Raw genomic sequence first — 127,806 nt, 5'->3', positions numbered from 1 at the left:
CAATGTCACTGCAAATGTCCAAGGCAAGTCCATTTCCACGAGTCCTTCCTCTAAGCAACATGGGGTACGCTGGCAAGGAAATTGTCATACCTGCTTGGCTCAGGGCTCTCAGCAAGTCCTCATGCAACAGCGTGAAGCAGGATGGTGACTGCTCCCCGGGGAAAACCTTCCGTCATCATCCTGACCATCCTCCTCATGTTAACCAACAGTGAGGAGCTCTCACGACACCGTGTAGATAGTACACTGAACACAGGCAAACGGGCCCTGCTCCTCGGCGGCTCTTCTGAGTCTCGTGTAGCCCGTATGCAGACAGCCATCCTGCTGGAGGTGACTCCAATGGGATTTCAACTTTGGCTCGAGGATGTTCGGATTTCACACAGTGATGTGGAAGCGCTGGGAGGGACATTGGGCATGCCAATGCGTCCCAAACCATGAGGACAGAAGAGGGAGGGCTTTGAGACACCTGCTGTATCTACTGGAGGTAGCCTTGATGTCCATTTTTCTTTTCTGGAAGTTTATCTTGGCTCCCAATTGGTTCTCCTAGGCCTCTCTGGATGGACTTGCTGTAGCTGAATTTCTGGTCCAAGGTTAGTTTCTGAGCTGGGTGTCTTGGGGGGATCAAAAGATTCCTGGAGAGCTGGTGGCACCTTCCTCGCAGTTCAAATGCTGTTAAGAGACTCTCAGTTCCTACATCCCATCCTTCTGTCCCAAATACTTCAGTCACCAGACCCAGGGACACCTTGGCACCAGGAAGAATCTGGATGACATGAAGAGTCTTTTGAAGTTATGTACATGACATTACCCATGGTCCCCAACTGAAGATGGCTCAGTTTATGATTTTTTGACTTTGCGATGGTGAGATGGCACACCTGTACAACCACTGTTTCTCCCTTTCAGCTTAGCATTCAAGAAATTATGAGATATTCAGCACCTATTATAAATAGGCTTTGTGCTGGATGAGTCTGCCCAATTCCAGGCTATAATGTTCCAAGTATGTTTAAAGATGAATAGGCTAAGCCACGTTACTCAGTAAACCTGGTGCTTTTTAGTTTTTTCAGCACAGGGGATTAAATCCCAGGGCTCATGCATGCTAGACTGGCACTCTACTGCTGAGCTACAGCCCTAGCCCTTTTAAAGTTTTACTGTGAGACAAGTTTTATTAAATGCTGAGGCTGGCCTTGAACTTCAGATCCTCCTGCCTCAGCCTCCTGAGTAGCTGGATTATAGGCATGCACCATGGCATCGAGATGGGCTCGCTGCATTTTTTATTTAGGATATTTTTAATTGATAGGCAACATATTGGGATGTAGCTCCATTGGGATTGAAGGGGTCTCTTCCACTTAAATCAGGATAACCAATCAGAGGCCAGAGCCAAAGAGAATGGAATTGGAGTGAAAAGGTATTTGCAGGACGAGGCTTAGGTCTGTGGGCAAGTGGGCTTGCAAACGTCCCACTTCTGGTGGGATGTATTGATTTACCCTGTCACTGGCAGCATGCTCTCTGCAGGAAGGTGGGTCCCAGAGAGAAAACAGCGGGTATTCTGAGCACGTCCAGCACCTTCCCACTCACCCAAGTGGTAAGGGGCTCCTTTCCCCTGGGGAAGCGATGGGTGGAAGGGAAAAGGAGGCACCGGAAGGGTGGAGGCAGGGCCTTTACACGGCAACCTCTGGGGCGGGGGGACGGGTGTCTGCCTTCACCCCACGTAAACTTAAAACATGACATGGAAGTCAGTGTATCATGCTCTGACCTGCAACTGAGCCATTAGCTGGGATTCTGGACTCTTCTGGTCTTCCTATGGGTCTCACATCACCGACTTCTCTGCTCTGGGTAAGTCAGGGTCTCTATGTGCCTCAATTTACTTATTATAACCAGAAGGGTAACAACAACCTTCATTTAAATAGGGTTGGCATAAAGGTTGTTCTATTTAAGTTGAATACTGCTTTTATTGTGTATTTGTATGGTTCATTATAATACTAATCATTAATAAATCATGCACTCCATTTAAGAACCTGGCTTCTTAAAAATGTATGAAAATGGCTACAGACAGTGGGATATTACTCCAGGGCTAAAAGGACAGTGTGGGAAGCCATCCTGACTTGTGACTGGGCGGCTCCCGTTAAGGGTCTGAGGCATTCTGGCTGTGTCGGAACTTTGCCGGCCCTTTCCTGATGAGAGAGCCCATCCGTGGGGGGGTGTGCCTGACCACTGACCCCGGGGGCCCAATCACTGACCCTGACCTTGGAGTGCAGCCCCCCTCAACCTTCATTGGGTGGAATTCTCCCCTGAATCTCTTGTTCCCCAATAAAAGGCTGATCCCCGGCGTGCTCGCTCTCTCTCTCCTGCTGGCCCTGAGTAATCCCTGCTGCCCTGCTGGGCGGTTAGAGGAGGGAACCAGAGAGGGGAGCCGTCTCAGACCTGGCAATAGAAATAAAGTAACTGAGTCTGTGTGTTTTATTTCGATCTCTTCTAGCTAACTTTTATGCCAAGAACCTCATTAATGAAACCATTGCGCTGGCCGCTTGGTGGAGGAAAGCAGCTATCAAGCTATCAAAAGAGGTGGAAGAAACATAAATGCATATTATGAAGTGAAGGATGATGATCTGAAAGGCTCCATACCATAGGGTTCCAACTCTGACATTCTGGAAAGGGCAGAACTATGGAGACAGAAGATCAGTGGCGACCAGGGGCCAGGGAAATGGGGGGATGAAGATGTGGGACACATGGCATTTTTAGGACTCTAAAACTGTACGCTGCAGTAGTGGTGGACACATACTATTATTCATTTGTCAGAAATCTTGGTTGGTTTGCACCAAGCTTGAACCCTAATATAGTTTGGAGTTCGAGTGGTAGTGACGCGTCGACATGGCTTCGTGGCGTAAGTCACCTTGACTGTGCTGGTCTGGTGCAGGCTGTTGGTAGTGTTTATGAAGTAAACATTGAATCAGAAGCCAGCAGGCCTAACCCTGGTGGAGTGGAAATAACGTGGACCTTTCCATAATCATGCAGCTGGGGACACGTGGACGCTCTCTGCCGTGTCTGCTCAATTTTGCTGTGAACCTAAAGCTGCCTTAAAAAGTAAGGTCTCTTTAAATTCACATGCACATATATGAATGAAAATGGGTCGGTAGGCCTGGGTCTTTTTATTCTTAGAAGTCCAGCCTGTTTTGTCCCCGGGGTCTGCCAACAAAATCCTCCTCCATGTTCGAAGTGGATGTGGGGCTGCAGAGGGAGGGCCTGATTCTCACGACCTCACCTTCCTCTGCACACAGGCCGTCGGGGCTGCTGTGCTCAGGCTCATCCTTGCACAGAGAACACTGCCAGCTCAGCAGTGCACGGCGGACCCTAGACACGGGAGTGTTATTTAGTCTAGAAACTCTCAGAGGAAATATCCGCTTGCACGTGAAAAATCTCTGGAATTTCTGTTCCTCTCTGTCCAGCGTCCTGTATCTGCTAAAATGCCTCAAGAAGCTCCTGTGCTCAACTGTGGCCTTCCTCTGAGCGGACCACCTCCATGACTCCAGGCCCTTCTGTCCTGCCTGTGTCATTTGAGAGCAGCCCTTGTCCCCCTGAGACCGGCTGTGCTGGGGTAGGGTCCTCTCAGGTCAGAAGCCAGAGCTTTCAAGCAACTGGAGGAACCGAGGAAGAAAGTTCAGAGTCCTCAAGCCCCGGTGCTTGGCTCTCTTAGCCTCGCCATTTTTCGCTCTTTAATTTGGGACAACTTGGGATGCTGTGGACAGCAGACCATGGGCTCGTCTCCTGACACCTGCCTTACTCTGAGCCTCTCCTGGGGTTGCCCTTGCTGCATGTCCCCCTGTTTCCCATTTCCTGTTTCTCTTTGAAGTTCTCTTTCCTCCCTTGCGTTCTCTCTCTCCAGGGGCAGTGAGGGTGACAGATGTGAGTTTATTGAGATCAAGTGCTGAGACCCAGGGGTGTCAGGGCCTCACGAGAGCGCTCAGTGAGAACACAGGCTCAGTGTCTGCGTTCACCTTCTATCATGAAAACCAGGAACGCTCTGCCCCGCTTCCTCCCTTCTCTGCCCCGCATCCCAACACCCTGTCTGGGGCCTGTCCTGTCTCCACCTTAGCCCAGTTTCAGCAGTGAAGGCAAAAGACCACAGCTTTCCTGCTCCTTTTAGAAATGACTTTTATAAATGCCTTTCTCTTCATGCCTCAGGCTGGGTTCCAACTCACGTGGAAAAGAATCCCAGGGACCCTTTGGAAAATGAGAGATGTTCAAGCACCAGGTGTGGGTGTTTAAAATAGAAACCTGCTTACATTGCACTTAGAATAACAACAACTGGCACTTTGAGGTCCGGGTTCTTTTTAGAAGACTAACATTTGACTTCCAGACAATTCCGGCCAGTCTCAACATCCCGTGAATTCACTGTAGCAAATGCTGCAGCTCTGCGGCCCACTCTGCCCGGGCAGCTCAAATTTCAAGTTTAGGAGTTTATTTTCTAAGTTATATGCTAAGCTTCCCACATTCCAAAATACACACACAAGGACTGTTTTGCAAAATGCAGTCATACATGGGAATTTTATGACATCAAGCTCCGAAAAATGTGGAAACTTTGGTTTCAAAACACTTGATGGGGCAAATAATAAAGTGCTTGATTTGCTAGTCTTTGCTGAAGGTCTGCTCCTGCATCTGTGGCCCACATGAACCCAGTGGCCTGGGCCTAGAAGGCAAAGTCAAGAATTCCTGTACTCCAGGTCTTGGCACAGCGGCCTCTCTGATCTGGAAATATTTCCCCTTCAAACAGGAATGGAGGGGTTTCTGTGGGGTCACTCACAAGCTCATAAAAGACATTTTCAAATGAAAGAAGTTTGGATTTGTTGGGAGAACCCCCATGAACTTTCAGATTATAAACCTGTGAGCCTGTTATGTCTCTGGGGCAGGCGGAGTGGGGACGGGGTGACAGTTGGGTGGGGAAGGGAATGAGGCCTCACTTCCTCCAGGTGTCCCTTACACACACTTTCCAGTCAGGCTGCTGGCAGTGTGCGGCCTTCGCCCCCTTCCCGTTGCTGTCAGTTCGCCAGCTCTCTCTGGAAACCCAGGCGGTGGCCTTGCAGACAGCCTGCCAGCTCTGGGGCTCTGCTAGCAGGCAGGGGAGGCCATGGCATTTCAGGTGAACCCCCCACCTTGGGTGGGTAAAGAGGCAAGGCCAATGGGTCCCAGTAGCACAGGCACCTGCACTCCGAAGTCGCAGAGGCCTGTCGTCCTCCGAATGGTCCCACTTTGCCATGTCTCTAGGGAAAGCAGTTACATGGAATGAGGAATCAGAGGGGCAGCCCGTGAAGGGACAGAGGCACAGGGATGGAGTCCTTGTCCAGCTTCTCGAATTTCCCCGAGGAATCAGAAGACACAGTGGCCACCTGGAGCTTAAGAGCTGAGGTTCTAGAAGTAGAGTGAATTTCTCAATCTGCAGAAACTTGCAGGAGTGCCAATGTCTAGGCTTGTGCCTGGTGTGTCGTGGACACTCAGGAAGTACTGCAGAAGGACCATGCCAGGCACTGCTGGGCACACTGTGGCAGGAAATAGTGTCAACTCTGCCTACGCAGAGCTGGTGTTCCAGTGGGGGAGGCAGGAAAGGAGTGAGGGGTGCCGTGAGCTGCTTTAGATGGGGGTAAAAGGAGGAAGTCACATATGGAGGGGGACAGGCATAGAGGTGGGGGACAGAGAGTGGCCAAGAAGGCCTCAGTGGAATGGGGAATGTGAGTAAAGACTGAGAGGACGGGAGAGAGGAAGCCATGTAGGTGACCCAGGAGAGTGGCTTAGGCATGTGCCAGTCCCTGAGTCTCATGCGTGCAGACAGCAGCAGAGCAGCTGCAATCAAGAGGGCAGAGAGCGTGAAGCGTGAGCTTTGCTTGGAGCCTTCTGTGGTTCTGATGTGTCTCCCAAAGTTCACATGCCAGAGACTTGACCCCCAGAGAGAGGTGCTGGAAGGTGGACCTTCACCAGGTGCTGTCACAAGGCTCCGCCTCCACAATGGACCAGCGCTGTCAGTGCAGGAGCAGGTTCCTTACGAAGGACAGTTCAGGCCCTTGTTTCTCTTCCCCCCAATCTTGTCCTCTGCCTTCTGCCACTCTCTCTTGTCAAACTCTCCAACGGTCCAGGAGATTTCAGAGCACCTTTCCCCACCTGAGTCACCACCCAGAGTCCCCATAGGAGCCAAAGAACCCACTGTGCAGGTGAGAACGCTTTTCTCAGGGGCTCAAACACCTGTCCAGACCCTGCTCCTGATACTTACCTAGACTGTGAACCCAGAGAACATCACTCCTTAAATGTGTGCCTTAAAACGAGCGTTTTGAGTGTTTTGGGTTTGTTTTTGCTGGTATGTGGGGGTGGCCTGGGGGACACTCTGGCCTGTGAGACACCTCTACCTTTGGAGGTGGCTTCCACTGCACTGAGTCACTCTCACACCACCCAAGTGGAGCCATCCTGGGATAAATAATTTAAAATAAACAACCATACCCCATTTCCTGGCAGTTCTGCAGCCCATGAGGGGGTGGCCCAAGGGCGAGATGTGGCAATACCAAGAGGGCAGGTTGAAGAAGGAGCTGTGCTGTGGGAAATGTGGACATGATCTCATCGCGCCAAGGCTGCAGCCTGGCTGAGTCTGCTTCTACAGGGAGCAGGGAGAAGAGCCAGGCCCCAGAAAGTTCCAGGGGCAAGTGGCTAACATGGGTGGGGCAGGCAGGTGGCCCTGAGGTCAGACACATGAGGGCCAGATTACAGTGGGACCCTGTCCGCTGACCAGCAGCTCCATTCCTGTGCTGAACCCCAGCTGGGCTGGGAACTGACCTCATTCATGAAGTAAACATTGAATCAGAAACCAGCAGGCCTAACCCTGGTGGAGTGGAAATAACGTGGACCTTTCCATAATTATGAAGCTGCCAGCTGGACTTGGCAAGAGAATCTCTCAATATGTCCATTGGAATGAGTTCATTATCTTTTCTTGCCAACCTCATCAGAGGCCAATTGCCGTGTTGCGGTTGGGATGATTTGTATTAAAATGCTTTACTTACATTTTAGTCTGTAGATTCTAATAACGCACTGGAAAGCAGTGTAGTCTAGCAACTGGAAGACAATATTGGGAAGGCTTGATTGGCGTCAGGTCCTGGCTGCATCTGCAGCTTGTCCTGTGAATCAGCGGTCCCTGCATTCAGGCTTGGGGACTGTTAAGGGGCAGGGATGTATGGTGAGGTGCTGTCTCAGGAGTGGATCTTGGCTAGGTATAGCCCTGTTGTGCGTTCCGCCTCGAGGTCACAGACACCTACCCTAGTCCACCTGGGGATGCTCAGGTAACTCATACTGGCCTGCCCTTTCTCAGTCCTTCCTCGCCTCATGGCTTGTTCGGGAGATGAGTTATTTTTCACTCCATCCTAACTGAGGTCACTGTTTGCAATGCAGTTTCACGATTCTAGGGAGAAATAATCTCCAGTCATTCCTTTTTCGCTTCATTTACATATAGAAGCAGTAGAACGTTGTCATTCAGAGTTCCAACCACAGGGCCAGGCTGCCTGAGAGCAAACCCCAGCTCTAAGCCTCAGAAGGGTGACCTTGGGCAGTTCCCTGTGTCTGTGTCCTGTGCCTCCATTTCCCCATCTATATAATACAGGGCGAGAACAGCACCTATTTTACAGGGGTGCTGTGAGGACTTAGGGGTCATCCACACAAAGCCAGCACATACTAAGAGCTCAGGAAGTATTAGCTTTTGTCTTAGGCTGTCTGTGCTGCTTTAGCAAACTACCAAAATCCAGGTAATTTGTAAATAGTAGAAATTTATATCTTGTAGTTCTGGAGGCTGGGAATCCAAGGTCAAGACACCAGGACGGTGTGTGGTGAAGGCTCCTTGCTGTTTCCCCACAGGGCAGAAGGGAAAGGGGGCTGAACTCACACCCTCAAGCCTTTCATAAGGGCACCTAAACTCCTGAGGGTGCAACCCAAGGCCTGCCCCCAATACCACACTGCCTAGTCAGCCTGAGGTGCAGAGGGGACACCATAAGCAAGCCATGTAGCATTTGTTACCATTATCACTATTATTATTCACCTGAATGAGCAAGAACAGACACAACAGAAAGGCCATCTGTGCATCATTTACTGCTAAATGTATGAGGCGTAAATCCATAACTACATTCCAGGCATGAAGATAAGAAGCCAGGTGACCAGAGTGGTGACGATGTCACTGCCACTTAAATCAGTAACCTAATCCCTTTTTCAGTTTCTTGATCTGTTATGTGGAGCTAATGTTTACTGTTCTTTCCTAGGATGGTCTCGTCTGACTTTGATGTTGACGTAATTCACAGGACGCTTCTGTAAGTCTATCACTCTCATCTGGAGGTGATTCTGCTGATGTCCATTTTCTGGATTACACCTAGAGCTGAAGAGGCCCCTCTAGAAGGACCGTGGAAGATGCTTCTTCAGCTCATGAGCAGCTGCCATTTTCCCCCTTGGGTGAAGCCATTGTCCCCGTTTCCTTTTGATGCTGTCAAAGCTATTAATGAACCCTCCTCCTAGCACCTGGCCCTGGCCCTGCGTAGAGGACAGGAGGCACCTTCTTGATCTGAGAGAACGCTGAGCCTGGGTGGCAGAATTGACGAGCCTCGGCAGGGTGCTGTGAGGACTCAGGGAGGGTCAAGACCAAAGCTTTGGATTCCAAAAATTCATGAATTGGATAAACTGAAGGCCTATGAGCTTAGAGTTGATCCTGGGGAAAATTCTGGAGCAGACAATCCAGATCATCCAGTGACTGGTGATATGTGTGTCAACCTTCAGGACCCAAGGGATGTAGTATATGGGGTGAACACTTTGCCAGGCCCTGCCTTTTAACAATAATTTGACTGTCTCTCATGAAACCCCTGCAGATGGAACAGTGACAAACAGGCTGCTGGAGCCTGAAATTGCGTCTGTTGAAGGTGGCACAACTGGAGCAAGGCCACACTCCCAATTAAGGCCAGGGCTGGAACCCTCGGACAGGCCCTGTGTCCCAGGTGAAAGTTCTGACACTGTCCAGGACTCCTGAGCAGGGGAGGTGGAACTGTGACCGCAGATGGGATAGTGTCATCCCAAAGCATTCCCTGGTGGCCTGCCAAGCAGTTCTGTCCTTGGCCTTAAGCTCTTTAACATTCTATCAACAACTTGGATGAGGCCAAAGATAACTGCTTATCAACTGTGCAAATAACACCAGTCTGGGAAGGAAGGCCAATATGTTGGAACTGCAGAATCAGGATCCAAAATTATCTCAACAGCAAGGAATGATTGGTTGAATCCAACAAGATAAATTTAACAGGAATACATGTAAGGTCCTGTATTTAGCTCCAAAACTTGATTGCAAAAGTGTAGGATGTGCTTGGGAAACATGTCCAACCCTATCCATAATCAAAGAAATGCAAATTAAAGCAACCATGAGATAATTGTTTTCTCTTATCAGATTGGCAATGATTAAAAGAATGAAAATTCCCCAAGTTGGTGGCTAGAGTGTGGGGAAATAGGCTCTCTTGTAAACCACTTGTGGGCGTATAAACAAGATCTCCCTTCCTGGAGGGTAATCATGAAACATATTGCAAAAACTCTAAAATGCACCATTTGTCCAAGAAGTTTCATTTATAGAAATGTATTCAAAGACAAATATGAGAAGATTCATGCACAAGTATATTCATAAAAGCACTGTTCAAAAAAGACACTGTTTGGGGGAAGGAAGGTGTTCAGTTTGGGAACAGAAGACTTGGAGGCCTCAGAAAGCTACCACGTGGCTATTGTCAAATAAGTGGTGCCAAAAAATGGGAGGAAGCAGGGTCTTTACAGGTCCTGAGGCCAGACTTACAAGATCATGACGACATCTTTTAAGACCAGAGCTTCTGATAAAGAGATTTGGCCTAACATTACAGAGAAGATTCTAGCAGTTAATTCTGTCCAAAACCAGGGCGGGCTGCCTCACACCTTCCTCCAAGGGTGTGGAGGAGACAGGCAGGGTGTTTAGCCACTGGGATGAAACCTTTTTATGGTTTCTTTCAACAGGAAGAGGCACTGAAACTTTGTTGCACGAAACTACTCAAGGAGAGTCGCCGCTCAAGGTGGAGCAGGTGGGAACACTCATCGGGTTCCACTTCCAGACCTGAATTCCAGGAATGAAGTGAGGACCCTTCCAGTTGTCCACTGGCACCCTTACTGAGAGCCTGCAGGAGATGACCCCCATCCCTCCTCTTGCCTCAATATTTTAGGAACTCTTTAGCACCCCATGGGAAACGCAAGAGAACACTTAGCTGAACTTGAAAAGGAATAAAGATAAGCTCTCCTTCTGTCACCTAATTCTGCTGTATTGGGGCTGCCAGAACACAGACACAAGAGCTAAGGGTTTCACGGCTCTATCTACATCTCCTCTTTTGCATTCCTCTCATCTGAGACTTTCTGTTTAAATCAGCAATCACGTGTGTCTAGAGTATATCTCACCTGCATCTCCAAATACAGAGCAGCCAGCGTTCGGGAGGCATATCCTCAATGTTCTCTCGCTTACCACTTCAGTCGATTAAGCCTTTCCCAGCCTCCTTTTCACTCCATCCTTCCACCAAACATGTCAGGGGGCCTTTAGGAAGATTATCCCTTGGCAAGCCTATAAGGAACCCTTGCTGCAAGTGAGGCATCAAACACTGTTATGCTACTTCTGGGGCCAAGGTAGCCTCCCTCCAGCCCATTTGTGGCCAGAGTAATCTTTTCATAAGATAATTTTTTTTTTATGCTGGGGATGGAATAGGGCCTCATACATGCTAAGCAAGCGCTGTAACACTGAATTGCACACATCTTTTATGACAGTTGTCTTGCTGAGTTGCCCGGGCTGGCCTCAAACTTGTAATTCTCCTGCCTCAGCCTTCCCACTAGCTGGTGGGATTATAGGCGTGTGTCACTCTGCCCAGCTTATAAGACAACTGTGACCACGTCACTCCTAACAACAGCTCTAAGCAGCCTCCAAGGCCCTGCGCTAATTGTCCCCTGCTCAGCCCCCAACGTATCTCCTACCAAGACCCCTTGCACTGAGCTCAGGCCATATGGGCCTTCCATTTTTTCTAATTGGTCACACTCCTTCTAGACATAGAATCTGTACATATTCTTTCCCCTGCCTGGAAATTTCCACTTGTCCCATCCCTCCTTCCCACACTTCCTTTGGATCTAATGTTATGAGCTGAATCATGCTCTGTCTCCCCTTAAACTCATATGCTGAAGCTCTAATCCTCAGTGTGTCAGAAAGTGACTGCATTTGGAGATGGGGACTTAACAAGGTAATAAATTAAAATGAAGTTGTCAAGCACCTGCATCCATAGTCCCAGCTACTCAGCAGGCTGAGGCGGAGGACGTCTTGAGCCTAGGAGTTCAACACCAATTTAGGCAACATGGTGAGGCTCGGACTCAACAGACAAAAGGAGAGATGTCAACAGAGTCTGATCTGACTGGTGTCCGAGATTAGGATACCAGTGAGACACCAGGGGTGTGAGTGCAAACAGGAAAGACTGTGTGAGGACATGGCGAGAGGGTGGCTGACTGCGAGTCAAGGAGAGAGGCCTCCGGAGAAACCCCGCCTGCTGGCACCTTGATTGTGGACCCTGGCCTTCACACCTGGGAGGAACTAAGGATCTGTTGTTTAATTTGCCCAGTACGGGGCACTTTTTTTATGGTAGCCTGAGCAGAGTTCAGAAATCATTCTCTGAGGGAAACTCTTCCCTATGCCTGGAGGCACTGTCTGCCTTTCCTTTATTACATGTGTCACAATTCGTGAACAGTCACTGATGTGGAGGTCTGTGTGGCTGCAGTTGTCCCCTCCTCGGTGCGTAGACTCCTGGGAAGCCAGGAATCACGTGCACTTGGTTTCCTGTTATGGCTCCACAGCCATCACTGTGCTTGCTAGCCATGCGGGGAGATGCTCAAAAGAGCTGCACCAAAGGTGGAGGTATTATTTTACCGCTATTAAAAGTGAGGAAATTGAGGTTTGGGAAGGTTAAAAACACTTCTTAAAGTTCACAAGTGGTAAAGGGCACTGGAACCCAAGCCCCTGATGCTTCTGCTCTTAACCCATTGATGAACCCCTGAATTTGAAAATGCATCCATTCTCTCTACAGATCCGTGTTGATCTTCTGTTATGTGCCAAGTTCTGGGTAGGAATTTGGGACATGGCAATGACAAACCAACCCAGGCCTTCATTTTGAGAGGGAGATCAAGTAAAACAAAGAAATAAATTGTATAGTATTCGTATATGTAACACATTATATATGCTATATTATATATAAATTATAACAATTAAAACATATTATATGTTTATATAAAAAGTTACATATATATATATATAAATAAAATGATGGTCCCCTAAGACTTCATCTAGTGGTGCCATAGCTGTCTTTGTGTAAGCACATTTTATGATGTTTGCTCACTGACAAAGTTGCTTAACGGTCCATTTTTCAGAACACATACCTTTTGTTTACTGACACAACTGTCTATATTACGCACGGCATGTATAAAGCATATATGTGCAGGTGATAAACACAATGGAGCAAAAACGAAACAAATAGGAATATGGGCTTGAGGGAGTCAAATTTGCAACTTAAAAGCAAGAAATGTTTGAGCCAAGCCTTGAACTCGGTGATGGAAGGAGCCTGGGGGTACCAGAGAGTGAGTTCTACGCAGAGGTAAGAGTAAGTTCAGTGTCCTGGAGGCAGAAGAGAGTTTGGCAAATGGTCGATGTTTCTGGGCATTGATATTAGACAATCAAGGGAGCCAGGAATAGGAGAGGCTCAGCAAGATTCTAGGAGCTTGGTCCTGTAGGACATTTCTAGCTATGGTAAAATTTTGGCTTTTGGGGCTGGGGTTGTGGCTCAGCGGTAGAGTGCTCGGCTAGCACATGCGAGGCCCTGGGTTTGATCCTCAGCACCACATATAAAATAAATAAAATAAAGATATTAAAAAAATTTTTGGCTTTTACTTGAGTAAGGTGGGAATCTTTGGAAGGTTCTTCTGAGTAGGCATGTGATATAAACTGACTGAATTACTTGTTGTTATGTGAACACAAACTGAGGGGGGTGTGAGGACGGCCTTAGGCCTAAGCCTAAGCAACTACATTTTTAAAAACTCCAGTTTGAAACCTGCAGTCTCACCAGGCACACCTACCGGAGCCATCCAGTGTGGCCCTCAGACACAAACAAGTCATTGGTTGTCCTCACCTGATAAAAGGGAAAGGCGAAAAGATCAGAGTGGGGACCACCAGACCAGATGTTTTAACCCCAGGGTGAATGATGTCACTGAGAAATCTGGTAGTAGCTGATAAGGATTGAAAGGGGGGGGGTCAAAAGACCCAAAACTTAGTATAAATAATAGAGCAAATAAACAGACATTCAGCAGTGGACACTGATGCACACAAGCCTGAGAGCCTGATGAGGACCTGGACTGACATCCCAACTCTTCTCATCTGCCTAAACCTCTGTGTCGTTCTCACAGATCTCAAACTCTACAGCCACATCTTGGCCCTGGTGAGCACCGAAACTTCTCCCTAAGACCACCTCCTCAGCTGGCCGTCAGCTCCACCCTACCTTGGTTCCTGACCTATCACCACAGTCTGAGTGAATGTTTATCTGCTGGACTGAGAGCCTAAGGCTTAAGACTTTTTATGTGACACTTGAACTTGACATGCAGAGGGAATGTCTGTCATGATCCTGTCATGATTAAATGTGTTTGCAGTGCTTAGAATTAATCTAGAGTTGTTTGCTGTGAATTGATTAGGTCTATTGCAGTGCCTAGCAAAAAGGATTGTCATTTCCTTGATTAAGAACCTACAGAGTGAAATTGTATTGAGTGATTAAGTAAATAAAACATTGAAAAGGGCAGAAGCACATGGACATTCTTTTTATTTCTCCCCCTTGACTGCATAAGTCAAACCTTTTGTGACGGGGGAGAGGGTCAAGTGTAGAGGCAGGGGAACCAGTTAGGAGGCAATTACAATCACCTGGGTGAGAGATGATGTGGGCTTGTTCTAAGATGCTGTCAGGTGAGGCTGGGGGTGCTGGTGATCCAACCCAGGGTCTCATGCATGCTAGGAAAACACTCTACTGCTGAGCTACCTCCAATCCCTTAATCTGGACAGCTTTCCAGAAAAAGCCAATAGGATTTGCTGACAGACTGGATATGGGACCAAGGAGCAGTCAAAGTTTGGAAGCTGAGAAGCTGGAAACATGGAAGAACCACTCTCAGAGGAAGCATTCCAAGCTGCAGGTAGACAGATGGGAACCCTCAGCATATAGATATCGTCTTCAGAGCCACAAAGCAGGATGAGACTATCAGGGGATTAAGTGAAAAGAAAGAAAATTCCAAGAAGCCAGTGCTGGGGGCACTGCTACGTTTAGAGGTCAGGGGAAAGAGAGCAGTACATTAGACAGAGAAGCAGGGGCCAGGGGTGGAAGAAGAAATCCAGAGCGTGCAGTTCCGAAAACGAAGTGAAGAAAAGTTTCACAAATGTCGCTGACAGAGCAGGCAAGACCAGGATTGGGAACAGACTGAAAGTGTGCCAGGAGAGGGTCAACACAGTGGGAGGAGAGAACTGGACAGGGAGTGCACTTTCAAGGACATTCAGGAAGAGAGAGATGGGTGGGGATGGAGTCATGAAAAGGGTCTCTTGGGAACACAAATAACATTTATATGCTGACAGGAATGATCAAAAGTGAAGTTACTCTGGCACTAGTCTGCTCTTACCCCGGCGTTACCCAAGTGGTCAACTCAGTCTTTTGGGGGCCTCCCGCCTCACACGGAATCTAACCTAGGGCCGTCTGAACTTTTATTTTAACGGAGCCCTGCGATATTCAGTACTTCAGGTCAGGAAGGCTCTCGCAATGACTCTGGGCTCTGACTTGGTTCTGGGGACTCACGCATTCCCGCGACAGCGCACGTCCCACTCCCGGGGAAACCTCCCCCGACTACGCCGCCGCCGCAGCGTCTCCCGCGCGCCTTCAAAACCCACCGCGTCAGCTGACCAGTTCTTCTCCAATCCCGTGTCAAGGGCGGGGCTCGACGCGCCGTCTCCACAGCAACGGCTACGCCCGTCTGCACCGCCGGAGGCGCTCACGGATGACGTCACACCCGCAGCGTGGGCGTGAAGCAAGCCCCGCCCCAGCCGAGGCAGGTGTGAAGGGGCGCACGGCCTCCGACACCGCGCATGTGCACCCCCGGGCTGGCGCACGCGTGCACCTTGGGCTTGCAATCGGGCGGGCGCCTTGTCGCCTGGGGTCGGGTGGGAAGCTGGCTGTAGCCCAGAGGCAGGTTACCCTCCCGTCCCTTTAATAATGCCAGAGCTTATCGGAGAGGCGGCGGTTTCTACCTGGTTCTCGGAGCAGTGGAGGAGCTGGAGCAGGCATTCGTTCCCTTCCCCTGGCACCTTCCCGCCTGCGCCCGAAATGCCGCTAACCAGTCCGAACGTGCCCGTCGGGCTTCGTCTCGCAGGCTGTCTCCTTTCTGAACCGGTGCGCCTGAGTGTTGTACGCGGGAGAGATCAGTAACCGCCATGCTTTTTAGCCCAGGTTGTGGTGTAGGTAACCAGACTCCGGCGGAGGACCTGCGAAGTTCTGCTCCGGGTCAAAGACGTGAGCCTGCCGGGACCTGAGACTTCTGTTGGTTGCCTGTGGTGCTTTCTCCCCTATTTAAGATTTTGACCTCGGATCCACACAGTTGACCCTGCTAAGCAAAGGACCTGCAAAAAAATGAGGTGGCTCTTCTAAAACTCAGAATTCCTTGGCTCAGTTGGTATTCATTCACTAACATTGAGCATCCATTCCTTGCTGGGCACTTGGTAGATTCCTGGAGCTGCTGCAATGAGAATGGCACAGTGTGCCACCAATGCCAAATACCACATCTCACGGAGTAATCCAAGAAGCATTTATTTAACACCAACAGCGTGCTAAGCACGGGTTATTACCGTTTATTGAAAGACTAGAGTGTGATTTAGGGCCTAGCAGGAATCAATTTTAATCTGAACCTTGGCCCTGCTTCTTACTTGCTGGGTGAGTTACAACTCCCTCTGTGTATCAATTTCATGATTCTTAACAATGGGCGTAATGCCTACCTCTTAAGAGTAATATGAGAGTTAAACCTCATGCCTTTTCCTTGCACTTCCTTATATTTCTTCCTGTTAGAAGACAGAGGGTTGGATGGAAAAATAAGCAATCATCAAACTGTGTATCTCACCGCTTACATAGAGGACAGCATCACTGATGGTGCTCAGCCCCCTGGCCAGCACATGACCCCAGTGGTCACTCAGATTCTCTTGCAAATTGGTGTAAAAGCAGCTTTCATTCAGACACTGCTTTTTGGTCTACATGCTGAGGCCAAATTATGTTGAAGCAGAGCCCTCTCACTACATCCTCAGACAGCTCTTCTAAAACCACCGAAATCCGAAAGGAGAAGATCCCCCTTCTTCCAACTGCTCAGTAACTTGACTCTAACCATAGGCCTGGTGTCGCGGAGCAGCCTGGATCAGATCCTGCCTGGGTTACCGTCTGGGGAGCTGGGCGCGCGGTGAGGGTTGGGGAGCCAGCATCTGACTTCCTTGTCACCACAAGGTCTGTGGTTTCTAACCCTGTCTGCATCCGAGTCCCACTAACCAACAGCAGGAGAGAAAACAGACGTGTACACAGGCAGCCACACACGCACCCAGACTTGCATAGCCTTCAGAGGAAGTGGAGCGCCAGATGTTCTGGGTTTCCTGTTCGATGCTTCCACAGCTGGTCGAGTCTGTGGCTGTGGTTTGTCTGTCTGGGGCTCATGTGAAAGACAAAAGCTGGGCTGACGGGAAACTTCTCAGCCCCCCCCACCCCGCCCCCCTCAGCTCTGACTGATCAGTTACATGGAAACCTGGCAGGTCAGATATTTCCTGAAACATTCAGAGCTGAATTCTCCCAGGAAGAGGCTGAATTCCCCTGTCCCCAAGGAGCATCTCCTAGACTGATGATTGACCCACATAGAACCCTGGGATGATGGAAACCTCTTTAATATGCCATATATCTAGACTGCTGTCTCCAGTGAATGGAAGGATGCGGGGGCCAGTTTGCAATAGTATAATTCAGAGGTGGACACGCAGCAGCCACTTGGAAACCCTCACGAAGGCCAGGTGCAGTGGCATGCACTTGTAGTCCCAGCATTTGGGAGGGCTGAGGTGGGAAGATCACTGGGGCCCAGGATCAAGGCCAGCTTGGGCAACACAGTGAGACCCTGTCTCAAACACACACACACACACACACACACACACACACACACACACACACACGAAGGAATGATAGGGAACTGTGTCTTTGGGAATTGGGTGTCGAAGTCCCAGCTGAGCCTTGGATTCTAACAGACAAGGATTGGATGCAGCACTATGCTGCTGATTTGCAATGTGCAAGTAATTTAACTTCTCTGGTTCTGGTTTCCTCATCTGTGAAACACAGTAGCATCAACTTGAGACACAGTGTAGATTTGCTTGATGGAGTCTCTTGCCCATAGTAACTGCACAGTAAATGGCTGGCTTCCATTTTCTCCTCTCAACATGGAAGTCTATTCAGTGAGAAGCAAGACAAAGCAAAGGAGATCAAACAAGCATCAGCCAACACCCTGACCCAGGACAATTGCCTGGCGACATGGTACAGCAAGAGTACTATATTCATGGTGGTGTCCAGCATGGGGGTATGGGAAGAAGGGCCTGTGGTCATCCCTGGGTGTGGAGTAGGGCTTAGTGTCTTGGGGCGGAGGGGAGAACAGGCAGAATACTCTCCTCTTTGCTCAGTGGTGGTCATAATAATTACGGTTCTCGTTCAGTCTGCATTGGGACCCACCCAGGTCACAGGTCACAGGGACCCCTGCCCAGAGCCCCATCCTCCAGTAGGCTCCACTTTGGTCCTTTTCTAGCTGCATCCCTTCTTATAAAACGAGGCATCCACAGGCGCGAGCAAGCATTAGGGTCACTGTCTCTGATGTTCACATTGTCAGCTCTGTGCAACCTTGGGCAAGTTACTTCACCTTTCTGTGCCTCTTTTTCTCACTGGCAAAATTGATAATAACCACATCCTATGGTAGTTGTGAAGATGATTTAATACGTGTAAAGCACTTAGAGCCTCTGCTGGCACGTGGTAGAAGATCAATAAGTGCTATTTCCAATATGAATGTGTTTGATTCTTACGGCAACCTACTTCTAGCTGTATTGAATGATGAGCTCTATTGAACAGATGAGAAAACTGAGGCACAGAGAGGCAATGTAATGCTTCAGGGTTGCACAGGAGGCTGAGACTTTACTGCAGTTCTGACTCTTTCTGGTGCATGAAGTCTGAGCTACAGTTCTGACTCTGGTGCACAAAGTCTGAGCTGCACTTCTTTCTGTCACCCAGGCGGCCTCCACCCCTACCCTGCTCTCCGCCCTCTGATGCTTGGTTTCTTCCTCTGTCCAGGATCTCACCACCTGCCGCCACAGCTGGACTCCCTCGTCCAAATCCAGGTCTTGATTTTTGACTGTTTTCCCGTCAAACCTTCCCTTACAGTTGTTCCTCACTGGGAAGAGCCCAAGTTAATTCACAAGAAGTCTCGAATATTCTGGGACTATTTGCAGCCTAACCAAAAGACGTGTCTCTTGTGGGGAATTTCAGCCACAAAGAGCAGTCTGGCCAGGGGGACATTTTTGTGTGCTGTATTCCACAAACACCCCCACCCTGGCTCTGGGGGTGGCTTCCTCTCCCCTGCTGTATGAAGCTGGCTGGTAGAAAGAAGAAGCAGGATGCGAGGTCCTCAAATTTAGCCTAATTATTGCCTGAGAAGCTTTAAAATGAGCGGCCTGAGGTGCTGGCCAGGTGTGTGCACTCCCTTTTGAGAATACTGAAACACAAGACTAAGTTCAAGCACTTGTATCAGCCATGTGACCTTGGACTTGGTCCTTCTGAGCCTCTGTGCTCTCGTCTTTAACTAGAATCAAGCCTCTCTCCTGACCCGTGAGGGCATCAGTGACAGCGCTTCCTGGCCTGTCGGTGCCAGGTGGGAGTGAGTGCCATGTTCAGGTGAGAGTCAGGAACACCAAGGACGTCCCAGACCAGGCCTAGCCTCGGAGAAGTTCCTTAAATCTTCTGGGCTCCTGAACTTAAGCTGATGTCCCAGCAGGTCGGCGGGCAATCCTCCTGCACAGACTCACGCAGGGACCCAGGCCGAGAGTTTGCCCATCTTGCATCTGCACCTTCTGGAACACACACCTCCATCATTGCAGCAATTAGGAAAGAGCCCCTAGAGGACGGGACGGGGGCTTTTGCTGCTCAGTTCCATTGGTCAGCACGTGCCTCGCGGCACAGCTGGGACTGTGGGGGAGCACTGCTGTTTCTGCCACGGGAAGTGCCCAGGAGTCAGGAGGACTGAAAACTCTTGGTCCAGATTCCCAGCTTGGGCACACAGACATAGCCCATGAGAGAACGGGAAGAGGCGCTCTTTGCTTGCGTTGTTTTTTTGCCTCTTGCGTCCCGGGAGGCTCCGCTTTGCTCTCTCCTGTGAAGTGCAGTTCAATTTGTCTGGGCGTGTGTTTGCGTTTTCCTTTTTCTCCTTCTTGCCTACTCTTGAGACACAGGAAGAAAAGCAGTCTGCCTCAAACCAGCCAACTGTCTGGCCCGGGCCCCCCCACGATGGACAGGAGCATTTCCCAGGAGGCCAAGGGCCCTCCCGGTTCCAAGGGACCCAGGAGCCTGGGCCCAGGAGGCTGCTGGACCCAGGAGGCTGCTGGACCCAGAAGGCCCTGGGTGGGATGAGCAGAGGCGGAGGCCACGTTCCTGGTGCCCACACCACTGCTGGTCTAGGCACTCGGAGTAGAGCACGGCCAAGCGCACCCCAGATGTCTTTGGCAATGGAGAACACTGGCCTGGAACCCGCCATCTGGGGCAGCAGTTTTTCTGGAGCACGCAGCTTGGGGATTTGCCCTGGGAAATCTTTTGTTCCTCGAGCTTTGGTGGAGAAATGGCACTTATTTGTTTAACCTCGAATCAAGCCGCAGCCCCCATTTCTGGGCTGTTTGGAGAGGGATTGTTTTAAATTAGCTGAACGAGCTGGAAAGCGTGGGTCTAGGCTGCTGGAAGGCTCCGCACAGAGCAGCGGAGCTCAGGGAGTCCTTGGGACTGGCCGGGTCCGGAGCCGTGGGGGAAAGGCTGTGGCAGGAGCAGTGCCAGGCCCTCCTTCTGGAAGACTCCATATGGGCTGGGCTGCCTCTGCAGGGGTTCAGCCTTGTCCGATCAGGGTACCTTGGGCTCGGGGTAGAGGATGCCCGAATGGATTCTATTCTGAGATCCATCTGGGCCATGTGCTCTCCACAGAGGGGTGCTTCTCTCAGTTGCTGCCAGCCTCCACCCTCCATTTTGGTAGAGAAATCTCTCCCCTGTTCATAGGTCCAGGCAGGGCCGACTCAGGGGTGTTTCACAGATGGCCCTTGGGGGGTGGGGGGAGAAGCCTGAATTAGCCTTTGTCGGTTTCCAGGGTGTCAGTCACCTCCACCGTGGCCAGCGTCGAGCTCCGTAGGAGACAGCTCAGAACGTGGAGTTGGAAAGGAGATGGGCAAGCTAAGCCCCCCAGGACACCCTGGCGTGGATCCTCCCTCATCCAGGAAGATCCTGACTGACAGGTGCCCTCCCAGGCTCTCAGGCTGGCAGAGAGGGCTGCTCTACCTCCTTTGGTGTGGCTACCCAGGCAGGATGCCCGCTTCTGGCTGCTAGCGGCCGTCTTGTTGGCCGTGAGGGGAGGATTAGTTTAAGTGAAGGGAAAAGGACACCGGCAACATCATCTGAGCCCCAGAATCCAGCTGCGCCTAACTATTCCTAGACTTCCTGCTTACACAGAGCCAGGCCCTGTGGTGCACACCTGTGATCCCAGGAGCTCTGGAGGCTGAGGCAGGAGGCTCTCAAGTTCAAAACCAGCTTCAGCAAGTTAGTGAGGCCCTAAGCAACTTAGTAAGACCTTGTCTTAAAAGCAAATATAAAGAGGCCTGGGGATGCGGCTCAGTGGTGGAGCACCCCTGAGCTCAATCCCTGCTACCTAAATAAATAAATAATAAATAATAAATAAAACAAATAGATTCGGGGTGTGTGGTTTGGGGGATTTTTTTTTTCCTATCTAATTCTGCCCAGCAAAGACGCAGACACAGGTTGGAAAACCACCTGAAGATAGAGGGATTGTTCTATCACCGACAGCCACTGGTACCTGCTTCAGCCTGCACCGGGTGTCTGTCCACCCACACACTTCTGCCGGGACTTCTTGGAGAAGACAGGGAGGAAGGAAGGCTGGGTTCCTTGGAGGTGGGAGAAGCAGAGTCCTCAGCTGCCGTCTGCACTGGGCGAGCCCTGGAAAGTGGCCAGAGCTGTCCATCCAGGAAAGACGGGCTTGCAGAGGGCTGATGCTCAGCCGGCATCATGGCCAGGCCTCCTTGGGCAGGGCCCTGAAGCGATCCTGCTATGAACCCGATCTCCCTTCCTACCTCTGGGGTCTGGGGAAGGAGACGGGGCAAGTCTGCCTCTGGCAAGGCCTCCTTTTCCCCGTTTAGCCCTGGCTCAGCGCTCCAAGGCTCTGGCCTCCATACTCCTCCCTTTAGCTTTGCTTAGGAGCAAGCCGGGTTCCCAGGGTGACACCTCGTCCCCTACACTGCCAACTTAGTTCCAGATGGAGCTGTGAAATAATACAGATGACAACAGCTATCCTTCCTGCTTTCCCAGGGGACCATTTAAGTGCCACTCTGTGCCTGGCTTATCAGCACGGGCTTGTGTAATTTTCACAGTCCTGGAGGTGTGCTCTCTGATAATCTCCATCCTAAGAGGAAAATGAAGCTCAGAGAAGCTAAGTCACTTGTCCCAGGTCACACAGTGAAGGAGAGGCCTGGCTGGACCTCCGACTCAGTTCTCTCTGGCCCCAAACCTGGTCTTCCTGTTTGTACACTATGTAAAGCAGAGTTGCATTTATGGTTCTCACCCAGAGGCGCTGAGTTCATAATAAGCAGTCCCAAACAGGTGAGCCAATCTTGGCAAAGTGAATTTTAGATGCCTGATGCTAATATAGGAAGGCTCTGAGCACCGGGGCCAGCGGGGGATTTTCCCAACTGTGCTCTGATCTCCAGAGCTAGTAGGTGAACATGGTGAGGGGTCCCACGAGGCTGCCCCAGGCCGAGGACAAGTGTTTGGGTGTGTCTGTGACAAGGGAGCTGGGCAGGCCTTGGCCTGGTGTGTTTGGGCTTCAGTGTCCCTGGGGCACAGGGAACAGTGCAGGTCACTCAGCCTCCTAGGAGTCCCAGAGGCTGGAGCAGGGCAGGGTGGGGGGGCAGCTTGTCTGTGAGGGAGTCTCTGCGGGTGACTCAGGAACAAGAATAGACGCCATCACTCTGGGACGGCCCAAGGGTACCCCAGCCGTCTGAGGAACGCTGGCAACCCTGTGCCGAAGTTCTTCTGCTTGCCGGGCACTTACTCTCCGGGTGACCCGCTGGGCGTCAGCAGGCTCAGCGCTCAGATCGTTCACGTCGTTTCGTTGCCAGCGCTCCTGTGAGGGACAGACAGGGACACCAAGGCTCAGGGTCCAGACTCATGGTAGGTAGCAGGGGGTGGGGGTCTGGGACTCAGGCCTCTCATTCAGATCCTGTCCCAGCCATCACAGAGGAGAGCCACAACTGTCAGGGGGTCTGCGGCCACGGGGGAGAGGGGAGGGAATGGCCGGACCCTTGTATTGACACCGGGCCCCAGCTGTCCCTCTGGTGAGGCCCTTGACCCTTTGCCAACCAGATTCTCCCTCTGGGTCAGTGAGGGTGGGGCTGCCCTGAGCAAATGCAGGTGAGTGTGAGTGTGAGCATGAGTGTGTGAGAGAAGCAAGTGTGAGTGTGCATATGCGAGTGTGTGCAGGTGTGGGGGGGTGTGAATGTGTGAGTATGTATGGAGGTGTGAGTGTGTGTGCAGATGTGCATGTGCGAGTATGTGTGCAGTTGTGAGTGTGTATGGATTGTGTGTGAAGGTGTGTGTGCAGGTGTGCAGGTATGTGAGTGTGTGTGGGTGTGTGTTTGAGTGTGTGTGGGTGTGTGTTCAGATGTGTGTGAGTGTGTGCAGGTGTGCGAGTGTGTCCAGGTGCATGAGTATGTGCAGGTGTGTGTGTGTGTGCAGGTGTGTGAGTGTGTGCACAGGTGTGTGTGTGTGTGTGTGTGTGTGTGTGTGTGTGCTCCCAGGAGGGCACATCTCCCTGCAATGTCTGGTCGTCCTGGCAGGAAGTCCTCCAGCCTTGGGTGCAGGGCAGCCTTCCCCATCTGGGACAGGACGCTGTGGTCTCCACAGAAAAACAGGAACCAGCAGGGAGTGGAAGGGAGGCCCAGGAAGGGTCGGGAAGGAGGAGACAGATGTGGGACCGTGAAGGGCCCTTGAGTCCTTGGGGGTGAGGAGTGACCCAAGGGACTGGATGAGCAAAAGGTGAAACCCAGGAGATGCTCCAAGGTGATGACAGAGCATAGGGGGACTTTGCCTCCCGTTCCTGGGGACATTCTGGGGAGTAGGCAAATGTGTGCCCACCTGGAACTCACAGGACCCACCTGCAGCCTGGGGTCTTGTGGTTGTCCTCTCCTGGCTTCCTCTGGATGGACCCTAACTGCCCATCAGGGACCTGGGGCCCCTGTCCTGCTCTGCGGGACAAACCCCACCCATCTCTGAAGACACAGCTCAGCGCACCTTCCCTGAGGGGCCCCCCAGTCCACGGTGCAGGGGCTTCTCTCCCCACCGATCCTGTTGCTCATTTGTGCAGGCCTTAGCTGGCCAACTGCACCTCCGTCCTGTTCCCCTCAGGCCACTGGCCAGGGCTGGGCTCGCAGGCAGAACCACGGCAGATAGTAGGACTCTTCTCCATGCGGATGTTCACAGCCATGTTGCTTACTAAGGTGAAGAGCTGGAAATTGCAGAGTCTACATACCTAAGGTGGAAGAATGCCCAAACAGATAATGACATTATCTACTGAACAAATACCAGAGAGACACTTATGAAAAACAGTTGTGGCAACATAGAAAGTTGTGTAATAACACAAAATACAGCGCAGTGATCGTGATGTTCAAAAACAGCAAGCTCACAGCCAAGAGTATGCGTAGGAGAAACAACGGCAGGAAACCCGGCAAAGTGTTCCTGGTCACCCGGACCATGGCTGATTTCTAACTCTCTTTCTGCTTTTCTATAACCAGCATGAACAACTCACATCAAGATTAATTATACTTTAAAATATATTTTTTTTCCCTTATCTCGAAAGTCATATTTTTTTGGTAAAACAAGATGAATAAGGAAAAGGAGAAAATAAACATGTTAACATTTCATGCATTTTCTTCCAGGCCTTTCTCCACGCATGTTTCCACATCTATAATTAGGTACTCTTGGACTAGGGAAGAAAAACCCCAAGGAATTTTGGAGGCATTCTCCCTGGCTCAGAGGCCCCAGTTCCCTGGAAGTTCCCTGCAGCTCTGGGAAGAGCCGGGCTGCTGCCCAGGCCGGTGGGACCGGAGTGGTGGTCTGCTCAGGGCCCTGGGCCAGAGCGAACCCATCGCCTCACCATCCTCCAAGGGGACGCTGCCCTCAGGCCCAGCTTCCCAGCCCAGCCTCCAGCCCCGTCCTGCCGCCCACAGCCTCTTTCCAGGGACCTTTGTGCAACCAGTTCGCTCACTCCTCTTGACCTTTCCAAAGTCCTCGCCTCCAACCAGTAGGACATGATCCTTTCAAGTGGTTTTGGCCCTTCCTGGTCACGGTGGGGATGTTCTGGCTGGGTGCTTTGGATTGGCCAATCAACAACTGGGCCCTGAGGATGGAGGGCCTCCTGGCCCGGCCCTGTCTTGCCCTATTCAGATGAGGACATCTGCCCCAGGGCTCTGCTAGGACCGGGCAGCAGTGGCCCCTGAGAACCTGCTGGCACTATTCACCTGGTGTGGCCCTGCAAGACCGATGACTCATTTGCCCCCTGTAGGCCTGGCCAGCTCACCCCCGGCTCTTCTAGGAAATGCCATGCACTGTAGGGGTGAGGTGGGGGTGGGGGACAGGGAAGACCTGGTCTGTGTGGCCTGTCCTCAGCCTGGGACTTCCTCTTCCCACCCCAGCCCCATCCCACCCTGTGGCCGAGTCTGCCCCACGAGTAAGATTCGTTGATTCAGAGCTCCTCTGCCTCCCGGAATCCCTGCCCACCCGACAGCCTCCTGCTCCGGCGGGCCCTGGCCCCCAGCAGCACTCTGATAACCACAGCTGATAACCACCTCCGTCAGAGGCGATGTGAATCAGGCGCCACGGGGTCTGCCCAGAGCTGGCGCTCTGTGGCAGCCTGTCTCTACTTCAGAGGCAGGACAGACCGGGCTGAGTCGGGAGGACCTGACCGAGGTGACAGAGGTGGAGGAGGCTGAGCTCCAGGCCAGCCAGGAGTGGGCCAGGATGAGAGTCTGCTCCAGTGCCCAGCACTGTGCCGGCCACACAGGCCGTGCTTGCAGCATTTGGTGGCTAGATGCTCTTCTCCAGGGCCCCAGGGAGATGGTGCAGAGGATGGCCATGTTTTTATTCTGTGATGATGGAAAAACTTACTTTATTTCTCTTCTCTAGAAGCCTAAATCCATCCAAAATGTATCTGCTAAGCATTCACTATGTGCAAGGTACATGTTTTTATTTTTACTTTTATTTATTTATTTATTAAGTTTATTTGTTTGTTTATTAATTAATTTATTTTTTTTTTTATGTGGTGCTGAGGATTGAACCCAGGGCCTTGCATGTTCGAGGTGAGTGCTTTGCCGCTGAGCCATAACCCCACCCCTATTTTTATTTTTTTAAACCCTAGCTCTCACATCTTAGCTCCACCCAGAGGAGCACTGCTGTGCACACCCAGCCTTGCAGCTGTGCCTGGTTGCTGGGGTGTAAGTGGCCCTTCTTTAGCAACTTTCTTTTCCATCAACTGAGCATTTAGGTTGGGATGGTACTTTTAAGATCGTTAATGGTATGGAAGGCCTCCAGACACCAAGGTGCCCTGGAGTTAATGGCTGGACCCACAGGGTCACTGTGTGTCAATAAAGCTGGAGGCGCCGGGGAGTGGGAAGGGCCTGAACCATGTCCTGTGTTATAGATGGACTCCTGACCTCAGGGACAGACAGGTGCACTCACAGCTTTGCAGAGAGGAGGATCCACAGGAGGAATAAATGTGGAGCTAAAGCCAGGTGGCCTCAGCCGGGGGACATGGCTGTTTCTGTGGGTCCAGCATCGCTCCCTGAGGGTCCCTCTTTCCAGCATTGCCAAGTCGGGCCTCCCTGTCCTTGGGGAGCGGGCCCCGGAGGCAGGGCTTGCCATGACAGTACCCAGCTACACTTCAGACTGCAGTGACTGGCTTAGGAGTGAGCTCATGACCCAAGGTGGCCAATCAGAGCATCCCTGGGCACTTCTAGCTGGAGCTGCTGAGCACCTGCTCTCTGGGGGGTTACTGGGGTGGGAGGCTGGGAAGCTTCAGATTTCAGATGCTGCTGCTGCTCTGCTGACAGAAAGGCTTTACCTTAAAGTTTTAGAGGAAGGCAGAAACCTGACGGCATCAAGGGAACTGCTGGGCCATCTTGATCCTGAGGCTGAAGCCCAGGGACAGAAGTCTGTGGACTTCTCTGGTCTAACTAGTAGATTTTCCCCATCACGCTGGATTGATTTTGGTTTTTGCACTAAGTAAATACAATCTTTGGAGTTTGTTGCTGTTGTACCCTGCTCACTCTGCCCCCAGGTGATTTTGGCTTGAGTGTCCTCGTGGGGGGAACCAGTTGAAACTGAGTTTTAAAAACTAAGCACAAGGTACAAGGTGCCATGATTTCAGAATCTTTGTATATCCCATGCCCCCAGCTCCACCCAAGGCCCCAACACATTCACACCAACATACATAAGCCTCTCTTTGGCTGGACTCCGTGTGGCGGAAGAATAACGGCCCTCCAAAGATGCCCTTGGTGTAGTCCGAACCTGTCAATACACCAGAACCTTCATGGCTAAAGGGAGTTTGCAGGTGGGATTCGAGTTAAGGACTTGGAGGTGGAGATTTCCCTGGATCACTGGGCAGGCTCAATGGAACTTCAAGGATCCTTCTAAGAGTTGAGGAGGGAAGGTCAGAGTCAGGGAGGAGAGATGTGACAGCAGGAGCAGGGGCCAAGGAGTGCAATGGAGACAGAGGATTCTCCCTGAGGACCTCAGAGGGAACTTTGTCCCCGGGTGTCATGGTTTGGATCTGGAATGTCTCCCAAAGACTCATGTACTTAAAAGCTTGGTCCCCAAGGCAGCAATGTCCTTTTAGGCAATGATTGAATCATGGGGCTCTGACTTCATTAGTGGATTAATCCACCCAAGTGGGTCAATGGATTAATCCACTTATAGCTGAATGGACCATTGGGAAATAGGACCTAGTTGGTAGAAGCAGGTCACTTGGGTCCTTCCCTGGAAGGGTATCTTTGTGCTGACCCCTTCCTCCCAACAAGACTGTGGTGAGCTGAGCAGATCTCCTCCACCATGTCCTTCTGCCATGATGTTCTGCTGGTCTCCGACCCAAAGTGACGGAGCCTGCTGACCATGGACTGAAACTTCTAAAGCCATGAACCAAAACAAATCTCTCCCCGTCTAAATTGTTTATGTTGGTCACGTTTGGTCACAGTAATGAGAAGTTGACAAGGTAACACAAACGGTCACCTTGATCTTAACCTGGTGGGATGGATTTTTAACCTCCAGAATGACAAGACAACAAACGTGTGTGTCATGCCTCTTGGTTTGTGATGATTCATTGCAGTTTCGAGGGGAAGCTCAGATGCTCACCCAGCAGTGCCGGCTCACCTGAGCGCCTTCACAGTGCCCTGCTGGCCCGAGCTTTGTCCTGCTCTCAGCCATCCGACTCCTGGCAGTCCTTCAGGGTTCAGCCCAGGTGTGCAGGGTGCCTTCCTCCGCCCGTACAACCACATTCGTTTCTCTTCCTTGTGCCCCTGCCAAGCTGGAAACTCCTATTATCCCGTTACTCCATTCGACGTGCTTATGGTCTATATTGAGCACTTCCTGGGGCTGTGCAAGACCCAGTATTCTTGCCCTCCCAGAGCTTTTGGTCCATCAGGGGGGACAGAGGGCAGGATCTCCACCTTGCTCCCCCCGGGTAAACCCAGCACCTGGCAGCATCAGGACATGGTGGACTTAGTATCCACTAAATACAAGAAAGGGAGAGAACGGGCGCTGGCCCGAAAGTGGTCCCAGTCCCCGGCCCTGCCCCACACAAATCCCGGGACTGTGATTCCAGAGGCAGCCCTGACTTTGGGTCTCAGGCTGGCGAGTCAATCAGAGCGGCTTCGCGGCTCCTCCTGCATCTCAACCAGCGTCCAAGGCCAACGTGGGACCAAGGGCACGTGGAGCCCCGCTGCAGCCTGTGCCCCCCCCATGCATCTGCTCTGAGCTATGCTCTTCCCTGTCCCTCTTTTCCTTGGCTCCACTATTCTCAACTGGGGTGACTTTGCACCTCTCCCCGCTGCAAGGGACATTTCACAATGTCCGGAGGCATTTCTGGTTGTCAAAACTCAGGGTGGGAAGGGTGCTCTGGCGTCCCGTGGGAGGAGGCCAGGGAGCTGCTCAGGGTCCCGCAGAGCACAGGTGAGCCTCCCCTTCCCCAGCAGGACGAAGAATGACCTGGCCCTGTGTGTCCACAGTCCTGCTGCTGAGAGCCCCTAGGCCTAGCCCCCGCTGGTCAATGAATTTTCATCTGCAGAGTTTCAGGGTTCGGGTTGTGGCGGCTGAGGCCCTGTTTTTAGAGATCGATGGGCAGGTCTGCCCTGTACTTTGTTACCGTGGGGTCCCGGCCACTGTGTCACCACCTCCTTTTGCAGCCCTTTGTTGTCCTTTTGCTGTGGTGTGGAATCCACATGCCAGGGCTGTGACTGAGGCCAGTCCGGCAGAGAGAGGTGACCGTTTCCTGACAGCAGATCCCCAAGCCTGCTGAAGCTCCGTCCCTGCACCCCGCTGCCCAGCTCAAGTGGCTGGAGCATGACCCCTGTCTCCCAGCACCAGACCCTCCTGGGCCCCAGCCTTGCTGCGTGGCCCGAGAGCCCCAGCTTCCTGGCTTATAAAAAAGGGGAAATAAGTCCTCTCCTTTGGGGTTGCAGGAGAATGAGATGTGACTTTCCCTCCACACTTCAGGGCGTCACATTGGTACCTTAAGATCTGCCTTGTTCCGAGTATTGACACCAAGAAACTGGCAAATGCTGCCAGTCAGGGATTGCCATTTTGCTGATTTTCTAGATTTAAGAAAATGATAGAGAAAATATTAATAATGCAGGGTCCATTTGAAAGCGAGTAGTAGTATTAGCCATTATATTGTGAGCAGAACAGAAAAAAAAAATAAGGAAATATTCTCCGAGTACTCAAAAAACTGTTGCCCAGTTAAGCCAAAAGGTGAATTTCCAATATTCACCTTCATCATTTTACTTTTCCTTGCTCATTAATGTAAATGGAAATGTCTGCCGACTCTCCCATCATCAGTCACATGAACATCTTTCGCTGAGTCAGGTAGGAATCCAGCACTTACTGGTAGGATCGATGCTCCTATTTCTGGACCCATATCTGTGGGTATTTTCCCTCTGCCCTGCCAAGGAAGCTGGTGGTGAAACATTTACCAGCAAGGCACAGAATGTGGCCTCGGATGTGAAAAATTCTTAAACCAGTCAGTTGACAATATCAGTTCAGACAGTGGCCCTGCGGCCGGGGCCTTTAGGGAGGTAACGTGAGTCTGAGCTCAGGTGAGAACTGGTTCTTGTAATCCTGGCCTGCAGTGTCCCTGCCCATGGAGACACCTCAGATGGGCATCCTTGGGGTTACCTGGCACACATAGGCCACATTCTGGGCACAGGTGAGAGGTTTGGAGCCCAAAGCGGGAGCCGCCTGGTTGGTTCAGTGTCCACCCATCTCGAGAGATGATTCAGGACCCCGAGGTTGGCTGGGCTGGACAAGAGGGAAGGACTGGATCAGGTCAAGGTGATTGCCTGGGGGTGGCGCAGGGCAGACTGAGGGGGCACAGAGTGAGTCCAGCCTACAAGGCAGAGCACGGGGCACTGAGACACTCACTCACTCAAAAGCACTCCGTCCGTGTCGTTGTGGTGGGTGCTAGGCACCCAGCTCTTTGTCTTTCTTAATAAATATGTATTGTTTATTTTCATCTTTACTGATCATTTATTGATATTAGAATTGATGATTCTTAATGAACACTACATACCAGGACCTGCCCTGTGCTGAACGAGGTCCTCATGGAGTTGGTAGTCTAGTGAGAGACAATGAAGTAACCAGGACGTGACAATAATCTGGGGTCTATACATGACCATCTCAACGCCCAGGCACAATGAGAAAACAATTCTTTAAACATTCTAATTAGCTATACATGACGGTAGAATGCACTTTGACACATCATGCATAAATGGAGTTAACTTATTCTTCTGGTTGTACCTGATGTAGAATCATACTGGTCATGTATGTGCACATAGGGTAATAATGTCCGATTCATTCTACCACGCTTCCTACCTCCAAATCCCCTCCCTTCACTCCCCTCTGCATAATCCAAAGTAACTCTATTCTTCCCCCAGTATGAATCAGCACCCACATATCTGAGAAAACACTCAGCTTTTTGTTTTTCGGGATTGGCTTATTTCGCTTAGCACGATGTTCTCCAGCTCCATCCATTTACTGATGAATGTCAAGATTTAATTTTTTTTAAGGCTGAGTAATATTCCATTGTATATATATACCACATTTAAAAATTATTTTGTATTAGTTTTATCCAGTTATACAGGACAGCAGAAAGCTTTTTGATTCATTGTACACAAATGGAGCACAACTTTTCATTTCTCTGGTTGTTCAAGATGTAGAGTTGCACCACATGTGCAGTCATACGTGTACCTAGGGTAATGATGTTTGTCTCATTCTGCCATTTTTTTCTACCCCCATTCCCCCTCCTCTTCTGTCCCTCCCCTTTGCCCAATCAAAGTTCCCCCACTCCCCACCCCCTGTGATGGAGCAGCATCCACTTATCAGAGAGAACATTTGGCTTTTGGTCTTTGGGGCCTGGCTTACTTTGCTTAGCATGACATTCTCCAACTCCATCCATTTACCTGCCAATGCCATAATTTCATTCTCTTTTAATGCTGAGTAATATTCCACTGTGAATATACCACAGTTTCTTTATCCACTCATCTATTGAAGGGCATCTAGGTTGGTTCCGTAGTTCAGCTATTGTTGAGTTGAGCTGCTATAAACATCGATGTGGCTGTGTCCCTGTAGTGTGCTGATTTTAAGTCCTTTGGGTATAAACTGAGGAGTGGGATAGCTGGGTCAAATGGGGGTTCCATTCCAAGTCTCCTGAGGAAGGCATTTAAGAGGTGCAATGACAGAGGACATTCGGGGTGTACTGGGTGTCAGGGAGTTTCAGCAGCAGAAAGGCAGAGTGGAGAGCAAGCAGGTCCTGGAAGCCCCAGAGCATGGCTGGAATTAGTGATGGTGGTGGTGACGGCAGGGTGACCACAGGTTTGGGGACAGACAAGTCCCTCTGGGAAGAGAGCTCCCAGGACAACTGTGGATAGTGCACTGGGAGCCTGACTCACTAGTAAGTCATACAGGCAAGTGCTTGGTGGAGGGAAGATGGTCAGGAGGTGGCATGTGGCCTTCTAGGGAGGAGGAATGAGGTTCTGGGACATCCGAGAACCTGCATGAGCATGGTGTGTCTGTGGCCAGGCCAGGCCGGGGGTTCAAAGCTGCACAAAGCAGAACTTAGAGCTCTGCTCTGAGACCAAACTTCCTGGTGGATGACTGGTCCTAGAACATGTGCTTAGGACACAGTGACTGGGCTCTGATTCCCTGAGGGTGAGCCTGCCCCCGAGGGACGGGGCTCCAAACCCCCTGACTGCCACCCACTGCAGGGTGGACTGGGACACAAGGCAGCTGCAGGCCCAGAACTCAGGAGCATCGTCTCCAAGCCCGAGTCCACATCCTGACCCTGACCTTGCTATGACTTTGGGCAGGCACTTAGCTTCCTTCTCTGAGCCCTTGCTGTCCTCTGTCAAATGGGGATTAGTGTCACACAGGGGTGACTGTGAAGGGTATAGGGGACATAGGCACCCGGCACAGTGCCCATGCCTACCAAACGCTCCACAAATTGTTGGCACGCTCGCACACTGACATTTTACTGTACATCATTACATAATAGTCGGTTACCACAACAATAAGGTGCTTTCGTTTTGTTTTGTTTTGGGTACTGAGAATTGAACCAGGGCACTTAACCACTGAGCCAACCCTTTTTATGTTTTATTTTGAGACAGCTTCCACTGAGCCAACCCTTTTTATGTTTTATTTTTGAGACAGGTTCTTGCTAAGTTGCTGAGGGCCTCACTAAGTTGCTGAGGCTGACCTCAAACTTGCAATCCTCCTGTCTCAGCCTCCCAAGTCACTGGGATTACAGGCATGAACCTCTGTGCCCAGCAACAATTAGTTATAATTACTAGATGTTTTGTTTACTGCTCCCTCCCCAGCATCAAGGACAGTGCCTGGACCACAGTAGCTCATTAATTAGGTGCTGAATGACTAAATAATGGCAGAGTGGGCTTAGACTGAAGGTAGCTGGTGATGGACCAGGTGTCCAGCAGCCCCAAGGCTGGCCCATCCCTCTGCAGCCTGACCAAGACACCTGACTACCCTCGAGATAAAGGAACACACACGGGGACTTAGAAATTCCAGGATGAAACACGTGGCTTCCTTTCAATCAAATTCTGGGAAATTAGCCCCTTTCCAACCTGTGACTAGAGGTGGGTGGTGTCTTGGGTCAGCTGCGAAACCCGACTTCCATCAAGAGCCTATGGGGACAATGTCCTGATGGACGCATTGGGTCACATGGAGAGGAACCCAGGAAGACCAGTGCAGGGTGAGCAGAGTTCAGGTGTGGATGTCACCTGGTCTGCCCTCACCGGGCTCACCTCTGCAGCGTCCAGCATGCCAGGCTAGCGTTGCCAAAGAACACCGGCCCCACGGCCATGCCTGAGCTCAGAGTTCTGTTCCGCAGACGTTTGGGCAAATGCACTTTCCAATTCCCGGGACTCTGGGATGTCCCACTGCACAGCTCCTGAACTTCTAGCACTTCGAATCTGCTTCTCCGGTGGCCTTTTACCCAAGACGGTGTCCCCACTGTCCCCTAGATCTCAAGCAGAAGTCAGGATTCTCTCCTCCCACACCTTTTCTCCCACCTGAGATCCTGCACGGAGCCCTGCAACTTCTGCCTCCCAAGAACCTCTTGATCCTTTCCACACTCACCGTCACCCTCCTGGCCCCCAGGGGTGCCATCGCTGCCTGCTGGCTCCCGACTGCCCAACTCCTCCTGCCCTCTCCCTCTGCCCCATTCCCTCTGCTTCCGTCTCAGCCCGCGGGCGCGGCCTCCTCCACCAAAGGCATCTGCAGACACGGGGTAGGACCTTCTAGGACCCAGCACAGTGTCCTGCATGACCTGAAGTCCACTTTCCTACCCGAGAATTTCACTTTGATGCAGGAATAGGAGCTAATGTTCGGTCCACAATTACTTCTCCGAGACCCTGAAATGCGACACTGTCCTTATTCTGCTTTCACGTGGGTTCCAGCTGGGAACCGCTCGTGCAGCTGGTGGCTTGTGCTTTTAGTCTTTGTTAATCCCTCCAGCAGCCCCCAGCTTCCCCTCGGGCGCCCCAGTCCTGCTCTGTGGCGTGGCTTGTGGAGGGATCTGCTTTCCCTCCTGACTGCAGACTCCTGGAGAAGGGACCAACCTCCCTGAGCACGGTCACATCCCCAGAGTGCCTGGCGCAGAGGAAGCATGCAAAAGGCATTTGGTGGACGTGGAATGGAGGAGATGACACAAATCCTGTGGGCTCCTAGCCGTCCTTCCCTTCCATGATAAACTCTGCCGTCAGGCAAGGAGGGTGCAGTGGAGGAAATCCTTCTAACTCCAGCTCCCCAACTCCCCCCGCACACCATGGCAAGCTGTGTGCCATAGTCGGTGACACGCTCCTGCAGGGGAAGGGCAGGGCCAGTGCTGGGCACCTTTCGGGCTCTTTTCCGGTCAGGGCATCGCAGTGTTCTGCACCAGGGGGCGGGAGTTTGGCTAAAGCCGAACGCAGTCTAGATAAAGCAGCCGCTTTCTGGGTTATCAGCCTGCCGGGTCGTCCCGTCCCCCAGGCCCTCTCGCTGGTTGAGAGACTCTCACGCTGGCTAGAATAACAACCGCCCGGGCAGGGTTTTGGAGGGGCAGGAAGGCCCAAATGGCCCTGCGAGACGGAGAGGTCACTCGGTGTCACCCATATTTATTGACACAGCCGTGACTGTTCCTGGGACAGCTGTGAATCAGAGGAACTGCCGGGAAAAGCATTCAAAGGCCAGACACGCACTGTCTGACCCGGGCCTGCCGTCTCTGCCTTGCCCGGCCCCTGCACCAGCGGGGACCTCAGCGGTCAGGGTCTTCGGGGCTGCACAGTCCTGGGGCCTGCGTGAGGCCTGGCGGGTACGAGTGAGAAGGCGGGCTGTCTGCTGTTGTCACTTCTGCATGGAGCAGAAGATACACTTCAGTCCTTTTTTATTCAACACATGTTGGGCACCTACTGTGTGCCAGACAGGGCCCTATTCAGTGAGTCTACACTGAGCACCGACTGTGGGCGAGGCTTTATTCAGTGGTGCTAAATTCTTCACTCTTCTCTGGTTTCAGTACACTCACCCAGGGCCCTCCGGAACCCCTCAAGGCCACCCAGGACCACCCAGAGCAGGGAGCACACAGCCTCATTCTGGCCTCAGTCCTTTTGTTCCTTGTAGTGCTGCCATGGGACAGGGGAGAGCAATGTGCCCTCCAGGCCCAGTAGGACCTGTGTCCCCCATGGTCAGCCTGGTGGAGGGGTCAGCCAGCAGGAATGAGCTGCCCTGCTCCAGCTCAGGATGGGCATTGGAGCCTGGCGGTTTGCAGGCTTTATGGTGGGACTGGCTGTGGCTCTCCCTGGCTCTGGGACATCCTTCCCATGAGAGGGGCCCTGTGCACAGTGTGGGAGACACTGTGCAAAACGTTGCTGGCTGCTTGGCAAATCTGGAGCAGCCCCCAGCCCCTTCTGCTGTGCAAGGAGCCCAATGCCCTGATTAGACCCAGCCAGCACGGCCCCCACCCTCCCGGGCCTGAGCCTGACTTCAGTGGCCATAAAACTGGCAAACTCTTTCCTGTGGGCTCCCCCAGGATGCGGCCTGCAGGAGCCTTGAGAGCAAGTCATTTCCCCCCGGCCAAGGCTGAGCAGGTGCAGCTGGGACTGTGGCCTCCAGAGCCACGGAGATGGGGGGGACTCCTGCTGCAGGACTGGCCCTGCTGGGGCCTGGCACCCCGTGGGCACAATGAAGGCACCCCAGTTCCACAGGGCGGCTGTCCGCCTCTGGGCTCTCCAGCATCTTCTGCTTCCTACAAGTCAGTCGGCCACACCCAGCTGGTCTCCTGCCACTCCTGCCCCCGGGAGCCCTCCCAGGTGACTCAAGGGCTGCTTCTCTGGACCTCTGCTGAACTGGCTCAGGTGCACCTTGGAGCTGGTATTTCACTGTCTGTTGGAACTGCTCCGGAGTGGGGCCTGCATTTCGTCTGTCTCTCTATCTCTGCACCCATCATGGGCTCGGCACAGAGCAGGGTTCAGGGAGGTGGCTGAATCAGAGGTGCCAAAAGCTCTGGCAGGATGTACCCCATCTCTCCCCTTCAGGAGCCTGAGATATGGAAGCCAAACTCCTTTTCCCTGTCGACCCCAGAGGCTGACGTGGCCTGGGCCATCCATGTCTCTGGTCAGGTGGGCTGAGCCGACTCCAGTGCAGACAGCAACTCCTCCGGCCAGGCAGGGCAGAGGTTCCACTTGGAGAAGGGTTGGGCTGGCTGGGGACTCACTTGGAATCTCTGACGGATCCCAGTTGTCCAACATTCAGGTCCCCAGGTTCTCCTCAGCCCTAGCCTGGGGAGGTGGCTGGGGCCTGGGTTCTGAGCTAGGCACCTGAAGTTTTCTGGCCCCCTGCTGTACCCTAAAGGCCACATCGGTGTGCAGGAAGCAAGAGTCCCAGTCCCAGAACTGTGCTCCGTGGCTTTCAGAAGGGCAGGCCTGCTGAAAGATGGCTCCTCCTTGCTGGGTTTCACCCAGAGGCAGAGGGATTCCCTGGTGGGAGCCAGAGGGAAGGGCTGTCAGCTGAGACAGGGACTTCAGAGGGCTCCCGGGCTCCCTGCTTGGGCCTCCAACTCCAGGGTGGGTTGGGCTGCTAGGGGCAAAACATGGCTTCGCTTCTCAAAGTTAGGAACAGCGAACGAGGAGGACTGGGAGCCACGGCAGCCCTCAGGTCCAGGGGAGCCACAACTAGAAGTGGGGGCCTGGGGGCGGTCTCAGGTGCAGGCACAGGCAGAGCCTGCCTCAGCCCCTCCCGGGACAGAGCAGGATGGGCTCCCTGCACGAAGAGGCCCTGGCCGTGTCTCGGTGGCCTCTTTGGGGGCAGGAAGCCAGCTTCTGCAGATGACGTAGTTCCTGGTTTGTGGGTGTCCTGCCCTGGGCCTAGGGGCAAGGTGGAGGCCCAGATAGGCCCTGTACAGTGATGCTGAGGAGAGGAAATGGGTATTTATTAAAGTCCGACTGTATACCTCTCTTGGTGCAGACGTTGGGGATGGCAGGAAGGAGGTTGCCACCCAGAAGCTGCAGGTGGGAGCAGCAGGCCCAGGGGCAGGTAGAGCTGGGGATGTGAGTCCGGCCGTGGCCTGCTCTGGGATGAGATGGGAATGAGGAGCCCAAGGGCCCTGTCCTTGTGGGAGGGGCTGCCTAGCGTTTCCAGAGAGCGAGGTCTTTGGTGGGAGAGAGGAAGTGGTGTCTGGTCTGAGGCTGCAGCTGTATCCTCCCGCTGCCTCTGTCCAGCCTTCCCTGGGCCCGCGTGGCCCAGCTCCCCCCGTGCCCCAACTGTGACCCTGGCAGAGCTGTGCAAAGTCCCCTGCAGCCTCCCCACCTGCCTCCTGGTCTCAAACATTCCCAAGGGACTCAGGAGGGTGAGAAGCAGCCTGGAAACTTCCTCCGTCGTCCCAGCTGGTGGCCACGATCCCCGCTTTCCTATGGGGCCCGGATGGGCTGCTGGGCTCCTTGGGCCTGTGGGGTGCACAGGGCTTGAACTTGCTTCCACTCAGGAAAAACCTGGCTTGCCCAGGGTGTGGCTGCCCGGCCGTGGCCAGGGGCTCTGTGCCAACTGATTAGCTGCTGCAGAGCCCGGCCTGTAAGCTGTGTCCAGGGGCCACTCTGAGCCCTCCCCGACTTAACTGACAAGTATTTTTAAATCTCTCCTGTGGCCGGGTCATCGAGGCCAGGAGAGGGGACTGGGCTCTGGAGTCCATCTCAGGGACAGACCTGCAGCAGACCCGCCTCCAACCCCCAGACTCCCGGATTCTCATTTCTCCTGGAGGAAGTGGACCACAGTGTCCTGCCAAGCCTGGTGACCGATTTGGGGAGAGGCCTCAGTTCACTGGGGTCTGGTTCAACAGGACTCAGGGAGACCTGGGCTTTTGTGGGGTGGCCGTTGAGGATGGCAAGAGGTAGACGGCAGCTGACCTTGGTTCCGACCACACTGCGGGGCACACCCCTGTCTTCTTTGCCTCCCTGTCCCTGTCTCCCCTGGGGGTTGCTGAGGCCATCCCAGGACGTGTGTGGCAGAACCAGCCCCTTGTCAGCAGGAGCCTCCTCCAGGGCCCATAGGATGCTGGGCAGGAAGCCAGGAGTGTGCTGATTCTCAAGGCCGGGTTCCTGGGTGCAAGTCAGTCCCCCGGGTGCCAGCTCTGGAGGGGAAACCTGGGTCAGGATCCATGGTTCTTCTATCCTAAATCACTTATACTTTTTAATCTTTTAAAAAATATTTTTTAGTTGTTGATGGACCTTTGTTTCTTCATTTATTTGAATGTGGTGTTGAGAATCAAACCCAGTGCCTCATACATGCCAGGCAAACGCTCTACCACCGAGCCCCAGCCCCAGCCCTATTTTTCTTTTGTAATCTTAAAGCTCTTTATTGGTTTGGAATCTGTCAGTGCAAACTCTGCCGAGGGCCTGGTGAGGCTGTCTCTCAACTCGCGTCGGATCCTGACCCTGGTTGGATTTTGCTGTGACTTCCTGGTACTCTGAAACTATGAACAGTGAGGGCATGATGTCCCCTTGTGTCTGGCCACTGGACCTCTGCCCTGCCATGTCCTGGTGCCTTTGGTGGGCTCTCTCTCTGCCACTGGCCCGAGTGCTGGGCCCTGTGTGCACAGGGAAGGTCAGGGCCAGCATTTGTGATGACAGGAGGCTCACTTGCTGGTGGCCACTGAGGCAGGGCTGACCATTTCCCATCAGTAAGAGCGAGGGCTTGACTATAAGCCCGTTTGTCTGACTATGAGGGCATGTGGTGGGCAGAACATGGCCCCCTGAAGACACCCCCATCCTCACCACCAGAACCTGTGGGTCCTTCAAGAGACAGGCAGGAGGGGCAGAGACAAGGAGAGAGACAGAGACCCACAGAGACAGATGCTTAGAAAGGCACAAAGAGACAGAAAGGAGGAGACTTGAGACTCTGCCTTCTTCTGGTGTTGCAGATGGAGGAGGGACGGCCAGCCCAGGAATGCAGGTGGCCTCTAGACTCTCCCTGGAGCCTCCAGAAAGAACCAGCACCGGCCTCTAGAACCAAGAGGTAGCACCCTGTCTTTTCTTGAGCACTGAGCCTGGCTGTTGGCCACGCATCCGCAGGAAACCCGCCAGGGCCGTCTCCGGTCCTGTCCACTGCCTGGTGTTCCTCCCCTTCTCCTGGCAGAAGCTCCTGGACCTTCCTTTGCCCCCTCCCCTCTCAGTGCTGGGTCTGGGTAGAGCTGACCTCTCTCCGGTTCCCGGCTGGACCGTGTGGCCAGAAAATTCAAACAGGCACAAGAGCTTCTCCTTGGCCTAGGGCAGGAGGCCGCGTCCACAGGGCTCTGCTTTGGCCTGCATGTGGACGTCACGGGGAAGAAAGTCACCCTCCCTCTGAGGTGGCTGAGGGTCCACGTAAGCCTGGAATGGCCGCAGCCATCAGGCCACTCAGGTGACAGCTCACCTCTAGACGGGGCTGTGTGGGAAATCCAGGGACCCTGTGCCTGGGAGGTGACAGGGTGCTCCCTGAGGACCCTGTCAAGACCCAATTCGCCTGGTCCTGAACTTTTCCGATACAGGAGCCAATAAATCCCATTTTGCCCAAATCTGTGTGGGATGGGATTCAGTCCCTGGCAACAAAGGGCCCCTGCGAATGTCACTCCTGACCCTGGTATTGAGATGTTCCCTTGGGTGGGACAGAAGTGGGAGGAGACCCGGCTGCAGTGCCTCGGCCCATTTTGCCTGCAGCCTGGTGTTTCCTGGTGCTCATGAATTTCTGTGCACCCACGTGGGGAGAATCCATGAGACTCTGAGCATGGCCCACGTGAGTGTCCTCCATCTGTCATGTGAGTGCAGTGTGTGTGTCTGTGTGTGTCTGTGTGTGTGTGTCTGTGTGTGTCTGTGTGTGTCTGTATGTCTGTGTGTGTGTCTGTGTGTGTGTGTGTCTGTGTGTGTGTCTGTGTGTGTCGGGGTGCTGGAAGCCTGAGAGCCCTGAGCACAGTCTTCCCCTGGCACTTTGTGGTTAGAAAACGTGTGGAGACTCACTTTGGTCACTCAGTCCCGGGGCCTTGAAGCCAGTTTGGGGTGTGTGAGGGCTTCTGGGACCTGGAGCCTGGGGTTAGGGGGCTGCTGTTCTCTCTGGGTGGAGGAGCTGGCGAAAGATGGAAGCGAAGCTCTCGCAACTCCTTTGGCTTTGCCCTTCTGCAGGGGACACCTGCCTGGGCCCCCTGCTGTAGGTGGAAACCCTCTTTTCTGTCTTCTTCCAGGATGGTCCGGGGCAGAGGGCAGGTGGGCATGGGAGGGGAAGTGCAGCTGGATCTCTGGAGAAACTTCCTGGATGCCCACGTGACAAGCAGAGGGAGGAAATGGGCCCAGAGGCCAACACCACTCCCGACCCGGGGAGGCGGGCGGGCCTCCATCGAGGCCCCACCTCAGTGGGCACGGGAGAGCCACAGGTGTCTGGCGGGCATCTGGGAGGGGTGTCATGGTAACAGTAACTGTCCCTGTCATCTTCTGGGCCCGGCCCCACCCTGGTCCTGCTTCCCGCCTCAGGCTGAGCTCTGTAGGCCCCCCCTGGGCTCCCCTGACCTCCACCTTCTGGTTGGGAAGCCCCAGGACAGGCTAGAGAGAGGGAGGGGCCGAGGACAGGGTACTCATCCACCTGGTCCCCTCCCCCGAGGCCTGCACTCCTGGAGCTGCCCTTATCACCAAGTGGAGCGGCTTAAAACAAGGCCCACTCGCCCAGCCCAGGAGGCCAGCGGTCTCCAAAGTAGGGCCACACCCCTCCCGGGCTCTTCCAGCTTCTTGGCCCCAGCTTCCCTGGTTTGTGTCACATCACTGCCATCTCTGCCCCTGTCCTCACATGGCCTTCTGCTCTTCTTCTCTCAGTGACCTCTCTTCTCGTAGGGCCAGCAGGGGTAACTTCAGCCTGGTCCCCACCGAGGCTCTGGGGTGCCGGACGAGCAGATTGGAATTCGGTCAAGGACATTCGGAGTCTTACCTAGTTGCATCTGCAAAGAGCCTATTTCTGAATAAGGTCACCTTCTGGAGTTTTGGGTGGACCAATCTCTCTGAGATGTAGTTCAGCTCACTGAAAGGCCCTCTTGGGCTGGCCCTGTCCCTCGAGCACAGGTTGCTGCTGCCCTTGGGGCGTCCTCTGGCTCTGGGTTTGGGTTATGGCTCCCCTCTGCCATTACCACCCCCAGGGTCCTTCTTTCCCCTCCACCCCCACCTTCAATAGACTCTTCTGGAATTGTCCCAAAGGTGCCATGCCTTTTTGTTGGGACACCAGTGGCCACCACTGAGCACTCTCTCCATCTCCTTCCATCCACTGTCCTTGTCCCCATGTGCCATGAAGCAGCGGACCCTCTGTGAAGGCCAGTTACTGCCAAAGTCATGCCACTGAGCTCCAGGACTATGCCCCTGGTCAGAAGCAGTGTCCCCTCTTCAGGGTCCCAGGAAAAGCCAGCTCTGTCGTGGAGAGAGGGACTTTGGGGAGTGAAGTGGGGAGAGTGGGCTCCTAACTCCTGAGCCCCGGGTGACAGAACAGCCCCGCTCAGCTTCTGCTGTACTGGCTCTGGTGCCCAGCATCTCGGGATGGCCTGGCCTGAGGTACCTCTGAATTCAGGTGTGCCAGGGACGGCTCAGGTGGGCAGGGTCCTCCTCTCTCAGGTACGGGCTTCCCTGGGCTGGGTTGACCTCTGGCAGCTCGGCAGGGCAAGACCCAGATGGGGCCCAGCAGCTCCAGGCCCTGTCTGCTGGCTTCAGACCCCCAGCAGAGAGCACTTCTCCCCCAGGGGGCCTGCCGAGTCTCAGGGAAGGTGTTGGTGAGCTGGGTCACAGGCCTGGCAGGTGACGCAGACGGACCTCTGGCAGAGCCAGGGGCTACTTCCAAGTCTGCTCTTGTGGCCTCAGGAACGGTGGCCCCCGCACCCCCTGGGTCCCCTCCAAGGCTGGGTGTAGTGAATGAGTAGACAGAAACCCCATCTGGCACCTTCTTGGACCTGGCCTGGGCCACCCTGTTCCCTCTGGGCCTCCACTTCTCCTCCTGTGAAGAGGGAGCCTGCCCCTTTTTCTGAGTGGCTGAGCTGGGGTTCAGGGTACCACATGCTGTCCGGGATTCTGGAGACATCAGGAAGAGTTGGGTTCCAGCCTCGAATCCCAGCCCTGGGTCTCGGCCTCAGGGGGCTACAAAGCTGGGAGCTCTACCATTGGGCCTTGTCCTTGGATGCCTCCCTTTTGTCTCCTCTGTGGTCAGCCTGTGCCCAGCCAGACTGGAGGCCCTGGAGGCCTGAGCGCTGGCCTGACGCCGCCTGGCCCTCCCCACCCCCCACAGACACTTGTTTGAGAGCTGATGGGCAAGATGGAGAGCTGAGCCCGAGCCAGGCCGGGAGGGCTCTGCTCTCTCGGGTCCAGCACTGAGTAAACACGGCTGGTGCCAACACGGTGCCAGGCGGTACAGGACACAGAGGGGCCGAGGGGACGGGGCCGCTGGGAGTCAGAGCCACCTCTGTCTGGAGCGCTGGCCCTGCCCCCGACAGCTGTAGGGCCCGCTGAGGTCAGGCCTCCCCCACTCGGGAAGCCCTGAGACCAGAGGGTGGACGGTGCCGCACAGGGTTGGGGCGCAGACAGGCCACTTGGTCCTAGTTTAGTTGGTGGTTTATTGAGGAGCCGGGAGTGGCTGGACTTTGCCCCAGTCACTGTCTCCTCCCCGGTTGTGCTGGTCAAACCCCTCTCCCCTGGCTTTGGACACCCGGATTTTCCGTCACTTGTAGATTTAAAGGCACAGGCCGGTGTGTTCCAATGTCCTGGTCTCTGCTGGTCTCTTCCCTTCTGCTTCTGAGAAGCACCTCTGGTGTATTTGGGGACAGGAATGTGACAAGTCACGAGATGTGTGCATGGCCCTGGTCTTCCCTAGGTGGCCATCCTCCCCTCAGCCCCTGTTCCTGTGGAGGTGCCACTGCCCCTGCTGCTGGCCCACCCTTACCCCACGGACCCTTCCCTGGGTCAGGACCAGAATGACACCAGCCACATCCTGTGGCATTTGTGTGTCCCTGGTGGGCCCCATCCCACCCACCATCTCCTCCTGACTCCCTTCTCCACCTTCAACAAGTCAAGCATGTGAGCAAATGTCCACCAAGAGATGTGTGGCTTCCTGCCACCTCTTCCCTTGTCCATGGCAGTCTGGGGACTCCCAACACTCCTGACTGTCTGCCCTGCAGACGGGTCGGGACACCCCTGGGTGGGGCAGGGGGTGGAGCAAAGCCAGCTCAGCTGCCGCAGGCAGGTGGGGGGACACCTGGCCTGATGATTGAGTCTTCTTTGTCACGAGGTGAACTTGTCCCAGGTCGGGACAGGATGTATTCTCGTTTTGTGAATCTGACGGTGTAGGGAAGGGGGAGATGGGGAGGAGGAAGAACCTCAAGTATAGGCAGCCCCTTCCATGAGGTGGGAGCCCCTTGGCAAGGATGGCCGTGGCCGAGGCCAGTCTGCAGCCGGGGGCTCTGGTGGGCAGTGGGGTGTGTCGTGCCTGGTAGTGGCCCTCCTGCCGCCTCTGCTGTGTTCCTCAGGCTTGGCTCTCAAGGGCCCTGCCCCATGCAGATGTGGGGGCAGTATTTGGGGACCCGTGGGAACAGTGAGCGAGTCGGGGGATTCACCAAGTCCCATGTGGCTGGGTGGCCGTGCTCTCCAGATTGAGCTGGAGCCCTGGGTGAGGAGCCTGAAGATTGCCATCTACTCTTGGCCTCCAGTAATTAAAACAGAAGCTCCACCCTATACGCAGGGCGTGGGCCGTGTGCTGGGCACCATGCTGGCCCTTACACTTGTGTCCTCTCTGAACCTGGCCCATAGTCTCCCTTTCCACCACAAGCTGCAACCACGTTCCATCTTAAAGAATGTTCTTTGTTCTTTGCAAATCTTCTATTGCTCTCTCCCTGGGCCCCAGGGCTCCCCCAGCCCATATTAGAGGCTAAAATGAAGACGCCACTGTCCACAAAGGAGCCAGGGTTTATTGCAGAGACTTGATCTGACTGGACCCAGGGGTGGGGGGGAGGAGAGGTGGCATAGGGCTGCCTTGCAGAGGTGTTCAGGTTGTGTGTGCACCAGGGCACCTCACCTCTGAAGGTGCTGACATAAACTACCCTCTGAGAACATGTGGGGAACAGGGGACTCGGGGCTATGGCGGATCCCGGAGCAGCAAGCTTCTTTTACCTGCCCCCACCCTACCTGGAGACACTCAGCGAGGCTCCTGCACGCTCCAGGCACGCCACAGTGTGTCAGCAGTGCCTGCCTGCCTGCCCACCGGGCTCAGGGGGCACCCTGAGCTCCCTCTGCCTGCCTGTTGCTCTGAGCTCAGCCCAGCCTCTCCTGGCTCCTGGAGCAGGCCCTGAACTGACACTAGGAGACAGTGGGGAACAAGGCAGTAAGTGAGGGGCAGAGGGAGCAGGGACCCACCATGTCCTTCCGTGGACAGGGACGGAAAGACATGTGACTGAAAATCCTGACCACGTGCCTTGGCCTCCAGTCTGGGCCTCTCTCATCCCAGGCCCGAGAGCAGTGGATGGAGCACTGACTGAGTCCAAGTTGAAGTCCTAACTGGCCGCAGGGTCCAACTGCCCAGGTTGCCCCTGGGGGTCAGATGGAGGGGAAGTGCCACGGGGGGGGGGTGAGGTGCTTCGCCACCTTGGTCCTGTGAGGGCCACTCAGGACCACTAGGCCTCCTCCCTCACCGCCTCTGCGGACCACCTGGGCTCTGCAGGGAGGTGGGCATGGGGCAGAACCAGGGCCTGCCAGGGGCTGGGGGAGCCCAGGCACAGCCAGCCTGCGGGAGCTGCCCACCCCTCCCTGCTCTTTCCAGGGCCTGGGACACGGAGCTATTTTTATTTACGGCCCTGTCGGGGCGGCCTCTGTCTAGACAGCTGGAGTTACCGTCCGAGGCCATCCTGGAGGGCACGGGGAAAGAGTGCAGATTAAACAGCTCATAAAACTGAGCTGGCAACCGAAGCCGAGCCCCGAAGACCAAGGTAACCCCAGCTGGGCCCGTTGTCCTCAGTGACTTGAGGACAGCTGGACACGGGGATGTGTTCAGAGAAAACAGGGGTGTGCGGCCCTGGGGAGGCCAGCGGGGTCCTGTTGACCCCCCTCGGCAGAGCAGCCCTCGGGGTCTCCACAGAGCTTGCCCTCCTGGATGAGGCCGGCACTGGAAGGACGGAGGGGCCTCCTTGACGGGGTCAGGCCTTGCAGGACAGCTGGGTCCCGATCTGCAAAAATCTGGGCCTCCTGGGGCCTGGGGGCCAGGGCCAGCAGCCACATCACACCTCTCTGTGGTCCCACCCTCCTCAGGGTCACCTGATTCCCTGGGGGAGCTGGACCCTGGGGATCAACCAGCCAGGGTGGGGGCACACCCTGGTGGATGATTTCTCGCTTGCTTGTCTGTCCATCCATTTGTGGGTTCACCGCTCCCGGAGGCTGCCAGCACTCACCAAGCGCTCACAGGTGCCAGGCAGGGCTCCGGTCGTGCCTGGGAGGCTTCCAGATGGAGACGGGGAAAAGGGACCTGGAAACACAACGGACCGGGTGAAACGTGGAGACCCCTGCGACTTGCTCTGATCCCTCTCCCAGAGGACCACGGGCCCCCAGAGCACAGCGCACGAGGCCTCGCGGCCACCCAGTTCCTGTCTCGGTGGCCAGACTGCATCTCCAGCCCCAGGGACACCTCCCTTTCCCCAGGGCCGGGTGCTACCCACCCGAGCCTCCCCTTGGCCTCCACCTGCTCCACAGCCTCTCTCCCCTGACCCCACCTGGGACACTAGCCCAGACGTCCTGCTCCTGAAGCCCCGATGCCTGGTGCCCCAGATGAAGCCTGCAGGCCGTGGAGACTCAGGGTTTCCGCCGTCCCTGGAGGTACTGGCAGGCAGGGCGGGGAGGCTCCTGGCACGTGCCAGCCAGACGGACCTGCCGCTCTGGTCCATGTGACCCTGGATGATGCCCCCCAGCTGCCCGAGCCTCAGGGTCTTCTTCTGAAGGTGGGGATGACAGAGGACCCTCTGCCTGGGGACGAGCAGAGAAGGAAGGGACTAAACAAGGGTGAAAAGCGTGCTGCATAGTAGGGCGTCACCAGTCACCCTGGCGGTGACTCCTTAGCTCCGTGGTTACTGTTTTTCCCTCTTCTACCTCCAGAGCCACGCGCCCTGCCTGACCCAAATGATGAGCTGAAAATGGTCACCATGGCTGGCACAGAGCGCTGGGGGCTTGCCGGGAAGTCCCCTCCCCACGGGCAAGCTCCAAACAGGAACATCGGTCCCTGGAAAAGGGAAGGGATGGGAAGCAAAGCTGGAGCCAGGAGGAGCCTCTCTGAGCAGCCAGGTCACTCTGGTGTGGGGAATCAGGAGGACGCGTGGAGTGCTCGCTGGCCCGGTCAGGGCTGCGCCAGCGGAAAGGGGCGGCCCTAGGACACGCTGGCTTGGGAGGGTGGCTTGGAGGTGCCAGAGCTGGGGCTATTTTCCTGGGACCACCTGAGTGGCGGGGTGGCAGTCGGGGCCCAGGTCTTCCACCTCAGTCCTTCTTGAATCCGTGGCCCGAGGAGGAGTCAGCCCCAGCGCCTGCTGGGCCTGGCCCAGGACATGACTGTGGGAGGATGTGGCCTCCACCTACTGTGGCTATTCTGGAGCCTGGGGGTGCTGGGCCCTGACCCCCACCCCATCGAGGAATGGTAACATCACTGGGCTGGCCCACAGATCCCCACAGAGCCCCCAAATCCTGGTCACCAGGAGCAGAAGAGAGACCTTCCCAGGACAGTCCCAGCTGGCCCTGGAAGCGAGAGGCTTCTCCCAGAAAACCCAGACCCCAAAGCAGGGCTCAGGGAGCGGTGCAGGCAGCCCTTCTCCCTGGAGGCTGGGCCCGACACTCTGGGGAAACTGTCAGAACAGAGAAGGCCGCAGGGTTTGTAGCTGGAGCCCCCAGGGGGAATCCGGAGTAGACCTGGACCAGGGGCTGCTGGGAAGCAGAAAAATCCAGAATGAATGATGCCGCGTCCCTCAAGTCCTGGGTTTAGGGTTCCTTTGAGGGGCTGTTGGCGGGAGGCAGAAAGGCTGGGAGCATGGACTGCACGTTATTATCACTGTGTCCACAAACCCTTAAATGGTGCTAATATGCCAGATGCTGTCCCAGTAGCTCATGAAGAGCCACCCAGCAATGTCCTCATTTTACAGAGCAAGGTACACAGATGGGATCACTGTCCTCCCCTGGAAAACTCCTATTTACCCTTTCAAACCCTGCTAGGCCAGCCCTGCTCTGATTGCCCCGCAGAGCCCACGGCTCCTCCTTCTGCACCACTTGAGGGCCTGTCTCCTGTGTCTGTGGTCTGTGCCCCCTGCCCCCTGCCCCCTGCTCCAAACTCAGGTTTCTGGCCCAGGGGTCAAGTCCTGTTTGCCAAAGGAGACGAGGGGGCCTCTATTTCCAACCCCGGCAGGGTCTGCTGCACCTCACAGGTGGCCAGGATGGCTGTCTCCGCCTCCTGGCTTCGGCTGAGGGGTGACATCCTCAACCCATCCTTCCAGGAAGCCAGGGTCAGGGTGACTCCGAGGGACCCGAGCTTCCAGGGATGGTGCTGCTGTGGACCCAGGAGAAGCCACTGGTCCAGAGCAAAGGGCTCTCGGGGGGGGGGGGTTGGCACCCCAGGTGGCTCCCTTTGCTCTGTCCCATGGAGAAACGTCACAGGCCTGGGGCAAGCTGGGCTTTTCAGTGTTGGAGGACCGCCCCATCCCCCGGCTTCATCTGACCTGGCGGCATGAGGGCTTGGCTGGAAGCCGTCCCTGTTCCCAGTTGGTGGAGGAGGCGGTGACTGGTCCAGAGTCGTGGGCCTGGCCCTGGCTGGTGTTCTGAGTCCCCAGCTCAGACGCCCTCACCCCTGGCCTGGGCTGCTGCCCTTCCCCAGCAGCTTCACCCTGGCAGGGGTCCAGCCCAGGAACCCCCTGAACCCTGCCCTGGTCTCTGGGCTGCTAACTCTTGGGACAGGGCGAGCTGCGAGAACATGTTCCCTGATTCTCTGGAGGATTCAGAAGCCAAAGATCAGGAGCAGAGTCGGAGGCGGGGGCGGAGGTGGAGCTCCTCAGGGCGGCCTAAAATGCAGGCTGCAGGGGTCTCAGCCCCCAGGAGAGACAGGGTCCCTCCCGCCCCGTGGCACAGAGCTCCATCTTCCGAACCCGGGCATTCCGAGGGGCGGCTCTGGCAAGGGAGAGCCGAATCCTCGCCTGCAGGCAAAGGGTGTTTTCCTTCCCAGAGGACAAAGCGCTTCTGGCCCGTTCGGGAGGGGACTGAACACTCTGTCCACTCTGGCGGCGTTGGGATTCCTGGACAACGCGAGTGTGCTTTCTCACGCAACCAGACTGACCAGGGCCTCCGCCCGCAGCCCCGCCCTCCTCCCCAGCCCTTTCCCTGTCGCCTGCTCTGCTCCAAGCCAGGCTTTCTGAGGAGTCCATTCCAAGTGGCCTCAGGAAGTGATCATGGGCCCCGAGTCATGCGCCTCCCTGACAGGCCTCCCCTGCAGGGGGAGGGGCTGAGAAACACCCCTGGCTTCAAGTGAACCCCAACAATCACGTGCCGAGGAAACCAGACCACTTGAAGGGGTGGCCTGGCCTAGGACAGTGGCCTTCATCCTCAGGTTGGTCCCACCGCTGCCTCCTACTGGGACTTCCCTGGGTCACTGGGATTTCCAGAGTCTTGGGAGCCTTCTTGAAGTCCCTCGCTGCGCTGCGGTCCCTGCCTTGGTCCCCTGTGGCCTCCCATAGTCCATTTTAAGAGGTTGGCAACAGCAGGCCAAAGTGAAGTGAGTGGGCAGGGCCACCCTCGGTTACATCTTCCAGGCCGTGCCCAAGTGCTCGGGGGCAGCCCTGGCGAGTCATCCTGCTTTAGAGGTGCCTCATTGCCAAAGCTGTCCTGGGAGTTGGAGGGGTCCTGCCTCTCCCGGAGGGCCCAGCTGTGAACTCGGGATATTCCAGAGCATTCTTGGGGTGCCTGAAAGATATCTGAAGTCAGGGCTGCACTGACTCCGGGGAGATAAGAAGCTTTGGCAACTGGGCTCCCACGCTGGCTCCGCTTGAGGCTGAACAGGCTTGGGCTGAGAGGAGGGCCCACGAGGCTGCTGAGGAAAGGCCCGTGGGTCGGTGCCAGGGCCCTGAACCCGCTGGGGCAAGCTGAACCCCAGTGGGAGGCAGGCTGCTAACCAGTAAGCAAGTTGTAAAAACCCAGCTCAGACACAACATCTGGCAGCTGCTTCAAATACTTCTCTGTCTGCAGTCGGAGCTGCTCGCGGCCTCCTGTAAATCAAACCATGTGCACAGAGGACTCCTGGGCCGACCCAGGCACCCGGCCTGGCCTGGCCCCAGCTGCACCTATGGCCTCCGAGAGCTTTAAATAGCCTGGGACTCACATTCCACCTCCTTGTAGGATGAATTCAGAGCAGCTTGGCAGGAGAAGCTCAGGGGATCTGAGCCGCATCCCTCCATCCCAAAGCGAGATGCAGAGAGATGACCTTGAACCTCCATGGCGAACTTGGCAGTTAGACTAAGCCTCAGCCCAGCCTCTCTTTCCAGTGTCCCCCAAGGCAAGGTCACTCTTCCAAGACCCAAGGACACACTCAGCTGGTCAGAGTCCAAGATCTAGATCCAAAACAAGTTCCCGGCCTGAGCCCACCCCTGTGGCTTCCCAGCCAACCCTAAGCACCCAACTGGTAGAACACCCATGGATCCTCCAGCAGATCTGGTGTTGTGGGACTGGCTGCAAGAGCCAGGGCAGGAGGTGGGTGGCTAATAATGGTGGGAGTCTGGTCTGTTGGTGGTACCTCCCTCAGGCCTGGCGCTGGACGGTGACTTGCTCCTCTATTGACTGGTCAATCCTCATGGCCACCCCAGGAGTGCCTACTGTTAGGAGGTCTATTCTGAAGATATGGGTAGAGGGTTGTGTGTCCACGTCCTCACCCTGGAACCCGTGGATGTGACGCTACTCGGGTTGCCATTGAGTTGAGGACCCTGAAATGAGATCATCTTAAGTCCAGTGGCAAGTGTCCTTTCAGGGCAGTCACAGAGCAGAGGAGTGAAGGCCACGGGAGACGGACCCAGAGGTCAGGGGATGCCTGGAGCCAACAGAAACTGGAAGAGGGCAGGGAATTTCCTGTCCTAGAACCCCAGAGGGGACACGGCCCTGCCTGGGTCTTGATGTTGGACTTGTGACCTCCAGGGCTGTCAGAGAATACATACATGGCATCTGTTTGAAGCCACCCAGTTTGTGGTACGTTGGCACCGCAGCCTCAGGAACGCAGTGGAGAGTGGGGGTCAGAGAGGCCGACGGGGACACAGCTCTTCCCTACACTGCGCTCCGATGCCCGGTTACCAGATCGATCTGCCGGGAGGACAGAAGCTCCAGGGCCCATGAAATTTCCCCGAAACTGCCCTCTTAGGAAAGGGCTGATTTGGGACACCCTGGGGGTATCTGGGCATCCCAGGGGTTGGTTGGGCAGAGAATCCTTCCAGCTGTTTTATTGCTCTACAGCCAGGGTTCTAAGTGCTTTGCAGACGATGGCTCACAAATTCTCAAACAACCCTCGGTGGGAGTATTCTCCCAAGGGAAGCCATGTGTGTGTGTGTGTGGGGGGAGTCAGGAAATGTGCCCCTCAAATGCGAATCAGAAGTGAAAGAAGCCGGAAACAAAAGGCCACCTGATGCATGATTCACTGGAAGGAAATGTCCAGAACAGACAAATTCACTGAGGCAGAAAGTAGATTCCTGGTGGCCACAGGCTGCAGGAGGGGGAGTGGAGGGTGATCGCGTCAGGGGCAGGGGGGCCCCAAAATGTTTTGGACCTAGATGGGGTCGGCCACAAGCATGCACTTGAAGTGGTGAATTTAAAAAAAAAATTTTTTTTTTTTCTATTTTACTTTTGATACTGGGGATTGAACCCAGGGGTGCTTAACCACTGAGCCACATCCCCAGCCTTTTTTAATTATTTTGAGACAGGGTCTCTCTGAGTTGCTTAGGGCCTCTAAGTTGCCGAGGCTGGCTTTGAACTTGCGACCCTCCTGAGCCACTGGGATGATAGGGGTGGAGGGCCTTAGTACTCCACCTGAAATGGTGAATTTGATGTCGTATGAATTTCACCCTCATTACAAATAAAAGGGCAGCTCCTGGGTGGACAGTCCTGCTGGACAGTCCAGCTTGGGCAGCAGCTTGGAGACCTTATGGTGTCTCCCTGCTCCTGGTTTGGCTTCCTTGGACCATTTCCTGTGGTAAACGGGCTCAGGGGAAGAGTTCCCCACAGAGGCTTCTCTGCCTCTACCTCCCTGTGGACCTGTTGGTTCCTTTGAGAGCCAGCACTTCACGCGTGGGTTTGCTGTGTCCACCCCCCACTCCTGGGGCTCTGCTGCATGTTCTGAGACTCAGGGCAGACGGAGCCGGGTAAGCCACACTCACCAACCGGTGGAATCTCTTGCACCAGAGGTTGCCAAGGTCTCTGGGCCTCAGTCCCATGAAAGGACTGTGGAGGAATCTCAGAGGGATCTTTAGGGGCTCAACTCTGCAAATAATTCCAGGCCCCCGGGGACCCCTGGGGCGATGTCATCAGAATCGCCAGGCCTGGGAAGATGTAGCTCTCTAGGCCCCACCTATGGTGTATCAAGCTTCCTGGGATTTTGCTTGGTCCCCAAATTTCCCTGTTGGTTCCAGTATGAGGGGGTGTCCGGGAACTTCAGCCTGAAACCTCAAATAGGTCCCGTTACTCGTGTGTGTGTACAAAACACATGTTAAGCAATAGCCGTAGGCCCACCCCCAAAAGCTGTCAGGGGAAGGGAGGAGGCTGAAGGAGGCCGTTCTGTCTCCAGAGTAGATCCAGAAAAATCTGTAGGCAGGGCCAGGTGGAAAGACAGACCTAGGGCCCAGTCAGAGAGGTCACCTGCCCCCCAGCCAGCTGCCCTCAGCCTGGACTTGTCCACTGAGAAGATCCTATTGGTCCATTCATCCCTGGCCCAGGAAGAAGGCTTCCCCAGAAGAGCCAGTTTTCCTCTTTTCTTTAAATCAATCAATAAAAAAATAAAAAAAAAATCTGAGCTCAAAAGAGGACACCGAGGTCCAAGTGCACCAGGGGATGATCAGACCGAGTCCCGCCTGCCAGCATCCAAGTCCTGAGAAACCCTAGGAGGGCCATGAGCGGCTTCCTCGGGCTTGCTGGGCCAGGACATCAGTTGTTGCTCCTCCAGCCCCATCCAAGCTCATGATTTCCTCCCCGGTTGCCATGGCCCCGGACAGAAAACACAGCAAATTCCTGGCCCTGGACAGCTCATTTATTTCAAATATTCTTTGCAGCTGGAATCCAACCATGTTTGGGTGTCTGGACTGCAGCATGAACTAATTGCTCAGCCTTCGGCCCCCTCCCCAGCTCCCCCGGAATAGTTTATGGTTCAGTAAAGCCCACATTCCTCATCCCGCCGAGGAGCAGGAGGGAGGCTGTGGGCAGATGATAGAGACAGGAGTCTTCCCATCTATGGCCAAGCCCTGAGAGTCAGCTACCTGCGCGAAGGCAGGGGATTAATTGCAACCACATGGGCCAAGTCTGCACAGATGGTTTTATTAATACCGCTCCCTTCAGTGCAAAACCCTGCTCCCCAGAAGTCTCCCGGCAGCACAAACGCCCTTATTCCCCTTGTGCTCCCCCACCCCCATGCCTGACCCCACTCCTCCCCTGCCACCCCCCTTCAAAGGAAGCTGGAGTTTCTAACTGCAACCCAGACATGAACCCCGACCTAAAAATAGTTCGAAACCACCTCTGTCCTCCACCCGTAGCTGGGGCAGGCTTGTGGGGTTCCTTTCCCCAATATTCACCTTGATCTTTGGAGTCTTTACCTAGGAAAAAGAAGATTTATCAGGAATTTGGCTCTGGAGTGCTTTAACGTCCATCCTCGACGTCCAAGTCCCCATGCAGGAAGTGACATTTTTCCAGGAGGGCATGAGTCTGTAAAACACTCGCTGGTGAATTTTCCAGCATCCTGGGTCCTGTTCCCGGAGCTTCACATCCCCCTTGTTAGTAGCCTAGGAGACTGGGACACTGACAACTGCCGTTTTTGTAGGAGGCTTGTCCAAGGCCACATAGCCAATGTTTGAACCCAGGTCTGACTCAGGAGTTCATGTGCTTGTCCCCGAGCCAAGCCACCACCACACTGAAATAATTTCCCTTTACCCAGCAACTTTGCAAGAGAAAGAGCTGACACAGACACAAAGTGTGGTGTCCCGACAGTCTCGGGCAAGGTCACCTGGGGAGTCTGGGGACAGCACAGATTCCTGGGCCTGGCCCCAGAAACACTGAATCTGCCTGTCTCTGGAGGTGCCCTGGAATCTGCATTCTGACACTTCCAGGCGGGCCTGAGGCCAGGGTTCTGAGGAAGGAGGCGCTCAGAGGAAGGGACAGAGCACTTTGGTCCTAGGGACCTTGGGCCCTAAGCCAGCCACTTCTCACAGCAGGTGACAAGTCCCTGCAGTGAGCTGAGGGGTTCTTGCTGTTTTTTTTTTTTTTTTGAAACAGTGACAACTTGAGATCACATCTAGTACATTTTTTGACTGTTCACATATCACTCATTGAGCCTCCAAATAAGCAGAATTTCCCTGACCTTCTAGAGAGGGCCCTGTCCACAGCATTGGCAGGATGGCTTCGACAGGCAAGAGCTTGGCGACGGAGCGTCACTACACCTGACCCTGGGGACAGAGACAAGTAAGGATCCGCAGTTCTGCAGAGTGCTGAGCCTGGGTCTGAGGATGCCACATGGGGTCCCCCTGGGGTCGTGACAGCTTCCCCCACGGGTGAGCTTCATAACTGGGCAGCTGAGCCAGAGGCGCTCGCAGTGCACGGAATCGCTTAGTAGGCTCAGCAAGTGCCCTTCTGTTTGGCTGCCGGGCTACACACTCCTGAAGGGGGCTGGTGTGTCCTAGGGCTGTCGTCCAGGGCTCTCCTCCACCTGAGGCTCTGGCTGGCATCCTTCCTTTGCAGGTGGCAGGGAAAACCATGGGCGGCAGCATTGCGGGCTGGACTCGGCGGGCTCTGCCATGCCTCTTTCCCCTCCCGCAAAGCACAAAGGAGGGATTCAGAAGTGGTTTCTTATTTTAACAAACTTTCTTTTATTAGGTTACTGGCTATTATGAACCATCATAAAATAGAACGGGAGTTTCAAAACTATACACGCCACAAGGCTCTGGGCTGAGAGGAGAGGAAAGGTGGGTGGAGGGTCCCAGGGAGTGAAGGCCAGGGAGGCAGAGAGCCCGCATCCATCAGCACCCCTGGGGGACGCTGGTCAAGGAGGCAAGCTTGAGCCTCTGTCATGTGCAGGAGTGTCAGAATGTGACCCACCCTGAAACAGAGAAATCTTCAAGAGCCTGACAGCTAAGGTCCCCTTCCCCAAAAGGAAAAAAAAAAAAGCAACAACCCTCAAATATTCAGGGGGTAATTTACATTCCTCACCCAGTCTTGGCACCAGTTTTGTGCTTTAAAAAATAAACTCCACTGGAAGAATTTTATTTTTTAAAAAAGGTACCCTACAGCAGCTGCTTAAAACATAATTCTTATGGACAAATATATATGCATATATATTAAACATTTCAAACAAATAAAGTCATCTATTGTACCTGTGCAGAAAGAACAGAGCTCAGACTCCAAGGGAGTTGGTTTCAAGACCAAAGGTGCTGGGACACCACATGGGGACAGGCATCCTGCTGTGGCCACCCTTCACCACCCCCGGGGTCGTGGGGGAGAGGAGCTCCTGCAGGTGGGCCTGGAGCCCAGGCAGGTGCTGAGCAGAGGTTCACACTGGCTTCGTGAGGTGGACCCCACGCCTGCTCTCCCCGCCCTGCCCTGCCTGGGGCTTCTATGGGGTGGGGACCCTCTCACTCCTTTTCTTTATTCTGGGGTCCTCTGGGACACAGAGCTTCTGAGGATGCACTTGGGAAATCTCATCTAGAAAAGCAGATGCAAAATCAAACCCACACCAAAAAAAAAAAAAAAAATCATAGACAACCAAAGAAATCCAAACATGTGCAATGATATATGAACTCAAGAGGTAAGTGGCGACCTGGGGACCTGGGGACTGGCATAGCCCTCTCAGGTGGGCTCCCTAAGACACTCCTATTGCACGTGAGGCTAAGTCTCTCTGAGGGGCCTGCTTGAGGACTCAGCGTGGAGCCTCAGGAAACGAGGGAACTACCACAGAGACACTCTGTGCCTGAGCACCAGGGCACCACGCCACGGGCACGGCCCAGGAAGGACAGGTGCGACACACACATCCTGGGGAGGCAGCAGCTGGGGGGAAAGGCAACAGAACGCGCCAGAGAGGTGACCGAAACGAGGTTTCCTTTCCAAATGGAATAAATAAATGACCTTTGTTATGGTTAAAAGAATAAATACAGGGGACGGGCGCTGACAGGGATGGGTGCTGGGTGCTTATCTGCCTGTGGCAGGTCTGACCTCGGCTTCTGCCTCGGGTCCATGGCGTCTGGTATCCTGAGCTGCAGGTGCACAGCCTGGCCCTGCCCTTCCCACTCCTGCTATCTGCCCTTGAGCCCTGGCACTTCCTGCCAGCTCCACCACCTGGGACCCCCCCGGGGGAATGCAGCCTTTCCCCAGAGGTGTGGACAGCAAACCACGCACCCCCCCCCCAGCAGACAGGCGCTCCACGCGGCTTTCGTAGAGTTTATTCTCTGCGTCTGGATTCAAGGAGGGGCTGCGATCCCCCCTGCCAGCGCCGGGGACGGGGACAAGAGCCCCAGCCGGCATCTGTCCAGGTCTGGCAGAGGCAGCCAGGACGAGGAGGAAGAGTAGGCACTTCTGTCCGTGGCCGCAGGCTGCGGTCTCAGGCGCAGGGTGCGGTGGCCCCGGTGGCTCAGTGAGTTGGCACCAGGTGGCGGTCGGGCAGCAGTCCTGGGGCAGAGCGTCACTGGTAGAGGAGGTAGGCCTTGAGGGCGGCAGGCAGCGGCAGCGCAGGGATGGCACCCAGGCGCTCCTTCCCCAGGGCCAGGCGCACCGAGCGACGGCAGAGATCCATGAGCGGCAGGGGCTCAGCTGGGAAAAGCCAGAGAGAGAACCGGAGGTCAGTGGCAGCGTCCACATGCACTCGGCCACCTTCGCTCACAGCATTGCAATGAGTGAACAGCAAGGCTGATTTCTAAGTGCAGAGAAGCTAACCTAGAAGCTTCCAAAGTCCTCTGCCCACACTGACTCAATCCGTGCCCTTGATGGCTGCCGTGAGTGGTGCGATCACAGAGATGCCATGATGATCATCCCCATTTTAGGGAAGAGGAAATGGACAGAGTCTAAACACCTTGCCTGGGTTGTCGGAGACGGAGCTGGGACTTGAACCCAGGCCATCCCCGGACTCCCCACAGGTACTGTTCCTGTCTTTGGTGGCACTGAGGCGCCTTCCCAGCCAGCTGCCCCCGCAGCCTGATAGCACAGGGTTTGGCCACTCCCACTGGCAGGCAGGTTGGAGCCCGAGAAACCCCAGGTCCTGGGGCTGCTTTCTGCCCTACTGGGTGGCTCAGGGAACCTGTAAATGCCCCAAGGACAGCGGGGGCCACTTCCCTGCACCGTCCCAGGCACCACCAGGGTATTTCCCAGGCAGAGGCGCTGCGGACACCCAGAAGAAAGGGAACCTACCCCTAAAGCCTTCGGAATCTTCTCCATTCAGTTCCCAAATGGCCCAGTCCCTGCCTTGCTACAGAGGAGGACCTGGCCAGCTGGCATCTCAGGGGTTTGAAAATCACCCTTTCTCAGGCTTTGCAGCCCCCCCCCCCCGCCAGGCTGCTGAGACCTCAGACAGCTCGGCTCACCCAGCCTCCCCAAGACAGCTCCTCTCTGCCCCAGAGCAACCACAGGTGAGCACACCTGGAACTGCTCCACACCTGCTGGGTTCTGAGGGTGGAAAGAGCAGAAATGAATGGATTGAGGCATTGTCCATGGTCTCCCCTTGACTGTGAGCCTTCTTTGGGAGTAAAATAAAGTTCAGACCAAAAAAACTGGAAAAAATTCAATTCCATTGATTAAAAAGTGTATTCTTATTTTTAAAAGTCCTTTGATATTCACCAATGTGCCTCAAAAATATTAAGAAATATTAATTAATATTCTGGGTGTAGCTCAGAACAGCATGTGCTTATTAGCATGTGCCAGGCTCTGGGTTCAGATCCCAGCTCTGCGAACAATAAATAAATGCAATTCAATTCAATTTTAAAGTGACATTAAAAGCCTTGAATGTTGAAAGGCAAATCTTCTGGCTGGGGAAATGGGAGTAGTCTAGTGATGGGTAGGAGCTTCTTTTTGGGGTGAAGAGAATGTTCTGGAGCTGACTGTGGTCATGGTTGTACCACTAGACACCATGATCGGAACACTCCAGTAGCTGGACTAGATGGCACGCAAATTATATCTCAATGAGGCTTTTATCGGAACAGAGTAAATCTTAGGCTGGATAATGCACTTACTAAATTCCAGACTTTGAAGGAAAGCCCTAGTTGCTCTTCCCCTTCCTACAGGCAGCTACGGCTACAGCTAGACAGAAGAACCGAGATGGTGAACATTGTTGATGGAAAGCTTTGAACCGGAGCTTTTCCTGGACAGCTCAGGATGAAATCCAGGAGCCCTGCCCAGACCAGGAGGTTGAACTAAGTGACCCTCTATCCTTCAGGACCAAGGACCCCTCCAACCTCACCTGCCTACTCAGTCTACACCCAGGACACTCTGGACCTGGCTTCTCATTCCCCGTTGCACACAACAAGACTCGGAGCCCATGACTTTCCCTGTCCTGAGACAGGGAATCCAGACCAAAGCCTTGTCCAGCCAAGACCCTGAAAACCTGAAGGGCTTCGCGGCAGCTCTGGGCTGGGGCGTGGCCATTGACAGGAAGCCCTTCTGCATGGTGCAGGGTGCAGTTCAAGAGTGCATACCCATGGCTGCCCAGAGCCTTCCATCCGCCCCTCGAGAGGTCCAAAGAGCTGAGTCTCCTCCCTGGAGGACGCAGACTGGCTCCCACTAGGGGGACGGGGGCTTCCCCTAGTGTCTGAAGGCACTTGAGAAAGCATGAAGAGCCACTGAATGTGGCCCAGGTTCTCTGCCAGGCTGCAGAGCCAGGGCTGGGAGGATGCCCCCATGGCCACCCTCTTGGCTAGACGGGTTCCAGGTCACCTCACGAATACCCCTGTGGAACAATGTGCAGCAGAGGCCTAGGTGACATTGTAGTACCAGCAACAGGCATCGGGTGTGGAGCACCCATGGTCTATCTTATGGGGACTGTGGCCCTGACCTACAGACAGGGAAACCAAAGTTGGGGGACCACAGTTTGAGAGCCAAAGACTCCAAGAGGACCCAGCAGCTACCTCGTTCTACCCCACATGGCAGCAGTGGGGTGTGGGGGTTCCTGCTGTGTGGGAAGGGGCCGTGGGATCTTCGTGGACTGGCTACAGAGGGGGCAGTTAATGGCTATGGTGACGTTTATTATGAGCTGAAAATATGCCAGAGTCACCCAGGCATCCCGTGGATGTGTCTACTCTCTGGGGCCACAAGTACACAAACACGTCACACCTCCCTGATGTCACAGGCAGGAAGCAAAACAACGGCGCACAGGGTGGTGATCTATCTTCAAAGGCTGGACGGAGACAAAACACACTGGCCACAGAAATGGATGTGGGCACTGTGCCTTGGAGAAATGTCCCTCCTACCAATTTGGTGTCAGCACCAATCCCAGAAGGTCTCCCCCACTTCAGGACCTTTGACTGTGGGCTGTGAGCCTTGTATCCCGCTCCATCCACAAGCCCAGGTGCCCACTGAAAGTCCACCATGCTGGTGGGCACTGTCGTGTTGACCAGGGCCCCTGGTCCTATGCCCATTCCCCAGAGGCTAAGATACCTGTTCATTTTAACAAGTGACACGAACGAGAGAGACCGATAGTGGACGAACATGCAGCAAAGAAATAAGAAAGCAAATCAGGTCCCACTTCAGGGACCCGAAGGTCAAGAACCTGGAGGAGCCCAGGAGCCAACTTCTGCACGGCTATGAGAAAAGGCCACCTGATGGCCTATTTGAACTGGCGCCATTCGGAGCCCCAGCCGTGACTCTCACGGTTCTCTGGGAGACGTGGACCCAGCTCACACTGCAAGGGTGCAATTCTGTACCTGGTCCATGGGCTAAAGGAATGGATGAGAGGTCTGGGGGAGCACAGCTCTAAGTGCCTTCGGTGCATTGGTGACTCTCCCCTGACCCCTGTCCCAGACTCCAGGCTTGTAGGCCATCAGGATGTACTGAAGGAACTTCTCAAATTTAGCGTTGGCCCCTCAGCCTGCTCCACCCTCTGGCTTCTCCATCTCACCAGTTAACAGTCCTGTCCTCACCACCTTCACAGCTCCCACCCGGCCCAATGCTGGTCACCTCTCACCCCGTCAACTGACATGGCTGCCACTACTGTCCATTTCTACACAAGACATGAGCCACTGCTCCCCATACTCAAGCCCCTGGGGCATCTGTTTCAGCAGGTCAATGCTCGTGGCTCCAACACATGGCTCCTCACCCTACCCCAGTCCTGCAGTGGGGCTGACAAGGCCCCACCCTTGGTGTTCTGCTCCATGTCCCAGGGACTGGCCGTGTATGTCTATGTTCCCATTTGGATCCTCCAGTCAACTGTGCCCGGCCAGGATGGGGGAAGACAGGAAGCCAAAGGCCCTGGCAGTGCCTCAGTGTGCATCTGCATATGGGTGGGGGAGGCCTCCTCATCACTGACCAAGAGTGTCCTGGTGTGACGGCTGGAGTCTCCATGCAGATTCCAGCTCACAGGTACCGTACCCAACCACACATGCCCATTCTCTCCTTCCCCCAATCCCTAGAATTTTTCAATCAAGAAAAATTACAAACATTTTCAACTTCCCAGTAGATGCAGGATAAGCATCACCTAGTCAGAGGACATGTGTCAGAGGACCTGTGTCTGGGCCTCGGGGACTGTGTCAGCAGAACTCTGAGCTGTGCCTATATCACCAGGACTCACAGGCCCAGACCCCTCCCGGTGCTCCAGGTCTGTATTCTGTCCTAGTGCAAGGACACACAGACGGCAAAGCTGTGTGGCTCACAGGACTTGTGACAGTATCGGCAGGCCCGTTTCCAGAGGGACCATAGTCCTGGTGGCCAGGCTGTGATGGTAGGCTCCCCTCATCTGGCACAGAATGAACCCTAACCTCGCTAGCTCCATGGCACCTCTCTGCTGGGAGGATGGAGGCTGGCCCAAGGGCCAGGGATCCCCAAGATCTTAAGTGCTGGCAGCATATGCCCAGGGCTCCCAATCCCTGCCCATCTCGGCTCCTTTACCGTCACTCAGGGGACAAATTTGATTGTGGACTTAGGCTGCTCATTTCTGTCACCTGGGGAGATGGCTCACAGAACTCGCTCTCGTGGTTCCCTCGTGCAGGTCTCAGGTGAATTCCTCAGGAGTCCCCTGCTGGATGCACACCCGGCCCCGCTGCTGGGAATGCCATGACCTCAGGTGAGGATGGAGCAACGGGGAGCCCGCCCGCAGACATGCTGCCCCATTTGGCTGTCAGCTCCCTGTCCCTCCTCAGACAGAGCCAGAAGGGAGGATCGATCCAGAGACAGAGCGGAGGGGAGGCTTTCAAAGAGAAAGCCTTCAGAGTTAGTTCACGCCTGACCACCCTCCACGTTTCAGTATTTTCCAAAGAGTGAAGTGGGCGGTGGCAGAGGGGGAGGAGGAGGACGACCATCAGGAGAACCTGCAGTTTTGTGAGACGGTCAAGCAAATGCACATAACCCCAGGGGGGCCTTGCCCACTGCCCGCTTGGCTTGCAGGGCAGGGCTAGGATTCAGGGTGTCAGGCCAAACCTGCTCTTAAAGACAGTCATCCCACGGGGCGGATGGAGCTTCCTGACCCACTCCTTTCCAGAGGTGGGATACACAGGCAGAAGGGACCTGCGAGGCAAAGAGCCCAGCGTGGGGCCCAGCGTGGGGCAGACAGTTCTGGAATGCCAGGACCTCCTGCTAGCCCAGGCACCTCGCCAGGCAGACACAGAGCCCTCCGCCTCCCACCACACACAAACTATTTTCACACAGTCCCACAAAAGCCACTCCCCTTTCCAAAAGAGCAGGCAGAACCTGCTGTTGCTGCTGCCTGTTTCTAATCCACAGGCTCCTCCCCCAGTCTGCTGACACCGTGAATGAACGCGCCGCTCTTGGGACAGTGTCTGAAAGGAGCCTCTAGCACCAGGAGACAAAAACCCAAAATTTGTCTGAAGAGTGACAGAGGCCAATGGTTTTCATTTATCTGAGAGGGCCTAGCACCCCCAAGGCTGCAAATCCCAACTCAATAATAGGCTGGGTACCATGCTGGAGTTTGGTCAACTGCAGATCAAACCCGGAGGCAGGCTAATCAGAGATAAACAAAGATCATTCATCCATCTATTTGTTTCATCCATCACCCATCCATCTAGTCATCATCCATTCAACCAACCAACCATCCATCCATCCATCCATCCAAGCATCCCATCCATTCACCTAACGATCTACACATCCCTTCATCTATCCATCCATCCACCCATTCATTCCATCCATCCACTTGTTCATCCACGGATCCATTCAGCCACTCATTCCATCTGTCTGTCCACCCATCCATCCATCCACCCACTCTTCATTCATTCATCCAGCCATCCAGCCATCCAGCAATGCCAGATGATTCAGCAAACTCAGGCTAGAGTTTCTCATGGAACCAGATGCAGGTAAGAGTGGCCTTTGAGGGTCTGAATACATGAGGACATCTACTTAAAAACACTTTAGCCCCAACAGCTGCATAAACTTGTAGCCCAAGCCCAGACGGGACCACAGGGACATGGGGAGGGTACTGCCTCCGACAAAGCAGGCAACACTTACGATCGAGTCCGTTCAAGTAGCGCATACGGATCTCACAGTGGCCCCAGACGGCGCTCACTACAGGATACAGTTTTTTGCCCTTGAGTCCCCGAAAAGCCACTCCCATGTACTGTCCATCCACAATGAAGCTCAGGGTCCCGTCATCCATGTCCAAGGCCACAAGGAAGGAGTCAGGGACAATGAACGTCTCGTCCGGCTCCAGAAAGGCCGGGTACGTTTTGCTCGGCTGGTTCTTGCCGTCGTGGTAGAGCCGGTTCCGCCCCAAGTCCCAGCCCCAGGACTCGTGGTTATTCCCCACGAGGGTCGTGTACCCCACGGAGTGCAGGGGGGCGTCCGCTGTGGCCACCCCCACGACGGCGTGGGTGCCCCGCTGTCTCATGGCCCACGTGATCTGCCACACGTGCAGCCCGCGCGTGTACCCGACTTTGCCCCTGATGGCGTCTGTGCTCTGGGCCACCGGATGCCGGTGGAAGATCAGCTTGTCGTCCTCCTTCACGAAGACGTTGAGTGAGCGGTCGTTGTTGTTCCAGGAGTGGAGCAGCTGGATGTCGTAGGACACGGGGGGCATGTCCAGCAGCAGGTCCAGCCGGGTGGGCTTGCAGTAATCCAGGCCCTGGAGCTCCTGCTTCAGGGGCCGGTATGTGGGGTCCCGCATGTCCACCGTCTTGATCCCTCCGGTGACCTTCTGACCCATGTTCGCCTGGTTTCACCTTCCCGCTGGCTCCCAGGGCAAACTCATCAATCTCCGGGCCTCAGCTCACTCTTCTAACCGGGGCCAGGCAGAATTCCTAAGGAAGGTTGCTAGGAGACCTCCGCACGTTGTGGAGCATTCCGTGGCGTCTAATGGATGGAAAGAAAAACAGGAGGCCGGGTGAGCAGCAGCGCGGGGTGAAGGGAAAGTTACCTAGGAGAGCACGGCTGCCCGTGCCAACAGGTCCCGGGGCCTGGCGCCGGGCTCCCCTCACACCTGATCAGGGGCAGCCCGGAGCCTGGGCACAGATGTCCCCTGTTCCCCTGTTCCCGTGGCTATGCTGTCACAAAGGGAAGGGGCTCCGTGCCCTGCGGTCTGCATGGAGATTGGACTTGAAGGCCGACACCATTCTCAATGTGTTGGGTCAGTCTGAGACAATCGGGGGACACCCCCCAAGGACATCATCAGGGTCTCAGGGGGCAGAAGCCCCAGGCAGCGCAGCCCAGAGCCGGCCACGATGCAGTGGGCACCTTCATGGTCAAAACGAAGGGAGGTGTCCTGTCCTTGCCTCGCTGCAGAGAGGGGACAGCAGAGCCCAAGGAGCAGCAGAGACTGTAGAAGACACCAAATCCCAGCCTTCCCCTCTCTCCTCCAATACAGCCAGGTGCCTTGGACGGACAGCCTGGGAAGGAACCAGGACGTAGACCGGAAACTCAACCTGGGGCATGTGTGTGCACTGGGTGGGAAGGACCCCGGAGGCTCCCGGCACCCCTAAGTTTGCAGCAACCCCCCAACGGGTCTTGTCCCACCCAGAATGAGGAGCCAGCGATGCCCTTCTCAAGGGCCTGGGGCAGGTCCCCATTCAGCTGAGGGCTGGCCTTACCTTCACCCCCTCCCCCTTGTCTGGGGCTAACACCTAGAAGACCAGCGCCTCTCTTGTCCGCCCGCCCTTCAGCTAGAAGCCAAATGTCGCTTGGCTTCTAGTAGGTCTTGATGGCCTACTGGGAGGAAGCCCGACTCCGGGGACTGTCCTCCCTCTCGGGCTCCACTGTCCCCTGGATTCCTCAGGGGACACAGAGATCTCACTGCATCTGTTCCTGTCATTCCCCCGGCCCCGCAGCCCAGGAAGAGCAGCAGGAGGGCAGGATGTCCCCACTTCTCAGTGTCCGGCCTCAGATGAGGGCAGATCACCTGTCCTGCTGGGCTCCTGGGCCTCACTCGAGAGCCGAGTGCTTTCCACCATCAAAACCGTCCTTGAGTGGAAGGGCACTCTGCTGCCAGGTGTAACGGAGGAGAATGAATGACCTCCCTGGCCTCTGGGAGGGGTGTTCGCCACTGGGTTTGGGAGATGACCACAGAGGCACGGTCATCTCTTCAGGAGCCTAGGATCAACCGGACACGGTGAGGATAAATAAACTTAACAACAAGAGTTCAAGGAAGCTGGGTGGAGGCCACTGAACTTGGCCCCTGGGGACAGGGTCACACTGGGTCACTTGTCCCAAGAAGCACTAAGGTTCCTGAAGACAGGGGACAAAGAGAACACAAAAGGTCTATGTCGGGGAGGCTGCCAGACACAGGGACAGCTGGGTACCATAGAGTCATGGCCTCCTGTTTAGCCCCAGAACGGCAGGGCCAGCAGGTGGCACCAAACTGAGCCGCCTTCCTCTCAGCCGGGGAGAGTCGGGGTGGGGCCGCAGCCTCAGGGTGGCCGGGCCTCCTGCAGACTCCCTCTCTGCAGAACATTTCCATGTGAATGCTGGGTGCTCAGGGGCCCTTATCCTGTGAGCAGGTGGCATTTGTCACCTTCCTTTCTGGGTGTGAGACAGAGGGCTCCCTCCATGCTAGAGGCATGGTCATCTCTTCAGAGATAGGCTAGGGCCTGTGTCCGATATTGGCCAGGCCAGTGCAGAGCTGAGATGTCCCTCTCTGCAGCCGAGGGACTGCCCCATTCCAAAAGATCTGTGGACGCCATGCCTCTGCCTATTGAGTCTCCAAAGACCATCCCCATTTCAAGCTTTCAGGGGGGAGAGGCTGGGTTTGGGTGCAGAAATGGGATTTTGCTGCCTAAGACCTTGGCAGCTCCATCGTCACAGCAGGAAGGAACTTTCTGGCCAATCTTACTGACGGAGGACCTCGCAACACATACTCAGGGACAGGAGGGATGGAAGAGGAGGCTGGGGGCAGCGAACTAGACCTCAGCCTTCCCTGAGTGCCCCCCACCCAACTCCTCCCCAGTCCCCACTGGAACAGGGTGCGGAGCTGGGGGGGCCATCAGGGGGTGTCTCTCAAAGTCAGAGCTCAATTAGGAGGGCCCAGAGGTACCGCCCTAAAACGCTGTCCAGACAACTCTCTACCGTGTCCTTGGGTCAGCTCACCACAGAGGTCAGCTCCCTGGGAGGCGGCGGGGGAGGGAACTGATGTCCTAAGAGCATGGATTTCACCACTTCTTGCAGCCAAGCAGCCCACGGCCTCTGCCAGCTCCATCATCACAGCAGGAAGGAACTTTCTGGAAAATCTCACTGATGGGGACCCCGTTCCCCAACACCTACACAGGGACAGTGGGAGTGAAGAGGAGCTGCTGGGAGAGGAAGTGAAGGGGAGAGGCCGCCCAACACGGCAGGGAAGTGGGTGGGGGGACACCTGGGCCTGGGCGCACAGGGAACCCGGGTTTAGCTAGACTGGAGGCCGGCGAGTTTTCTCTGTCGGGCGAGATGCGCTCTCTGTGGCCAGACCCTCTCCATGAGCTACCACCTCTGCCACTGGAGCACGGAAGGGTCTGTGGAAGGTGTGGAGGTCAGAGCCTGGCCCAGCCCAATACGACTTTGACGCCCCCTTCCCGGGAGTCCCCAGGAGCACAGCTCACCACTTGCCCCTCCCAGGACTGCAGGCTGCAGGGCACCTCCCTGGCCCTGCCTCCCGAGGCTCCCAAAGCCAGGCAGCACGATGGTGGTGGACACCAACTAGAATTCGCCTTTGACTTTTCTGAGTGTCCACTGGTGCGTCTGTACTTTGGATGTCACCTGTGGGTCACAGGCTTGCCTAAAACTCAGCAGAGACAATGTTCCAGAGAGGGCCTGGTGCATTTTGCTTTTGTTCTTATTTTCCAGAATGTGCTCCTTTCACTGAACAAAGATCACTGCTAACCGGTGTTCCTGGTCACCACACCTGGCCCTTTTGGCCATGACCCAAGGGCACGGAGTGCTGGGCTGGAACAGACCACGATTAAGGTCTCTTCTAAATCAAGGCTCAGCAGACTCCCTCTGTGCATGGCCAGATTGCAACTATTTTGGGCTTTCCAGACAACATGTAAACAATGGTGTGGCCAGGTCCTAATAAAACTTTAAGAAAACACACAGCAGGCTGGATTGGGCGCAGCGCTGTCCGCTGACTCCTGTTCTAAACCTGTGCGTAGCTTCTGACCCCTGCACCAGAACACCTGGATGTGGAGCCCAGGATGGGGGTGGGGTGCAGCACCCACAGCTGCTGAGTGACAGGGATGTCACTGGGCCGAGGTAGCTCCCCTGGGCCAGGAGGGAGTCCAGCGTGAGGACCAAACTGCTGCCAGGAAGGGGGCAGCTCAGCCCTGGGATCACCTGTTCCCTGCTGTTCTGAGAAGCAAATGCAGAAGCACCAGCCTCACAGAACCTAGAGGTGCCAGAGGAGTGCCAGGACCTGGTCACCGAGCGAACCCGTGACAAGCCCAGAGAGGTGGGAGGACTCAGCCTCGTCCCCACCCTGGAGAAGCCAAACCCAAAGGGTGTGCAGTGTGCAGGGCTGGAATGTGGGAGCAGAGGACAGAGACGGCTGTGCTGTCACCTGGCCCATGAGCTTTGTGCACCTGCGCGTGCCTCCATGTACACACACACACACACACACACACACACACGCACACACACACATGCCATGTGCCTGCACGTGCACCTGACGGGCACACGTGTGCCGCACAGAGAGTGATGGGCAGTGGCTGTGGGGCTGCTGGCCAAGTGGCTCCTGCTCCTCACTCCCTTAGCAGAAGTTCTACATCCCAGAAGGCACTCTCACCGTGACCAGCTGTCCCCTCAGAGGGCACCTGCCCACTCCTCCTGTTTGCCGTCTCAGACTGAGATGATCAGATTCCTGGTGGGGTGAGTGTGTGTGTGAGAGTGTGTGTGAGTGTGAGAGTGTGTGTGAGTGTGTGAGTGTGTGTGTGTGAGTGTGTGTGAATTTGAGTGTGTGTGAGAGTGTGTGTGTGTGAGTGTGTGTGTGGATGTGTGTGTGAATGTGAATGTGTGTGTGTGAGTGTGTGTGTGAATTTGAGTGTTGTGAGAGTGTGTGTGTGTGAGTGTGTGTGTGAATGTGTGTGTGTGAGTGTGTGTGAATTTGAGTGTGTATGTGTGAGAGTATGTATGTGTGAGTGTGTGTGTGTGTGAATGTGAATGTGTGTGTGTGTGTGAGTGTGTGAGTGTGTGTGTGTGTGCGCGTGCGTGAGCAGGAGCTCTGACGGCAGGTCCGTCACGCTCACGGGGTGGCAGGAAGATGGGCAGACATTCTGGGCCGGGAACTCCTACCAGCACTTTCTACAGGTAAAATCAGATTAGAGCCAAGATCAAAAGGGTCAGGGTAGAAAAACAGCCATCAAAGGGTGGGCCGGGAGCCTGGGAGAAAGGACGTCCTTCACACAATGGGCTGTCAGCCGTGAGTCATGACCCAGAGCTGCCTCTCCCTGGGGTCTACGTTCCGAAGCCAACGCCCGTGGTGGGACTGTGTGTCCACTCAGGCGCTCCTCGGGGAGCCGGCGGCTGGCGGGCTTCCCCGATGGACTCGTGTGCCCTCTCCCTTGGCAGTGCTGTGGGGTCGAGTTAGCGCACCTTGATGAGGGTCTGGGGGTGACCCCGGTCTACAGGTGGGGTGTGCATGGGGCCTCTGCCTCCCACCCTCCCTGTCCCTCTGCTCCCTGGTCACAGCTCCCCCTTGACACCAGCTGCTCTGCCTGCCACCACACCTGGGGGTGAAGAGGGGAGACAGGTCCCCAGTGTGGAAGGCGGGCACGGAGGGTGGGGCGGGGCAGGCGGGGGGCATGCACAGTGGAATCGAGCTGGCTGCTTTCACCGGCCCACCTAGGCCCCGTGGCTGGCCTGCCCACGCCCCCAGCCCCGGCCCCACACACTGTCTTGACTGGGGTCACAGGTCAGCTCATGAGCAAAATCCTTCAACCCAGGGTCCCCAGTGGTAGTCAGGGGTGGGGTGGCCAGGTGCTAAGGGGAGGCCTGCTTCAGAGAGGTTTGCTGGCCACAGCTCTCAGAGGGGGGAGAAGGTCACACGCCAACTCCTCCCAGTCTCTTGGGCTCCTCCAGGTGGGCTCCTCTCCCCCCAGGATGGCGGGGGGGTGGGGGTGGCGATGAGCAAGCGACAGGTGAAAAGGAAGGAGGTACAAAGGGCCAGGGGCACAATCATACCCAGAGGGCACCGTTGGGGGGTCCTAGACCTGCGCAGGCCAAGGGCACAGGTCCTACCCACAGCCTGGGATGGTCTAAGGCAGCCATCTCATGGCAGAGGGAGGGGGCTGGGGACAGGAAAGACCACCTGGACATGCGGTGGGGTCCACTGGCTGCTTCACCCCAAGTTAGAGGGGGACGCGGAGCTCGGCGTGGGACCACTGAGGGGTGAGTGCGCAGCGGGTGCCGTGAGTTAAACACCTGAGAGTCACAGGCTGCGGGAGCCTTCCTGCACAGGGGTAGGGGGCAGCCGTCTGGAACCAGCGTCTTGGTGCCTTGATGCCCCGTGTCCAGATGTTGAATACCCAGCAGTCGCTTTTCCCAGGGTCTTGTCTACAAACCCCACTGGTCCGCAGAAGGACGCGTGGAGGAGGATGCTCAGGGCAGCGTGAGTCCCACCTCATCCTGCACAGCCCAGGGGCACAATGAGGCAGCCCCTCATTCTCACCACTCAGGAGGCTGAGGCAGGAGGCTAGCCTCAGCAACTAGTGAGATCCTGTCTCAAAATAAAAAATAAAAAGGACTGGGGGTGGAGCTCAGTGACAGAGCATCCCAGGGTCAATCCCCAGTATAAATAAACCAATGAATAAGTGCATGCATTAGTTTTGTCACAAAAATGATATTTCAGCAGAGGCTGAAAACATTGACTTAATCCACTTTATTTATAACAACAAGTTGTCCCCAAAGCAACTCCTAGACCCTCCATCTGTGTCACCTCTTACAAAGCTAGCACAGGGTAGATGCTTAAGTGATCACCTTGCAGGCTTCCCCAAGACCATCACAGCCAGAGCCTGCCACGGGCAGAAGGCATTTAAAGTAAAGGGGCAGAACCTTTGGAAAGCTGCGAGGCCACCCAAAGAGGAACGTTATTCCTACAATGATTTCTCCCAAGACTTAGGGTTGCACCATCTCGAAATGTCAAACCCCATTTGTCCAGTACAGAGGGGGCAGCTGTCTGTCTCCACGGGCCCTAAACACAGCTGTCGGTCCCACAGCCCAGCCAGGTGGCTGTGCCTCAGCTTGGCACTGGGCGAAGGCCTGCCCAGGCTGCTCTGGCAGGGACGCCCGCTGCTCAGGTGCCACAGAAGATTGAGGGCCTGGAGAGAGGCTGGACGGGGCCAGGCTTTCAACACCGCTCAATAGGACGGTCTCCCAGCACCTGCTTCCACGAGGCCACAACCCTAGGACCTCAAGGTCCCCGATGGGTTTGCAGATCCACCGTCCCGGGAGCCCCACCTCTGCTGAAGATCACCCTTTCCTTTTGTCATTTGACGACTTGGTTGGAGACACCCAGGGTGAGGGGAAGCACTGGGCGGGGTAGGCAGGGGGTGCCCAGGAGGGCCACCAGAGCGCCGCAGACACATATCCACCTCCTGAACCCGGTTCCCCCTGGGTGCACCTGACCCCAGAACAGTGAAACCATTGTTTTGACACAAGAGGGGAAAGAATGAAATTCAGGATGTGGGACAAGGTGACCTACATAAGGCCTCCTTTCACCTGAAGATCAAAGACACTTTGCCGCCTCGCCTCTCGCAGCCACGGTCGGTCGCAGCCAGGATTTTGCAAGAGAAACGTCCCGAGCCATCTGTTATGAGATCAGAGCGTAGCCCGGGCTCTGCCTGCTGATCAGGGCTCAGCACTCTCTCCGGCCTTCCTGGAAGTGCTCGGGGCTGCTCCATCAAGCCAGAGCCCCTGGCAAAGGGACCACCACCAGCAGGACTCTGCCACCTGGTTGCAAACCTCACCCTGCCCCAGCCACCCAGGAGATCAGTCTCTGCTCCCAGAATCAATGAAAAAAAAAAAAAAAAAAAAAAAGCTTGGATCCTTCTGCAAAATTCTGACAAATGATTTTGGAGAGAAAATTCCACACGGTCTACAGCTCTAGCCTCTGACCTCAAAAGACCAAAATGCACCTGCCACAAACACCTACAGAAGGACCCAGATTACTCACCGAACTTTCAGAAAGGGCTCGAATCGGTTGAGCCATGCCCATGGGAAACCAGCGTGAAATTCATACAGAGACTGATATTGAAATAAAACGGCACGGAGGCAACCTAGTTAGAGCCTGGGGCGGGGTGGGGGGGACACAGGCTGTGGCTCCTGCGGGCGAGAAGCCCATTCCTGAGGCCTCCCACCCTGCAGGAAGTTCACCTAGACAGCCGCAGGTCTGCCTCGCGGCCCAGGGAAGAGTCTAGACTGAGGACCACCTACCCCACCTGGCCAGGAGGCGGGTAGGTGTCTGTCACAGATTGGGCCTTCCTGGTCCACACGGGACCTGGACACCCCAAAGAGCAGAAGCAGGAAAGCTGGGAGCAGGTAGCTGACCTCCAGGAGCTGCTGGGGGTGGCTCCCTGGGGAAGCAGGTGCCCATAGACTTGGCCTCACTCCTGCCTGGCCTCCTGCCTGGCCTCCTGCAGACCTTACTCTCAGAGCTGCCTGGCCAGAGAGGAGGAGGCCTGGGCAGGTGCCAGGTCAGCCACAGCCCCACATGAAGGCAGCCCCTGGCAAACAAGGTGCCTGACCAGTCCCAAGCTTTGGGCAGCCAAGTCTCTCCATGATGAAGGTCACTTTTAGAAGTGGACTTTTGGATTACCCCACTCCAGGGAGAAGGAGCAGGAGAGAGAGGAGGAGGACAGGGGGAGGACCAAGGCCCTTGGGAGCAACTAGCCCACACCTGGCTCTGAGGTGCACCTCACCCTCTGCACGCCCAGGTGGATACCCTCAAACCACCTGGGGGGCGCTAGAGGGAAGAAGGATGGCATTCATGATTTCAGCACAGAGTTCGTAGCTAAAGCTCCTGACACAGGGTCAGGCATACAGCTGGAGCATAATGCATGCAGCTCCCTGCCCCCCTCCTCCCCCTTCATACCAGGGGTCACCTGAAATCGTAGCACTTGAACGCCAAGTGCCAGAGCACACTCAGCCGGGAAACACCACACCCGCGTGGTCCTGTGATCTCAGGGGCAGCAGGAGTCGCTCAGCCCCTCAGATGGCAGCTGGGAGGCAGTGGGCACAGTGGGCACAGGCAGGCGTCCCTCCACAGGGAAAAAGCCCCTGAAGCCACACACGCTCGAAACTCACAGAATCCATCAGGCTGACCCCTTAGGTTAGCACAGGGGCAGGGGTCCCCTAAAGCAGCCACGGTGGGAAGGGGCGCGGACAGCGGCCGCCTCGCCTGGGAAGCAGCCGGAGATGCAGACTCCCGGCCCCACCAGACCTCTGGACCAGAACCTGGGGCAGGGTGGGGCCGTCTGCAGTCCGACCAGCCCTCCGGGGACTGGGAGCCGGTTTCCATTTAGAATCGCTGGTCTAAAGGAATCAGATCTCAGCATTTGGGGCTGGCAGATCCATACTAAATGAGAACTACCAGGCTTGGACGTAATCCACGTTTTTTCTTTAAACTCCTTTTTTTTTTATCTGGATATGAGCTATTTCAGTGTCCTACATGCTCATAAGAAATCTCAATTCCCAAATGAATAAAGTGTAAATGAAAGTGCTCCCTCCCCCGATCCCGCTGCCTACAGGGAAGACCAAGAGAGGTGCAGGTGTCTCCCGGACCCTTCTGGCATGAATCCAAGTGCAGACACAGGACAGCTGTCCCTTCACGGGCAGGGGCACAGCATGCCCAGCTCTTCTGTGTCATAATACATTGGTCACTTTTAAGCATGGTTAATGGTTGCCTAGAAGTCCACCGTGGCTATTGGGCTCTTGGTAGCGTGCCTTCACAGAGGGACACCTGAGCTGTTAGACTCCAGGTGCAGGGAGTTAAGGATTTCCTGGAAACAGGAGGGCCTCGGAGCTGTGTCCTTTATTCAGCTCACAGCCACCCTCAAAATCTCAGACCTCAGGACTTCCCACCGGCTGCCCACTTTAGTAGAATAAAATCAAACGCGCAGGGGACCTCCCTCCAAGCCTCCTGATCTTGGCAACTGAACATGGCAGGCCCGAGGTTTCGGCAGCGCAAGTTGGACTGAGGTTGGTCAACTGGACCTGGACTGGACCACTGCCAACGACCTTGGAAAGGGTCCTAAAAGGAATCGGGCAGCCCGTTGGCTGGTGCTACCTGACTGCCACCCCCGGGATGGGGTTTCACGGAACTGAACCCGATGCCAAGGGAGAGGTAGATTCTGGGGCCTCACAAGCAGCGGGTAGAAGAAAGCACTTTAGCTAACTCCTCAGCCACGACGGCATGCAGAACGTTCCTGCTGTGTTCCTGGTCTTCCTCCTCCAACCCCGTCAGCCTAGAAAGTCCTGAACACTCCAGAGGGGAGAGCCCCAGCGAGTCCAAAGGCAGCAAGTAAGCTAATCCTAAACTTCCAGGCAAGATAAAGGGTGTTGGGGCACCAGCTTGTCATCTGCAGGATAAAGAGAGGAGAGAGCAGCTCACCAACAGAGTGTCACTCAGCTGTCAACAATGCTAAAGAGACGGGGGTGGTGGTGCATGACTGCCATCCCAGCAGCTCCAGAGGCTGAGGCAGGAGGATCCCAAATTCAAAGCCAGCCTCAGCAATTTAGTGAGGCTCTAAGCCACTCAGCCAGACCCTGTCTTTAAATGAAAAATAAAAAGGGCTTAGGATGTGGCTCAGTGGTTAATTAAGCATCCCTGGGTTCAATCCCTGGTGCCAAAAAAAAAAAAAAAAAAAAAAAGAAAGAAAGAAAAGAATCCTAAGGAGAAGGCTCACAGTAGAATAGGCCAGGGCAGAGGTTTGCTATGTCAGGTGACACAAAGGTACAACCTTACCTGTGCCAAGAAGAAAGCCTAGAAAAAACACGCATCATGTGCAGGCAAAGAGGTAGAAAGGAACCCAGAAAAGAGCAAGTGCCTGCCTGTTTGCAAACACGAGTTTATGAGCTTCCCTTCCTTTTTAAATTTCTTCACTGTCATTTTTTATTGTTGCAGAAAAATAAATGGATGGACCCAAGTGTCCCTCAACGGATGAACGGGTCAGTGAATTGTGGTACACACCGAGTGGTGTGTCATGCAGCCACCAAGAGGGGAATAATCTGCCGGCACAGCAGGCAACGCCGGGCCTTGCGAACGTGGAGGTGAGAGGACCAGACGTGGAAGGTCAGTACCCACGATTCCATTTCTGTGAAACAGGCAAATCCACAGAGACCGAACACGGGGCCAGGGGCAGGGAGAGGAGTGACCGCCAATGGACAGGACGGGTGGCGTGGCACAGAACTGGAGGGATGAAATGCCATTCCACAGGAATTTCACCTCAATAAATACGAAAACATAAGTGGGCGAAAAATGTCCACCCTCCAAAACTCATGCGGACGGGAGGGTGTGGCCCGGGGTGCGGAGCTGGGAGAAGCGCGGAGCTGGCTTCCAGAGACCTGGCCAGCCGCGCGAGCTTGTTCGCCAGGGCTGCACCCAGGGACGGGGCGAACGATGTTCAGATGTGGAGAGCACAGAGCCTTCTAGAGTTGCTGCAATCCAGACCCCTCCTTCCACCTTCTCTCCAAAAGGAAGAGCTCGGAGCTCGGGTCTGGAGACGCTGGCGGCCTGGAGCCGGCACCTGTAGATCAGGTTTCTCCAGAGGAATCTGCTTGTGTGACTCAACCTGGGCTCGGGACGTGCTCTCTGGAGGGGGGGCAACGCAGGCCAAGCCCCGGGTCTGGGGATGAGGATGGACACGAGGCCATGGGGAGCGGGCCCCCGGGGAGGAGGCGGGCTGGACCTCCTGTGGAGCCTGCCAACACCTGGAGGCCGCTGGCTTTGGCAAAGGCGCTGCTGTTTGGTATCAGGAAATAGTTCCAGCCACTGAGATCCCGCTCACCGCCCCTGCCCATATGTCAGGGCCTGGCTGCCAGCTCCGAGGCCTCACCACGGAGCTCCTGCCCACAGCCAGAGGCCCCAGGCTGACGCACAGGTGGCCTGGACTTGTTGCCACAGGAAAGGCTGCCCAGCGGATGAGCCGAGACATTCCCCAGAGGATTATCATTCGTGGCCCTGGCGCAACCTGAGCGCCTCATGCCAGGTGCCACCGTTTCCCACACACCCCTCAGGGCTGGCTCATGGGAACCTTGGAAAGCTGGCCTGGGACCTGACTCTGGGCCTGTGCTCCAAGCCCCCTCCTGGGCCACCCCGCCAGAAGGCCAGCGTGGGCTCCTGGAGACCCACAGGCTCCCTAGTCCCAGAGCCCCTCCACAGGTGGGCCGTGCAGACATGCAGGCCGCACAGGGTCCGCTCAGGAGAGGTGGACGGCACTTCCCCACATGACGGGAAGGCCAAAGCAGACCAGGCAGCCCACCCTAGAGACGACCGGCCACCACGCAGAAAATACCCACGATCGCAGAAAATACCCACGTCCCAAAGCGGGGGCCTGGGGCGGCAGGCATGCCCAAAGCATTTATTAGCTACCTACTATATACACCGACCTGGTAGAAATCTTGGGGGGTGGCAGATAACACAATCAAGGGAGCAATGAATGCAGCTTCAGGGAAGGGGCTTCCCTCTGTGGGCTCAGCGGGTCGCCCCAGAGTGGCAGGTGCCCAGAGGCAAGGGCTGGACGAGTGAACAGTGAGTGAACCCAATGAATCCACGTGGGGAGACAGGGCAAGTGTCAGGGGAGGGTGGGACACTCGGACACCAGCAGAGACCCAGATGCCGGAAGAGAGAGAGATGGGCCAGGCAACGGAGGGACCTAGGAGTGTACAGCAATGCTGCAGCAAGCAAGCCACGTGCGGCCAGCCATAGAGCACACGCCTGGGGCTGTGCACAGCACCTGGGACTGTGCACAGCACTTAGGACTCAACAATGGTAATAAACAACTGTTACCTACTGGTGTACTTAGTGCACTGTTTATTGTTGCCACAGAGTGTGCTTCTTTTGCTAATAAAGCAAAGTTTTCTGTAAAGGGTTGTGCCAGGTTCTGCCAGAGACAACTCACACTTGTGGTGTTCACGAAGTCTCAGAGAGGTCTTGTGGCCTACCTGCCCTGCATCATCTAGGTCTGGATCAGCGCACTCTCTGATGTTCCCATCATGACTAAACTGCCTAATGATGCATTTCTCAAAATGTGTCCTGTTGCTAAGAGCTGAATTTCCCCAGCAGAGTAGAGGGGGCAGGATATGCAAAGGCCCTGAGGCAAAATTATGCTTGGCACAGTGGGAGAATACCAGCAAAGCCATGTGGCTGGAGCAAAGGGAGGGGGGCTGTGGAGGGGACAGGGTAAGAGACGAGCAGAAGGTAGGGGCCTGGTGAGCAACAATATGGACTTTGGAGTTTATATTCAGTGTGTTGAGAAAGCAGGCATTTTTTAGCATCCACGGCCGGAGGCCACAGGCTGACTTTGTGGTAAGAGGATCCCTCTGTGTTGAGGACAGGCTTTTGGCAGCCAGGGTGGAGGCAGGGAGACCAGCAAGGAGGCAACGCAAGGATGAAGCTTGGACCCGGGTTGGCAGACAAAGCGGGATACAGGACGTAACCCAATCTAGCGCTCACCCTCTCGCTGACGTCACAACCCGCCCACGCAGAGTGCTGCTTAATCAAGGCACTGGTGAGTGGGGCCTAGCAAAGGGGCCAGCAGGACGGTGGCTCAGGGAGATGGCAGCCTCCCCCAGGAGCCTGGGGACTCAGCTCTTGTCAGGGCTACCCTGTGGGTACGGCGGAGTCGTTGGGTTGCAAAACTCGAGGCACCTGTCATGACAGCCACTTGTTGGTACCCCTGAGACCTCATTCTGCACTGCCACCTTGAGCGGGGACATACATCTTCATCACACCCGATTCTTCCACTCCTTGCTGCATGAGAACAAAGTGCCTCGGGTTTGTACGTCAGTCTCTTGTGAGTTTGGTTGATGCCTCGAAGTTGCATCAACATTGCACACACCACAGGGGGAAAGCCTCCTCCCGCCTCTCAATCTGCAAAATGTGGGTGGGTCACCATGTCCCCAGGGATCTAGGCCACCTCCTTGGGGTCCTTATCTAAGAATTCTTGAACCTGAAACAGGGTGAATTCAGGGAGGCTCACTTAACAGGGTCTGCAGTCTGGAGAGGGGCGAGTTTCCTGGCTGAGCCTCGGGGGCCCCCTCCCCTGGGATGTGGGTGGGTGGTGGATCGGTCTCGCTGGTCTGCTTTAAGGGTGCGATGAAGATCCGTGGCGACCTCAGCCAGCAACACTGATGGTGCATGCTTTAGTGGTGTGAAGAGAGGGAAAGCGGGGTTGGGGGGTTTCCTGAGATGGGGTTTCTGGGTGTCCCCCAGTGGGGGAATGCAGCTGGACCCCCTCCCTGCCCCAGACTCAGCCATCACTGCAAAGGACAGCTGCCCCTAGGCGCTGTGACTTAGCACCAGGCCCCCTCTTGCCATCTCCAGCTCGTTCAGAGGCCCCTGCAGGAAGCCCTCGGGTCTGCTGAGGCCTGGTTTCCACCTCCACTCTCCCACGGAACCTCCCCTGGTAACCACGTTCGCCAGGAAAGGGGGTGGCCCTGGGGACAGTGGGTCCGCAGCCTCCTGGGCAGGGACAGGGACGTGTTCCCCACTTGTCTGCTCTCTGAGGCCGGGTGGCCAGGGCCTGAGCATCAGAAGGGTTCCTCGGGAGAGCAGCCTGGATGGAGAGAGTCTGTTCCATTTCTCCGTCTTGAGACTCAGAAGGAAAAAGGGGAAGTGGAAAAAAGGGAAATTGGCCCGATGTCCATGTAATGGACTCATCGAGGATGGCCACGGGCCGGGGGAAGCAGGAACAGGGCCAGGGGAGCTGTCAGTCCAGCATTGGAAACAGAAGCACAGACCCCGGTGGCCCCCGCCCCCGGGTACAGAGAGGACAACCTCTGGGCCTTCCCGTGCCCCCCACATGGCAGAGCTGCTCTGTGACATCAGACTGGTGCCTTCAGATGGGTGTTCCCTCTGCCAGGGAGACCTTCCATAAAACAAGAGAGGTAGCCCGTCACCTTCACAGACACGGCCTGCCCTGGGGACGGAGGACCTGCCACATCACAGCGCAGAGGCTCAGGCCACAGGTCCAGGCGCAGGGACCCCTCCCCAGCCCCACGAGCTGCAGCCTCCCCCAGGGCTGCGGTGTCCACGGCTGGAGGAGGACCAGGTGCTGTCCCGGGTTTCCGTTCCCATATCAAAAGCACCTCTGTTCTGCTGAGGCAGCAGGACCCGCCGGCAAAGCCAGCCGCCCGCCAGGACCACGCTCTCCTAACACGGTGCCGGCCTCGCCTGGCGCACGGGTGAATCACTGAGGTCCAAGGGGATCGCAGCTGGGCTGGTGGCGGGAAGCTGTCCAAAGTCCCCACACCCGCCTCTCCTGATTGACTCCCCTTCTCCAGGCCCCCAAACGGAAAGCCAGATGGGACGGAGATGCTGCATGTGCAGTGGTCCCTGCATGTCCCTCTCCTTCCCAGTCCTCTAGGGCAAGGGACCAGTCACCCAGCTCCCCTGGGACAGCCCGCAGGAGCTGGTCAGAAGGGCAGACCTGCACGTCCAGGAGACCCCAGGCTCTCAGTGTGGGTCATCTGCAAGCAGGAGGCTCAGAGGACACCCGTGCCGAGAAGATGGCAGATGAAGGGCTCGGCTCCCTGCAGCAGGCTGGTCCCGAAACCCCACGGACTGAGCAAGCCAAGCCAAGAGGCTGACCTGTGTGGCGAAAGTGGCAGGCAGGGTCCCCTGCAGGGGTCAGAGCCCCGTCCTTCCACTAGACCCACTGGGGGGGAGGGGGTGGCCTCCCTGGTGCAGCCTTCAAGAAGCCCGTGCTCACTGGGCTCTGGGGAGACGGTCACGGTCACACCGTCCTGGGTGCACCCCCTTCCCAACGCTCACGGCTCGTCACGGCACCCCCTCTGCCAGCCCTTCAAGCTCTGACAAGGCCTCGTGGACACCAGCTAGCCAGGTCAGCCTTGCAGGCCCCAAGAGCCACATCGGCCATGTCCTTGCGCTTCCAGCGACCCCACCCAGCTGGAGCCCCGTCTGTCTGGGTCTGCCGGGGGCCCCCTCCTCCACGGAGCCTTCCCTACTTGGCCCCCCAAGGTCCTGCTTCTGAGCATGTCTCCTTCTCCCACCCCTGCCCCCGATTTCCTCAGGGCCCCTGGTCCTGCCAAAACCTAGGCTGGTGGTCACTCACAGACCCAAGTCCTGGCTGGAGTCCACAGCCTGCCGAGACCCGCCCACACGCGACTGGCCAGCGAGTGGCCTCACGCTCTCCCCAGTACCTACCAGAGGATCTGGAGTTCTGGAATGTTCCAGGCAAGTGCTGGGGAACAAGCCAGGAGGAGTCTGTGGGTCCCCACCACGGGGGCGGGGGATTAAGCAGCCAGTGCCCAGGACCAGGTGTCCTCCCCACCGAGGCCGCCCGCAGGGTCCCTGGGCCTGCCGAGCGGGGCTGGACCAGCCCTGGCCCGAGCGAGCTGTGCCGTCACCAAGGGGAAGTGGCCCTTGGTTACCACTGGCCTAACACAGGCAAAACAAACCCTGGAGCCGCGGGCCTGCTCCTCACTGCTGGGAACAATTACAGGGAGAAGCCCTCTGCGTGAGGGCTGCAGGCCCCACGGAAGGCCAGTCTGCAACTCGTTCCCTGCCTGCACTGCTGCTGCACCCCAAAACCCAGGGACCCCCCACCCCATTCAGGAAAGCAAGGGAAGCAAGGCTGGACCCCCAGAGGCTGGGCCAGGGCAGACTCCCAGCTCCAGCCCAGCTTCCCCAACTTCCCACATCCCACCTGGCAGGTGCAGCGGGGACACCCCCAGGAGACCCCTCAGGGGGTCACTGAAGGCCCAGCCCAGGGCGCTCAGGGACTCAGGGAGGGCACTACTCCCACAGCCCCCTTTGCAGCCTCCCTGTCAGCAATGACCAACAACTGCCTGTCCCCAGGCAACTTGTCCTCAGCCAACAGGACCCACCAGCAAGGGGAATGCGCTCCCTGGGGGCTGCAGCTGGGGCCGGCAGGACGGCGGCCAGGACCACACCACGCCGTGCCCCTCAAGAGCTCATGGGGCTCAGGCACCGCTGGCACAGCCTGGGCACTGGTCCCCGGTCACCTTCTGTCCCAGCACACCTGGGACCCTCAGAGTCAGGCCCCTCCTCCTCTAGGTCAGGGCTTCTCCCACACAGGGGACCCCATGACCAAGTCTCAAGGTCTCCGTAAGCAGACCCCATAAGTGGTGTGCCCCAGGCTCTGCAGTGGGGACCGAGTGGCACATACAGGGGGAGGCGTCTGCCCGCTCCCTACCTGGGCCCTGAATGTCTTCCAGGCACCCCTACGGGCACGGGGGTCCCTTGTTCCCCATCCTCGCTGCAGCCATGCTGGTCCAGCTTCAAGGACCGGCTCAGGTGAGAGAGGGCAGGAGGGAGGCAGAATGAAGTCAGCTCAAGGCCCTGGGTGGCAGAGGCCCCGTCAGGAGGGCGAGGCTCGGCAGGGGCTGAGGAGGGAGCCAGTCGAGGGCTGGAGTCTGAGGCCAGCTGGGGCCAGTTGGGGTGTGTCTCACCCCCCAGGAGAGATTCCTGTCCCAAACCAGGGAGGCCTTGGAGTTAAGGCGGGCAGGCTGGCAGCTGGCAGGGTGAGGTGCCTGCTCAGATCATGCTCTGTGGGCACAGGGGTGTGCACGGGACCCTTCCTCCACTTTAAAAAACAAATCAGCTTCTTTGGAAGTAGAGGCCCGACCCCGCTGCAGTGTCAGGAGTCCGTTCCTCGGCCTCTGGCCTCAGCCCTGTCCTGGCCTCAGAGGGGCTCGAGGGCCCACCCCACCCAGCGCCCTGCCCGCCACGGGGAGGGGGAGGCTGGAGTTGACAGTGGGGTAGAGTCCTGGACCTGACACTGACATGCTGGGAATCCAGAGAGCACGTTTCTAAGGCAACTAGACAGAAACTACCGAAGCTCCCTGCCCCTTTCATCTGCACCCCGCCCCCGAGTCGATGGAGAAGTTTCCAGAAGACCAGGACCATTGAGGGTAATAGTACGAGAGAGCTTGAAACATGGTCTGGAGCCAGACCCAGGCGGGGAGTTGAGACTGGGCACTGGGGGGACTGGTAGGGACCAGATGGGGAGGTGACACTGCAAGGTTTCCTGCACTGGGTCATCCACCTGCTGGGCTTCCAGATGGAACCGGAAAGAACTATAAATAGCAAGCAATGTCCTCCTGTTCCCAAGGAGCAAGCACAGTGTCACCACCTGACAAACCACAAGGCCACCAGCAGTGGTTCCACACACAGCAGTGGATGCCCTCTTGATGTCCCAAACTGGGAGACCTGCAGAGGCTGCCATGAGGGTCACATGGGAGGGGTCCCCAAACACGTCTCCTGAATGCTATCAGGACACCCAGGCCGACGGCCCATACCCCTCCTCCTTCCTGCCCACCCTCCCTCCTTCCTTTCTTTCTCTTTCCCTTTAGGGGAGGTAGGAGAAGAACCAGGAAGAATTAGGAATTTTTTTTTTTTTTTTTTTGGTCCTGGGGATTAAACTCAGGGGCACTCGACCACTGAGCCACATCCCCAGCCCTATTTTTTTTTTTTCCATTTAGAGACAGGGTCTCACTGAGTTGCTTAGCACCTCACTTTTGCTGAGGCTGGCTTTGAACTTGCAATCCTCCTGCCTTCAGTCTCCCAAGCCGCTGGGATTACAGGTGTGAGCCACCACACCCAGCTAGAAAAATATCTTTTAGGTACACAGAAAATTCAAAGTGGGTTAACAACCCAAGAAGTGACATTTTGGAGCAACAGCATGGGAAAGCCCTGCTCATTTTTCACCTGCAAAGATAAATGCCAACTCAGGGAGACTGCAGAGAGAATCCCAGAAGGTAATGAGTACGTACAGTTCCCAGCTCTAGGTCCCTCTGGGATGCCCATGCTTGTCCAGCCGCACCTGTGGGACCCTCCTGAGTATTAATACGTGACGCGTATTGACGCATTAGGGGTGATCGTCGTTACTGCTGTTCACGTGACATTCTGGTGGTCAAATCTCAACATGAAATACCATCTTCCAGCTACTGACCAAGGGACCTAAGGACTTCACTGCTGCCCTGCGGCACAAAGATGCTTTAACGGACAAAATGCTCGGTTCTGTCAAATGGTACAGCTGCGGGGGAAGACAGGATGGTGGTTTCTCAAAACTCTCAGAAGGAGAGAAGGACCACTGAACGACCCAGTAAGTCCACTTTGGGGTAGACATCCGAGAGAATGGAAAGCAGGATCCCCGACAGACACGCGGCATCCACGTCCACGGCATCATTACTCAGAAAAGCCAGAGGGAGGAAGCCACCCAGGAGTCCACATATGAATGGGCGGATAAACAAAGCGTGGCGTCCACATTCGATGGGATACAAGGCAGACTCAAAAGGAGATTCTGACACTTGCTCCTGTAACCCCGAGCAGGTTTTGTGAAGCGAAAAAAGTCACCATAGAAGACAGAACCTGTGTGATTCCTCACTTACGTGAGGCCCCAAGAGCTGCCAGGTTCCTAGAACAGACAGCTGGGTGGGGGGAGAAATGTCGGAGTCGGCCTCTGACAGAGACAGAGTGTTGAGTCCCAGGCTGTGCTTCCTGGGGAAGATGGAAAGATCTGCAGAGGGTGGCGGGTGTGCATGTACTTAATGCCACTGAACCAACTCTTAAAATGGTCCCAAAGGTGAATTTGATGTCAAGTGTTTTTGCCACAATAATAATAATAATAATTAATCTTCATTTTACATGAACGTGAAAGAAATAAAAACAGGAGGTACATAAAAATTCAGTAGGAGGGCTTTATGCAGATGCTTCTGGGATAAACTGCTGAGATACGGCCCCATCATGCCTGGCCTTGCCCTGCTGCCTCTCCAGGCTGACCAGCCGCGGAGGCTGTCCATGCATCGAGCTGTTTTTCCAGGAGCCACCAGGAGGACAGAATCAGCCTGGTGCAGACAGGATGTCACCATGTGTTTGGCTGAGCTTCCGTGGACCACTCTGCAACCTTCTTCCCTTTCAGCTGGAATAAGAGAGGCCGTCGCTGTGCCCAGGCTGTGCCTGGGTCAGGTCCGCACCATCCGAGGCCAGTCAAGGCAGGGCGATTTCACACGGCCGGAACTTCGCCAAACTGACCAGGAGACTGAACTGGCCGGAAATGGAAGTGGACTTGAGAGAGCAGACACTTGCAGAAGGCCAAGCCTCAGATGACTAAGAAGCTGAGTCAGGTCTCCACTGGCCCCTCTGGGCTCCTCAGTAGGGTTTCAAAAGGTGATTTCTGCATTTGTGGCACTTTTTCCTATGGACCAGGAACCCCTGAGGCCAGCTCTGGGACACCTGGGGATCAATGGTGCCCACAGGACGGAGGCTCAGTCAGCACTTGCTGGTGTAGAGCACTAAAATCAAGTGTGAGGCACGGAGCCAGGCCAGGCCAGGGTGGGGGGTCACCAGGACCACCCCATTCCCCAGTGCCCTCTCCTGCTGCCACCTGCCCCTCTTGTGGGCTGGGTCCCCACCCTGCAAGCTGAGTCAGGCCCAGCCTCAAGGGCAAGTGCTCTTCCAAGGTCATGAACTCCTAATCGATAAATTGAACGGACCTAAGGAGCATCCTCTGTACTTCTCAACCGCATCTGAAAATACTGCCCACGTCCTTGGCACAAAGCGCCCTTCAGTCTCTGGGACTGGACGCTCCTCCCTCTCTGCGGCTCTGCTGGGCTCCTCTGCCCATTCCTGTGCTGCCCGTCACGCACAGCCCTTCTGAGCCTTCCAGAGGCTCTCTGCCCTCACGGCTCCAGGGGGGACCTCTTCTCTAGTTTGCTGTGTCCCCCAAACAGCACCTCTCTTGTGGTGACCCAAATAGGCCCTCTCAGACCCTACATGACTGCCAGCCTATATCCTCTTCCTCTGGGTCACCCAGACCCAAACCTGCATCTCCCTGGGTCCCTCCTCTTTTTGGCTTCTCTCATGGGCACCGAGTGTGGGAAGTTCCCTATCCCACAATCATGCAGACTTGTCCCCGCTCCGCCCGCCCGACTCTTTATCACTTGCAAGCCAACTGCAGGAGTCTTCAAGTCAGTCCGCCTCTCTAACCCCAGCCTGGCCGCCAGCCAAGCCTCCTAGAGCATTCTCCCTGAACACCTGTCAACCTGCTGGAGGACATGATCCACCGATTCAGAGAAAAAGTCAATGCCGACGGCACATAAGCTTGTATGAAAAGATGCTCAGCCTCCCAAGCAGACAGAGAAACACAAATTAAAGCAATAACGAGACGTTGCTTTGCATCCCCGGATTCCTGTAGTGTCAATACTGAGCTCACCCCTTCCTGCCGGGGGAACGGGTGAGGCAAGCGCCCACAGGGTTTGTTTTGGGAAACAACTGGCTGTTGGCCCAGCAGTTCCACTCCTGTGCTGAACCCGTGAGAAGAAAAGCACCACAGCACAGAGGCGCCCTGGAGGAGGGTGTTGGTGCAAAGGTACTGACTTTTCCTGCCATTACAGCCATACCACACCTGCCCCAGGAACCCTTAGCCAGCAGTGAGCCAGGCGAGCAGGACCACACCTTGAGCCAGAGACACCTCTCCAGGTGTTCCTGGGGGAAAGCGGGGTAGAAAATGAAAATTGAGCCCTTTAATAGATTAATGGCACCCCCACAGATCCATACACACAGGCTCGGGAGAGAGGATGGAGATGAGCTCATCGGGGTGTCGTCCGCCAACACAAATCCAAACGCAGTCTCCAAAGGACACATCCTGCACCACTCCACTCCTGTGAGGTTCTAGAGCCGCCAAATTCTGACAGATGACGGAGGCTGCCAGGGGCCCTAGGGAGGAGTTGAAAGTTGTTGAATGGGCAGAGAAGCCCTGAGGCTGGGTGAGCGGCGGGTCAGGGGCACCAGGGCACACCTGGGACTCAACGCCTAGGAGTCCACCAGCTCCCCGGCTCCCCGGTCAAGAGGGAGGCGGCTGAGTGGGAACCAGTTCATGCCATCGCTGTCACCAGCCTTCTGTGTCCTGGAAGAGACACCTGCCTCTCTGGGACTTAGTTCCCTGTCTTGGAAACTGAGGATCAAGGGAGCTCGGCTCTTCCTTCCCCAGAGTGGGTTCCAGATTCTTAGGCACCGGAAAAACCGCTTCTGAGTTCGGGGAAATATTTGATCCCTCCCTAGAGAGCCACAGCCCAACAGCACTGGCCCCCTTTGGTGTCGGGGATGGAACCCAGGGCTTGGCACACGCCAGGCAGATGCTCTTCCCTGAGCCACGCCCCCAGCCCTCAGCAGCATCTTAAAGGTTCAGAGACGTCCCACGTCCCACACGCAGGAACTCACGGTTCCACTTAACTCCCGCGGTCCCAAGACTGGAAGAGAAGGGGACGTCCTTTCCAAAGCACACCCTTTCACAACGTCGAGGGGACACCTGTTATAAGGGGACTCAGACTCTGGGCTCCATTGTCTTGAGGTTCTATGGAAGTGGCCCCTGCCCCTCCCTGGCTCCCGTGCGTCACCCTCTGCCGTGGCCACTTCTCCTGGCTCTGAGTGTGGTGGGGCTGGCTCTCCGCCCACCTCTGTGCAGCCCACACTGTGCCCGGCCTCTCAGAGTGCAGGTCTGCCTGGACCACCCTGTTCCTGAATCCAGATTCAGAGGCGGGCCCTGGGGTGAGACAGGCTGGTTCTGAGCCTCGTGGGGGCCCATCTTCCTAACCTAGACCCGGGCTGGGCAAATCACAGCCCCTGGGCCCAGTCCAGCCACCGTCTGTGACCCAGCCACCGTGTGTCTTTGTAAATAAAGCTTTACTGGCCCACAGCCAGGCTGTGTTTACGTATCGTCTGGGCCCTCTCCCACTCCAGTGGCAGAGTCGAGTGGTCTCGACAGACTCCATATGGCCCCCGAAACCTACATATTTACTCTCTGGCCTGTAAAGTTTGCTGACCCTTGACGGAGCTCTTAGGAAATGGCCAGATCTCTTCTTCCAAACTCCTCCTGGGCTCAGGTTCCTGCGGGATGGCAAGCTACCCCTGAAGAACCCGGAGCCTGCCCTCGGCCCAGCCTTCCCAGGACCCTCAGGGACCTTCCAGCACACGCGTCACAGACCGCGTCCCAATAGCAGCCGAGTTGGCCATCCTTTTCTGGTTTTGCCCCTGACTGGAGCAGGTAGGTGTCTACTCACACGCATCAGGTTCACACGTTCACGATGACGACCGTGATGGACCCCACATGTCACGAAACACACACCCCAGGACCCAGCAACTAAATAGGAGGACGTGAAAAGTCAAGCTGTCATCTCTTCGCCCACCCCGGTGGGGCACCCTGGCTCGGGGACACCTCAGCTGCACTGCACACAGGGGTCACCCTCGCCCCTTCCCCAAGACCCAGCAGAGCTCTCGGCTACAAAGGGGCTGTGCTGGCACCCGGTGAGCATGGCCCCAGGAGGCAGGGGTCCCAGGACCCAGATGCCTCCTGGATGGGGGAGCTGGGCCAGGGCTGCGGGCAGGACAAGGAGGACGCGCCCCCCACCACACAGAAAAGGTGACAGCTGCTCTCCCCACAGCGAGCTTCGCCGCCCACCAGGGGGATTTTAGAGTTTTGACTCAGAGGCGATCAGACTTTCAAACTAAACCAGCGCAGACTAAACTACAGGCGCGAGGAAAGCCCCTCGAGCGGCTGGGGACCAGACTGTCTGCCTCCAGGGGCGGCTGAGCCAGGACCCTTCTGGAAAGTGGGCACAGCCGCTGCAGTGGGACCGGGGTGTCCCAGCTTCTCGGTGTTCTCAGACCTGCCCCCTGCCCTGTGCCCACTCACCAGGAGGACACTCGGCCACAGGCACACAGCCACCCAGGGACACCCTGGCCAAACTGCCACCTGTGTCCACTAGGGTCACACCTTCCACCCCTGCTCAAGGGTGCGGGAGGTGACAGCTCGGACACCACCCGACTCTTCTCTGTGCCCTTCAGGAGGGTCCGAGTGCTTCCGCAAGGTCAAGTGTGAGTGGCCATGGGCATCTCTGCCCCTACCACACGGGGAGACTGAGGCTCAGGACAGCAACGTGACTGGCTCTCCGACTGTCCCCAACAGCCCATGGGGTGCTCTTCATGGCGGGAGAAGTTGTCCCGTGAGCACCAACGGCCCACCCAGCAGAGGGCGGAGCAGCACCGACCCTGCCGCGGGGAGCGTTCCTCCTGACCCCCTCCATGCCAGCAGCCGTCCCCCCACTCCTGGGGACAGGATGAAGGAGGTGCAGGAACGGGGCCAGGGGTGTGACCTCAGGGAGCCCGGACTCCTCTGACCAGGCCCCAGGACAGGTGCCCTCCTCTACCCCAGCCACAGATGACACTCCCGACAGCAAGAACTGTGGGTCACGCAGGACTGCGTCCCTCTGGGCGGCCGTAAGGGCCTCCCCTCTACTCCTGGGGAGAGGTCAGGGAGCCGAGGGCACCGGGTGGCATCTTCCCTCCAGGTTTTATGGAGATGGAACTCAAATGCAGGGGGCTGTGCCAGCCCAGGGGGGAGGACCACCCAACGAGCAGGCAGCGTCACGGGCCACCGGCTGCTTTTAGAAACAAGCCCTGCTCACCGGCCAGGAGCCCGGGCCAGCGGCTACAGTGGGGAGGTGAGCGAGCAGGCCTCTGGAGCCGGGCAGGGCTGGGAGGACGCTGGGGACCAGCTAATGACAGGTTCGCTCTGCCACCCCAATGGGAGCAGGCAGCCTCACAGGAGAGGGCAGGCAGCGGGCACCGATCACGGAGGGGCTCCGGGCCAGGCTCAGCCCTCTCCTGGGTCCTCACGGGGACCTCGGTCCAGCCTGGCAGCCACGTGGTGCCCTCTCACTGGGTTGTGCCAGCTCCCTGATCAAAACCATCCAGTGACCATCTATGACACCCACCGGTCAGCCCAGCAAGTCTGCCAAGTGCCCACTGTGCACCAGGCACAGGCCACCTCAAGGAAGGTGGCCAAATGCTCGTGCTTTGTGACCTGGCTCTACCTCTCTAGCTGAGTCTCCAACCCTCCCATGTCATTGCCCTCCCCCCAAAACACACTCTGACCCCAGGACAACGCCCGCAGTGTCCAGCAAAAGGTCTGGGCTCATACCTTCCACCCCTGCTCAAGGGTGTGGGAGGTGACTGGGCGTGGCTCGGCACTGGCTGGCGTCGTCCTGGTGAGGAACCTGCGCTTTCTCCAGCTCTCGGGGAAGGCCTTGTCTACCACAGGACGGGGACATGACTTATCTCCTGCAGCAGAGTATGATATGCCCCCGGGACAATACACACAGAATCAGTCCAAGCCACCCCAGGACTTCTGTCTCAACGACCTTCTGAGAAAGGGACCAAAAAGAAGGAAAGCAGATGCTTAGCAACTCGTACTTACTGTACCAGAGAGTTCCGAACAGGGAGCTGGCAGAATCCAACCTGGATCCGACTGTGCCTGAAACCCCTGGCTTTTGAGCAACTTACAGTATAAACAGTTCAGATTCTTTTCTTTCTTTTTTTTTTTAATGTCCATTTGGATTGGATTATCTAGGCTTGGGAAAGTTCTGTCCAACTAGCAAACCAACATTTTTAAGAGTCCTTTTTCACATCGGTTACACATCCACGTTTTTACATAATGCCATATTAGTGACTGTTGTATTCTGCTACCTTTCCTAAATAAAATTTTTAAAAAAGAGTCCTTTTTTCCCCCTGCATGCTATTTCTTCTACCTGGAGTGTCCTTGCTTCCTGATCAGGCTTTGTCCTACCGAGCCTTTGTAACTGGGCTGAGGTTCTCACTGGAAAGTCCTCTGCTGTCTCCCCAGTCTCCTCTAGATGCCCTTCCCTGTGTCCTTTCAGGACTGGTGTATCCTCTTTGTTCATTCATCTACTCCTCAAATATGTGCAAATCGCCTCCCGGCCTTGGTCAGCTCTGTCCAGCCAGGGAGGCTGTGGAGCCTGCTGGTGTTTTACCTCCTTGAAGGCAGGGACCAGGTGCTCTGGCTCCTGGCCTGGACCTGGCACACAGCAGGTGCCATATAATGTCTGGACAGAGCAACCTGCTTCCCAGTGGCCCTCATCTAAGGCCACACCGTGTGCAGGTTACGGGGCAGAACTGCACACCTGTCTGGGGGCAAGGCTGCGCCTAACTTCAGCCTCCCCAGAACCTGGCCACCCTCCTGGCCTCCCTGCTCCTCCAGGCCCTCACTGGCTGCTCCCCTACGACAGCAGGGACGGCAGGGACTTCGTCTCCCCCACCCCCGTGTCTTGGGACCTAGAACGGTGCCTGCCACATGGTGAGTGGGAAAGAGATGCCTGTTGAAGCCTGAGCCGCTCTCCCACCCCACACCACCGTGCTCCCCAGAAGCCTGCTGGACCCACGTCCCTGGGGGCTCAGGCAGCTCTACACAAGCCCCCCCCCCAGTGGGCAGCCCCCAACAGGGCACCGTGCTTCCAGATGGGACAGCCACCAGCACCATCCGCTCCTGGGCACCTCTGCCTGCCAGCCCAGAGCAGTGCCCCTGCCTCCCCCCGACTGGTTTTCTAAGAATGTGTCTGGTCTGGATCCGACCACACTGGCCCCACGGCACAGGGAGCAGACTTGTCCCCATGCCACTGTCTGGCCCAGTGTCAGCTCTGAGATGCTCACGAGGGTCACGGTCACAGCAAGTGGTGGCTCAGAGGCCATCACACCCTTCCCAGAGCGCCTGGGCGCCAGGAGACACTGGCCAGCCGCCGCCTCCCGCCAGGAGCCACACACAAAGTTCCCTTTATGGAACACACACAGGCCGGGCACCGCAGTCTCAGCGTCAGGGAAACCCAGGTTTGGGTTTTCTCCAAGGGCACAACAGGCTTTTGTCCTGACTCCTGCCGGTCCCCACCTGGCTGGCCTCTTCAGTGGGGAGAGTCCAGGACCCCCTGCCCTGCCACGCCTTCCACGGCTGGCCACCAAGAGGCACCATCTAGGACAGCAAGGACACGCAGCCAGGCACCAGACGCCTCCACGCTCCAGTCCGAAGCTCATGGAGGACCTACTGTGCGCTGGGCAAGACCACCACAGAGCAGGGCCACACGCAGAACAACCCCGAAGCTGACAAGACACCACGCATGACACTGCAGATGGTGTGTGTCCTCCTGGGTGTGGGCCGGTGCCAAGGCAGGGCTCAGGTTGACGAAGACCAAGTTCGCCCCGTCACCTGCCAACCTGCTGGCTGAGAAGAGTGTGACCGTCCACCAGCAATGTCGGTCCCAACACAAAGACAGGGACCAGAAAACCTAGGGAAGGCGAGACAGCCCCGAAACCGTAAGAACGGTGACCGGGGTGGGCCACCAGGCTGCTTCCCAAGGGGGCTGTGGATGCATCTGTCAGCAAGTAAGGCCCTCACGGGGGTCTGCACTCTGGTTTTGCTTCCTACAGGAAAGAGCCCCTGGATCTCCCACTGGCCCCTGCGAGGAAGAGGGAACACTCTGAACACTGCCCTGCCACGGTGGGCAATGGTGACCGACACAGTCCTCCTGGCCCGGGAAACCCAGCAGTGGCGTCAGCTCAGAGGCCTCGGGATCTGCAAAGGCCATTTCCCCAGAATCTGCCTGACTTGGCTCTTGGTGCCTGAAGACACAGAACGGCCCTGGGTAAGAGAGATGGGCCGTGCCTTCCTTTTCTGCTACATCCATGTCTGGGTTCCGAGACGCCCCACTGAAGCCTCCCCTGCAGACAGGGTTCCAGGCCCAGGCGAGGGGACAAGGTGGCCCAGGCTCCAGGACAAGCCTCTCCTGAGGTCCACTGAGATCTCTGCCTCCAGGCCCTGGGTGATGGCTGGGGAAGAAATGGAAACCCCAGTGATTCTGCAGAGGGCAAAGGGGCTGGGGGGCCCGAGAGGGGCCAAGTCAAGCCACCAGCACCCTCAGCAGTGGCCCAGCAGGAGCTCCTCGGTTTCATCTGACTCTTGAAGCCACCAGGGCACTCCGTGACAGCGGAAAAGGTGGGATACTCGGACACCAGGCCCTGAGGATGGACTTCCCCTCCCACCACGGCCAGGGAGGGGGAGGCCCAGCCGGTGGGCAGCAGCCGAGGCCGCGAGGACCACGGAGGCCAGACCTGGGAAGAGGTGGCTGCCTGGCCCATTCACTGCCAGCATCAAAGAGTGACAGCCAGACACGGTCACCATGGGGAAGGTCACATCTGGGTCAGGGCTGGCGGCACGGGAAGGGAGTGACCTATTTCCAAGGCCCATTCAGGAACCTCCCTGCGAGCCCAGACGTCTGACCTGGGGAGACAAGTAAGGGAAGTGGTGTTGGGAAGAGCATCAGGAAGGGCGGTGCGCGGGGCCAGGGCTGTCTGGTGACCTCACAGCGCTTCCTTCTGTGACGGGGGTTCCCGTCTCCTGCCGACCATCAGAGTGGCCAAGGGAAGACCCCACATAACACCTGCCACCTGTACGCTGGCTCTCCCGGCCCTGCTGAACAGCTGCCAATCTTCAGTCACGGGGGAACCTGCCTCCTCAGTCTGGCCGACCACCCCTTAGGCACGACCTTCCCCAGCCCACCTCCACCTCTTCCTGGCAGGGACACCATTTCTCAACAGGCTTTGAAGAAAAGCGTCCTGTGCCGACTCTGATCCCTCTTCGTCCAGGTCCCTGCTTGATCGCCATCCAGTTAGGTTTTCAAACCCCACTTGCTAAGAGCTCAGGGCATGATACCGATCGGGCAGGTGCATGTAACCGAGGCAGATCTGCTGAAAACTTGCAAAACTTGAGGGGTGGTGGGCCTGAGCTTTAAACTGACAACCCCGGGTTCAGATCCCAGCTCTGACCCTCATCCAGCTAAGACCTCAGATTAAGCCCCTTCCAGGACGGGGGTGGAGACAGAGCTGGTATTTCAATCACCTTCTCCACGTGACTCCAGGCTTGCATCACCTGGGCACGGCTCTGGCCACGTGTAAAACAGACGCCGTGGCTGCACCTCCCCAGGGTCACAGGCTGCACTGAGAGCCCACAGCAGGGTCCTTTCTCAATGGCACCACTGGGACAGACCCTGCTGCTGCCGTCCTCCCCAGCCCAGTTCTCAACTGCATTCTCGAAATGAGTGTGAAAATAAAGAACCAAACTGTGGGAACACCTCCCGGGCACCCAGGTGACCAAGAACAGGTCGGGGCGGGTTGAACCCTGCTGCCCAGAGGCTGCCCCATGCCATCCAGGACATTTGGAATTCCACCACACACACATGCTTTCTGGGTAAGGAGTTCGTGCTTGGTCCTCTCTGGACCACTAACCCAGAAATCAGCTCTCTGAGCCCCAGGAATGCAAATGTGGAAGGCCCTCCGCCAGGAGGCCGCTGCAGACTAAACCAGGGAGGTTAAGAGCTTTCTTCAGCTTAGTGTTTCTGGAGGCACTTTCCTTTTGTTTTGTTTTCTTTTTCCAAGGAGGGGAGAGAAGGAGGTGGAAAGGAAGTAGGTCTATTTCCAGCACCTGTAATTACAACACTGCCTCTTTCACCGAAATCCCAGGCAGAGTCACTCCCGCCGCTGCCTTGGCCTAGAGGGCGGGAGTCGGGGGCTCAGGAATTCAGAGCTGTGCAGGCGGCAGAACAGAAGCAAGGCTTCTGCGTCTGTTCTGCCGCCTGCATAGCTCACTCAGAGCCCAGTAAACCAGTCACCCTGACGCCTCCACCAGACTTCCCGGTGGCCCCTGCGTTTCTCCCTCCTCTCTACGGTGGACTCCTGGGGCTGCTGCAGTTCAGGCCTGAGGTTGTGGATCTGGCAGGTCAGGGGCTGAGAGGCTCAGTCTTCCATACAGGACCCTGCAACCGCACCACGGTGACACGGGAACTCACGCAGGCCCGGGGGGTCCCCACCTCCTTCTCGACTCCACCTCAGAGGGGAACAGCAGTGACCCAGGGGCCCTGACGAGGGCGCAGGAGTGGCAGGTCCTTGGGCCTGTCAGGGTCCTGCCCTGTCCTCAGATCCCAGACAAGGAGGAGCACAGGGCAAAGCCCTGATCTGACGGGGTTCACGTGTTCCCTGACCACGGTGAGCCACGTGCGTGGCCTAGGGGACGCAGGCGCATCCACACACTGCTCCTCCCGCAGGCTCCCCACCTCTCCAGCTCCGAACTCCTCTGTAGGACTCACTGCAAGTGACCGCACACACCAAGTCAGGCACCCTGAGGGCCCCTCCTGCCCCAGTCACACTGTGTTAGAGTCACCTGCTCGTGTGACTCTCCCAGGAGAAGGGACCCTGCCTTGTCCAGCGTGTATCAGAGCCTGGGAGAGGCCCTGATCTGCATGAGCTGCCCAAACCATTGAGTGTGCAGAAGAGCAGTTCTCTGAATGATGGCCAGCAGCGGCTCACGGGCACCAGCTGTGGGGTCTGTACTCGGCTAGTCCTGCCGCCATCAGCAAGGTGGCCCCACGCCCATGTTGACAGAGGGGGAAACTGAGGCTTAACGTGGCCAAGGAACTTGTCCAGGGTCATGGCATTCCCCAGACCCTGGGACAAAGAAGAGCACAGCAGGAGAGCTCCCTCCGGGGCCAGGCAGGGTGCTGCTCCCACTCCCGGCCTGCTCCCAGGCAGCCTGAGCAGGTCGCAGACCAGGGAAGACAGCAAAGCCACCAGGGCTGCAGCTCCGCGTGGGAAGGGACGGGAACCTGGGGAGGACCCTCGCCACCCGGCCTCCAGCTGTGTCACAGGCCTCCAGGTGCCCTCGCCACCTCCGCCCCCTGCCCGCCATCCGCACTGACCCCACTGCCCTGCTCTCAGGGGGCCACAGGAAGCACCATCGCTCCTCAAGCCACACCATCCAGAACAATCCGGTCCCCAACCTGCCTGGAAAGGAGGAATGAGCAAGCTGCTTCCTGTCCCCACCTGGCTGTCACAGCCCACAACTACCCACGGCTTCCTCTGGCACAGGGGGCCCTTAACAAACACGCGGGGCAGCTGGAAGGTCAGGGGGAGCAGAAGGTCCCACCCAGCAGCCGCTGACCTGCAGGGGCTAGGAAAAGAAAGCAGTTCTCTCGCCCGTAAACCAGCTGCCTCCATGTCCACACACACACACACACACACACACACACACACACACACACACACACACACATTCCTCCCAAAAACCTAAACTGAAACCCCAGAGTCACACGGATTTTAACAATGACAAAATCACTTATTATAACTCTGGTCCCGATGAGCTGCTGGACCCGCTTCACCCCTGACGGAACTCGACCCTTCTTACCTCCCCCCTTCCTCTCCAGTCCTCACCCCTCCCAGGCCCGGCATCAGCATCAGCATCTCCAAAAAGACTTCCCACGTTCACTGCTAAGTAAACCCCATCCTCCTAGAATCCCCCAGAACCCTCCGGAGTCAACCTGACCCCACTGAACCCTCCTGAACCTTCCAGAGCAACCCTGACCCCCACAGAGCTCTCCTGGCCTCCCATCGGTTGGCCAGCCTCTCCCAGGTCGTGGCCCTTGGAGGTCATCTGTGACCAGCCGACCTCCCTTCCAGGGAGCACGGGAAGCGAATCCTCAAAGGCCAGGACTGAGGGTCATAAATCCTACAGCACGTTTCCACCTCGGGGTCCGGAGCTCAGCGATGGAAGGACGGCACCAGGGAGCCCACCCGCATCACCCCGTTCTCTCCGTGGGGTACTCACACCCCCACTTCCTAGGGGAAATGGCTCAGAGAGGTGAACAGCACACCCTGGTCACACAGGCAGGAAGAGCCGGCGCAGGACTAGAGCCACCTCCCTCGACTCCCAGCCAGGCTTGGAACCGCTTCAGCCCCACACCCAGACTAAACACGGCCTCCCGGAATGGCCTCCTCCGGAGAAGAAGCCGCCCCGCTGCAGAAGGGCCATGTTGCCACAACTACAGCCAGAGATGTCCCCGAATAGGCGCCTGCCTCTTGGTCTGAGGCAGGGGGACACTGTGGGTGCTACCATGCCAGAATTCTCCCACACCTGTAGGAGGCCCCCGCTCCCCCTCCCCTGCCCATCAGTCAAGCCATAACCTGTGTCCCCTCACCGCCCAGCAGCTGGTCGCCAGGATCAGCCCAGGACAAGGCCAAAGTCTGCTCTGCTTGGCTAGTTCCCAGGCCCAACCCATGTGCTGTCACCTGGAGGAGGCTTCGGGCTGCGTGGGAACACACACACACACACACACACACACACACGCCCCTCCCTGTCCCTGGGACGGCTCACCTCGTCCCCAGCAGAATCTAATGTGCCTGGGCACCATTTCCTTGCCAGGTCAGGTCCCCGGGTGCCTGTCTCACCTGGCACCTTCTTCTTCGCCCAGCTTGCTGCCCCCTGCCTGACCGGGCAGGGCTGAGCCGGAAAGATCACTGGGCGGCTGTGGTTCCCTGGTCAGGACCCGGCCACTGGGCCTCCACAGCCCCCCGACGTCCCTGACCTCCAGCACCTGGTCAGGTCCTGCTTGTAAGTGACTAAGCGATTCTCCCCCAGAGCCCGTCTGCCAAGAGGCCCCGCTGGCTGCAGAACCGCACCAGGATGCCCGGAGCCGCACGCGCTAGACCCATAATTAGCGAGTCCTCTTCTTGGGAAAGAAAACCCCTCCATGTTTTGTTTTGCTTTATTTTCCCCTCAAATGAAACAAATCCACCCACGTAGTTACTGGAAACGCGAGCATGTGAAACCCAGCCGTTTGCAAAAAGAGAATTAGTCAGCAACCTTGTGAGCAGAGCCCTCGTGAAGGTGGGGCTGCCCTGCCCCTGAGGTCCCCGCCCAGGAGAGGCCGGGAGGCCCCAGCCTCCCTGCCAGCCCACTCCCAGCGCACTTCAGATGGCAGGTGACACCCTGGCAGCGGGTCAGAACTTGAACACAGCCCTGGGCGGAGGGCAAGGTCACGGGCGGCAGGCGCAGGGAGCAGAGTGCTGCTGGCTGCCTGCTGCAGAGGGACCCTCCGGAGCCTGGATGCCTCGGCTCAGGACCTCGCTCAAATCCCACCCCTGAGGCCATTGAGCCCCTCCTGGCCCCCGCTCCCCATCTGTAAACTGGGGATGAAAGACCCCACCAGGTGCAAGCACTGGGGTGCCCGAACTACAAGACGGGCCTCCAAAGGCAGTCACGAAACACTGGTTCCTGATCAGAGGCCCACAGGTAGGGCAGCTGCGGTGGGCAGATGGGGCCATCTCAGGGCTCTGACCCTCGGAGCCAGCACGCGCCTCCTGTCGCGGTGGGATCTGCTGTTGGACCAGCCCTGTGTTTTACCCACAGCACATTCGGTGAGGTGGGCAGTGCCAACAGGAACAGCTGGAGTCCCGGTCTCCCTGGGCCCAAGCTGTGTGACGCTGCAGGGCCTGTCAGCCTTGCTGTGCTCACCTTGACTGCTCTTGAGAGCAGATTCGTCCCGTGGGCAGTTGATATTAAAGAGTGCCGTGTTATGGCTTTTAAATAAAAAAAAACTCACTGAATCATTTGCCAACGTTTCAAAAAGTCTGGGTTCTTGGTGTCTCTGGGCTCCACTCCCAGGGCCTCCCCGCTAGAAGGACATGCATGTCCTGCTTTGCCACAGTCCCCTCCACTGCACCGTAGTCTTCCTTCCTGGCCCCCAGAGGCGTGTGAGTCTGTGACCCAGTTTTAAACCCTAATTTTATTTAGGAGCACGACCTCAGCCACTTGCTACTAGAAATATCCACAGGAAGCGTCCCTCGGGAAGGTAATTAAAGTTTATGCTTAAGGCTGATTTTCCTCCTCCGAGAAAAACAAGACGAGGGGACAGGACCCACACCCAGGCTGGTGGAGGGCCCCGGGTGAGGCTGTCACTGTCTGAACTTCTGCACAGGATTTCCTAGACAAAGAGCAGGAGCCGTGTCCTGGGAGCTGCTGCCACTGGCTCCAACTGCTTCCTCTCCTGGTCGTGAGGCCCGACAGCTGCCCTCGGCTCACGTCCTCTGCACTGGCAGGAGGCAGGTGGAGGTGCTGGTGAGCGGCACCTCAGCCCAGCACAGAGGCTCTGGGGTGGCTTCCCTCCAGCCAGCTGCTTTGCATATTTGGGAGGGGATGGAAGGATTCACTGGGACACAGCCGCACCTATTAACAGCCCTGCAGAGACACTGAAAATGTCTAGTGGGTGCTGGGGGCATCCTCCAGTTGCCTTGGTCACTCCTGAGGGTCAGTGCAAGACTCGGGATCTCCAGTTTTCCATCCTCTCCAATGACCCCTTCTTTTATTCACTGAACCAACATGAAGCACCTACTAAGGGCTGGCCCCCCAAGACACAGCAGTGGACAGGCTGGACACTCCTCAACTCCCCCGATGCAGCACCCTGTGACCGCTGCTCAGCTCCTACTCCTAGGCACCCACCAGCACCCTCTCCTTTGCCTGGCTAAGGCTTTGTCCATCAGGAAGTCACCCCACCCCAGCACCTGGCACACCCTATCCAGGACTTAAGGCTGCCCAGCACTGCAGTGACCTCTGCCTTTGGACCTGCTCCCAATCTCAGATCCCGAACCCCTTCCAGCTCAGGGGATGTGTGGACAATTGTTGGAAGCACAGATTGCGTCTGTGTCCAGCTTGACTTCTTGGCTGTGTGACCTCCGGCAACGCATTTGACTTTTTTTGTTGTTGTTTCAATTTTCCCATCTATAAAATGGACCTGAGAGTCCCCACTTGACAGGGTTCTTGGCCACAGGACATAAACTAGTGATGGCAAGTACCTAGAAGGGGCGCGGTACATTCCAGCTCTCCGTGCACATTGCGGAAATCAGTCTTGCTCCTGACGCCAGAGGACGGGGACCCACCGTGGACACATGTGGTCTTGGGCCTGCCTTCAGATAACTGGTACACGCTGCCCTGGTCCTCATCTCTGTGGCCTCCACACAACCCCACCCTGCACCGGGGTGGCTTCCCCTAAGAGCTTTCCAAAACCACGCCACTTATGTAAGGAGTCAACACCAGATCGGCCGAAGGTTCCAGAATTCAATTCACGAGCTGCTTGTCCAACACACCTATGATGGGCCACCTGGATCCCTACCAGCAGCGCCTATGGAACTTGGGAGAACTGTCCCCCCAGCCACTCCCATCCCCACTGTAGGGCATGCTGCAGCAGTGAGAAGAAATAAACCCAAGGCAGGGTCCATGTGGCTGTCTGACTCTGCATGTGTCCAAAAATCCTCAGCGTGGACACTTAAAGCAGGTGAACCACGTGGCAGGTGAATTACCCTCAGGGAGACTGGAGAGTGAATCCTGCATTGGCTCCCACTGCATACACTCAGAGCCCTGGAGAGACGAGGCTGCACTGCTTATCATATCCATGACATCAGGCGCTCTGCTCTGTGCTTTGTCTTGTGAGAAGCCCAGAGAGAAAGGGAGGGCCAGGGGAGACGGGACAGCGGCACCAGGACAGAGCTCCTCCTCTCGAGAGCTCCCGGATCCCGAGACCCAGAGGCTGGCTGAAGGAAGGCAGAAAACCTGCCTGATTTAAACTTTGTCCAAACACCGCTAGTTTCCGACTTGGGCTGACAGGGGCGCAGCCCCACAGAGAAGGGGCGCTTCCCCCAGGGATGCTCCAAACCCTCTATCCCAGGAGGAAAACAGAGGCCTTACCCCAAAAGCCCTGAACCCATGTCACACCTGATACCCGGCAACTCAAGAGACATGTGGTGCTGCTGCCTGACCGAGGTGTCCGGGCCTTCTTCTCCGTCCCTGCCAGTTCACTGCCAGTGTTCCTGGGAGAGGGTGGGGGCAGGGTGGAGGGGGAGAAGGCCACACACACTGGCTCCTGGAGGGGTCTGCAAACTTACCTTCAGCAATTCAGACTGCTTCCCCCAAAGTTAAATCTGATACTGACCCTGCCAAGATAAGAGCAGGACCCCTCGGGTTCAAATGGCCTCTCTTCCCCACTCCAACATGGCGGCCTGAGCCTCTGCAGGGGACCCGGGACCCAAGGGGCAGGCTTTCTGGGGAAGCTCAGTTTTGCCCCCAAAGCACAAGAACCCCATCTGACCTTCTCTAGGACTTCAGTGTTACTCTTAAGCCTGATGGATCTTTCCGGAAGGAAGGACGCCTCCTCCACACTGGAGGGTAGAGGGACTGAGCAGCGATCCTTGATGCCCAGTGATTGGGGCCTGGGAGTCAAGATACCAGTCTCTGCTCTTGTCTGTGTTTGAAATTCTCCATCATAAAAATACACAAACTGACAGCAGAGCAAAACCTCAGCTGCGGCGAGACCCATCAGAGGAAGAAAGAAACCCAGTCATGGGGAGGACTGGGCCCAGACGCAGCCTCCGGGTCGGCCCTGTCTGGGCATCTCGCTCAAGGAGGCCCCGTGGCAGCCAGGACAGAGCCGGCATTCAGGGACGGCGCTGAATGATGAAGGAGCTTAAGGAAGGAAGAAAGAAAAGGAAAGAAACCCTTTATGCCGAGCCACCCAGGCAGCTCCGAGTGTGGCCTGGAGTTGGGAAGACTGGCTTTGAGGGACCCTGCGGGGCAAGAGGCAGGGGCAAGGACGGACCCGGTCCTGGGACACTGCCCCGAGTCAGCCCTAAGGGATAAAACTGGAAAGCAGACATCACACTTCTCCAAAGATGAGGGAGTCTTTCCAGAGGAGCCCGGCGCTCCCGTGGGATTCACAGATGCCCACAGCAAAGGGGCCCGCGCTGACCCTCGGATGGACTCCCGGAGCTTTGCAAACGTCAGGCGACCTTTCTCAACAGCATTTTGGTTTTTTTTTTTTTCAGTCTCCAAACTGAGAAGACCCTGTTGAAGGAGAAGCACTCGCGGGTCTCCTCCTGCCCCCGGTCTTCAGAAGAGTCAGGAAACATGGCTCTGATTTCCAGAAACCTGGGGAAGCCCCGGAGCACGGGAGAGGAGCACCCGGCCCCTCGCGGGCTCCGCCTTTCTGAGCTCCGTGCTGAACCTCGGTTGGCATGAGGCTTCCCGGGATCCATTTAACAGGCTGTCTCCTCTGTGGCCTTCCCATGGCAGGTGCCAGAGTGTCCATCAGCACGTCCACCCACCCCCCAGGAAAGATTCAGGGCAACAGAGCAACACCACCAGCCAGACTCCAGGTGCCTTGGGTAGACCCAGGCCAAGCCCCCAAGCAGACACCCGTGATCTGCCTGGGGGAGCCCCCGAGGTGGCCAGAGGAAAGGACAGGGAGTAGACTTGGGTCTCCTAAGGAACACTGACCAGGGCCCCCAGCTACCAAGTTTTAAATGCAAGGAGTGACAGAAAAATTGAGAAATAGTTCCAGCTCCTTCATGCTTCTCAGGAACAATTCTGGAGGTAAATGGTGGCGGGGGAAGTAAGGCCACCCTGTTCTCCCTGACAGCGCCCGCCTGGCATTCGACACCTTCCCCGCGACACAGCTCCCTGCCTCCCCAGGTGCCCTCATGACAGCCAGGCTCCCAGCCCCCGCTCTGTGACCGCCCAGCCTAGAGGGAACCCTCCTGACAAGTCACACGAGGCCCTGTGCCCACGAGTGTCTGGGGCCCCCCAGCACCCTGGCAACCAGCTGACTCCTCCTGCATACACCTGCTGGGTCGCTGTCTCTCCAGGGTCCTGGGCAGCCTCCCAGCCTGACCCCAGAACACGGGAAGCATCCACTCAGTGATGCCCTTGGGTCCAGTAGTCACAGCAGAAGGAACACAGGCGGGAGGCCAGGCGGGAGGCCAGGCAGGCCTTCCAGCCTCCACGCACGGCCTCCTGCAGCCTCAGCGTCCCTGAAGCCCACCCTTCTCATCTGCCTCCCAGGACTTTACGGGGTGAGAGACCCGCTGCCAGGGTCAAACAAGCTCCTGGCACACGGCAAATGTGTGATAACTGGGGGCCCTGGCAGACACCCCGTCAAGGCTACGACTGTTCCTAGGAGATGGGATGTGGAGCCCCTACACTAGACACTGACCCTGCCTGGGGGGAAGAAGGCAAGAAAGGGTTGTCAGCTTCAACAAGGGAAAGTCATTCTAGTTATCCACGCATCTCAGGAAGACTGTGCCATGGGCGCCATCGCCTCCCACTCTCAGGGCCAGACCTCTGTCCCCTCCATCCCACTCATCAGGCCGCTGGTGATGTGTCTGGCTCACCCATCTCTTTGGTCACTTATTTCTTCCTTTTCCTTCTTGTGGCGGGAAATAGTGGTCAATGTGTCCCCCAGGAGCCAGGCTGCAGCGGTTCCTGGCTCTTACCCCGAGAGGCCAGGTGGTCCTGAATTGGTCCTAAATTTCACATCTGTAAAATGGGGTGACACCTGACCTCTAGGCACCACAGGCACCTTGAAGACTTCATGTCTAGACGCCTGCCTGGATGTGCCAACCTTGGGCTGGTGTCTGCTGTGCCCAGCCCCACCAAGGCAGACCCCAGTGCCGTGGCTGGGTGACTGACCAGCCCTTTGATGCTGCCTCTGCTCCCCCGATCTCCTGTGTGTCTTGTCTTCCTGCGACGGTGACTACCATGTCCTGAGGACCCAGCGTGGCTGACAAGGCGCCCCATGCCCGCCTGTCCACCCCTCCCATCTCTGCCTCCCCTCCAGTGGGCCAGGGGGATAAGAGGTGTCCCGGGGAAGACCGGCTACCCCCACCCACCGACTCCACTGGGCCCCAAACCCTCTTCGTGGTAGGAGCCTGACTATTTACAGTAGAGAAGAGTGAAATGCACACCTCTGGAGGCGGGTCGACCAGAGGGAGGCCAGGACTCGGCAGCCCTGCAGAGCCACAAGGTTCAGAAGGGCAAAGGCAGTTGACAAGAGTGGGCCATCGCCTCAGAGGCCCCTAGCACCGCCTGGCGGAGTCAGGGCAAAGGCCACCCTCCGAGCCCCCAGGGTCCAGGCCCTCTCCTGCAGGAGCACCTCCCTGGGACCAGCCGGCTGACCCAAATGCCAAAGGGCGCTTCCTGCAGCACTAACCCTTCCTCCACGTCACTTGGATTTGCACAGAGGTTCCCGGGGGCTCGGGTCCTCCTGCCTCTGTCCTCCCTTCAGCCACACATGCAGGTTCACGCTCACCTTTCCCCCTGGCAGTCCTCCCACCAGGAAGGCTCATCTGCTTCCCCTGTCCCCAGTGTCTCCCTGTCCACGTCCCCAGGACACTCTGGGCACCACTGTCACCATAAACGAGCCTGTCTCTCCTGATACACAGATTGATCTCTGAGAGTAAGGTCCCCCTCCACTCTTTGTATCCACAGCCGCAGCAAACTGGCTGCATACAGTAGGTGCTCAGTAAATGTTTGAATGCAAGAATGAATGACAAGGCGTCCAAGCACAGCTCACAAGAAAGGAGGCTCCTTTGGAGTCCCTGACCTCCCACAGGGGGTCGAGGAAATCCCAGCTGAGGACTGACAACCCGACCGTCTGCTCCACGGGCAGCGAGGCCTGGTGAGGGCCAGGACCCCAAACCCTCTGCAGTTGTGCACTGTGGCCAGTGCTGACGTACATCGCCCCCCTGAAACCTCCACGCCACCCCAGGAGGTGGCAGATACACCACAATACAGGACAGGAAGCCCACATGGGGCTCTTCCCAGGCCCTGCTGGGAGCCCCTGTCTATAGGCCCTCTCTGCTCGCCACTGTCCTGCCGGTGTCCACACCCTGTATGGTGCCCGGAGGGGACGAGCATGTGGCCGGGTCACTGACAGCAGGGAACAAGCTCACTGTGGGAGAGCATCATAAGAGGGGCTGCCCACAGAAAAGGGTGAGGAAGCTGGGCTGGTGGGCACAGAAGTTGCTGGGTGGGGACATCTGTGCTGGGGACAGAGCTGGGGTCAGCAGAACACAGGTGATGATGATTGAGACCACCAGGAGGAGTGGGACCCTCATGAGGAGGCAGGTGGGCTGGGAGCTGTAAGGAGGGGCTGGAGGAGGGGGAAGGGCATGGACAGTAGCGCACAGAGGGTACTGGATGAGTGAGAAGAGCCCGTGACCAGGCAGTGTGCATGGGGCTTCGGTGGCTGCCACTGAGGAGTTCTGGTGTCAGGGGCTGCTGAAGAGGCCTAGCAGAGCCAAGAACTTGGGGAAGCAGAGACCAGATGTGCTGACCACACTCCAGAGACCTGGGATTGGAGGCTGGGTGGTGGCTGGATTGGAGGCTGGGTGGTGGAGGTGCTACTCCTCTCATCCTGGTAGTGCATCTGGGGGTCAGTGGCCATTGAGTGTCCCCCACCAAAACCCTAGCTGTTAGGCCCCCACCAGCCCATTTCCCCACCAGATCCTCAAAAGCACAAGATGAAGCCACTCTCCCCTAAAAAAAACAAAGAGACCAAGTGTCCATCAACAGATGAGCGGCTGAGCAAACATGACGCATCCCTACAATGGAATACCCCTCAGCCTTCAGCAGGAAATGCTGACCCAGGCTGCCACACGGATGGCCCTGAGGACCCTGGGCTAAGGACAGGGAGCCATGCACAAGAGGACAGGGACCGCATGACTCCCGTATCTGGAAGGCCAGCGTAGACAACCTGTCGACACAGGCAGAGGAGCGGTGGTGTCAGGGGTGGGAGAGTACGCTGGGGAGTCAGTGTTTAATGGGACAGAGTATCGGTTTGGGAAGATAGAAAGTTCTAGAGATGGTCAGTGGTGGTAGTTACCTAACAATGTGAACATGCTGAACGCCACGGAGCCGTACACTTACAAATGGTTAAGATGGCGAAATTCTATACCATTTGTGTTTTACTACAATTTGAGAGAGAGAGAGAGAGAGAGAAAAGCATAAAATTGTAAACGAAAGATGGCTCTGGGCACTATGGCACCCACCTTAGGAGTCCCAGGCACACACTAGGTAACAAATGTCACATGATTTCCAGGGATGGCCTCTCCCGACCCATGGAGCTCCTTCCCAGCTCCAGAGGAAAACGCCAGGGACGAGGCTCCATCACGGAGTTGTCTTATCTCATGTCACGAGCTCTTCTGCTGACTGTACTGACCTCCTAGGAGAGATGGTCCCAGTGCCTGACTGCAGCCCAGGACTCTCTCCATCAACAGGCCTAGCTGCCATCGGGACACGTCCACTAGGGTCACTTCCACTCAGGACAGGTTCGCAGCACCTCTATGGACCGGTACATAGAGGGTTCAAGAATGGACCTTGCCATGCTTTTCAGAGAGACCCACAGGACACAGAGAGGGGTGAATAAGGATTCAGTGGGGGAATTGGGGCTCATGAAACGGAGGCCGAGAAGACCCACAAGTGGCTCTCTGCGGGCTGGAGAGCCAGAGAAGCCAGTGTGGGCCCAGGTCAAGTCTGCAAGCCTCAGAATCGGGGAAACCAACAACGTCACCCTCAGTCTAAACCTGAAAACCCAAGAGCTCGAGAGCCAAGGAACTGCAGGGAGATGGGACTGGTGTGAGCCCCAGAATCCAAAGGCCAGAGAACCTGGAGTTCTGATACCCCAGGGCAGGAGGGAAAGGGTGTGCTGGCTCCAGAAGACAGCGCAGGACTCACCCTGTGTTAGGGTTTGAATGTGTTTCCCAAAAGGTCACACGTTGGGAACTTGATCCCCAAACTCATGTTAACACTACGTGGAGCCACGGCCTTTGGAGGTCATTAGGATTAGAGGAAGCCATGAGGGTGGAGCCCCATAGGACATTAGTGGCTTTAGAAAGAGGAAGAGGAGGAGGAAGAAGAGGGATTCAAGACAGGACCTTGCCATGTGATCTCCTCCACCATGTTAGGAGGCAGCAGAAAGGCCCTCACCGGATGTCAGCAGAGGCACCTTATTTTTTTATTTTCCAGCTTCCAAAACCATGAGCTAAATAAATCTCTGTTATTTATAAGTTACCCAGTCTTGGGTATTTAGTTATAGCAAATAGATGAAGACACCATCCCTCCAACTTTTTGTTCTATCTGGGCCCCTAGGTGATTGGATGGTGTCCACCCACCCACCTACCCACACTGACGGCTGATCTTGCCCACTCGGTCCTGCACCCACACACCACTCTCCTTTGGGAGCACCCTCGTAGACACACCTAAGGTAGCCCCATCATTCTAATCAAATGCCAAACTACCTGTATTTCCCTTTCAGGAGAAGAGGAGTGAGTCCGGGGCCTACTGAAGCTTTGATAATGATTAATGCTTTACCAGCCAACCGGGTATCCCTTCATCCAGTCCAGTTGATGCCTCAAATCAACCATTCTAAGTCCATCCCTGGCCAACGTGCCATCCACCACATCGCCTCAAACACACTTAATCTCCAAATAAACACAAAAGCATGGCCATGGTCCCGCTGAGCATGACATGCCTGTCCCCCACACCACAGGACATGCCTTCCCCAGAGGAGGAGGTAAAGCGGCGTCCACTCCTCTCCTGGTGACCTTAACTAACACTAGGATGTAAAAGTAACCATGACTGAACAGAATGACCTCCTTATCTTGTGTTGTAGCGTAATGATACGAGAGGAAAGGAAACAAAGACATTTGCTTAATATACACAAAGCAGCCTTAATGAAGCAGGACGGGGCACCCAGGGCCGTGACTGTAACCGGTCACACACGTGTGATGGGACTTACAACCACCTTCTCCTTCTCCTGAATTCCCATTCTGCATTCCTTTTTCTTGCTACCGGTGCCTACACAGGCCATGATCTTGACCTGGCTGGGTACCCCAAATCTTCATTCCTGAAAGGTCTGGGCCCATACAGTGCTGTCTGGATTGAATTGTTATTTCCCATTGATGGTAATCGTGGGGCATAGTAGTGCTCAGAGATGCCCGGGAACCTCCCGTATGCCAGACACACTCTTTCTTGCCTCCACTGTGTGCCAGTGACCCAACTCCCCTTGGCGGTCTGCACCCTGACTCTCAGCCTGCTGACTTGGAGGCACAAGGAGCACACAGAGACCGAATAGCTGTCCCAACTTCCATTTCAATGGAATCATTGTTGTGTCTCTTGGTGGAAGCATTCCTCTCTCTGGAAGAGACCTCTGGCCAGCAGAGCACAAAATCATGGGAACAGGAAGCAAAAATGTTGCTAGTGGGTTACTAGGGTTAATGGCCAGTAGAGCTGCTCCCATCTCCACCCTCACTTCCCGGACCCACGAGTCCTGGCTATGGGAGAAACAGCACCACATGAGGGACACTGACTCAGAGCCCAGGCAGCCTTGTGGACGGCCTGCCTCAGCCCTGCCAGGCATTGCCCGCTACCTGGCACTGTAATTATGTCTTCAAAAAGCCGTTCCATCATTCTATCGAGCCAGCTGCTTCGGGATGCTGGGAACACGGGAAGACCCATGAATCCACGAACATCGTGAGGCCAGTGCCCCACTTCTTGGGCTGCAGAGTGAGGTCCCTGGTCAGAAGCAATGCTATGCAAATACCCTGAGAGTGGACAGGGACTTCCGTGAGTCTGCAGATGGTAGTACTGGCAGGAGCCTTGTGTGCATAGGAAAATCCATTCCCAGGGCAAGTAACCTGGTTCGGCAAGGATGAAAGGCTGCCCGCTACATGATGGAAGGGCTTCAGTGTAACCAATCCACCACCAGGTGACTGGCCGATCATTCCAGGGAATGGTGTCCGTACTGGGGGCTCAGTGTTGATCTCTTCTACTGGGCACTCAGTAGTTCTCTGACCAGAATGGCCCTGCTGAATAGAAGTGCATGCGACTGAGCCCATGCCCAACTTCTTTCCTGCCACTAGAGCCACTCTGCTCACGAGCCCATTGGGTGATGCCAGGGGTGGCTGGGGAAGGAGGCTCCCTGGGATCCACAGAATGGGTCACCACCCTATCCACTTGATTATTAAGGCCCTCATCCACTAGGTCACCTTTTTGGTGAGCATTCACATGGGACACAAATATCTTCAGGTCCTTTGTCCACTCACAGAGATCTATCCATATATCTCTTCCCCAAACTTCATTGCAACCAATTTTCCAATCATGTTCCCTCCAAGTCAAACCACTGGCCCCTGAATCAGTGTAGAATCACACACTGGGCCATTTCTCCTGCCAAGCAAGGTGCACGGTTGGGTGAGCTGCCCAGAATTCTGCCCATTGAGAAGGCTTCCCTTCACTCCTGTCCTTCAGGGGCATCCCAGCAGAACCACGACCCCCGTAGGTACAGGGTGGGGGGGCAAAAGGCAGTGTGGCAGGAGAAGGAGCCAAGGACATTTGAGCTACTCTTCACCTAACATACCTGTGCCTTCAAGACGGGTCATGTACACAGCACTTCCATTTGAAGGGGGTGTTCTGTGCACACCCAACTACATGGCTTGCTGGGTCAGATAATGCCCCATTCCTAACAGCTTGGGCTAAAGGGTAACTTGGGCCACGGTCAAAGTTGTTTCTACAAGGCCCAGCAGCATGCCAAGAGCTATTTCTCAAAGAGAAGTTGCCCATGGATGATGGCTGGGCCTTGCTCCAAAATCTCAAAGGCCTGGGCTGTGATTCACCTCCAGGGCCTGACACTCCTGTCTGCTGCTAGCTCTCCAAGCATCACTGGATCTTCTGGATCATGTGGCCCAGGTGGCAGAGCAGCCTGGACAGTGGCTCGGGTCTGTTACAGAGCCTTCTCATGTTCTGGGCCCCACTCATAACTAGCCACTTTTGGGGTTATTTGGTGGGTGGGCTACAGTAACATCCAAAGGAGGGATGTGCTGGCTTCAAAATCAAATAGTTCCACTAGGGCTGTGCCTCGTCCCCAGTTGAGGTGGGATGTCAAAGGCAACAACTGATCCTTCAGCTCAGAAGGGATCTCTTGATATGCCCTATACCTCTGGGGTCCTGAGACTGCACTGAGGTAGAACCCCCCCCCATCTCAGGAGGACCATCTTCTGACCCGAAAATTCCTTACCAATAAGTACAGAGTGGTTTTTATTTCTTCATTAGTAGTTTCAATCAGCAAAATATCACCCATGTAATGGGCCAGTGTGTGTCCTGTGAGGGGGAAGGGGAGCGAGATCCCTGTGGATTCAGTGGGGACACAGCACTGGAGACCTGAAGTAGCCCTGAAGAAGGCCAGGGCAGGGGTACTGCCAGCCTTGCCGGCCGAAAGCAGACTGCTTCTGGTGGGCATCGTGGACAGGGATGGAGAAAAAGACATCTGCAAGATCCAAACGGCTGCCCACCAGGTAGAGGCTGTGTGTTCACTGCAACTTCAACAGGAGCTGCCACTCGGCCAGGCCTAGGGTAACCCACCGTCCCTCTCCAGGATTCATCCGTCTTTTGCAAGGGCCAAACGGGAAGGCTGAACGGGGATGTGGTGGGAGTCACACCCTACACCTCTCAAGTCCTTGATGGTGGCATTAATCTGTGCAGTCCCTCCAGGCGTGTGATGTGGCTTTGCTGTAGGGTCTCCCTAGGTGGAAGCAGCTCTAATGGCTTCCATCTGACCTCTCCCCCATGCATAGCCCCCTGGTCAAAGGTCACCAGTTCCTCTGAGGCCTGCTGGGTGGAAGATGAACAATATAAATTTTGTTAGGGTGCTGGGTCCCAACCCCAGGGGACCTGGCCTCCCTGACGGTCTGCACTCTGGCTCAGATCTGGGAACTGACTTTGGAGCCACGATTCTCTGTTTTCCTCGCCCTGGACATTTTCTGCTCATACAGATCAAGTAAGATGGGTCCGTCTGTCTGTCTCACTCCCAGGAACACCATGATTAACTCACCAGCGCCACAGGTCTACGGGAGCCAGACTCCTGATTGCTGCCTTGCCTCAGCTGTCCGTGACGGTAATTACCAATTCCGTCCACCTCGCCTGCCGTGGGTGAGTGCAGCCACTGGGCCCCGTCACTGCCCGATCCAATCACTCCCACCGCATTTCAGTTTTCGAATCGAATGATGCAGATCTCTAAGGCCTGGCATACAGAGAAGAGAGATCACAGACCTCCCCACATAGATCCATTTCTCAGAGTACCAGTGGACAGGGCTCTTCTGGACCCTCCCAGCGTGGGTTGACAGGGTTTAGTGCCAAATGCACTCTAGCCTTCTAATCTCCCTAAGCCTTTGAGGCCAAACGCAGGGAGACCAGGCATCTCCAACATGCTCACGGTGGGCCAGCTTTTGATCCTGTTTCAGCCACCCAAATGGTGGGATTGATTCATTCCTCCCTGGGCTGCAACATTAAAGGCAGAATCTCAATATCAACAAATTCAGCCTGCCCAACTTTATGTTCCTCCCACTGTCATCTCACACACTCCTGGGTTCCTGCTTATATAAACTAGAAAACTAGAGTAGAGTAAGCAATCAGGGGGACGGGGAATGAGATGGATCACACCGTTATGTGCCTACGCAGATATGGCACAATAAACCCCACTATTGTGGATAATTGTAATGCACCAATAAAAAGTAAAAAATGAAAGCTCATGAAGTTCTTTTGAAGTGCAGTACACCTACCCCTGGGTCACACTTTGTGCCTCACCTTTAGGGTAAGGTGACCCAAGGGAAAGCCACTCTGCTCCCTGGAGAGGGATGAGCCGAAAGCAAGTGGAAGATGCAGATGCTCTCAACGCAAGGGCGTGTACTGAACAACCAGAGGAGCCCAAAGCAGAGCCAGCAGCTGCAGGTGGCCATGCAGACCAGTAGGTCCTTCCAACCCTGGGACGCTAAATTCCTACTCAGCTGTCCTTACCCAAGTGTCCCAGTTCCCCTCGTCATGGGCCCAGATCACCCACTGTTTCCTTCCTTTCCCCAGACATGTCCTCAGGGGGCAGGGTTCCCAAACCCCTTCAGAGAACCTGTCATCTGCACAGAAATTTCAAGAGGTCCAGCTTGAGTTGAGGTCCAGCTTGTTGACAAATCATTCCTCCCACGTCCCCGGACGCCCAGGCCTGCCACGAACCCCCACGCCACACTGCACAAGGCTCCGAGCGTCCGGGGCAGGCCCCCAGGTTGTGCCTTGACAGATTGTCCCAACCATCTCTCCGGGAGCTCCAGACAGCTTGAGCTGATTGCTGATGGGGTCCGCCTCATGGTCCTCAGACTATTTTTCATGTTGGCAACGTGCAGAACGTTGACAACACAAGACAAGCAAGGAGTTGTCGAAGGCTCTGGGGAGTGGCAATGAGACAGACTGTCCCCCCCACACACACACACCCTGTGAGCTATTGGGTCACACAGCCCTCTTTCTGTGAGGGCACGGTGTCAACCTCACCTTCAAGGCAGAAGGCAGGGCCCCACCACTCAGCAGCAGTGAGACCTTGGCCAGGTCACTTGCTGTCTTGGGAAAGGTAGATGGAAGGAGAACTCAGAGCTCAGGGTTCTCAGTTAACGCGCAAGGATTGTGATCAGAGCCCTTAGCAGCTCAGTGCCCGGCACCTGGCCGTGAGCAGAACACTTAGATTGGGAGGGATGCTATCAGAGACTAGGGAAGGGGACGGCACTGCCTTGAGAACCTGAAATGAAAGTCCCCTTAAATCTGGATTTGGTCACTCTGGCTCAGAGGAGAATGAAAGGCCTACGCACCCCTAGGCAGATGGAGGCCCACCTGTACCTGCCCTGGTGCTTCTGCCTTACTTCTCAGAACAGACATGTAAATCAATTCCCGCATACATCGGTCACCTCCTAGGTCTTGAGGAGAATTGGTGCAAAATCCCCAAATGAAACAGATTCAGCAGCTTTGCTAAATTTTTATTTTAAAATAATAAAATATCTGCAAGCAAGTTTCTACCTACCGGGGACAAGTACTAGGTGCAAGAAGAGAGCAGGCACAGGGCGAGGGCCGAGCACGCCGGGTCCCTGTGAGCTGCCAGTGGCAGCGCTGGCCTCCAAGAGCAGGGAGAATTAAACACTGCACGGATTCCAAGGGTGAGTTTTATGCAGCAGCCCTGAGGAACCACTGAAGGGTTGGCCCAGCCTTGCTGGAGCAGCTGGAGAAGTGCAGCCTCCCCAGGTCCAAAGTGACACCCCCCGGTGCAGAGGAACACTCCTTCCTAAGACCCAGAGTCCCACAACTTCTCCCCCAGGACTCCCTGAAGCCAGCCCAGGGCTTGCTCCCTGCTGGGGGCCAATGTGCAACTGCTTTTATTTGCTGTGTTCCTCGGTGTTAGCAAAGCTAGGCAAGAAAAGGAAGACTGTAAAGACCTGCATTAGGAGATTGCACGCCTCTGGGTCTGCAGTCTCCCCCCCCCCCCTTCTCTCTCTCCCTCCATCTACTGGATGAAGTGCTCCCTGCAGAAGCAGTAAAAGAAGAGGAGGAGTGCCTCAAATGATCTAATCCAGCCCATCACTTCGCAGCTGCCTGGCCCATGACCTCAGTGCTGGGGGCAGTAACCAATAGCAACAGCCAGAACTTGGGAGTCTTGGTCCGCAGCCCTGCCTGGGCAATTTGGTTAAGTCAGGCACCTTCTCTGGGCTTCTGCTAGGAAAGGAAGGGTTGACCTAGCTGGAAGCCCCGTATGTAATGCAGGGCTTCCGAACTCAATGATTCCTTGCCACCTAGACCACTAATGCTTCATCTAGAACCTTCTGCCTCCCCGAGGTGGAGGTTAGGAAGGTGTGGGCCAGAGAAGGGAGAAGTGGCCCCCACTCCCTCCTTCCTTGCTTGCTGCTCTCCTCACACCCAACCACCCGGGATGAACCCCCCTTTTACACACACACACACACACACACACACACACACACACACACACATACACACAATGTCACACACCCAGCCATCCTAGCCCTGGACAGAAAATCCTTCCAAGGACACCAAATCTTAGTCATGTGGGATGGCACTCTTACCATGAACACCTGTTAAAACTCAACTCCTGACCGGTTTCTGATGCTACCGGCTGGAGTGTTTAATTAAATATTACTCACTCAGGAAGCGCTCCCTGCCAACTCACCACCAACTGAACACTTCATTTGCAGAGAAAAAGAGAAAGGAAGGGAAAAAGAGCCTGAGGCCTTCTTGGTTGGCACCAGCAGGGGCTTCCCTCGTGGGGGGCCTGCCGGTGGTCTAGCACGGCCCACTTTCAAGAATCAAGCAAGGAGAGTCGAGCTAAACAGCTCTCAGGAACAACGGCATCATTGCAAGATCACCATAGCTCTCTCTCTCACACACACACACACACACTCACAGTCCCTCACTCATACACACACACATGCACACAGAGATGTACTCACAGACACACATGGAGCATGGTGGCACACACCTGTAAACCTGACTACTCGTAGGCTGAGGCAGTAGGATCACAAGTTCGGTGCCAGCCTCAGGAACTCATGGAGAGTACCTCAGTGGCAGTGTCACAGAAGAGGTGTCTGTGGAGAAGGATCCCTGAGAGAAAAGGGAACTCAACTCAGGATGTGTGTGTGCATGGGGGTCTTTGCCTTACATGATGGGTAAGGATTTCAGCACACCCAGTCAGGGGCACAGAGGTCTATTGAGGAAAGCAGATACACATTCAAGGGTGAATACGGGCTCTCAAGAGGGATGCCTTTGGGGGTAAAGCATTTGGGGGGAAATGCATTCAAGGAAGAAGGAGGGCATCTATAGGGCGAGAGATGTTTTAGGGGTCCCTCGCTCAGCTTCTAAGGACAACTTGGCAAGAGAGGGCAAGGGAAGGTGTGTAGGACTGCTATCAGCCTGGTGACCCCGAGATGATTTACAGTGGGCTGGTCAGTCTCGAGATCCTCAGGATGGTGTGGTCTTCAATATCTCATCAGTGGATAGCACTGGAAAGTCCCCTAAATTAGATGTTTCTCAACAAAATATTGCATCTCTCTTAATCTATGGGGGGGGGGTTACTTGTTTAGGAAGATTTGCAGATTTTCCAGGAATTTGGGAGAAACAGGCCTGGGAGAGACGCTGGTTTGGGGAGTGATAGGCCTGGAAAAATATGTGGAAGTTCGGAATTTAAATTTTATTCCCTTGCCAGGCATGGGGGTGCACGCCTGTAATCCCAGCAACTTGGGAGGCTGAAGCAGGAGGACCTCAAGTTCAAGATCAGCCTCAGCAATTTAGAGATCCTGTCTCAAAATAAATAAATAAATAAATAAATAAAAAGGGCTGGGGATGTGGCTCAATGGTAGAGCACCCCCAAGTTCAATCCCCAGTAGTAAAAATTCATTCATTTCATATCGGTGTCCTTCCTTTATGTCACATTTTTAGCTATTTTTAAAAAATTTCTTAGATCCTTCTTCAGTAGAGTCCCCCCCCCCAAAACACACACACTTCAATCCCCAATACTGAAAGGGGGAAAAAGATACACAGTCATGCCACACACACTCACAGAAACACAACAGACACAGAGACACAGACACAGCATACTCCCAGGCACATATTATGCCACAGAAATAGACTCGCCGGCCCACACAGACACAACTCACTTAGAGCCACTCAGGAAAAGGCAGAGACTCACATCCGCAAAGATACACAGAGGCACTCACATACCTGCGCGGGTCCACTCAGACACACTCAGGGACACACACACACACACACACACACACACACACACACACACACACACCAACTTCCTGGGAGAGCAGCAGCCTCACGGGCACCATTTGCAGTCATCAAGTCTGGCCTCTGCCATCCTCCATCACTTGAACTTGAACAGGTCAAGTAACCAGTCCCCGCACGCTCCCCAGGCGCTGGGGTGACCCATCTCCGCGGTTCCACCCGCCGACTGCTTTGGACTTTCTGTTTTTCGTCGATTTCCTGACAAAACCCTTTGGCTCTCCCTTCGTTGCCGGGGAAGCCGCGCGGCTCCACCGCGGCGGAGCGGGTGGCGCCGTCCCGGGTGTCGCCCCGCGGGCTTCCCCGGGTAGGCGCTGGCAGGCCGGGCGGGAGCCTGGAGGGGCCAGCTGGTCGGCGAAGCAAAGCCCCAGCCGGGAAGGAAATACTGGCGGGAAAAGCGAAACTAACTTAGCGGAGCGGGGTCGCGCTGCCCCCGCCCCGGTGCTGGAGGGCCCAGGTGCATGCCCCCGCCTTGGCTCAGGGACAGACTCAGGAGCACAGTCCTGGGGCGCCCCGACACAGAAGTCCGCGCGCCCCAGACCACTTGCCTGTCGGCAGCCGCCGAGGCTCCACCCGGGACGCGACGGTTCCCGATGCCGCCTGGACCCCCTCCCGGTCTCGGTGGGACCTGGGCTCCACCACGACCCGCCTGTGCCTGCAGCCGCAGCGGCCCTGGGCGGCGCCCGGCCCCTCTCCCGGGACCCGCGGCTAGAGTAGGGCTCCCGAAGCCAGCGCGGGAGTGGTCACGCTCCCCGGACGCCCACCCGGTCCTCAGTGCTCGGCTCCGCGCCGACCCAGTGGGTCCCCCAGTGTCGCGATCCCCAAGTGCACCCCCACCCGTCCCCAGTGCCCGGGCCGCGCGCCCACCCACCGGGTCCTCGGTGTCGGGCGCTGCCTACCGCGCGCCGGAGGCCGCCGCCGCTCTCCGGGACCCAGGAGGCTCGGGGCGCCCGGGCCGCACCCGCCGCAGGGAGCGAAGTCGCCTCCTCCCCGCGGCCCCGGCGCCAGCGCCCGGAGCCTGTTCCTGCTGCGAGCGCGCTGGCTGCCGGATCGCGACTTCTGTGCTGCGAAGAAAAAGCAACGGACGGCTTTAAAGTGAAAAAGAGGAAAGCGCCGTGGGCGGGGCCGTGGGCGGGGCCTCCCTGCGCCCCGCCCCGTCCCCGCCCGGGGCTGAGCGCTGCGGGGCGGTCTAGGCGCGCGGGCGCGGCGGTCCGGCCCGGCCCGGGACGGAGGGCGTCACGTGCCCGGCGCTCGCTGGACCGCCCCCTCTCGAGGCCGCCCGGGACGCCCGAGGCCGCGGCCCTGCCCCCCGGCCTTGGCGTCTGGAGCGGAGGCCTCGGTGTTGCCCGCGCGGCGCTTCGGTCCCTCTGGAGGCGTCTTTGGGAAAGGCCTGGCGAGAGGCCTGGGTTGCAACAGCAGGAGGGCTGCGGCTGTGCCAGGCCCTGAAATCGGGGCCCACGAATTTTAAAAAAATGTGGGGGAAGCGGGGTTGTTTCCATAACTTGGAGAACAAGGCCTTACATGCCTCATCTGACATCTCACTGTTTAAATTCCGAGTGGTGGGGAGCTAACGCATAATCCCACTATACCCCGGTGCCATGGCCAAGAGACCAGGGCCCAGGACCTGGAGACCCCCAGGACCCAGGCACCTGCGCATCTGCTGCGGGCTTAAGGCAAGCTGTGCACCCTGAATGAGTGAGCCCGGGGGTTCCGCGGCCAGAAGGACCTCACGAAGGTTATCCTGTGGCTCTAGATCACCAAAAAAAAATTTTCCTTCACCTTTCCCCAACCGAGCAGTTATTTAGGACTGGGAAGATTTTAAATAAAGCACTGTTTTAAGAGTCAAATCTTAGATTTCCTTCACTGATCCATCGAGGAAGCGTGGCAAAGAGACGCTGCTCTAAGTGATGAGATTTCCTGAGTGATTTGACCTTTATCATAAATCTATGAGGGCGAGGCTGTTGACATCCTCATTGTAAAGGTGAGAACAGTGACCACCCAAAGTCTGCTGTAGCAGAGGTTGGAACCCAACTGGACACTGTTAGATTCCAAAGTTTGATGTCTTTTCACCTTACTGTGTTGCAAATCAGTCTTTGGGATCCAGAATTTAAAAACAAAATAAACCAACAGATACTCTACTGACTGCTGTGGACAGGGTGGGCCTGAATGGGTAGTCTGGCTTCTTTGGTGACATTCTAGGTTCAAGTTGCCAATCTAGTCAGGTGGGCAGCCACTATCAACAACTCAGGGGTACTTCCAATTTAAGCATGACCCCCAAATCCCTTTAGCAATTGGAAAACTGCTGTTCATGTCAAGGCATTGGGAGGAAATTACAGCTACCATGTGGTTGGTGTTAGGTGTGCTGTGCAGGAAATGTGTGTATTTTAGCGGGTGCTGACATCTCTGTAGCCGCACACCAGGATTATGGTGCCTCCAGCTTCCCAAGGGGTGACTTCCTCAGTCCTCGCCCCTTATTCCAAGGGAGAACTTCTGAGGCAGGCTTGGGCACATTTCATGTGATTGGAGCAGCGGGGTCATTTGAGGCTGAAAATCCCACCTTAGATGTGTGGGCCCTGAAAAGAATAGTTAACACTAAAAGTCTACTAGTCCTACTCCCTTCAACATCAACCTTGAACTCTCAGCTCTGATCCAGTCAGATAATTAGATTCTTCTGACCTAAATTTCCCAGAGGAACCCCTGGAGAGTGAGTCCTCTCCTGCAGAACACTGGGTAGGGGGGCTGAATGCTAAAGAGCAAGTCATGGGCAGTAATCACTGTGGCTTAGAGCCCCATTGAGCAACCCTGAAGGACAGGATGTGTGTAAAAGGGGCACCAACTCATCAACTCCTGCATTGGTGCTGATACTCTTGTGTGTTACAAAGATACATAATAATGTGATACTGTAACATTAGCTGATAAACACAGGAATTTTAAGTCTGATTCAAGTCTTAAACCAAGGGTCTGTGTGTTCTGCAGGGCTGAATAGTGGTGGACGTGCCTCCGGGCTCCCAGAAGTACTGCTCCAGCTCCACCCACTCCCACGTGTATTTCATCACTTTCATCAGTGATGCAATCGGTTTGATTTGCTCACTTTAATCTTAGAAAAATAATAAGGGTAAATTGTTAGAATTTATCATAAAGTTTTCCAATGATGGTTCTAGGTCTAATCTAGAGATATCTTGTACACCACTGGGGTCCTTAGAGCAGAATCCTGCTGCCCTCACAAGTTTAGACATGTCCATCTTCTCTAGTCCCTTCTACTGATTAGAGTGAATGAGCAAAGGCTTCAGAATTAGACAATCCCATTAAAAATCCCAGTTCTGCAATTCACCAGCTGTGTGACCTTGAACTAGGTATTTAACCTGTAGAAGTTCGGTTTCTATAAAACATGTAGAACTATAAAATTGTTCTACATGTTTCCCAGGATTGGGCAGGGTGGGGGGTGTAGTCATTCAACAAACATTAATTGAGCACAGCATGTACAGGGTATTGTGTTAGAATGAAATCAAAGGGTTTTGAAGAATCTCAAAATAAACGCTTCCTAGCATAGCTTGGGATCCATAACACGGAAGTATGGCAAGATTCATTAGAATACAAAGAACAAAGGAGCTTGCAAATAAATAAATAAATAGAGATACATTCCCATTATACATCCATACTACAAGACATATTTATCTTATGAAGTGAACTGAAGTAGAGTGGTTTTTGTCTTATATATCTTGATCTTATAGCTTCACAAATTAATATGTTGATTCAGAGTCAGACTTTGCTTTAGTTTTCACACTGGGTGGCATGTTATTAGACAGTGACACCTGCTGGCAATGTATGATATTGCGGTATAGCTCTATCAGACACTGTTAATTGTGAATGAATTCCTATGGCTTTTAGAAAATGAATAAAGAAATGAGTTTGGTTCTTGTGACAATAATCATCACAAAGTTATTTAAATAAATACTTCCAGTAAAATTATAGGGAGTAGTCTGTGACCTTGATATTTATCTTGTCTTGTCTTAAATGTCTGCCAGGCATTTTTATCAGTCTTCTTTCAGTATATATTTTTTTAAGTTTGGAAGAACATCTTGAATGTTATTGTATAACTATTAAAAACAATAGAAGGGAAATCCTTCTCTAAGTATGTATTCCTTTGGTCCCTCAGTATTTACTTTTTATTACATATTGAGAAGTGTAATGAATAGGTCAGGTACTTTTCTGCATCCTGGAGAATGGTAAACAAAACATACCAGGTTCCTGGCCTTAGAAGATTTCCATTTGAGTGGGTAAGCAGTGGGTGAGACCATTTTAGATAGGAACAGAGAGAAAGAATCAATTTACATCTATTTGTCATGTGGTCTATTTTTCTTTATCTGGGAGTGAGGGAAAGAAGACCTATATTCAGTAGCTTCTGTTCAGAACTTTAAGACTCTACTTTGGGTATAGAAAGATGACTTTTCTGTCCCAAATGGCAGATCAGAAACCTCTAATAGTTGTCCAAACCCATAGAATAAATGTAGATTTTTTTTATTAAGTGCTACGCATGCACCAGAAGCCAGGGACTGTGCTCTGTGCTTTGTTGTGTCACCCAGCAGGACTCTCTTAGGCTCTGGGTACTGGGGTCCTCTCCATTTTATGAGGGGGAAGCTTCAGACACAAAGTGGTTAAGTATAATGCCCAAAGTCCCCAAGCCAGTAAGTGGCAGAGCCAGGACTTGAACCCAGAGCTAGTCCAAAGCCCAGGCTACATATTGGCCCAGGTCAGCCTGAGAATAAACCCAGGGTAGCACAGAAGGTAGCTGAGCACCACCTTCCTCCCAGATCCTGGAGGAACAAGAGCCAGACAGAAGTCTGTGGAAGTCTGGAGCATGACTGGCCACGTGGCTAGAAAATGAGCAGACACCACCCCTAGAGAGTGGCCCTCCAGTTGGATGAGGGGTCAGCAGAGTTGTTGAGAAGAGAGTGGACATTATGAGGCCCTTAGGTGGGCCCATCCCCACATTTCATCTTACCCCTTAAGTAATTTCCAATACTCTCTGCCCTGCCCCCTTCTCTGCCCCCTGTCCTGTGCCACACTGTACTGGGTATAAAAGTGTAGCCCCCAAGGGCCGCAATTTCCACAACCTGGGAATGTAACCCTATTTGAAAATAGGGTTTTTGCAGACATAATCAAGTTAAGATGGGGCCTTACTGAATTAGGGCAGGTACCGCCCCGTGACAAGTGTCCTCATAAGGGGAGATAGGTTTGGATGTACGGAGGAAAACACCCTGGGAAGAGAGGGGCAGAGAGGGGCAGAGAGTGGTTGTTGTGTCCACATGGCCAAAAAATGCCAAGATGGCCCACAACCATCATGAGCTATAAGTGGGAAGGAGGGATTCTCTCCTAGTGCTTTCTGACAGGCAGTCACTTTGGTCTTGACCTTGATAGCCCCAGGGAACCAGTGTGCTGCCTGGCTGGTCTTTCTTCTGCTTCTCCCATCCCAGCCCCATGTGGCACCCGGTCCCACCTCTCCTGGCTCCTCCAGCAGCCTCCCACATTTCAGCTTCTCAGAGTTCTGTGCTTCTTCCTGCTATGACCATGGCCTCCATACCTGTCCACTGGGGTAGCTCCCCACGGTCATCCCCTGCTCCTAATCACAGCTCCCATCCTTCCCAGTTAGGTTATCACCCCACCCCACTGTACCTTCTCTCACACGCCCTCCCTGATGGCACTTGTCACCGGGGACGTTTCCACACTTAGGCCTTGGATTCTTTGATTCGTCCCCATCATGGCGATTTCAGGAGGGGTGGTGCTGGCTTCCCACCAAATCCTAAAGGCTCATCTCAGACCTTGGCATGTAGCAAGTCCTCGTACCAATCCGCCGCAGCCAGGGAACAAACCAGCCCAACACTCCGTGGCTCTAAACCACATCATTTATTCTCAGTCATTTCTGCCAGGTGCCTGGGCCCAGCTGGTCCTCCTGGGCTTGGGGTCTGGACTGCCAGATGGGCACCAAGTGTGCCTATCCTGAGGCTCGGGCTGAAGGGGATGGTGGGAACCCGAGGAAGCTCTGCCCCTGGCAGTGGTAAAGGAGCCAAGAAGGAAAGCCTGAGGGCACCGTGCACTTCAAGTCTCTGCCTGAGTCTTGCCTGCTCCCTCTCCAGTGACAAAAACAAGTCACATGGCTGAGCCCCAGGCCCAGGGGTAGAGAAGGATGCAACTCCAGTAGGTGGAGTCGGGGGACAGTCAATATTTTCTTTATAATCATCTCCTGCTGTCCCTAGTCAATGTTTGTTGAATCAACAGAGACATTTGCTTGAGCAAACTTGTCATATGGACACAAAAGAATCTAGTGGTGAGCTGAAGGAGGGTCCTGCACGCCTTGCAAGTTCTACAGGCCACAGGCCCCTGAGTTCTGAGATGGCCTTGGGGACAGTGTCCTCAAGAGCCAAATTAAGGCCCTGGGGAAATACATAAGGGTGTCCACCCACGATCACCATGGAGTGAGGAACACTAGACGTTCTGGTGTTCCCAGAGGAGGACTCTGGGTGAAGATTCTCTCTTCTTACTTCCTCATCATCCCCAAGGCCTCTCCCCCTTACAGTAGCTCCACTGCTGCTCCAGCCTGAAGTTCTGCCCAGCTAGGCCTGTTGTGGTTCACCCGAGAACCCACAGAAAAGACCTCTGTGTTTTCAGGCCACCCTGCACCCCAGGGTGACCGGATCTCCTCACCCCGCTCCCTGCTCATCGTAAGAGCACTGCATGTTCCCATGTTCTGGGAATTACCTTAAAGCCCCCCTCCCAGAGGCCGGCAAGAGTGGGTCAGCACCTTTCCTACCCTCCTGGAACACAGGCTGAGCAACCCTCAGATCGCAGAATTATCCAGTGTTGGGGGGTAGGGGGCGTGATCCTGGAACGCCCATGGTGGTTGAGCAGGGAAGCTCAGGCATGCAGAGCTAAGTGGCTTTGCTCAAGACTCAAAACAAACTGGTGACAAATGCTAGAAATTATCCCTTGGGCTTTAGCATTAAATTCCAAGAAGGAAAGCAGAAATGTTTGTAAAATCCTTGTGCCATTAACCCCAAGCAACCTCAGAAGTCACACAGGGCGTCCCTCCTTCTTCCAGAAGGGAGCCCCAGGCCCAGCCCATGGGCATCTCTATAGGGATCCGTACTTCCATAACGATTTCTGCTGTGCAGTAGTTCTCAGCAAGGTAGATGACCAAGTGGGTTCAGGTACCCAACAGCAGGGGTCCACGTGGTCAGCTCAGCCTCGACTTTAGGAGAATCCTCTCTTCTGACTTTGCCTTAGGTTCCTCATCTGTAAGATGGGGCAGGATGGAGAACAGCTATAGCAAACCTTTCCCTGGCCTCTCCCACTTCCAGGCCCAGGGGTCACTGAGTCTCCAATCTGTCCTGCTCTGTAGGAACCCTGGCTGGCTTCCCACGGGCAGAACCTGAGAGTGACTCCCGGGTCCCCATCTAAGCTTCCTGTTGCCACGGAGGCCTGGAGCACCCATGTGTGGTCAGCTCAGAGGATGTCCCACGGCAGCAGACGGTTGCTCCTTGCCACTTCTTTCCTTCCCCTGTGATTCTGGGATCAAACCCAGGGCCTGGAGCATGCTAGGCAAGTGCTCTACCACTGAGCCACATCCCCAGCCATTTTTGTTTCGAGACAGGGTCTCACTAGTTTATCCAGGCTTGTCTTGAACTTGTGATCCTCCTGCCTCAGCTTACAGTCGGTTGCTGGGCAGATGTGCTCCACGTGGGTTTGTGTGATACCTCCTCTGGATTCTGTTTCTCCTCGGGCAGGATCGCTGAGCTGTTGCTGGGTTCTTCTCATTCTCTCCGCCAGATGGCGCTTGATCTTGATTTGTTCCATTGCTGGTGATGTTAACTTTGATCTCTTAATTAAGATGATGTCTGCCAGAATTAGAAAGTTACTCCTTTTCCCTTTGTAACAAGCAAGGAAACCATGCTGGGTTGGAGCAGTAGATCAGAGGGCCCCACAATGGAACCGATGGGTGATCTCATATATCTGAAGGCATCGAGAGATTTGGAGGGGAGAATTAGTGATGGGAAATTAAAAGACAAGGCAATAATTAACTACAGGAAAAACAAACAAAAAAATCCCAAAAAAGGAAAGCAACTGTTCAGTTTTAAATAATATCCATATAATCATAATAATGACACAATGAATATTGATTTAACCAAAAATTGTGGTACATGCTGAAGCTGGAAGAAGAGAGTATGAGTCTTCATCTATCATAGATAGAAAATGATAATTAATATTAATTGTTAATATTAATAATAAGCACCAGCACTTACTGGGAGCTTCTTATGTGCCAGGCACAGAGTCAGTACTTAAAAGTGTTAACCCTTAATCCTCACATGAGCCCTTTGGTGTAGATAAGGAAAATGACTGACCGGTTCAAGATGGGTCAGCTGGTAAGCTGAGAGTCTAGATTTGCATCCAGGTGATCTGTTCTTTCATCACTTTAGTATGCATCCTGGGAGATTCTAGACATTCAGGTGAGGTCAAAGATGAAAGCATCATGAAACAATAGTATCAGCAGACTACTGAGAAATGTGACAGCAAATAACAGAACATGGAAAAAGAATTCAAGTAGTCACCTCCTGGTGCAGCAGCTGGGCATGAGCAGGGGTGAGACAGGAAACTGCTGGGAGTCGGGGTTGCTTTATTTGTGATATCTGTGGCTGGGATATGACTTCATGGCAGAGAGCTGGCCTAGATGCATGAGGCCCTGGTGGGATCTGCAAAGTAAATAGATGGAACGTGTCTCATTCTGTTTGGGATGCTGTAACCAGAGGCCATAGGCTGGGTAGCTTTTAAAAACAGAGATGTGTTTCTCATGTTCAGAGGCTGAGAGGTCCAGGGTGAAGGCACCGGCAGTGTGGGGGAGGGCCTGTTTCCTCCACGGTGTGGCCTGTCTTTGGGGGAGTCCTCGCGGCACGGAGAAGGGCTCAGGGGTCTTTTTCAGGCCTCTTTTATGAAGACACTAGTCCCATTTGTGGGGAACCACCCCCAGGACCTAACCATCCAAAGGACCCACCCCCTGATGCTGTCACCTTGGGGGCCAGGGCCTCACTGCATAGATTTAGGGAAGACACACACACTCAGGCCACAGCAGCCCACGTTGCCTTCATCCACAGGAAAGAGAGATCCCAGCCGTACTCCAGGGCCCCTGGAGCCCCATCAGCTTCCTGTATGTCCTCCAGAGAATTGCCAGACCCATCCCTGCCCTCTACCTCGCGTGCCACACACCACACTCGGGTCTCCCTCTCTTCTTCCCCCTTAGCCATCTGCCGTGGCTCCCACGGGGGCACGGGTGTCTCCCTAGGATTCCGCTGCACTGTGGGGCCCCGTCTGAGCCTTCTCCCAAGGAAGCCAGCCATAGTGACGTAAAGGCAGAGCCCTTGGGCCCAGGGGCCTCTCCTCCCAGGCAGAGCTTAGCCCTGGCACCTGACCAGAGGGAGGCACTCCTGCCCGCCCCCACTGTCCACTGACCCTCACCGTCCTAGTAGGTCTGGCAGATGGCCCTAGGCCAGACGCAGCTGCCGAACATCACTGCCTCCCTGTCAGGTCTTATAGGTCACCTGGCCACTCCCCCCACACCCCTCCACCCTCTGATTTACTGGTGCTGTGGAAAGGAGAAGCCCCGGGCTTTGGTGGGAGACTGTCCCTCTCTGGCTACGTGGTGCTTGGGGTATTCTGAGGGCCAAATGCCTATCCGCCCTGCACCCACCCTCTCTGGGAGGCCTCTTGGCAGTGGGCAAGCCCCCACCACTCCTCCATCCTGCACTGTGCATCCCTTGAGCTACAGCAGCTCGGTGTGGGGGCCACCATGTCTGAGTGAGGTCTCAGGGTGCCCACTTGGAACCCAGAAGGTGGAGGCCTGGGGTGGCACAAACTGATGTTCTTTGCTATTTAAAGAAAAAACACAAATCAATATTTTTCAAGTCCCAGCTAAGAAGCTCCTTCTTTGGCAGAGGGTCTGTGTGCCTGGGTGGTGGCTGGCCCAGGCCACAGTGAGGAGGGGAGAGCAGGAGAGGGAGAGCGGGGCCTTCGGCCTCCCCGGGCTGGATCAGGAGGGACTGGCATCTGGTTTTAAGTGCACAGTCTGTTTTTCCCCTGCTCAACCGGCGGGTTTGCCTGGAGTTCCAGAAGGGACTTTCAGGAAATTGGTGGCAATCTGAACCCAGTCTCCTTCCGGCCTCTGTGTCTCCTTCTGACACCAGACCACCCAGGCGGCTGGCACTCACCAGGAGGGGCTGAACTCTGTCGGGAGCCGCATCTGGGAGACACTGTACAGGCGATGCCAGGCCTGGGCTGGCTTCAGAACTGTCAGTCTGTGGTCCTTGGGTCCAGGGCTCACCGGGCCTCTGGGCCCAGCAGGAATGACTACACAAAGATACACCAGGCCTTTAGCTGGACAGGCCACACCTGGCTCCTGGGAAGGACATGGGAACTCCAGCAAAAATCCAGAGAAGTGGTGTCTCCCCTGAGGAAGCTCCAGTCAAGGAGTGGACGTGCTACGGTGGTGAGGCCTTGTCACCTGGCCACACAGGTGCCGAGGAAAGCCAAGCAGGCTGCCCTGCTGGGACCCCTGCCTCCGCCAGCCATGGATCCTCTGTCAAAGGTGGCTCTCCAAGAAGGTTCTGAGCTTTCAAAGGTTCCCAGTCACTCCCAATAGATTCTCAGGTGGCCACAGCCTTCTGGGAGCCTGACGGAGGTGTGTGGTGGCGGCCAGCAGAGCCAGGCTGGATGCTGAGCAGCCCCTGGAGAGGAGATGTCAGCCGGCAGTGCCACAGGCCAGCGCAGAGACCTGACTTATTGAGCGCCAGCTGTGTACGAGGCAGGAGGCCACAGCAATGAACAGTTGGCCTTTGTCCCCAACTGGGGAGGGATGTCACAGAGAAATCACAGTTTGGTGTGGACAGGACCCTGCCTGCCTTCTGGCCGGGGACCCTGCATCCACCATCATGGCTGCACTCAAGAATGAATGAACCAACAGACTGGGGCTGGTTTGGAGCTCCCCCCCCCCACACCGCTGGCCCACGATCACGCCACACCCATCCAGACCTCACCCCAGTGACAAACCCTTGGATGATCCCCCAGTGCCATGAAGTGATTCTCAAACTTTCCCCCCAAACCGCCCCGCCTCCTCCAATGGGATCATCCTGACGTCCTTGTTTATATTTTAAATCTGAGAGTGATGGAGTTTCCGTTCTGCTTCAGAGCAAGAATCATGTTTTTCTCCTATTCTTGGAGACACTTTTGTTCTGGGAGATCGTGCCACCCTCATCCTGTGGCTGGACGGGGTCGTCAGTTTGAGAGGCTGGGATGGACCAAGGCTGCATCCAAGCTCTTTGGCTGAACTTCAAGGCCTTGGACTCCCACCTCCATCAGCCTCAGCCTCCTGAGCCGCCCACCTGGAGCTATCCCATCCTGTGGCCCAGAACTGCGTGTGGCTGCCACCTGAACTGGGCTACTTCAGCCCCTGCCTTGGAATCCCCTCTTGAGACCCACACCCTTCTCCCAGCTGAAGTCTGCTCATCCTTCAAGAAGCACCCAGCACCCCGGCACCCACCCAGTCCCAGGTGGGGTCCGTGCTCTGCCCTGGGCCCTCTATCATCAGATTCTAAGGCCTTGTTAGAATTCTGTCTCCTGTCTGTGTTATCTGGGCTTTTTCATTGAGGACAACAACCACAAAACAAAAGTCAATTCAAAATGGTTTAAGGTGTGAAAAAAATGGTGAGATGGATTGGTCCCACCCTGGGGAAGGTGCGGGTGGAGACGGCATCGTGGCAGGCAGCTGGACCCTTGGTCTCTTGTGCGCCAGCCTCCTTCTCCAGGACGGGCTTCTGGAGAGGAAGGGGCCTGGCCGCCGCTCTCCCACCAGCTCCAGGTCCAAGAGTCGGGGGCAGCGGGTGAGCCTAGGCCCCACATCAAATCAGGACTCTCAGGAGCTTTGGAAGGTCCTTTTACAGAGGAACAGACCCGTTAGGGAAGCCCTCAGGAGCCCTCTGGGGCTGCCCTCCAGGCCCGCCAGGGTCCGTGGGACATGGGGAACTCCAAAGCAGAGAGCCAGGCTCTCAGGCCACCTCGTCCCTGCTCCTTGATGGCTCCAACCTGAGTCAGGGCCAAGAGCTCCTGAGGCGACTGTGCAGAGCACCTCCCACCAGACCAGGCCGAGGCCGGTGGAGGGGGCTGCTGGGCAGCCAGAAGGCCTCCACCGAGGGCCCGGCTGCCTGCTCCCAGGCCCTCTCTGCACCTTTCTGTGACCAGGGGCTGGGCCTCCAGCCTGGGGCATCCACCCTCCTGTGGCGAAAGGCTGGGAGCTGGATCCACAGGATGGAAGGGGGCCGGGAGGTCAATGCCATGGTCACTGCACCCCTGAGCACACTACTGGCCTCTTTCTCTCCATGTCCAGGGTTAAAGACACAGACGAATGGGGCCGTCACAGAGCTCACCCATGGGGCACGCGAGTGTGTTTTGGGCCCACCTTCCAGGTGTGGACTTAGATTAGGGACAGCGGAAGGAGGCAGGCCTCTGTTCCTTCACACCACACCGGACCTCTTCTGGGGGCCAGAGATGGACATGCCCAGATGTCCTGAAATCTGAGCTCAGGAGAGACCCCCTGGGCTGCCTGCCTACTGGGTGGAGCCACCAGCCTAGGAGACATCCCAGAAGGGACCTGAGCCAGAGGGCAGAGGGCGGCTGGAGATTACAAAGAGGGGGAAGGAAAGACTGAGGACCCGTGGAGAAAGTTAACACGAAAGGCAAGAAGGAGACCATTGGGCAGAGTCAGGTTGCCTAACAAAATACAGGAGGCAGGGTAAACTGAATTTCAAATTAGCAACCAGTAATTTTCTTTGAAGACCTAATGTTTAGTATAAGTATGACCCAAATGTTGCCTGGGATATACTTATACTAAAATTCTATTGGTTCCTTGTCTGAAATTCAGATTTAACTGGGCATTGTCGAGATATACTTGCTGCATCTGGCAACCCTAGTGTATGGGAGTTGAACTCAAAGTTTCCTGGCACCACAGCCTGACTTCCCCCTGCTCTTCCAAGGAGGGGAGTCAAGGGATAATTTCCTTTTTTAAAAAAAATCTAGCTTGAGCAGAGTTTCTGTCCCTTACAGCCAGAGGAGTCCTGGTTAACATAGCAACCGATGGTTAACATTCAGAAACAAACATGGACATCCAGGCTTCCCCAGCCTCCATCCATCCCTGGGGACATGGCCCCTCTGATCCCTCCCTTGCTTTCCTCTCTAGGCCACTGTTTACTACCGAGTTTAAAACGATGGTCATGTCAGTGTTTGTTTTCCATTTGCAACGCAGACTGTGCCTGCCAGGCCACCAGAAACCTCACGCTGCCAACATTTTAGAACGCAGGTTTCCTTGCACAATAAATACCCTTCACGGCAGCCCTATTGTCTGCAGTTGGAGTTGGGAATCACCTAAATGGCCAGCCAGGGAGGACTGGGGAGTTCCCAGGATGCTTGCCGTCCCTGGGGTATCATGCATGGGATGAAACTGTGGGCGTGAAGACCGTGAGGCCGAATGGAGCATGCTCAGGAGAGGACAGAATACAGAAACAGAACCCTCAACTGCTTGTAGCAGAGCCTGCTGCCTTGTAAGAGGCCCCAGGAGGGCAGTGGGGGCTGCCCACCACTCCTCTCCTACCGTGTTTTTTATGGCGCTTCTTATACACATAGAGATTTCCTATGGGAGAAAACCCACCCTTTGCAAACGGCTTCTCCTCCTGGGTAAGAGTGCAGAGTGGCCGACCTCGGCTCTTTGGACCACAACATTAAATGCCTGAAGAGGATAAAGGAAGAGGAGGTACCGCAGCACGAGCCATTAAACTCGGGGTCTCAGGATGGTGACGTTGTTCCCAGGTCCGGTGGCAGCCTGTGAGTCTTTAGTGACAGTCACTCCTGGCTTACTGGTGTTTTCTGCTGAGACCAGCAGGAATGCGCTTCCCGGAAGAGGACAGAAGCCAGAGTTGGGTAAAGCGGATCCCCACTCTTGGCTGGAGCCCTGGTCCGGGACCCGACTGAGGCAGGAGAGGCGCGGATGCCTGGTGTCAGCCTTGAGCTGCAGGTTTGCCCAGCAATTTCTCTCCCCTGAGCAGGTGCTCCAGATGTGACCTGGGGGCTTTGCCACTTGGTAGCTGTGACCTTGAGTAAGTGAAGTAACCTGTCAAGCCTTAGTTTCTTACTTGCAAAATGAGGGCCTGAAGGCCTTGGCCATGGCTGAAATCCCAGCCACCGGAGGCGGAGGGGGAAACTGCGAATTCCAGGCCACATTCAGCAACTTAGTGAGACCCTGTTTCAAAATTAGACAATAAAGAGGACTGGGATGTAGCCCAGGGGCAGAGTGCTTGCCTAGCGGGTATGAGGTCCTGGTTTCCACCCCTAACACTGCAAATAAATAGATAAATAAGAAACAAATAAAAAATGAATAAGTAAATAAAACAGGTTCTCCTGCCTGGGCTGTGGTGGCCATGGTGGCTTTACCTTATAATGGCGGCAGCCTCCGTGAGAGTGAGAGCGTTTCAGAGAGTGTGCCTCACGGAGCACTGGGGTGGAAGGAGCCAGAGTCTGTGTGGGGAGCAGAGGGGAGCCCCGGAGCCTTCAGGAAGACGTCTTTGGTTAAAACCGTGAGCGCAGGGATAGCAAGGGCCAGGATAGCTTCCTGGAAGCTGGGTGGAGGACCCCAAAACACGGGAGAAAAGGCCGGATTCCGGGGAACCAGGAGCAGGAGCTCTGCCACCCAGGGGCTCTGGCCCTGTGCCCCTCCGCGCAGCGCAGGCCTGGGCAGTCAGCCGTGGTGCACAGGCACAGTGGACCTGGGGACTCCCGCCGTGCACGGTGGAGCCCAGCCTCGCGGGAGGACACAGAGGGTGGGTGCACGTCAGGCAGGAGAGAAGGAGACACAGAGGGAGGCGTCCTCCAGGGCAGAAGAGGTGTCTGGTGTTGGGGCTCCAGGAGAAGTGGGAGGCAGCTGGGGAAGGAGCCCCTGGGAGGCAGGATGGGACAGAACACGGGTGAACAAGGGAGAAACACGAAGGACCCTGGCTGAGAATAATGGACCCTCTGGACACGGTGGCGCACGCTGTCATTCCAACTGCTTGGGAGGCTGAGGTAGGAGGATGGAGAGTTCAAAGCCAGCCTCGGCCACTTAGCTTAGCGAGTCCTTGTCTCTAAATATAAAAAAGGGCTGGGAATAGGGCTCAGTGGTTAAGCGCCCCTGGTTCAATCCCCGACACACACACACAAAAACAAAACAAAACAAAACAAAAAAAGAATAACATATCTAAAAAAGCAGGGGACAGATGACGGGAAGGTGCTGGAGAGTCGGTGTCGACACTTGGCAAAGTCAACGAACCCCAAGATGGAAACCGAGGCAGGGAGTGAAAAACCACGCGAACTAGACTCCTGCTCCCTGATATCTTCCATATGCTCCTATCGTCCAAGAGAGGTTTTGGAAGCAGAATTTATTATGTGACAAACTATTTATTTGCGGTTTAGCAATTCCTTCAGTTTCAAGCAAAATTACTAATGTACTATTAAAATCAGCATTAAGAGAAGGATCCCAGATTTATAAAGGATTTTTGATCCCTTCTTCTCAAATCTATGTCTTAAAGAACCTTCACCTAAAGCGACTTTGGCCGGTTTCTGGGGACTGGACTGCTGTGACTGTTGCCTTCACACCCATCTGTGTGCCCGTCTGCACTGTTCAGATTCATGAATAGCAAGAAGCACGCATGAGTTCTACAGAAATATTAGTGATTTTTTTTTTCTTTAAAAAAAGAAGGTATAGCCAGGTGTGGTGGTGCACACCTGTAATCTCAGACACTCGGGAAGCTGAGGCAGGAGGATTTTGAGTTCAAGGCCAGCCTCAGCAATTCAACA

The 127,806-nt window shown here is 55.5% G+C and overlaps 1 protein-coding gene and 2 long non-coding RNA genes across 7 annotated transcripts; all 3 read right to left on the bottom strand.

Annotated features, from left to right (window-relative positions):
* Positions 1 to 43,643: 43,643 nt before the first annotated feature.
* On the bottom strand, positions 43,644 to 47,284 carry LOC120890618 (uncharacterized). The gene is made up of 2 exons (XR_005734933.2): positions 45,457 to 47,284; positions 43,644 to 45,212 (listed from the first exon to the last, which is right to left on the bottom strand). It is a non-coding gene; the product is annotated as an uncharacterized LOC120890618 (long non-coding RNA).
* Positions 47,285 to 53,787: 6,503 nt separating this feature from the next.
* Positions 53,788 to 112,991, bottom strand: Spsb1 (splA/ryanodine receptor domain and SOCS box containing 1). Of its 5 annotated transcripts, none has more exons than XM_078025223.1 (4): positions 112,760 to 112,991; positions 107,117 to 107,305; positions 61,592 to 62,431; positions 53,788 to 55,744 (listed from the first exon to the last, which is right to left on the bottom strand). In XM_078025223.1, the coding sequence occupies exons 3-4, from the start codon at positions 62,283 to 62,285 to the stop codon at positions 55,617 to 55,619; spliced, it is 822 nt and encodes a 273-aa protein (XP_077881349.1). In that variant the 5' UTR covers positions 62,286 to 62,431; positions 107,117 to 107,305; positions 112,760 to 112,991; the 3' UTR covers positions 53,788 to 55,616. The 5 variants fall into 5 exon arrangements, with proteins under 5 accessions (XP_077881349.1, XP_077881351.1, XP_077881348.1 ...); XM_078025225.1 differs by having other exon boundaries at positions 112,788 to 112,991; XM_078025222.1 differs by lacking the exon at positions 107,117 to 107,305.
* Positions 112,992 to 117,777: 4,786 nt separating this feature from the next.
* Positions 117,778 to 121,300, bottom strand: LOC144367692 (uncharacterized). Its single transcript, XR_013427217.1, has 3 exons — positions 120,492 to 121,300; positions 120,285 to 120,377; positions 117,778 to 119,895 (listed from the first exon to the last, which is right to left on the bottom strand). It is a non-coding gene; the product is annotated as an uncharacterized LOC144367692 (long non-coding RNA).
* Between the last annotated feature and the right edge of the window lie 6,506 nt (positions 121,301 to 127,806).

Source organism: Ictidomys tridecemlineatus, chromosome 11 (assembly GCF_052094955.1).
Source record: "Ictidomys tridecemlineatus isolate mIctTri1 chromosome 11, mIctTri1.hap1, whole genome shotgun sequence".
Classification (NCBI taxonomy): Eukaryota; Metazoa; Chordata; class Mammalia; order Rodentia; family Sciuridae; genus Ictidomys; species Ictidomys tridecemlineatus.
The sequence above is the reverse complement of the archived record's forward strand: the minus strand, read 5'-3'. Positions and strand labels throughout refer to the sequence as shown.

Coding starts and splice junctions, on each gene's coding strand:
- Spsb1 (XM_078025223.1), bottom strand. CDS start 62,285: ATGGGTCAGAAGGTCACCGGAGGGATCAAGACGGTGGACATGCGGGAC. Junction 55,745..61,591: donor CTACTTGAACGGACTCGATC/GTAAGTGTTGCC, acceptor GGCTTTTCCCAG/CTGAGCCCCTGCCGCTCATG.